The 138,817-nt window shown below is 44.4% G+C and overlaps 1 protein-coding gene across 1 annotated transcript; it reads right to left on the bottom strand.

The window, feature by feature from the left end:
* Positions 1-17,596: 17,596 nt before the first annotated feature.
* Positions 17,597-110,351, bottom strand: PTCH1 (patched 1). The gene is made up of 24 exons (XM_033164665.1): positions 110,167-110,351; positions 108,270-108,462; positions 72,647-72,836; positions 70,745-70,811; positions 70,540-70,631; positions 68,045-68,243; positions 65,237-65,358; positions 63,274-63,421; positions 62,002-62,133; positions 60,180-60,335; positions 59,587-59,685; positions 58,781-58,906; positions 48,415-48,533; positions 46,301-46,703; positions 45,049-45,358; positions 42,234-42,376; positions 36,305-36,488; positions 33,319-33,599; positions 31,341-31,478; positions 29,508-29,650; positions 25,047-25,146; positions 21,651-21,905; positions 19,392-19,923; positions 17,597-18,201 (listed from the first exon to the last, which is right to left on the bottom strand). Exons 3-23 carry the CDS (start codon positions 72,775-72,777, stop codon positions 19,393-19,395), a joined length of 3,879 nt encoding a protein of 1,292 aa, XP_033020556.1. The 5' UTR covers positions 72,778-72,836; positions 108,270-108,462; positions 110,167-110,351; the 3' UTR covers positions 17,597-18,201; position 19,392.
* Positions 110,352-138,817: the final 28,466 nt, after the last annotated feature.

The following is a 138,817-nucleotide window of genomic DNA, read 5'->3' as shown; positions in this document are numbered from 1 at the left end:
GCCTCAAATGGCCTTCAGAACTGTACCCCTGCCTGGCACTAGTTTTAAACCTTTAATGGTTAGGGATGGTTTACAGTGCATTGACTCTGAATAAGGCCTCCCTTCTGTTTTAAAGATGTTGAATCAGTAAGTTGCTGTGTTTTATTGCAGCAATCAGTTGCAAATGTCCAGGTTGCGCTGAACTTTAATCAAGGGACAGAGTATTCAGGGCACAAAAGGTGGCAGTTGGGGGGCGTATGCCACTGAGGGTGCCTTTATTTTTCGGAGGGGTTCAAGCACATACTGTACTGAAAAGGTACCGGTATGTCTGCATGGCTAAAGTAGATCGTACAACAAATCCACTTTAAAACAACAACAACTGACTTTTTGCAGTTCGGAAATTGATGGGGGAAATGCACTGAAAAGTGTGGGCTGAGTTTTTGGTTAAGGGAGGGGGGACTTTTTGGCAGAATCATTGGGAGTGGTGATACCAGGGCCCAAGAGTGATTTAGTACGGTGGGTGTGCTATTGTCCCCCTGATAAAAATGCTTAAGGGCTTAAGATGAATAATGAAATCAAAGAAGCATCCAAAAAAAGAGAGAGGAAATGTTGTAAGGATGTGTGATTACAACCACCCTCACACAGACTGACTATTCTATATGTGTTCCAGTCATGTCAGAGAGATAACAGTTATAGATACCCTAAATGACTGCAATAATAATAATAATAATAATAATAATAATAATAATAATAATAATAATAATAATAGAATAATAATTTATTGGCCAAGTACATTTTTCAATATACTTGGAATTTGCTTTGGCTACATTACAATGTAAAATACATTATACAAACAATAGTAATTGTGCTGGCCCCAGGGGTTTGTCCGTGAAGCGAGGTCCAAGTCCAGTCCTGGGTCCAGGGGTCCAAAGGAGGTCAGTCCGGCAGGGAGCGAGGCAGGGAGCAGGTCAAGGTCCAAGGCAGGTTCAGGCACAAGGTTGCAGGTTGAGCATACGCTTGCAACTAAGTTGCTCACGCAACTTGGGCTGGGTCTGGCTGGCTTTTATCTGGCCCTATGCTTAGGGCGGCCCCGATCCTCCGGAGACTCGCCTCTCCTCCGGGCCTGGAGGCGAGCACTCCTCCTGAAAGAACTTAGCTCTCTTCGCCTCTCTGTCCTGAGCCTCTGCAGCTCAGGAGAGGCTGGTGGGTTACTGGACCCAGGGGCTGCCTCAGCTTCCTCTGAAGAGGCTGGGAGTGGAGCACCTGCAGGCAATGGGTCCTCCCTCCCATCAGGAGCCAGAGCAGACTCTGCTGATGCCTGCACCTGGGGATCCAGCACAGGTGGGGATCCTTCAGGCTCAAGCCCTGGCCCCGGCTCAGCTGGTTCTGGAGGCGGGGAATCCTGTGCAGGCTGGGATCCCTCAGGTTCAGCATCAGAGTCTGACTCCCAGGCCATCACAGTAATTTACAGAGCAAGAGCCGAGGCTGCCCTTCTCGGCGCCTCTTAAGCTGTGGCGGTTGAGTGTAGGCCCGCCTCCTAGGCCCGATGGAGTTGGCCGGAGGAGGGAGCGGTCTTCCCATACACTCACAATAGCAGCAGCAGCAGCAGCAGTATTATTATTATTATTATTATTATTATTATTATTATTATTATTATTTATACCCTGCCCATCTGGCAGGGCTTCCCCAGCCACTCTGGGCGGCTTCCAACAAAATATTAAAATACAATACTCCATCAAACATTAAAAGCTTCCCTAAACAGGGCTGCCTTCAGATGTCTTCTAAAAGTCTGGTAGTTGTTGCTCTCTTTGACATCTGGTGGGAGGGCATTCCACAAGGCGGGTGCCACTACCGAGAAGGCCCTCTGCCTGGTTCCCTCTAACTTGGCTTCTCACAGTGAGGGAACCACCAGAAGGCAAATTCACACAAAAAATGTGCGAGGGAAGGGGTCATGTACAACACCTTCCACTGATAAATGGAATGAAATAAATTTTGAGCTGTAAGCTGCGTTGAGACGCTGTCAGGGGAAAATGTTCCATTTGTCATATGGTCCACACACAGCTTCTTATAAGGAAACCCTGCGTGCCCCTCAGGCACAGTGCAGTGGCCAGATAGTGCCTCAGACACCAGGCTTCCCATCTGCTCAGGCCATTGCCAGAGACAACACAGGGGGAAAGACCCAGAGAAGGCCATTTGTTTATTTTCCCTGGCATGGAAAAGCTTGCAGCTCCTGCTGCTTTGTGCCACGGCCACTGCTGCCTAGAGCAGGAACGCGCAATTGGTGTCCCCCCAGTTGCTGTCCATAGTCCAATTCCCATCTGCCCCAGCCTGCATCACCAGAGGCAAGGGAAGACAGGTGTTGCAGTTCAGCAATATTTGGCGGACCACAGGCCACCAATCCCTGGCCTGCTGCAACCAGGGCAGTCAGAGCGCCAAGGCTTCCTTAGCTGCCAGGGCCTGCACTGATTGGCTGACCAAATGGGTTGGTCCTGCCAAAACATTAAATTACTTGATCAACAAATCCTTGGGCTGAATGCTCAGGCAGGAAGCTTGCAACATGCTCTTAGGTCAGTAACTACCACATATCCTAACTCTCAAGGAGGTGTCGTGACAGTGAAATGGATCAATGATACCTATGCTGCCTTGGAAGGGTAGACTTATAAAATGTAAGGAATAAATGTGGAAGCGAAATGTGCCCCGTCAGTTAAAAGGGCTATAACATCCTTTGCCAAGCTGGTACCCTCCAGATGTTTTTGGACTACAATCCTGATCAGCACAGCCATGCTGACTCTGTCAGAAAATGTACCGTATTTTTCGCTCCATAAGACGCACCTTTTTCCTGCTTAAAAAGTAAGGGGAAATATCTGTGCGTCTTATGGAGCGAATGGTGGTCCCTGGAGCTGAATTGCCCAGGGGCCAAAAGAGGATCATGCTTTTTTATTTTACAAAGAGAAAAGGGAGTGTTGAAAGAACCCCACTCAGCAGCTGATCAGCAAGATATCGGGAGAGAGATAAGAGTCCCGGCTCCCTTTCAGCCCCGCCCTCCATTGTTGAATGTGCTGCAGAGGGAGGTTGTTTGTTTCCCCAGCGACATGTGACTGGCTGATTAGATTATCTGTCTGGAAACTGTAGAAAAGGCTCCCTTTCCTTTAGAAGCTGCAGAAATGTGAGTTGAACCCCATAAAAATGGGGCTTTTCCTCTTTGCTTTTCCCCCTTTGCAAAAAAAGCTGCAAAACTTTTAGCTGATCCTCAAAAAACCAGGGCTTTTCCCTTTGCAAAAAAAGCTGCAAAACTTTTAGCTGATCCTCAAAAAACCAGGGCTTTTAGAAGAGGAAAACCAGAAAAATAATTTTTCCCTTGTTTCCTCCTCTAAAAATGAGGTGCGCCCTATGGTCCGGTGCGCCCTTTGGAGCGAAAAATACGGTAACTTATTGGCATTATGGAGGCTAGGAAACCATGGCTTGTTAGGTGAATGGACAGTGAATAGTCCAAGCTGATGAGATCAGTGAGAACTAATGACAGAATATGTTTTCCTGGTAGCTGAACATCTTTATCTGACATTGGAGTTTGAAATAGTGGAACCCTGCAGTTAGTGGGGGGGGGGGGAGAGAGATAAATAGTTTGGAGCCAGTTTTGGGAGCATGATTTGGGAGAGAGAGCTGTGAGTTGGCTGAAGGGCCTCTCTCTAGGAATCTGATGCAAGACTGATGGCTATACCACCTGCTGTAGGAGCATCTAATTGTTTCCATTATGCACCGCTTATAAAATGAAACAGATCTTCCAGAGGCACCCTAACACTCCATCGCCCTCTCGCCCAAAGAAAATTAAGCTCTGTAGTGCTGTTCTTGGACTTATCATTGTTCAGGAAATCAGTGGGTACTTATTGATAGGTTCATAAAGAAATGCAAATCAGGTAACAGTTTGATAAGCTACCCTATGAAGATTATGCAAAGAGGATTACCATTTACACTTCACCAAAAAAAAGAGGGCACATATTTGCACATGCTATTTTAGGAATAATTACTATAAATGGAAGTGCAATACATTTCATCATATTGGGGAAGACCTGTGTGCCTGGTCAGTTGGCTGTCCGGGTGGCAACCACTGATGGGCTCTTTCTTTTGGTTTTCTCTTTGAAGTGGACTTGGACCAGACAGCTCTTCAAATAGAAGATTCCTTCAAACAGAGGTCTGTCACCTGACAGCTCATCAAACAGATCATCCTCTGTGTGGCCACTGTAGGGTGTGTGGCCACACTACACTGAAATACCCCTTAAAGCTAAGCAATAATAGATGCCTGGAACCATGTGAGGGAAGGCAGGGTATATCTATTTTAAATACAATGCATTGGATAGGTCAGTCGGTAGTGCAAAAGGCTTGTAATCTCAGGGTTGCAGGTTTGAGCCCCACGTTGGGCAAGAGTCCTGAATCGCAGAAGGTTGAACTAGATGTCCTTTGGGGTTCCTCCCAGCTCTATGAAATAAATAAATAACGGGGCTGTTTGTTTGCGTCTGCTGATGTACTGAAACTACTCTGCTGTTTTGCTAGACTGGTTGGTTGTGGTGGAAGAGAATTGTTAATTTAGGTACTACAAATCTCAGTGATACTCCTTGTAGTCTCAGTTCGGCAATGAAATGTTGCAAAACAGTTAACAGTTCCCAAGGAGCCATAACTGATGGACGTGTAAATCCTTCGTACTTCATGGACCGCTGAATCAATGGACTGTAACGGTTACTGTGGAGCGTTGCCGCCTGTTAATGAATATCCATGGAAGATAGCTTAATGGTGAGCTGCACATATAAAGCCAAAAAAAAAGCTGCACATATAGAGCCAGTTTGGTGTAGTGGTTAAGAGCAACAGACTCGTAATCTGGGGAACCGGGTTCGTGTCTGCACTCCTCCACATGCAGCTGCTGGGTGACCTTGGGCTAGTCACACTTCTCTGAAGTCTCTCAGCCCCACTCACCTCACAGAGTGTTTGTTGTGGGGGAGGAAGGGAAAGGAGAATGTTAGCCGCTTTGAGACTCCTTCGGGTAGTGAAAAGCGGGATATCAAATCCAAACTCTTCTTCTTCTTCTTCTTCTTTGGATCACTGCTTGGAAAGCTTGGTTTTTCCAAAGTGGCCTCAGCGTGAAAGTAGAGACATTTGCCTAGGTAAGGAGCCATCTCCCTGATCTCGCCTGGTCAAGTGTGATGGTGGCACATATATATTACAGGTTTTTCTATATCACATCTTAGGCTAACCTCTCAAGGAGTTTTCCACAAAGTTCTAAAACCACCATAAACAAGGAAAACAGCAATGAAGAATAAAAGCAATTGCCAACATACAATGGAGGATGCTGCCACCATTGGGCAGAGTTGGGCTGTGAACTGTGGCATATTGTCAGAATCAAACTCAGAGGAAGCCAGCGTGGTGACGTCTGCAACTGTCACCCCTGTTCCTTGGCTATGCTAACAGGGGCTGGTGGGTGTTGGTGCCCAACATGTGAAGGCCATTGCATTGGCTACCCCAATCTAGGCTTACTTTTTACACGATAAAAAGGTACCCCTGGACAATTAAGTCCAGTCAAAGGCAACTGTAAGGTCCTTGGGGTAGTTGCTCGCGAGTAACCAGGCAAAACTCCGACCAGTCTTTTAGCAGGTTTATTGTGCATACTATTTACAGTGCAGAGCTACAAGTTCATGTCTGTATCAGTCACTCGCAGAATCCGGGAGTGGCCCCTTCCAGCTGTGACCCCAACATAAGAGTTTCGGTATACGAAATCTCTGCCTCCCCTCTTTGCGTTTCACCCCTCTGCGCATTTGGGGCGCCGGAAATGGCGTGTCTCCCTCCTCGCCCGCTGAGCGAGGGGAGTGCAGAGTCTCTCCAACATCCCCAGAGCCTCTGCTCTCAAGCCTCGGACCTGCCTGCCCCTCCCCACTGGATACATCGCTGTTTCCTCCGCTGGAAGAGGAGGTGCTGCTGGTCAGGTGGGGCCAGGGCTCTCTGTAGCATCCCGAGAGCCCTTCCACCACCCTGCTCTGAGCCGGGGACAGTTCCCTTACAGCAACTATGGAGTTGCAGTGCTCATATCGCTTTCAGGCTAAGGGAGCCAGTGTTTGGCCACAGACAGCTTTCCGGGTCATGTGGCCAGCAGGGAACTAAACCGCTTCTGGCACAATGGAACACCGTGGCGGAAACCAGAGCGCACAGAAACACCAATTACCTTCCCGCCGCAGCGGTCCCTATTTATCTACTTGCACTGGCATGCTTTTGAACTGCTAGGTTGGCAGGAGCTGGGACAGAGCAACAGGAGCTCACCCCGTCGTGGGGATTCGAACTGCTGACCTTCTGATCGGCAGGACCAAGAGGCTCAGTGGTTTAGACCACAAACCCACCCACGATAACACCAAGAACGCACAGAGTGCTGCCTTCTCACAATTATGCACCCTCATATTCCAGGGAAATTGCTTTGCATGTACCAGTTTGTTTCTCCATGTAGATCAACTTCTCGTCCAGCATCTACCAGAAGACATTCTTATGCTATGTACATACTGCTTAACCTAGAATAAGTTTTTTTTGTCTTTCTCCTACTTGTATTATTCCTCCACTCCCTCCAAAAATGACATTTTCTAATTACTTTATTTGAATGCATTTCCCTTCCCAACTGAAAGCATTAGATAGGAGGAAACTGGGGTGGCGGTGTGTGTGTGTGTGTGTGTGTGTGTGTGTGTGTGTGTGTGAAGGTGCCAGATGGCAAATCCAATCACCTCCACTTACCTTCCCATCCAAGAGATAATCACATGACATTCAAGTGTCCAAGGACATATATTCCACCATTGGGAATTGGCCTTGCATGGTTTGGCAGGGGTCAGTGAACTTTTTCAGCAGGGGGCCGGTCCACTGTCCCCCAGACCTTGTGGGGGGCAGGACTATGTTTTGAAAAAAAAAATATGAACGAATTCCTATGCCCCACAAATAACGCAGAGATGCATTTTCAATAAAAGGACACATTCTACTCATGTCAAAACATGCTCATGTCAATCCGACCGTCGGTGGGCTGCATTGAGAAGGCGATTGGGATGGATCTGGCCCCCGGGCCTTAGTTTGCCTACCCATGGTTTAGACCTGTAGCCTACAGCACAGTCCTGTGGGTCTTCCCCTATCAGTTAAGATCGCTTTAAAAAGTGATTCAACACATTAACCGTAGATAGATCTATGGAACGGCTCTTTCTGATGCTTTAGCTAGATAGACAAACAGCAGGAACGTACCCTCCCAGTGTCCCGATTTTCCAGGGGCAGTCCCAGAATTATGAAAGCCATCCCAGCTTCTGTTTTGATCCTGGAATTCCACTATTTCCCCCGCCAACACTGCCAACACCGAGATCGGGGAGGACGATGAGCCGGCACTTGCCCTGAGCACCAGTGACGGCGGCTGCGAAGGAGCATCCCATTGCCTCTCCATGGCCGCTGCTGTCGGCCTCCTCCCTTGGGCAGCTCGTAGTGGTTGCTGGAGAGCAGGCGAGGGTGAAAAGAGGCTGCCGCCCTGAGGCCCAGCTCTGTGAGGTGCACTGGCTCAGAGGGGCATGCAGAGGACAGGGAAGCTCTGGGCAGGAAGGAAGGGGGCGCACAAACAGTCTTTAACTTTTAAGAAATAATGTTTTGTGCAACCACGTCTAATCATGCCCCTTTCTAAAATTTAATTATCGGTGTGTGTTTTTCTTTTTGTAAATCTACCAAAGAATAGAATAGAATAGAATAGAATAGAATAGAATAGAATAGAATAGAATAGAATGGGGGGTTGAGAGGGATCCATTGCAGGGGGAAGTGAGAAACGTCCCTTTATTCATCTGAGGAATATTGGAGGGTGTGCAGGGAAGGGATATTGGCTTTATGTCTTGCTTCCGATTTCCACACTGGCTGGACACTGTTGGAAGCAGGAGGCTGGGGGTGGGAGGTGGAATCAGGGATGGGGAACCTCTGACTCTCCAAAGGCTATTGGACTTCAGCCAGCATGTTCAATGAGCCCATGATGGCTGAGAGATGTTCGGCCAACAACCTCCTACGCCGGGGGTCTGCAACCTGCGGCTCCGGAGCCGCATGCGGCTCTTTTACACCTTTGCCGCGGCTCCGGGGCGGATACGCCTGTCCACTTCTCCAGCTGGCCAGCGGCAGCGGCCGCCCTCCAGCTGGCCGGCGGCCCGCCCTCCGGAGGCTGAGGGTGCTGCTGCTGTGCTGCTCTGCTCATGCGTCGTGCCTCGTTTCTGGCAGCGCAGGCACAACAGCAGACAGCAGCAGTTTCCCTCGAGAGGTGTGGCTGCTGCTGCTGGTGTGGAGCTGCTGCTGGCTGCTGCATCGAGGCGACGACGAGGTAGGCAGCTGTGGGCTGGGCCAGGGGCGGCGGGTGGTGGGCGAGGGCGAGGGGGGAAGCCCTCCTTTTAAAAATGGTCGAGGAAGCTGCGCCTGTTTCCCTGCCGCTGCCTCCTTCACTCCTGGTTCCGCTCGCAGCCTCAGACCGCGCTCTCTCGGGCGTGCGTCTCTCTCTGCCCCGGAGCAAGGCCGGGACTCGCCCTTGCCCGGGACCCGCGTCTCAGGAGCCAATGGGTGCATGTGTCGCGAGGGGGCTTGGGGGCTCCTAGGAGCCCGAGCACGCACAGCAGGGACGTGGCTGCTTAAAAAGGCTGCATGGAGGAAAAGGCAGTTGTGCGTTCTTCCGCAGCAGCGTCGAGCGGAGCCGCCGCCGGACCTCACCAGGCAAGGTTAGTCACGTCGCCCCCGCCTTCCAGGGCGCAAAGCTGGGCTGGCTGGGCAGAAACCACCGTCGAGCTCTCTGTCTGCCATGGGCGGGGGGGCTTTGCAAACCCCCAATGAGTCCCTTGGGGTGGGGGACTGGGACTGGGGAGGGGGAGTCCTCTGCCGCTGCTTCCTCAGGTGTGTTGCTTAGGCTGCCGGGCGGAGCGCGGGAGCGCAAGTTGGCCGCCTGCGCCGCACCCTCCGGCTGTGGCCTCTCCAAAGTGGCCTCTCCAAACGCGCGGCGCAAAGAGCGGCGCCTTGGCTTTGCCCCGGTTTGGTTGGGCAGCCTGTGGCTGGAGGAGATCCGGGGGATTCCTCCTCGGCGGATGAAAGAGGGGCTTGTTCTCCCGCGCTTTCTTTTCTCCCAGTTCTAGGTCACTCGACCCACAATAGCACTTCTTTAGTCTCCTTGCCGCACTCGCTCTGGCAACTTTTCAGGCTCCGGCTTGCGTAAAAACTGGGAAAGCTTTCTCTCGCTTCCTTCCCCCCTCCCCCTCTCATTTCCTTCCCCCCTCCCCCTCCGATGCTGCTCTCCAACCACCTACCTGCTTGTCACAAGTTTTGGACCCCCCCCCACTCCTTGGAATGGTTTCATTATTGGAGCTGAGCTTGTCCCCTGCTGAGGTAAATGACTTATTGCTCTGCTTCGACCGGGGTGGGTGGGTGGGCGGGCTGGTAAAGAAAACCAAACCTGAGTAACTTATGCAGAGGCAGAATTTACTAGGTGGGGGGAGACGCCCCTGTCGTGACTTCCAGGTGTTTGGAAGCACAGACAGCCCACCAAAAAGAAAACTTGTGAAAATGCTTCCTTCGCGAGGGCAAGGAGTAATAGGGGTGGAGATGGGCCGAAAGTCCAAAGGAAATGATTTCTTGAAGGGGGAGGATGTACTACGGGAGGCAGAATAAAGGGCTGGTTCTCACAGAGACATGGGTAGGAGAATGACGCCCCAAAAGGTTGCAGTTTTTCCTCTGTCCTGAGTGTGTGTTAGGGGAGCCTTGACAAAGCACTTGTTGGCGTGGAAGAGAGGAGTCCTAACTTGGATCTGTGTTCATGTGCAAAATCTATTGCCATTGTCATTAAGGGGGCAGGGAACTCCCCTAAAAAGGTTTGAACACTATGAACTACTAACTACAGCCACCTGTATGCAAGTCAGCGCAAACATCACAGGCTTCTCTGGTGCAATTCTGTGCTTTATTTAGCAAGAGAGGAGGTTGGAAGAGGTGAGCATAGCCTCTGGTCTGGAATATTAAGGGTAAAAGACACTAAGATTATTGTAAAAGCCAGCAGTCTTCACTTAGACATGGGACAAACATTTAACACAAGTGTGCAGTTGAGGACTTTTTTTAAAACAACAACAACAACAACAACAACAACAACAACAACAACAACAACAACAACAAATCAAATATTTGTATGCTGTTGCAACCCACCTTGGATCAGGCTGTGACCTGGTAGTGGTCCCCAGGTTGGATAAAAATGAATGATTTAAAAAAAAAAAAATCAAAAAAATTGGATTTTTTTTATTTAAATCAGATTTTTTAAATTTAAATCGGATTTTTTAAAATAAAATGCAGTGTTATATTTGTTTTAAATGTCGCAGTGGTTTTGCGGCTCCCAGTTTCTTTTTTTTTTCCAGAAACGGGTCCAAGTGGCTCTTTTTGTCTTAAAGGTTGCAGACCCCTGTCCTACGCCATCCCTAGACTAGATGCACCTTTTTCTAAGCCAGCAGGATTCGTGTCTCCTTCCCTAACCCCCTTAATGTGTCTGATATGCAAAGAACAGCAAAAGCACACCAGAATAGGCAAGAGGAAGGAGCATGGATCATTAACAGCCCCTTCTTGTCCTGTTATTGTGTCATTTTGCTGCATAGCTGGAGATTTTGCCCGACTTTTAACAGGCTCAACAATATCCCCCTTGAAGCTTTCAGGTTTCAGTAACTGAGAGCACACACGACTTCCCCAGAGCTTTTATTAGCTAAAATCAACTTTGTAAACTTAGAACAGGAAAGTATTTTTAAGCCATTTATGCCACATTTCCTGGCATGCATTTATGCCACATTTCCACTAATGGGGTCCTTTGCGACGGCAACAAATAGAGCAAGAATTTATTCTATGAGTTACGGGGACTAGGAATTGTTCTCATTATTTGTGCTGGTCATTAAAAGCAATTAAAGTTTGGCACGCATGTGATTGTTCGGATATAACCAGCCTCTGTTTCAGATTCTCCTCGGAGGTGTAACTTACCTGAACTGCTAAAAAGGGAACACCTGTTTATACATCAATCCACGGCCGTTTCTCAATGAGCAGCATTCCTGGGGCTGCTATATGCATTATGCCAAAAAAAATTAGCCACATGTTTACTTTAGCCCTGAACAAATATTTCTAGTCTCTGACAAAAATTTGATTAAATTCTTTAGCTAAAGTTAATTAGACTGTAAGTAAGAAAATATGTTCACAATAAACGTAGGTAGGCCATAATAAATAAAACCATGAGGTTTGTTCCCTCTGGTCACAAAGTTATGTTTAACGTAAAATGGGATAGTAAATACTCTAAGCGGAAGGAACTGTCTCCAAATTAATCTTTTCCCCAGTCTGATGATACTAGAAGGAATTATTTCAGCCATAATTGTTACTAGAATGGCCAGTGTGGCATTTTCAGCTAATCAGGCCTGGTAATTTTATTTTCCATTGCATCAGCCTCATTATGAACTGCTCCAGGCTTTCAAGCTATAGATTGCTTACTTAAATCTATTTAGTTTCCTTGTATTTCCTAGGGGTCTTTCAAGGCAACTCCAGAACAGAATAGCTTGTTCATGAAACAAATTCCTTGCATTAGATTTGTCTGGTGTTTAACGCCTGGAAAGAATCCTCTGTTAATATCAGTTAAAAAATAATAATTAACCATGGAGTTCCCCCCCCTAATCACCACTAGAGGCAGTCTTCACAAAGAGTATCACAGAGGAACACACACACACACACACACTATGTGGTTGTGTATCATTAGGGAGAGAATCTGCATTGTATGCAAAAGGTTCCAGTTTCTCGCTCCCCAGGTGAGTTTGGAAGCATTCCCTGTCATAAATGCTGCAGAGCCACTGCTAGTCAGTGTGGCCAATAACAAGCTGGATGGCCCAATGGTTGGAGACAGCACCCTGTAGAGTAGACAGATATTTATCTGGGATTTACTGACATAACTGGCCGTGTTCGTAGGTCCAGGTCACCAAGTTACCCAACAGGTGCAACAAGCACTATGGTTTGCTTTGATTTCCTGCATGAAAGCCATTCCAGCTTCTGATTGAATTCCAGGCAAGTAAAGATGTACCGTATTTTCCGGCGTATAAGACGACTGGGCGTATAAGACGACCCCCAGCTTTTCCAGTTAAAATATAGAGTTTGATATATACTCGACCGCAGATTCTCCACCTGGCGTATAAGACGACCCCCGACTTTTGAGAAGATTTTCCTGGATTAAAAAGCAGTCTTTTTCTGACCATGATGCCTATGTCATAGGTAACACACCAGCTATAGCTAACAAGTTTCTCACTAGTCTGTTTTACCCTAGTTGCCCCAAAAGCATTATATACAGATAACTCACAACTTAAGCTCATTTAACTTGTGCACATTCAGATTTACACGCTTGGCATATTTTACTTCCACCTTTTTTGGTAGTTTAAAGGTGTCAATGCTCCCCCCCTGTTTGGTATATGGATTACATACCACATGACTGAAGGTGCAAAAAGTCTGCTCACGTGACCATAAAAAGGTAAAGGTACCCCTGACCGTTAGGTCCAGTTGCGGACGAATCTGGGGTTGTGCGCTCATCTCGCTCTATAGGCCAAGGGAGCTGGCATTTGTCTGCAGACAGCTTCTGGGTCATGTGGCCAGCATGACTAAGCTGTTTCTGGCGAACCCGAGCAGCGCACAGAAACACCGTTTACCTTCCCGCCGGAGTGGTACCTATTTATCTACTTGCACTTTGTGCTTTCGAACTGCTAGGTTGGCAGGAGCTGGGACCGAACAACTGGAGCTCAAGCCCTAGGCTCTGTGTCTTAGACCACAGCGCCACCTGTGTCCCACCATACCATATTAATAAAAAAAAGAGCTCTGCTGGATTCAGACCAGACACCCATCTGGTTCGGAATCCAGCCAGACTGGAGGATCCACCAGGCCCATCAACTCCCTTTCCTGATTCCACAGGGAATGCAAAAATGCAGTTATACCCTATGAAAATTGGTCTTCTACTGACCATAATGAATGATCATAGAATCATAGAGTTGGAAAGGACCCTGACGATTCTCTAGTCCAGGGGTGGCCCAACTCCCAAGAGACTGTGATCTACTCACAGAGTTAAAAACTGGTGGTGACCTACCCCATTTTTGAGGGTTCAGGTCAAAGTTGTTTTTAGGAAGGAAAGCCCTGTTTTTTCAAGGAGCATTGCTCAATTGTTGAGCTTTTTTTAGGGGACCCAAAGTTGTTCAGCTTCTTTGGGGGGAGCCGGTGCTCTACCAGTGATCCACCACAGAGATCCAGTGATCTGCCGGTAGATCACGATCTACCAATGGGACGTGCCTGGTAGTCTAACTCCCTGCAATGAAGACTGTCCCATACAGGGATTGAACCTGCAACCTTGGCATTATCAGCACCATGCTCTAACCAACTGAGCTTGCTCCTCCAAATAAATTTTAGATACCCCTTTAGCACAGTCTCTCAGATTTCTTAGGTTGCATCCGAACCCTGTTTGCTGCCCCAGCAGAGCTTAATACAGGCACCCCCAAACTTAGCCCTCCAGCTGTTTTGGGACTACAACTCCCATCATCTCTAGCTAACAGGACCAGTGGTCAGGGATGATGGGAACTGTAGTCCCAAAACAGCTGGATGGCCAAGTTTGGGGATTCCTGGCTTAATCCATAGTCCTGTTGCATGCCAGCCACCTGGAGGAAAGCCTCTGAAGATCATCTTAACAAATAGGCAGATTCATGAAGATGACTGGGTGGATCTAGACACAGGTTAAAAATGCTATAAATAAGTTTGAAATTAAATCGTTACAACAAAAGGAAAAAAAACTCTATGTAAAAATCCATATAAACTCTTTTGCTCTCTGGCACCATCTGGTGTTGGATGTTTATAATGCATTCAAATCATATTATTGTGACGAATGTAGCTGAGTCTTACTGTCCTTCAGAAATCTGGAGACCAGGCCTAAATTTGTACTATAAGCTTTTGTGGGCAAATGCCCACTTTGCCAAATGCAAGATAAAATGGACAGTGTCTTATGGAAATTTATGCTGCAACACATATAATTTATTAGCCTTGAAGGTGTTACAATGCTATTGTTTTGGCTGCAGCATACCAACATGGCTTATGCTCTGGATCTGGTGCCAGAGAATCTAATTTCTTCGCATGACATATAGTTACTACAGAATTTCCTACCATAAAATGTAGCGACAGGCATCAAATTCATGCAGGATAAGGTTATAAATGTTTCCGGGCTTTCCTCCCCCTCTTCGCCCCCCCCCCACAGTACTGCAATTTATTTATTTTCATTTTTTACATTTTATTTTGACAAAGTAATAATCATAAATAAATAAGAATAAAAATGTGCACTCCACCCCCGAGACCATTCCTTTGTAACCATCCAACCTCCCAAAATTCCAACACCTCTTGCGATGGTTCGGCCCCTTTCCATTTTAACAGTACAAATTCTACAAACACATTCCATATCTCTCCAAAACAATTTCTCCTGCATATTCCCTGTCTTACCATACCTTAATGGCACGTGTTAATTTATCATTAGTAGCTATATCCCACACCTCTTTGTACCATTCTTCCATTTTATACTCTGCTTGCCCCTTCCACTTCTTAGCAGCTATAATAATTTGTGCAGCTGTCAATAAATTTGTGAGCGAGTCCATCATAGTCTGCAAACCTTCCACCCTATTGTAAATTGAGAATAATGCTGCCTCTGGACTCTTGGTCAGCTTTAACCTAGTGATTTCTGTTATCTCCTTAAAGACCCTTTGCCCAAAGAATTGTACATATTTACACCTCCACCACATGTGAACATAATTCCGTGTTTCCTGGCATCCCCTCCGGGCTTTCCATAGGAATCTGGTGGACCATTGTGAGAACAGGACGTTGGGCTAGAGAAACCTTTGGTCTGATCCTCTTTTATGTTCTCTCTGCCTTTTCTGGTGAGTAGAGCAGTCTCAGTCAACCAGAGACAAAGTTTTGGCTGTGCACTTGGGGGACCTACTTTAATACTGAGAGGTAGTGTGGTGTAGTGGTTAGAGAGATGGACCAACACATGAGAGACCAGGGTTCAAAACCCCACTCAGCCATGAAGCTCACTGGGTGACTGGGTTATTGAGGATAAAATAAGGGTGGGGTGGAGAATTAGGTACACCACCTTGAGTTCGTTGGTGGAATAGAAATGAATGAATGAATGAATAGCATTTTAACCTAACAATTTGCATTGTCTAAAAAGGTTGTCTATAGCATTGTTTGTGCAGCATTGCCTGACTCAAATTAAACGATACGACTCTCCATGTTTTAAATAAACATTCCACAAACAACTAAATACGTAACCAATAAGTTATAATATTTTTTATTCATGTTAGAATTTCTATCAGTGTTTGAACATTAAAGTTTAGAGAGTTTGTACAAATTTTCACTCATGATTTAAAATTGAGAACCATGCTAGATCGCAAAATGGCAACTAAAACAGTTCAGAATGACATGAATATCCACACTCTCTTTTAACACTGTTAACATTTTCTTTGTTTGCAAATGGGACTTGTAATTAAAAATGTGCATTGTATTTATGTCTCAGTAATGTTCCAAAACATAATGGTATCATCATTACATATAAACTCTTTAAAAATATAATTCTGTCAAAAGAATTGAGGGCTACTATATACACTACAAAAATAAATTTTCATATAAATAAATTATATGGCATACTTTTATCTTTGTAACTGAAACACAACCCATTTCTGCTCAAAACAAGCAGGCAATGAGACCCAGTCTGAATATTTTTTTTTCCTTTTAACTCCTCACTCTAAAAAGCTACAAAATGAGTCCTTAATGTAAATGTTATATACTCTCTTCCTATTTAACATTAGTAAGCATTCTATACAAATAAAGATTCCATTAAAAAGTAGAAACATAGCTGTAATAGTGTTTCCAATAGAAATAAAATCCCTGCATTGTGTTTGTTATAAACTGGCATGACAAATACTGTAAGAAAACATTCTTATGATACAAAAATATAAATATCAACAAAAATTAAAGTTTTTTATTAAAAAAACAAACAAACAGAACAGCCAGCCACTGAGATCTCTTTTTGCCAATGTGACAAGAAGACAGATGGACTATACTATGCACCAAGGAGCAGGCACCCCACAAAATAGAGGGGGGGGATATCCCTCTCTCATGTGCACACACACACACACACACACACACACGGTAAGGTGAAGGGGCTATTGAACATCAAAGCCTTTCCCACTTTCTGCTCCTCTTCCTGTTTAAAAAATAATAATCATGGGGCTAGAGTGCAGAGTGAGTGGCCCCAAAGCATAATCCATGGGGCACCATCATGACCTCTGCTGCTGCTGCAACTCTTGGCAGTGAAAGGTAGCTTGCAATTTGTAGCGTGCTGTCCTGTTGCAGAGTTTTTGTCCTTGTTTTATCATCCAACACTGTGACACCGCTAGGGCCCAATTGGGCCCCTTTTGCCACAAGCATTTTTCACGTTGGACAGGAAGCTGGAGCAGTAGATCGAGCTTTGGTGCCCCTTCTAAACAGTAGCTTATGTACCACTGAAACAATGCCATGCCTTCTTGCTCAGGTCTCTCTTTCCACCACAGGTCCTTCCAGTTCAAACATTATCAAAACAGGGCTGTGCCTCTCCTAGGGTTAATAACTTGGATGTATTAAGGGACCAGTTCAACTACTTCCTAAATGGAAGCTGCCTTTTATTTACCTGAAGTTTTCTGAAACTATGGGGATATATGGCACTATGGCAACTATATTAGTTTGTTCTATGTTCAGACTGTAGCAACAACTGTCTCTAAAAAAATTATATCTATGCAATTAGCACACGCCAAGGCGTTCACCAGCCTTTAGCTTCAAGCAACACTTTATTATGCGCTCTTGTCGTATGATTCACTGGGGATGAAAACCTTCATCACTGTTGAGAGACACAATTCTAACCATAGTACATATGAGCAAAGAGGTATGGGCAGATTAAGTAGTTTGCCTAAAATCAAATGTGGTACAACAGGAACTAGAACCCACAAATGCTAATCCCAGTCTGTCCACGCTTCTCCTTTATCTCTGTTATTTGATGAATGTCAGTAGCAGCTGTTAAGCTCTTAGAATATTTTCCTTAGTTGTTTTTTTTTTTTTTTTAGAAAGTTAGGTGCAATTCTACATGTGGTTGCATACATACCCAGAGCAGACCATTGAAATCAATGAACTCCGTCAGTCAAGACTAACTTGATTTCAGGTTGAATAACTCTCACGGAAGTCCCACTAATTTCACTGGAACCTACTCATAAGTACACATGTGCAAGATTGGAGCCTTAGCTACCATGGGTTGGTTTTCAAGGTCACAGTAAGCACACACTTCTAAGAAAATCTCTTGTACACGACCCATTGGATTAGCACAGCACAAGAACCATATACTTGAACACACAAGAAGAATTTCAGTGGGGCATGTGATGGAAATTCCAAATAGTTGGTGCTCCATAAAGTAACTACAGCATACAACTACACACACACACACACCCCACACAAAAACAACCCCCCCCCAGCTACACTTATCAAGGTTAAACACACTGCTCTTCATATCTGCTTGGTTGTTTTTTTTTAAAAAAGGGGAAAAACAGAAAAAGAAAAAAATTATCACGCATAGCGTGTTTGAAAGTTAACAGAAACATATCACTACCACAGGGCTGTGATATGGAATTTTTAAAAAATACTTTAACACACGCACACACACATATGTACCTTTACAAAACAAACAAACACACAAACAAACCCTAATACATTAGCAATATTTGCATAGAATTATACATGTAAATTATACAATATTTTAAGCAGCAGCAAACATATGCTGAAATTTACGACTAGATTAAGCTTAGTTGTGGCACAGAGATCAATGTACAAACAGAGCACAAACAAAACAGTCCCCACTCCGTTAAACAGGAGTCAAAAAAAAACTCCAGATTATACTACTTTACACGGTTTCTCTTGTATATTACATATGTGTACATCTTTTAAATATTTATAGAAATATTTCACAAAATAATACAATAGGTTACAGTAATGGTGAACTGTTGCCCTGATGCAGCATTGTCCGTCTCCATAACTTCAAGCAGTTTCTCTTCAAGCAGTTCTGGAAAGAGGAGGTTTCCCATCTTTGGCCTCTTCTTTGCTTCAGTTATTTCCCTGTACAAATAGAGACAAAAAAAGGAGCCCCACTGTTCACCTAAAGTTCAGCAAAGATAAATAAATCACCTCAGCCCCAAGCCATCTGACAAGTTCTGCAATTAAAAGCCATGAGGCCTATGTTCTTTTCCCAGCCATGTCAGTGACTTCCTGTGGCCAAATGGTTTAAACAGGTCCTTTTTTTTTAAAGGGCCTTGTTAATTCTTAGTTTTTTCCATTTCTGGATGTCTAGCATGATGTGCTTTTTGCCCAGGTTCACAATCACAACGGGCAGATGTGGGTCTCAGCTTTTGTCAAGTTAGCACCAACATCTGAACTAAATGAACATCTTTTCATATCTGGATTCTGCGTTTTTCTGAGTTCACTACCCCTAGAATCTTACAGAAGAAAGGAAATCACAGGCAATTGAGTCTGTGTACTTATTCTAAGGCAGGTTACACTAAACTATGCATATCCTAGCTTTTCTTAGATGTCCCTAACAGAAGCAATAATAAAGACCAAAGTAAAGTCTCTCAAGTTTAGTTTTTCCACCATTAAAATCTCTAATAGTGAAAACTTTTCTTCCATCTTCTTTCCCGTTCTATATTTCTACTGCTTCTTTGTCCTCCCTAAGGTTGTGTCTGCACATAAACATAAATGAGAAAGCATGGCCAGCTGAAAATAGAGGCGGAAACACAAAGTTTACTACCTTTCTGGGACTGTAGCACTTTAGGTGTTGGATAGCATGATTGACTGTTCCCCCACATTAAAGATTCCTTGTCTATTGAAAGCTACCACATTTGATAGAATATCTGAGAAGCCTTTCCCCCAATATTCTAGCTCTCCACAGACAAGGAATTTCCAGCAACCAAGAAGTATACAGTTACAGGTAGGTAGCCGTGTTGGTCTGCCATAGTAAAAAAAAGAAAAGAAAAAAAATCCTTCCAGTAGCACCTTAGAGACCAACTAAGTTTGTTCTTGGTATGAGCTTTCGTGTGCATGCACACTTCTTCAGATACCATCATGTACACAATCATGCGATTCGTCATGCCATTATATGACATAACCCTAAAAATTATCATGCGCCTGTGTAGAACAGCCTTCTGATTTCTTATCACCACACAAATTGCACAATCATTTTCTACACATGGAAAAGTTCTCCTGGGATTCTAGATCTGCAGCTTGAATCCGCGGAGGCAGAGACCCCTTACCTTAATCCGAGCTGTTGCCACGAGTCCTCTCTTCACATTCAACATCTTGCACTTCTATTACTTCTACTTTAGAGTTCCTCCTCTCACACCGGACATTAAAAGGCACGTGAGGGTCCTCAAATTGTCCATGGTCGCTTTCGTGGTATCCCTCGTAGGATGGAAAGCCTCCTCCGCGAGTATTGTGGCCGTGCATAGGAGGGTGCACAGCGACAGTCACTGACGCTGAGGCAGTCACAGTAGTGATAGGCTGGCCGTACGCAGGCACCGAAGTGCCCGTGGCAGTGAAGGCTGCGTTTCTGTTGTTCTGAGAACGAGCTCTCTGGCTAGAGCAGTCCCTGTTACTAGGGCAGGAGTGCCCATCAGTAGACGTTTCAAAAGCATCCCTGCGCGGCCGGTAAGGGGGTGGCCGGAGTCCTACCCTTGGTTCTCTTTTGGGCTGCTTATTTTGATGCCAGGTTTGCTGGGGTCCAGACTCTTGGTAAGCCTGTGATCTTGGGCTTGGCTGATAATACCTTGTATCCGGCTGAACCACCTGGGAAGGAAATGGGGCACAGAAATCTTTAATAAGGCCTATGGCAACAAATGAAGAAGAAGAAGAAGAAGAAGAAGAAGAAGAAGAAGAAGAAGAAGAAGAAGAGGAGGAGGAGGAGTTTGGATTTGATATCCTGCTTTTCACTACCCAAAGGAGTCTCAAAGCGGCTAACATTCTCCTTTCCCTTCCTCCCCCGCAACAAACACTCTGTGAGGTGAGTGGGGCTGAGAGACTTCAAAGAAGTGTGACTAGCCCAAGGTCACCCAGCAGCTGCATGTGGAGGAGTGGAGACACGAACCAGGTTCCCCAGATTACGAGTCTACCGCTCTTAACCACTACACCACACTGGCACTGGTAGCTGCCCCATGACACTCCTCCACAACCTAAAAGAACATGGTGGCTAAGCTACTTGAAGGGGCAAAAGACTGATCCCCTCAACAGAGGATTGGTTAAACAAATTATGTGAATTCATAGAGTTGGCTAAAATGACAGCAGCCATTAGATTTCAGTCGAATCAAAAACTTAAGAAGGAGTGGAACTGTTTAGAAGAATATATGACAAAACATTGTTGCAAAACAAATTTATTGATATGCATGAACTAAGTTCGCAAAGGAGTGGAAAAAAATTATTGCAAGATTGTTCTGGGGGCCAACGTAACTAATATATATATAACTCAATGACAAGTTCAAAATATATTAAAGGATGTTGTGTTGTGGTGGAGGGAAGTCACAAAAACAGAATGAGATAGACACAGAATGGAAAACAGGAATTTTATCAGTGTAATAATTTACACTGTATCTTCTGCTTACCTTAGAGCACATACGCCATATTATAACAATTAAATGAAATAAAGATATTGTAGAGTTGGAAATTAAAAACAAAAACCAAAAACTGATGGTTTACGGAATGTGCCATTCTTTGCTCTGGTAGGATTTGCTTTCTTTTTTCCAAGCCAACCTATTTTTACATTATTAATTTCACCAAGGATACCTTAGTGGATGTGAGAGAACCTGCCAGATTACAAACTTGCCCTTCTGTCAAAAGAGGCAATATTACCAATGCTGTATCAAATTCATCCCCATATCCCAAAAATCTGCAAATAGGGGAAAAAATTGTGATACAAAGAACGATGCCTACATTTTCTTTTTTAGTACTGAATTGGCACCAACACTTCCCTTTCTTTCCTGAAATGCTTTTGAGGTTCCCATCAAGTAGAGCCAAAAATTAAGGGATAATTTTCAGAAATGCAGCATTTATGTTCTCCTTGAAATCATGTGCCCAGGTATGCAACAGTGTAGATAAACTTTAGTGTGAACAAGCTGCTGCGGCCATTTCCATAACCGTGGCTAGTATAAAAAGGGCACCTTTGGTAATATGAATGTCTCTGACTATCCCTGTGCAAGCGGTGATTCACTTTTAAAATGTTTCTCAAGTCTACAACTCCAAAAAAGAAACTGGGCACTGGTGTGTGTGTGTGTGTGTGTGTGTGTGCATGTAGGAAAATGAATCTTCCCTAAATTATGGTCACATGTTTTTGGGAGATCAGCCTGGATATCTTACTGTCACAGGCTTGAAGTTTCAGACCAGACTCTACCCTAAGACACACACCAATCTGAGAAATGTGGATCTACATCTATGTTGCAGCACCTGTCAAACTAGTTAAGGAATGGAATTTTAGGATTATACAAGATAGCTGGAAAAGAGAAACAGAGATTTGGGTTACTTACAGTGGACCTGGCAAATACTGGATTTTCAGTTGCTTCAACAATTACTTGGCGGACCGGGGCACCAGATCTTTGAGTGGACTCATACTGATGGAGCTCCTCACTGATTCCAGATACCGTGGTCTGAGAACTGTACTCAGAATCAGAAGAATCTGACCCGTTCTGTGCATGGCCAGGTGGTATGGTGAACCTCACAATGCTTGGGGGAGGCTCAGAAGATGGCGTAGGTAACCTGCTCCTTCCATCGACTGGGGAAACCTAGGAATGATGGTTTTAAAAACTCTTAGTGGGTGTCAGTAGAAGCATCTGGTGAAAATAACTTTACTTGGGTGAGATAAGCTTACATCAGTTCGGAGATGAACTACAGTAAAACTGCTCCCATTTTAAAAATGTTTCTGATATCAAAGAATGCAGTTGCATGAAACATGTCTGCATTTAATACCTTTTATCAAACTGTGTCTTAAACTGATTTTTTTATTCTAATCTACATTACCAATTGATTTCCAAGTCTAGTACATAGCATCTTAAGTTTTAAAGCCCTAAATGGCCAGGGACCAGAGTACCCTAAGGATTCCCTCCTTCCACACGTAACTATCAATGCACGATCAGCATAAGAGACTTGATCAGGGTCCCTCTGCCATCTGAGGTTTGGTAGGTGGGTACACAAAATAGAGATTTTTAATTGTGCCATAGTGTGTTGCAAAATATCTACATTATGTCCTCCACCCCATATCGCACGAACTGTTCTTGGCTGAGGGCAAACCAATTCTTAGGGTGGGGGTGTGTGGAGGGAATGGTACAATACTGATCGCGAAAACAAACATGCAAATTGAATGAAATGGACAAATCTGTTTAACTTGCGTTAATTTAGCACAGAATTCATGACTCCACATGCATGATCCAAAGCTGTCTGCCTCAAGGAGGCACGAGCCCAAAAGGGACTATTTAAACACATACAAAGGCCCAAGGGCATCGCAAACTTTCATTGCAGTTGCTCACAAGGGGCCTGCCACAGCTTCCCCCTTCCCAACTCATTTTGGGACAGGGAAGCGACAGCCGCCAGGAATTGGCCTGGGACAAATGACCCAGCACACACAATTTCTACTGAAGAGGTCTTCCAGGAGCCCTTTTCTCACTGGGAATTATGTGCAGAGTGTCAAGTCAACTGGACACTTGGCTGGGGGGCCTGGAACCACCAAAAGCCACCTCTACCTGCCCTTGCCTGAATGCATGATAAACTGTCATGGTGCCTTGTGACAGAGGAAGCAATGGGTGGTGGCGACAGGAGCTGCTTACAGCTATGGGGCACGTACAGGCTTGCTTGCAACAGGCCTAAATCCTGCTCACAAGCACTCTATCGGGGGGTGATCAGCTTGAATGAATGCCAGTGTGTTATACTGGGAGACCAGGGTTCAAATCCCCACCCCCCACAGCTATGAAGCTCACTGATTGACCTTGCCTAACCTACCTCAAGGGGGTTGCTGTGAGGATCAGGTATGGTGGGCCCCTTGAGCTCTTTGGACAGCGCAAGGTGGGATGGAAATGTAATAAATAATTATACAGACATTCCTAGCACTGGCACAAGGGTTTGCTTTCTGTTTTGGAATGCTACACACACATGTGGGGATCTCAGCCAAACCTGCACTATTATACCACTTTTAACAATTGTGGCTTCCTCAAACTAACCCCAGGAACCGTAAATGTTAAGGCTGAGAGTTGCTGTTAGGAGATCCCAACTCCCCTCACAGAGCAGGGTATTTCCAGAATACCCTTGTGAAGAAGGATTGGTTGTTAAGCCACTCTAGGAATTACAGTTCTCTGAGGGAAATGATAAAGAAGGCTGATCGCCGAAGAATTGATGCTTTTTGAATTATGGTGCTGGAGGAGTCTCTTGAGAGTGCCATGGAATGCAAGACCACCAAACCGAGCTATTCTGAAGGAAATCAGCCCTCACTGGAAGGACAGATCCTGAAGCTGAGGCTCCAATACTTTGGCCACCTCATGAGAAGAGACGACTCCCTGGAAAAGACCCTGATGTTGGGATAGGTTTGAGGGCACAAGGAGACGGGGACGACAGAGGACGAGAGGGTTGGAGAGTGTTCTCGAAGCTACCAACATGAGTTTGATCAAACTGCGGGAGGCAGTGGAAGATAGGAGTGCCTGGTGTGCTCTGGTCCATGGGGTCATGAAGAGTCGGACACGACTAAATGACTAAACAACAACAATGAGGGAAATGGAGGTCTCCTTACAACTCTCAGCACCCTTTACAAACTGCAGATCCTAGGCTTCTTTGGAAGAAGCCATGACTTTTTAAGTGGTGTAAGAGTACTTTAAATGTATGGTACAGGTGTTTTCTTGTAACGCATACCACAGCATTCCCTTGCCCATAAAGAAGAAAAGAGAAGCATCTGCCCACAAGGAGCTCCACAAGAGTGACCAGATTGTGGCACCCAATAATAGATGCAAATTAAATTTGGGGATATCTCACTTCCCATACTTGTAGTTTATGGTTTCTGAGCTTTGGTAGTACTGTTTCTTGGTGTTCTGTTGTGATATTGCGAGAAATATGTCATGCTCTTGAGGTCAGCAACTATACCAGACTGCTTTTTGGCACAAAACAGTTAAAGAAGTTAGATTTGCACAAGCACATCGGATTTCAGATACTCAAATGTATATGCAATGAAAAATTCTGTTTTCTGCACCAAATTGCCAAATAACAGTGCAACATACTTAAAAAGTGGTGCATGCTCTGGTTATCTCCCGCTTGGACTACTGCAATGCGCTCTATGTGGGGCTACCTTTGAAGGTGACCCGGAAACTGCAATTAATCCAGAATGCGGCAGCTAGACTGGTGACTGGGAGCGGCCGCCGGGACCACATAACACCGGTCCTGAGAGATCTACATTGGCTCCCAGTACGTTTCCGAGCACAATTCAAGTGTTGGTGCTGACCTTTAAAGCCCTAAACGGCCTCGGTCCTGTATACCTGAAGGAGCGTCTCCACCCCCATCATTCAGCGCCGAGGGCCTTCTTCGGTTCCTTCACTGCGAGAAGCAAAGCTACAGGGAACCAGGCAGAGGGCCTTCTCGGTAGTGGCGCCCGCCCTGTGGAATGCCCTCCCATCACAGATAAACAACTACCTGACATTCAAAAAAAACCTGAAGGCAGCCCTTTTCAGGGAAGTTTTTAATGTGTGATATTTTTGTATCTGATTTTTGTTGGAAGCCGCCCAGAGTGGCTGGGGAAATCCAGCCAGATGGGCGGGGTACAAATTATTATTATTATTATTATTATTATTATTATTATTATTATTAAAAGTAGCACAAGTGTAAAGTACATATCATAATAATTAGTAGCAGTGAAAACAACAACCACAATTTGCAAGTAATACAATACTGACCTCAGGATATGGTCCGAAAAGGGAAAGGAGAACGGGGAGTAGCACCAGTCCGTTCAAAGCACCCAAGATTGTTAAAATTGCCAAAACAGCAAAGAAATACCTGGAATATTTCAACATACTATGTGTTAAAAAGCTGAAAATATGATTAAGAACTGTAAACAAAAATATAAAACACATTTTACTAAACAAACACACCAACACTCAACATTTCCCCCCCTTTAATGTACAAAGTCAGTATGCAGGGTTTTCAAACCCTCCCCCCTTTTTTTCCTTTTTACCTTTTGGATTAGAGAGGCTACATTCCACAACCCAAAGTGTTAGTTCAAAAAGGGAAGGAAGGAAGAAAGAAAAAAACGCTTGTTAATTTATCGAAATCTTGCAGCATGTAATGTTATTTATGAATGTGTTACACAAACACAAAAATATGGAATGCGAACTGAATGACTGAACAGATTGAAAGCACAAATACAATGAAAAGGGGCCCCCATTAGCAAAAAAGGAAAAAAGGGGGGGGGAAGCAGCAGAAGCAAACAAATGAAGTGAAGGGTGTAGAATTTAAACAATTTAGCCTAGAAGGAAAAAGAAGCCCACTTCTCCCAGCAGCTAATCCACTGTGAAATGCTTCTGCGTCTAACAGCAGAATCTCTAATTAAATCTCTAGTGTATCAGGTAAGGCTTTCCCTTGCCATTCATTAATCACAACTTTCCGCCTTGAATTCTGTGAGTTCCAGTTTTACCAAATAGCTCAAATTGCAACCTTTTTAGACACAGGAACCAGCTTTTTGCAAAGAAAATGCAGGGCATTCTATGGTAAGCCTGAGCATTGTACTGAGAAAGAGCACTCTACAATAGCAGAGCTGCATTGCAGGCTAATCTTTTGTTGAACAATTTAGCATCTCTGAATGCTCTTGTTTTGTGTCAGCCAATTCAAACATAAAGGCTGAAGTACTATGGAAGAAGAGGAGAGTGCACGAGTGGTTGTCCTTTCCCACCATTGAGGGCTAAGGTCTGGTATCCTTCATGAATACTGTGGTAAACCTGCCAGCAAGAGGAAAGCCTTACTAGTTGGTATCCAGCATAGGGTGTGGGGGGAGATGAAAGATGCATTTTAAAGCTAATGGATTTCGAGGCTTTGGGTCTTGGGCAACAGTTTGAAGAAAGAAGCAGAAGGGGGCAACCCCTTTGCCAATGTCTCTGGTTTAAACAGATCAAATCTTATTAACGTGCAAAGCTACAACTGTCATGCTATCACAGTAGGAATTTCTATCCTGCATTAGCACCAAAAAAAACCAAATCATGAAGGATCAATGGCTACTAGCCACAATTGCTAAGTTCTAGCTCCACTGTCAAGACAGTACACCTCTGCAAATCGGCTGCTGGGGATTGCAGCTGGACAGAGTGCTGCCGCAGTCACGTCCCGCTTGCAAGCTTACCGTGGGCATCTGGTCAGCCACTGTAAGAACTAGATGGGGCACTGGCCTGATCCAGCTGGCTTAGCCTATGTCCTATACTAATGTAAACTAACTGGGACACACCATCAACATGAGGGATTGGAGACATTTGCATCCCATCAGTCTAACTCTAGTATAAACAGGGCGATTACAGATCTGACCACTTTGAGTATACAAAAGCTCTACCCCAGGCTTCCTCAAACTTGGCCCTCCAGATGTTTCTGGCCTACAACTCCCATGATCCCTAGCTAGCAGGACCAGTGGTCAGGGATGATGGGGACTGTAGTCTCAAAACATCTGGAGGGCAGAGTTTGAGGAAGCCTGCTCTACCCGGATGAGCTGTTGGGCTAAAAACCTATGGTACTCCTTGCCGTTATACTCTGGTGCCTTCCACAGGCTTTGAGACAAGGCCCAAGCGTTGCTCATTGAATTGAGAGCCATCTTTTAAAAACAACAACAGGGAAGCTAAACCCTGGTTGTGTTAGACGAGAAGGCCAAATGAATAAAGACAAAGTTTAAAGTGTTAATATACCCATTTATTTCATTTCATAAAATTTATACACTGCTTGTGTTTTTTTAAAAAACAAAAACCTCAACGTGGTTTGCAAGTTCAATTCCAATTGGAAACTGGTGTTACAATCCTTTTTACCTAAGTAGACCATAGCTGCAATCCACCCAAACGCTAGTAACGTCCATTTGTTTAGAGCAGAGTGTGAGCAAAAGTCCCACAGAGATGAATGGGGACAGTCAGTAGCAGTGCCTGACGGATTGCAAACTTTCTCCAGCTGTTCTTTACCATGCATATACACACACAGTCACCAAGAGAGAGAGAGTGCAGTAGCACACTAGTTTGGGTTCAAAAGTATTTGTGGAAGGAATCCTTCCATTTGGATCCAGCAGAGGGTCGTCCCCACCCCTTTTGCCAGTTACCCCTTCTCTGTGAAGCCCACTTCTCCACCTTTCATGCTGTTCCACAAATTCCCCCAACACTGCACAGAGCAGATTTTCAAAGGGTGGAGGAAGAGGAGTGTGGGGGGAGCGCACCGCCCCCAGAAGCATGATCCCAGCGGAGTGCCATCGCGGCTGCCCCCTGCCCGCGCTGGGAGCCATGCCCCCAGGATGCGCGCCCGCCTCTGCCTGCTCTCCGCCACTGGGTGCAGATGGCTGTGGGGGTGAGGTGGGGAGTTAAGACCCAAGAACACTTTGTTCCATGAGCCAAACTCTGCTCACTGATCTGTAGAGTCGTCATTTCTCAAAGTGGGGGGTTGGGGATGGATCACCAGGAGGCATGGTGTGAGTACTACCGGTAAGTAGGTGAGGGAAATCGTGGGCTGGAGGAGGTTGTGGTGGCAACAAGGTGTATACTAGTTTATAGGTTGAGGCAGATTAGAAAGAGGTTATGATTTCATAAAGTCGTAAGAAACTACAATAATATATGTTTCAGCACTGCAGTTCTCCCCTTTATTACAACCTTACACACCTTTTTTTGGTATTTATATTAATTATTCTTCATCATCAATCTAGCTGCTGTCTGCCTTAATTTCAGCTCCTACTAACTTGCCCTTTTGATTTGTTTATTTGCCATGCAATTCTGCAAAATAGACAACATTTTTTTGCCTTTCTGCTCAGTGACTTTCCACAGACTGTTTGGAGCAAAACAGGATCCATTTCATCACCCCTCTCAAATTCCCTCCCAAAGAAAAAAAACGTGCTCTATGCTTTTATCTGCTGTATTCACATTCTTAATTAATTCCACAAGAAAACAGGCTCCCTTTAGCTTCAGACAGAAAGGCCTTCAGGCTTCACTGTGTATTTTATGTTACATTCCGTGATGTTATAAGTGCCTGCCTGCTCACATTCTACCCTGAACTTTTTATTTTGGTCAGCCAAACTGTTCTATAATCTTCAGTGGCAGGGGTGAGGTAAAGAGAGTTTCAGTTTCAGGATGTTTATAGTTTTCCAGGCTTCTCCACTCAAAGTACTCTGCATGTAAATAGTTTGGAAGAGTGCTTAGGTTAAAGGTCACCTCCAGCTAACCACTCTTTGGGAATAACTTAATGTTGCTGTTGAACAAACTATAGGCTGCATAAGGCCTTTTCTGAGTGGGAAGTTTTTAAAAAAAATTATTAACAAAATCCAGTACACTTGCAATAGAAACAGCTACTAAATTGAAACTAGCAGTTAATAGGTAAAGGGTAAAGTCGCGAACGACTCTGGGGTTGTGCGCTCATCTTGCTCTAAAGGCTGAGGGAGCCGCCGTTTGTCCGCAGACAGCTTCCGGGTCATGTGGCCAGCATGACTAAGCCGCTTCTGGCGAACCAGAGTAGTGCACGGAAACGCCGTTTACCTTCCCGCCGGAGAGGTACCTATTTATCTACTTGCACTTTGATGTGCTTTCGAGCTGCTAGTTGGGCAGGAGCTGGGACCGAGCAACGGGAGCTCACCCTGTTGCAGGGATTCGAACCGCCGGCCTTCTGACTGGCAAGCCCTAGGCTCTGTGGTTTAGACCACAGCGCCACCCGCAGTTAATAGAGTAAAAACGAAACCATGGCATAAGCAAGCACATCATGCACAGCATTGCAGCAGCAGGTAAATGGAGAAGCATGACAGCATTCCCATGAAAGGAACCTCACTTATGTGATCAGGAAAGGGCCACAGCTTAGTGGCAGATCATGTGCTATGCATATAAAAGGATCCAAGTTCCCCAGCACATCTCCAGACAGTGCTGGGAAAATCCCTTACCTGAAACCTTGGACAGCTGCTGCCAGTCAGTGTAGGCAACTCTGAGCTAGATGGACTTGCACTTGCAGCTTCCTAAACTCACCGGATTGTTCCAACACAGCTCAACATCATAGTCTAATCCCAATGAAATAGCGCTCCATTTAACCAAATTACAGATTATCCAGTCACCATTATAGGCGCCCTTGCCTAGTCAGATAAATGAGGCTCCGCTACATTCATTTAACTTTAATTAAGCAAAGGGAGAGGGCAGGGTGCACACACGTTTTACCTGACAATAAAGTCAAACTCGGATCCTGCAAGCATTAATACACCGAGCAGCGTAGACACAGCTCCATCCAACACAGGTGCAAACATGTGTTCTAAGGCAAGGACAGCCCTGCGGTTCTTGTCTCCTATGGCAGTCAGAAAGGCCTGGGGAAGAATGAAGTTCACGCCATCAGAATAGTGTGAGCAGCTTATGAGGATTCCTAAGGGGGAGTCCCCAGAGGAGAGGAAAGATGCTACTACAACCTCAATTGGCAATTGACAGTTCTTCTTACTATACATATATGAATAATTGGCTAACGAGGCTTAAGGCAGACATTTATTTTGTAATCAATCAGGAGGCTTAATCTGTAAAGTGAGAGGTGTTAGAATTCAACCCTCCCTGGGAGGTTAAGCCCCCCGTGACTGCAGCAGAGTCAGCCCAAGACATCTTGCTGCCTGAAGCAGCAGCAGCAGCAACAAAAAATGTGGTCCTGCCCACCACCCCTCCAAGACAAGGTGTGCAGTACCTAAGCTAGTCAAGCTGTTTTGGCTGCTGAGGCAGAAAATGCCACAAGTGCCTCTCTTCTGCTCTAGAGTAAAAACAAAGTAATCATAAATAAGCAACAACTTCTTACTTTGTGCTGGTGGTTTGGAAGTTGCTAAGGCAGAGATGCTTCCTACACCTCTAAGGTAATATGAAAAGTCCCTAGCCCAAGCCATGGATGGAGAGCCTGCACTGCAGCCCTTTCTGCAAAGTAAAAAAGGCCCAGTCTCCAGGTGGGGTCACGCTAGCATGGGGAGCAGCTTGGAGGGGGTGTTACCTTCACATAGGGGTGATGACATGGATTTCCCTGGCAGGCCAGATCATTATCTCCCCTAATTTTCAAAGCCAAAGTCTAAGAGGTGAGCCGGGCCATCCACACGGTCATTCACCTGGTGTCACAATGTTGTCAGGTGAGTTTTTTTTGCCCGTGTGGTTCTTGCAGAGTGCTTTGCGGGTACCACCACTCTGCACCACTACATACATCCAAGTCTTCAGTGACAACGTGAAATACTGAAATACCCCCAAACTATGCACCGGTTTCTTCAAGGGGGGTGCAACTCCATCAAGCACTGGCCATTCGCCTAATTCCTGGACCCAGGCACTACCAAACCACAGCATCTCCATCTTGTCAAGATTCAGGTTCAATTCATTTACCTGTGCACAATTCGTTACAGAAGCCAGGCACCAGTCCAAAGGCCTGCATGGCCTTATCTAACTCTGGTGACAAGGGCAAGAAGCTGGGTGTATTAATGCTTTGTAATTTTTGTGTGATTTGCGTTTTAAGTTATTAAAGTATTTCAAATACAGTGGTACCTCGGGTTACGTACCGGATCCGTTCCGGGGTGCCGTTCACACCCCGAAAAGTATGTAACCCGAGTGTCCATTTTGCGACATCGTGCTTCTGCGCATGCGCGAACTGCGCAGACCGCTTCTACGCATGCACAGACATGCGCAGAAGCGTCTGCGCGCCGAAAAACACTTCCGGGTTACCAGAGTACGTATCATGAAAATACGTAAGCCGAAGCGGACGTAACCCGAGGTACAACTGTACTCAGAAAGAACCAACTGTACAATCACCCTATGAGAGCATTGCTTCAGAATGCGAGTGGAGTCTACATGATTGAATGCTCCCATTCCTCCACATCAAAGAATTCCTTAAAGTTGAAAACTAGCAATACACGGGGAAGAGCTCTATTCCAATGTCCATTTGGAGAAACTAGCTGTCCACATGCAAGGTCTTTTTTGGCATGGAGGGAGCATTTAAAAAAGGGGTTATCAAAGAACAAAATAAGATATTCGGCTTCCACTTACCAAGGCAATGTGAACAGTGAACTCCACTCCAATTCCAACAGAAGCAATCAGGATGACTACAGGCACGGCACTCAGTTTTATCCCAATAAGACCCATCATGCCAAAGAGTTCCACCGTCATCAGAGCCAGCACCACCACCTAAAGAGATCCAAATGCCAATTAGCAACTTTCCCTCTTATATATAGAACAGCCTCCGCCAACCTGGTGGCTTCCGGATGTTTTGGACTACATTAACAAGCACAGCCAGCTGGCAGGGGATGATGGGAGTTGTAGTCCAAAACTTCTGGAAAATGGAGAGTGAAAGGGAGAATGAAAAGGTGAGCTGCTGGTACTTTTTATTCTTAACTACTGAAATAAATGTCTAGGCTCTTCAGAAACCACGAGTTAATAGCTTTCTTTGAAGCAGGCGGAAATCAAAGTATACATGTTTGTTTCACTTATAGTTTGGCAATACAGCCTGAAATCATTTGGGCCGTTCTCCGCTTCTTTCCTGTATTCCACCTCCACTTACGTAGTCCCAGTATAGTGATTAACACAAGGAAAGATACAGCATGTGGGCTCCCCTCACCCACCCACCCACCCAGACAACCTTTTGACCAAATTACAAAGTAAGTGAAGATGACTCCGGAGTAGTTAATGCATGGAAAACAGTGAATGCCATAATCAGCTGATGGGGGGCGGGTTACAAAGGGCCTCTTAGCTTTGAAGAACTTGGGGGGGGGGGTTGGCATGGACAAAGCAAACAGTTAAAGGGAGGCTTTTTTATTTTTCTTCTTTCATCTACCTCGTAAACAAAATTAGAGGCAGGGGGTAGAGAACACGAAATAGGCATCGAAACAGAAGACGGAGAAAGCCTGAAGACTCTGTTAAAAAGGTAAAATCCCTTTCTGAAAGCAAACTCCACCCCCTATAGGCACGGCAATAAATTATTTTATAAGCTAATGACTCGTGAATGATAACATGCACTGCCTATGACTTTTGAAAGCTACTCCAGACTAAACATTTGCCTTTTAACATACCTGCTGTACACACATCTATAGGACCAAAACCTGGTAATTGCTTTCTACCTCTGCCCTTTTATAAGCTACAGGGAAGTTTGTAAAGTTTAGACAGCATAACATCAACATTCCATTTGAAAAAGAATGCCCTTGTACTGAAAGATCACCAGCGCTTTCCAGAACATATAAAAAACTAGTTTATACAATTTACATTCATCAGACTATTTTTCCTACACCCTGCAACCCTGCCTTGCACTCTTCTTCCCCCATGAAACCCAACATTGGGGATGCAGGCAATTTTTCACACTGGTCCTCCCTTGAGGAAGTTGCACAGGACTCCTCAGATCAAGCAGAGAGCAACTGATGCAGTCAGATGCTGGGCCCTGAAATCTTGTGAACACTTCCAGAGCTCTACAAAGAAACCAGCTCCAGAGACATGTCAGGAAGGACTTCAATTTGGGGAGCATCTTGCCTTGGGTCCCTGAAAACCTTGGGACTCGCTTGCAACAATAGCTAGCGTAAGAGCGAACTGTTATTTTTCAGCTATTTACTTGGAAGTCCGCGAGATTTGTTTCCAAAACAAAAAGTAACAGGTCCGTGTCCAGAACGTAATAATAAATTGCTTAGGAGTGGCTCCAAATGAAATAAAAATAAATCTTGACGCAAAAATCACTTGGCTCTCTAGACACTTTTAAAAAAATCATTTAATAATTTCTCTTTCTTTTTCCTCTAGGTATCCGAATGAGGGCAAAAGTTTAGACGCTTTTATTTTTATTTTAAACTTTAAGCAAATAGAGGAGGCCAAAGGATGAAGGTTATTAAGGCTTATACCTTTTTCATGAACCCTATCCCCTCAAGTTGAATAAATATATCGTGAATGATGCAATATGCATACCCCATCAGTAGCCAGACATAAACAAAACCTTCCTGGCTGTAGCAAGAGCTATGCTGAAAGGAATTTTGCTTCAGCAAACACTTACAATGATCCCAGCTGTCCAAGGGTTCAGAAGGAAGAGGGCACACACCAGGAATGTACACGCCAGAACCACGCTGATGGACAGAAGGAGCCAATGACGGAGACCAATATACTGTTCCCAGAAGAGAAACGGGTATCCATTGGGGTAGCTGGGAACCCCGAGGCTGGTGTAGTTATTGCAGATTGCTCTCACTTTCTCAATAGCTTCCACAAAGTCAGAAGTGTCGCGCAGTCCATTGAGGTAGAAAGGAAACTGGACATATTCAATAGGCTCAGCTTCTGGGACTGGGATGGGGAAAAAACCACACAAACTTATGCTGGAAAACAGTTCATCAGAATACAGAGTGAAACAGACAAATGAAGCAGTTTGGCTTTCTGGTGCCAGAATATCAACATGGATTAATTTGCATTAAATGGTACATTCAGATATACCAACAAAATGCAGCAGAAGCAGTACATTTCATTATGAAGAGGTGTAGTACATTTCAGATTTCATACAGGCAAGCCTTACCACTATCATGCTATAGATTTGGGAGTTATAAAGACACCCCAATGAACATTGTAATTTTATAGAAGCATCCCTAAAACCAACACCCTTTGCGGCAAGAATTCCCTGTTTCCACATTTCTTTTTTACTCATCGGATTTTCTGCAGACATGTTAAATGCTGATTAAAAGTGCTGCAAGAAACAAACACGGCTACCCCTCCAAAAGTTCTTATAATGTTCAATAATGGTAGTGTGAAAATATAGCAAGTGGCGAAAGGAGAACTCTGGAGGTTCTGGGACAAGAAAGAACATCTAGATTAAATTGGTATGGGGAAATATAATGAGCCACGGATGTTGCACAAAATTTGCAAGCATGAGCAGCACTGAGTTTACAATAAGCAGCCATTTAGAAGCACTTTATCCAGCATTCACTAAAAATCAACATATCAGAAGTCTAGTTTACAGCTGGTATAAAGTCTTCCTTTGGAATTTGCTATACAGTCTCATGGCTAGTCTACAAAATCTTATGCCGCACAATAAATCACAGGATGATATCCAATGTTAGCCATACAAAGAGTAGGTCCTCTGAAATCACTGAGTGTACACTGAATTATTGATTGATTAATTGATTGACAGATTCATTTATATCCCAGCTTTTTCTCCATAGAGCTCAAGGTGGCTTTACATGGTTCTTCCCCTCCACATTTAATCCCCACAACAATCTTGTGAGGTAGGTTAGGCTATGAGTGACTGGCCGAGACCACTCAGTAAGCTTCATGTTCAAGCGGGGATTCAAACTCTGGTCTTCCAGGTCCCAGTCCAACATTCTAACCCAGGCATAGGCAAACTCGGCCCTCCAGATGTTTTGGGACTACAACTCCCATCATCCCTAGCTAACAGGACCAGTGGTCAGGGATGATGGGAGTTGTAGTCCCAAAACATCTGAAGGGCCGAGTTTGCCTATGCCTGCTCTAACCACTACACCACACTGACTTATCTTTGACTTAGTTGGCTATCGCTGCAGTTTTTAACATCCCACAAGTCTCCCTGTTATCTTTCATTTATTTTTATTTTGCCTCAATGCCCATTGTTAAATTGGGATAATCATATAAATACAGCATATGCAGCATTAATGATCTCAGTTAACAAAAAATGTCAAGGGATCAAGCCATAACAACCTATGTTAAGAGTATTTTAGCTTGCAAGGTGTGATACCACCCATACAAGATGGGCTTTAAAATATCCAGTCCGTTGTGCTGACTACACTAGTATTTGTTGATAGCCGTCTACATAAGCCTGAACAGTAGCAAACAAAGACTTAACATTTGAAGATTTAGAATGGGTTTAACATTTGACTGGAGAGAATTGCAAAACCTCATGTACTTTTGCACTACCCTGCTAGAAGGGCAATACTTCTGAAATCATTGCATAGCTGACAGCATGGAATCCCAACAGCATAAAAAGGAAGCAGTGAATCAGGGCCAGCATTTGTAATCAGTTAAATACTTTGAAAGCTTAAAGCTGGCCAGTACATTTCTTACATTTTCCCTGGTTATTAAAAATGAGCTTTAGAGCATGCTACAGTCAATCAAAGAAAGATTAAATACTTCAAATGACTCTTTCAGGAAGTAGATCATTTTTATCCTTTAGTGACTCAACACACCCAAATTTTCCATGCTCTCTCTTTAAAAAGCAATGCTAAGTCCCCAACACCACCCCCTCCTCCTTCGAAAAAGCCACCACACAACTAGCATTAAGTTCTTGTTGCTGCTATGTGTTCCAAACACTGCAGGGTCATTCCATTGACTTACTAAACATGATTTGCCCTATTATAATCTCAACTATAAATTTTCATTAAGACAAGTTTTGGCTGGCTGCCCATGAGCTTTAGGGTTCGGATTCAGTGAAGCACAATTTGCTTGTTATCCAGTTGTGTTTCCAGAAGTACCAGTCCTCTTCTCTCCTCACTCCTGCCACCCAATAACCAACCAGCAATTCACCCAATAAATCCAGAGCAAAAGCAAATAGAATCAAACTGGGGTTGACATTCGGAATGCCAATGGGTGACTTGGGGATCCTCTTTATACAGATCTCTTTCCCAACAAGCACCTCAAGCTGACAAATTCAGAGTGAACAAAATACAACTCCCAGTTATTAAAGCTCCATATTTGCAAAGGCAGCACACCACGGGGAACTGAAGGCTCCCCTTCCACGGAAAATGAACAGGGAACATTAACATGAAATGAGTTTTAGACCTCTGATACAGACTATTAAAGAATTCATTTTTCAAAATGATGAACTGCTACCGGCGCACGGCATTCTTCTACTACATTACACAACCACAACCTGTCTCCTGAGTTTTGACTAAGAAACGCAATATATTGTTCTGTTTATGGTCTGACTCCTGTGCAGTGTCAACTGACTGGGTAGTTGCTGGGCCTCGAGAGAAGGGCTGAGGCACTTATATAAACCATAAGGCATTAAAAAGGGAAGCGTTCCTTACTTCTCAACCTGGTTTCTGGCATATAGTCTGTTTTATCGTGGAACCATTCTGGACGGTGGGGCCGGATGTTGGCTTGAGAAGCAGCATATGCCACGGGGTCATTGCTAACCCAGGCTGTCAGGTAGATGTAGAAAGCATTGGGGTTAATGATTCCATCTGCATCCACCAGGCGTTGTTTAGTCAACTGCAAAAAAGGGAGGGGGAGGAAGAGGAAGAGGAAAGAACAGTTTAGGATGGAATTAGGACTTTTGTTCAGAATGTTAGGACTTATGCCCAATTCTTTTAACACAAGAAGGAAAGGCATTATGCAGCAGCATGTAAAATGGAATGATAGCCCTTGAAAGAAGACTTTATACTTAGCAGAGATGTCATAAAGAGAGTTTTGTTTACGGTAGAAAAACTACATCTTTACAGTCGAGAGGTTTCATATAGCAGAAAATGCTTTGCATGCAATTCATTAGAAACATTAAATCAACAGAAGGTTCCAGATGAAGACTGAGCCAATTAAACCTAAATTCTAAAAATGCTGTCTGCAGCCAAGAAGGGGGAAATGACCAAACTGGAGAAACATATTTAAAGCTAGTTTTGAGGGAGAGAAAAAAAAGAAAAAGGAACTGATGGAAGGGGGGGGGGAAGAGAGAGAGAGAGAGAAAGAGAGGGAGAGAGAGAGAGAGAATCTGGCAAGAGTCCTATAGACGTCTGTGTGCAGTTAACCTCTGTTGTTAACACTGAAGGAAATACCACCCAGTAAATGGAGGAGGGCTATAAAAATAAAACAACATCTGTATAAATTTTGCTAACACTTGCCTCCTATGACCTATGTATTCAGAAAATGCCCAGCACCCAAAACCAGATGAGTCCACTCTTCCGGGGGTCACGTGGGTAAGTGAATTTGGAGAATCTGAATTGGATTTTCTAGGAACAAAAGATGCCCCGCCAGACAACTGGGGTGATATACAGAAAACGCCAGGAAAAAGGGCGACACACAAGGGGTTTTGTTTTGTTTTGTTTATTTTTCATTCTGCCCCAACTCTCATTTTCAGGTCTTTCTAATTATGTGAAAAACAACAGTGACAGCAGCCTGAAAGAAAAAAAGCTGGAATCTAGAGATCTGGATTCAATTAATCCACAGGATATGCAACAACTGTATGTCTTCAAATTGTCTTTGGAACTGCAGAGAACAGCTCACAGCCCCTGCGGAGGCAGCAGCACACTTTTATCCCTCCTAGGCAGAAGAAATTATATCAGGAGCCACGGGCAATCATTTGTTCCATGCTGCATTTGGCATTTGCTGCCAAACAAAAGAAAAAGACTCTTAGGGCACCTGATTACTGTTTTCTCTCTTCCCTGGATTTGCATATTGCATAAAGGTAAGTAGTTCTTGTTCTTATATATATATATATGTTAATGTTTGATGTTTTATTATGCTTTTATATTTGTTGGAAGCAGCCCAGAGTGGCTGCGGCAACCCAGTCAGATGGATAGGGTACAGATATAAAACCATCAACATCATTCAGTATTACCCAATACCACTTTCGTCAAAGTACTCTAAACCGTGCTTTTGAGTCTAGCAAACAGGTCCTGAGAAGGTCATTGGAATGTTATTTTCTGCCTGAGAGCAAAGAAGTGGAGTTTGGAACGACACATTTCCCTTTACAGACTTTTAAGCACCTCCCTTAAGGGTCCTTAGATAGAAGGAGGCTTTGGCAGTGTTTGGCATGAATTTGTTGCGCACGTGAACTTGTACTCCACACAGGGACCGTGTTCTACTTCCCAGGCTGATTGCTGCTAGTTCAAACTAGCATATCAGGAGTGGTGCCATGGAAGCTAGCATTCAACTCATGAGGGTACAGCAGCAGCAGCCCACCCAGACATCCCAGCAACTGATTCCTTGAGGTACTTCCTGTTGTACCTGAGGCAGGTGGTGGCGGTGGATGTTAGCACTTCTATTGGGAATTATTCTATACGATTCTAATGAGAAACTGCTATCTACATCACACGTAAGTGTAACACAGCATAACTGGCCCTCCCAACATGCCCATGGCAAAAAATGTAAAATAAAACAGTACAAACAGCTGCAGCTAAAACATGGGACTCCCCCCCCCCACAATGTGTACACTATCCAAAGCTGCTTAAAAAAAGCTAAAGGGACCCCTGACCATTAGGTCCAGTCGTGGACGACTCTGGGGTTACAACGCTCATCTCACTTTATTGGCCGAGGGAGGCTTAGCCTATGGGAATATTCAGATACTGCATCAGCGCTTCTACAAAAAAGTAGACCATATAAATACAGGGAACACCCTCTGCCCAAACCTCACAAGCATATTCACATGCAGGGATTCTCATGATCACGATGGGGTGTTATCCAGCACACACTCAGGAATGGGGAAGCAATTTTGGAGAAAAGAAGAATGATCTGTCAGGAGGTATCATTCCTTCTCCCATTTCGCTTGGGGTGCCCATGAACAGATTTGAGATTTTTAACATCATGACGATTTGCCCTGAATAACTTCTCTTTCTATTCAATGTGTTCAAAGGAAGTCACATATATACCAAGTTGGAAAAATGGAAAAAAATAGTGTGCAAGTTTATCACCCACTCTCTCTCCCTACCTCTGAGTACCATATTGTCTTACACTGAACATAACCAAAAGACTTTATAATCTGAACCAAAATAAAGAGATTGCATATTCTTTTGTATTACATGAAAAGTATCTATCTATCTATCTATCTATCTATCTATCTATCTATCTATCTCTATCTATCTACACACACACACACACACACACACACACACACACACACAAACCGTATTTTCCGGCGTATAAGACGACCCCCAACTTTTCCAGTTAAAATATAGAGTTTGAGACATACTTGACCGCAGATTCTCCACCTGGCATATAAGATGACCCCCGACTTTTGAGAAGATTTTCCTGGATTAAAAAGTAGTCTTATATGCCAGAATACACAGTGTGTGTGTGTATGGAAGTAGGTCTTACTGAAACCAATGGGACTTACTTCTGAGAAAACCTATTTCTTTCTTTTTTAACCAGCTTGCTTGGGAGAACTTACAAGCTGAACTCAAAGCATCAGAATGAAAGCAAACTATGCCAGATTTGCCGCTCATATTGGTGCAAAGGAAGCACAGTTCCTCTCATTCGTAAGAGTGTCAGCTGGTACAGAAGATGTAAGAAGCCTCCAGATCAGGTTTCCTCAACCTTGGCCCTCCAGATGTTTTTGGCCTACAACTCCCATGATCCCTAGCTAGCAGGACCAGTGGTCAGGGATGATGGGAACTGTGGTCTCAAAACATCTGGAGGGCCAAGGTTGAGGAAGCCTGATCTAGATGTATGCAGGGTGGCACTTCATCTTTGGGTCAGAGAAATGCAGACGTCTCCCACTAAAAACAATGCCCTCATTAACATGCAATCCAAACCATGGGCTAACATGAATAAGCACCCATGTTGGCTTCGAGAAAGGAGATTATGGCTGCTTTGCTCCTCACCAGTCATTTTGTACTGCACAGTGCTAATCTATGGTTGTCCAAACCTGGGCTCATGGTTTACCTGTACCCTGGCTACAGCTTGTGGTTTGTCTGCACAGAACTGAACAATGAGCCTGGGTTTGGATAACACACACTGAACCAAACCATGGCTTAGGTCAGTACAGCACAGCAGCAAAATAACCAGGCAGGAGCAAAGCGGCTGCAATCGCTTCTGTACATTCACACTGCCATGGTTTGCCTTAGCATTTTGTGTGAACCAAGCCCCACTGTAGTTCAGCAGATGCATTTAAACTCATAGTTCAGCAAGGTGCATTTAAACTCATATTCCTTGGTCATGACTGGGACTAGCACAGAAGATGTGATTTTAAAAAATGTTCCTAGACTGTATCATGTAATACTACAAACAGGGAAAAATCACATAGTTCAGGCATGTCCAACTGGTAGATCACTGGAAATCTCTGGTACATCACTGGCTCCCCCCAAAGAAACTCAGCAACTTTGGCTCCCCTAAAAAAACCTCTACATCTTTGCCCTGAAGCTCCCAAATCAGGGCTTTCCTTCCTAAAAAAAAAAAAGCTCAACTTTGACCCAACCCCCCCAAAACACAGATGGCTTTCCTTCCTAAAAAAAAAGCTCAACAACCTCTACCAGAACCCCAAAAAAGGGGGTAGATCACTGCCAGTTTTTAACTCTGTGAGTAGATCGCAGTCTCTTGGGAGTTGGCCACCCCTGATTGAATACATGCACATTAAAACAGCTCTTCGGGCCTACAAAACCAGCAAGATAAATTATGCACTGCAGAAGAAAAGAATGGATGGAATGGATGTAAAACTATCTATTTCGGTTATTCTCATAACAAATAAATGGTTAGGAACTCTTTTTCAAAATACAACAACCTCCATTCCTAGGCCTGTTGCTGCTGCTTTATAAAGAATAAAGTAGTAGAAAAGAACAGGAAAGAGAGAGAGAGAGAGAGAGAGAGAGAGAAGAAGAAGAAGAAGAAGAAGAAGAAGAAGAAGAAGAAGAAGAAGAAGAAGAAGAAGAGGAGGAGGAGTTTGGATTTGAGAGAGAGAGGGGGGGGCCTGCTGCTTGACCACCAAACCATGGTTAGGGGACTGAGGGAGCCCCAATGGGCTTGCATGGAATCTTCCCCCATCCTTTTTCATGCAGGCATCTTCAAAACTACAAGGGTGTTGGTGTATGGTACTATGGTTAGTGTCTGAATATTTTCATGAATAATTGTTAGCTTTGGAACCACAGTCAGAAGCTGGCTTGCAAACTGTAATTTAGGCCAGAGTTCTTCCCACCATGAGTCCCCAGCAGTTGCTGAACTACAGCCTTCATTACCCCAACCAGTTTGGCAAAGGATGATAGGAGCCGTAGGTCAACGACATCTTGGGATCAAGGTATGAAGAAGGCCTGACTTAGGCTAACTAACTATGGTTGTGTTAAGATCAACACACAACAGATGCCAGAAAAAAATCCTGGAAATATCGCCAGGCTGTGGGCTTTCCTGGAATGGCAGTTCCATAAGAAGGACGAAAAAGTGACAAAAGATTACTTGTATCAGGGTTCAGTCTGACCAGGAGCCCAGGAAGACTCCATATAAGGAAGCAACATAGGGGCCTGCAGAAAACCCTAGAGCAGCAGGGGGTTCTGAAGGTCCCACTGCGATAGTCCGTGCCACCTGCCAGGAGAAGGTCGGTTGGAAACAGACCAGTAATTATTCAGGTTGAGGGGATTCACAAATGGTTCCTTCAACAGAGGTATCACAGTTGTCTCCTTCAAGAGGGCAGGAATTACTCCCACCTCAAGGAAGGTCACTTCATGACCAAACCAGTAAACTCAATACTAATAGCCAGGAAGGTTTTTCAAATGCACAAAGAGATCAGCTAGACATTTCCAGTGATTCTGTCCACATCTCCAGGTGAAATCAACTGAAACTTAACAGAAGCATAGTTCTGTACTTGAGGTGTCATTCAGTTTGAAGCAGATGCAAGTAACATTATTTGCAAAATGCTCAGAAAACAAATCACAGCAAGCCACCTGGTTTGTTCAACCCTGTGGTCGGGTCGTGATAAGCCTTAGAAATGGCTTCTCTGGGCATTATTGTCCAGATGCAGAGAAGTCTCATTCTTCATTGCCACTATTGTAATAATGAATACATTTGAATAAGCTCTTCCCTGTGTGTGGTGAGATTCATCTAGAGTTTCCTGTCACCATTACTCAAGCTGTCATTCCTTTTGCTTCAATGTCTACAGCGCTCTGGACCATGTATGGGGAAGGGAAGGGCAGACCTAACTGTCAACTTTATATTCCAGATATTGACTAGAGCTTTAAACAGTAAAGAAGGAAGGAAAATTACTTCCCATTTGCATCATTCCATTTAAACAAATAGAGTTATGGTAGTATTTTTTTAAATTACCTGGCTAATATCAAAGGGTTTGTCTTGGATGCCTGTTTGAACCAAAAGCTTGTAAGCCAGAACAGCATCTTCGGATCCATTTCTGTAATTGTTGTATGTGATCTTCCCAGATTCCCAATCGCGATCAAAAGCCTCCTGAAGCCCTGTTGGAAGGTGAGGGGACAGATTGTTGTTATTTTTCATCCAGCTTGTAAACCAAAAGAAGAAAAACCAGAGCAGCTTTCCTTTAAACTGCTTATGAAGAGATTGCAGGATTGTGAAAGTTTTCAGCTCTCAAGGAAGTGCTGACAAGCGATGGGGGACATCACCATCACTTTCTTAGAGCTCTTTGTGACGCTTGGTTCTGTCCACTCCAGCCTCTTCCCCATAGCCCTGGAACGAGCAGAGCCTGGCTAGAGTACTGTGACATGCTTCCCAAACAGATGTTTGGGAGGGTGCCACATGCCTGAGACACTAGCCTCCCAGAACTCCAGAGGCTGCATAACCTGCCTTTCCCATCTTCCAGCTAGGCTGTGGATGACTGCCAGGCTGAAGTCCAGACAAGACCTCCTGTTGCTCAGAACTGGCCCAATCCGCCCACACCCACTTAGCCAAATACTACCACACGTGAAAACATTCTGGCATCATAACACTGCTGTGTGTGGCGGAACACATGGCTTCTATCCAATGGAGAGAGAGAGAAAGGCAGCTGGAACTCCATTGTGTATGGAGTGTTTTGAAAGACTTATAGAGATGTGTATTCAGGCATTCACGTTTACACATGGGCTGGGGGAATCCCTTTGTCTGAGCATATAACATGCACAACTTTAACTTTGCAACGGCCCTTTGCTATGAAATCTCCTAATGCACAATATGGCTCTGTTAACACTACATGCATTGTGATAAAAATGAAGAGAAACAGATCAGGAATTTTATCCTAGATATGTCCCTCTAATAAAGGGAAAGGAGGGCACAGATTGAAAACAGTAACTCCAGGAGATGAATTTGCTCCCTCTGTTCCCTAGGAACAATATATACTTGCATAGCAACAGTTGCAGCAATTCAGACTTTTTATTAAATAATAATAATAATAATAATAATAATAATCAAAAAGAAGCAAGGTAAGAGTGTTATAGAACCATCTCACCATAAATCTCAGTTTCAGCACAGGACTCACACATAGACACAATGCCCCCCACCCAGCCAAAAAAACAACAACCCCAAATCAAGCAACCATTCACCAGCACACATTTCCAGATAATAATAAAAAAGTGATCTCCAGATTGAATGGGACCAAAACAGAAGCTCCTCACTCATCACTGTGCAGGATCCACTCAGGCTCCTTAATGAGCACTACAATTCATGGGAGGATCCTGGTGGATCGTGTCCACTGACTATGGCTACAGAGTTGGGGAGGAATTCAGACCATTGCCTAAAATAAAGCTCCACTCACTCGCCCCCCCCCCACTGTAAAATGAATTACACAATGGGAAGGAGACACCCAGCGCTGTGTTGTTTCAGCTACCACTAGGTGCCGAAGCCATAGGTTACACGACAACATGACCAGAAATTCCACCACAAAGCCGGAGGAAAAAGAAACCCACACTCCAACTTTCAAACTTCAAACAGCAACTCAGCTCCTTCTTGAGCACAGCGTGAGTGAACACGATTTTGTCAATTTGTTCCATCTGTTCAACTTGTGTAGCTAATACAAGTTGTGGGATCTGCTGCCAGCACGTGTAAAGATCACAGCCAACACCTATTCACTCTCAACTGTTATTTCCCTCTTTGCCACCCCTTTCAAGGCTGGGTGGGTGGGGGGGAGGTGGGCAGAAATACCTCACAGCACAAATTTGGATCAGATTTAGAACAGTAAGCCGCAGCCCAGCACAAGGAGCTGTGTGAGAAGAGATGAATGAACCACATGTCTGAGGAAGGGAAGGGAAGGGGGAGAGAAGAGGGAAAAGGGGGGGGGCGGATAATCCACCGACCCACCTCACAGCTGCACTGAGAGGCTGTAATCAAAACCATCATTACAGATCTGATAGGTTAGCTACAGCTATAAAGAGATAAGAGCGATGGAAAGAGAAAACATGGCCTAAACGACACAGCCCTTAGGCTCTGGATGCTCAATTCACATTTACAAACCCTCCCTCTGTTTCCTTTAAAGCTGCCTCCCATGTAGAAAGTTGCAAGAAAACTCACTCCTGAAGCCAAACAGGTTCAGAACAAAAGCAGCAAGCCTGCCAAAACATGGCACATCCAGTTCCCCCAACACCTGGCCAGGAGCACAGAGCAACTATTGAAATCTAGTTATCCTAATACCATCTAAAAGAATTCAAAGCACCAACTAAGAAAACTTGAGTTGCTGAGGGCAACTCAGAATAAGACGAATTTAGGAAGTGGAAAAATACAAATCCCCTCCTTCCCGTAATTTTTTTTTTTGTAAAAAAAAATAAAAAACCCATTCCAGTACATTAAATGATTGGGAGTATATGGGGTTATGTTATTAGTGTGTGCCTATACACAGTGTAACATGCCCTCAACCCCTTGGGGGATAGGACAAGCTATAAATCTAACTAACTAAAATAAATGAATGAATGGTTAACTCATATGAAACTCGCGTAGGTGTACACCACTCAACCTGTACCAGGAATATCGTTTCTAACAGTCCAATCCAAAGGAAAGGAACCTTAATAAATAAAATGTAAAGGGATACTAAAGGAGGAAAGCAGAAGAAAGAAAACCACTGTAACAGAGGGGAAAATAGAAAGAGAAAGAAGTACATTTGCAGAAAATCTGGATTAGTTAACTGAGGTTTTATTTTTCTCCTTACCTTGCAGCCAGTCTCTAAAGTAGTGCAACCACATTTTGGGAAGCTGCTTGTTCTCTTCCAACAAAACATACGTCACGTTGCTGAAACTTTTGTGAAGCTCATAAAGTAAGTGCTGGATGTTGGGATAATCTGCTTTCTGCGTAACTACATACATGTGGTAGAATGAGAAGTACTTGAACTGGGCTGCAATGAAGTCATACTCCCGTGTCTCCCGTGGCACAATGTCTGTAAGATCAAGTCCATCTCTCACACGAGTAGTTCCATAAAGACTGAGGCCAAGTAAGGCCAGAAAAAGAAAAATAACCACAAGCTGCAAAAAAAAGGAGAATAAAGAAGGGTAAATAAAGAAGTGACATCATTCAGAAGAGTTTCATGCAACAAATGCTACATAAAGTCAGTGCTTCTCTTCTGGAGTTACTCACGAGTACGCAGTAGCAGCACCGTTTTTTCCCTTAGAAGGAAAGCACTGGTTAAAAGTGTGGCACTTACTCTAACAATTTTATGGTGAGTACTGGCACCTTTTGTTGTAGAAGAAAAGCACTGCATGAAGCTACCATACATCTCCCTGCAATGTCAGCAAGTCTAGAACCATTTCTCTTAGCACAAAATGCCAAGGCCAAATTGAAAATCACCCTCAGCAGTGCCAAGATCCTGATTGCCCAACACACCAGATTAGTGTAGTCAGTGCTGGATCTATGCACAAGGGAAATAATAATGGGAATTCTAGGAACTGTAACTCCTTGAGGGGAGAAGAGTCTCCAAACAACTCTCAGGATGCTTAACAAAAGACATTCCCCCACTTTTCTTTGGGGAAAGCCATGGCTGTTCAAAGTGGTTTGATACTGCCATAAATGGTAGAAACAATCAAGCCGTTTTTAACAAAGGGGCAGGGCAAAGAATGAAGGGTTTCTATGAAGAAACCCTTTCTGGGACCCCCACATTTAAATTCTTCCCTGGTATCATTGCTGGCCCTAGTAGGACCAACTTGGCCAGTTAGCCCTGGTGATTCCCCCCCCCCCCCGTTTTTTCTTTCCCCCCCAAAATGACCCCTGAAATTTTGAATTTTATTGATATTGATGCTGCATTTTATGTTGTATTTTATGCTGTTTTTAAGTCGCATTTTAATCAATGTTTTATATTTGCTGTTAGCTGCCCTGAGCCTGGTTTTTAAACCGGGAAGGGCGGGGTATAAATAAAAATGTATTATTATTATTAATTAAAGAAACACACAAGACAAGCACAGAGACATTACCTTTGCTTTTGGTTTTAGTAGGAACGGAGCATACTGCTTTTCAGCAAAAGAGGAGAGTGTCCATTTCGTACAGGGTGGCTCAAGACAATGCAGTGTAGATTCCGAGAACTGGGAAAGGAGATCCCTGGATGACCTGGTGCTTTCTGGGCTCTGGCAGCTGAGGTTATCTTGTGTCACTGTGACTGGTTGTACAGATATTTCTGAGCGAGGTTCTGCGGTGGTATAGTAAACCTGGGTATGAGGGTCGTATTCAGTGCGAAGCTGGACAGTGGACTGCATTGTGATTTGGGTTTCGTGTGCAAAATTGTGGCTGCTGTATGGCGGTGGAGGGCTGTGGCGCGTGCTGTCACCAGCCTCTGCATATGCTTGAGGTTCAATCTGAATCACTCTGCTAACGCATGGGCTGAAAGAAAGGGGGGGAGCATTTATGCACACCGTTATGGTAGAGTCTATATAAATAAGTAATTTAAAAGTATAAGCGAGGTACCATCAAATATGCATGGCATCTTACAAAACATAAAAGAACAGGTTGCTACCTAAAACATTGATTTTACAAAGCAGCAGTTGGGGCGAAGTGTTCTAACTTTCTTGCCAAGTATCAACCTTCCCCCAAATGATGCCCTCCAGATGTTTTTGCACTACAACTCCCATCAGTGATACACTGGCTGTAGCTGATGGGGGTTGTAGTCCAAAATATCTGGAGGATACCCACTCGAGAAAGGCTTCCAAGGATGATAATTAAAGAACAGATTCATAGAATATGCAATACAAAGCCTGTGTGTGTGTGTGTGTGTGTGTGTGTATCTGTTTCATACCATCAACTGTTTAAACATATTTTAATCAGTTGGTTGTCTGGCTTTTAACTGATCCATGTAAATATATCCATATGTTTTAAGTTTCTGGGCTCAATTCAAAGCACTGGATTTAATCTTTAAAGTCCTAAATGGTATCGAACAAAGATACTTAAGGACTATCTCCTTCTATATGATCCTGTCTAGACACCAAAATCAACCTGGGAGGCCCTTTTTGTGAATCTTGCCTTTCTCAGAGATTCAGGTGGCAGGGGTACATGAAAAGGGCAGTCTCCACTGTAGTGCCCAGCTTATGGAACTCCCTGCCCCAGGAGATTCACCTGGCTCCCTCTGCCACACGGCAAAATGTTAAAGTATATTTCTGAAGATTCAAGTGCTAAATAATTTAATAAAGGAAACCCTGCACTCATTGCTGGATAGATGCAACACCATTAAATATTTCCTTTTTCATAAAGTTTCATGTCAAAGAAAAAACATGTCTACAAAATCAGGTGTAACAAGCCATTATTTGTCATATTTTGACACATGCATATGCAGTAAGAAGCATAGAGAGAGCTTCTAATGGATATATACTCTGTGTAGTACACACAGCTTATTGGACACATGCGCACTTGTCATACACATGCAATGTAGATGTAGCTTCACTATAAAGAAAGTGATAGCCATACATGATTTTGTCATATGAAAAGCAGCTCTAATTGTGAGAAGGGAATCCATATTTTATTCTGCAAAGTATGCCATGACCCAGCTTTGGATACAGAAATTGCAAGGAAAATTCATCTGTGGATTATTCCCTTCTCCATGGCCTTCAACAAATGTGATGCAGAGGTAACAGAGCCAGGGTACCAACATTTTTTTTTGCTCCCAAGCAGATCCTTCAAATGACTTCTATTTAATTGGGTAATGGGGAAATGCCTGGTTTACTCCTGTTGCATTAAATCCTGGCAATGAAGCTACTCACATGGAAAGCATGAAGTTAATAGCTTCCTGTTCTAGTCACAGTAAGGATGGACTTATACCAGCATTTATAACATGATGGCTTCTTTGGAAACATTCTACATGGCAGCTCTAACCATGTAGACAGCTTTATCAGCTGTATTTTCCTGCCATGTGGCAACAATGCTTGTTTCTCCACTCATGCAGAGGTGACAGGTATCTTGGTCTCCATGTGCTTCGGGCACAGGAAGCTTGATCATGGCCACATAATTCCATTTTAAGAAATGTGTGTATAAGCCATGCTATCAGTAACAGCAAAGCGTTCTGCTTAAAATGACAGTCCATGCAGTCATCCTATCCGCTCACCTTGTAAAACAACAGAATATATCCAATCTCCGATCTTCACGGCGGTACAGATCCATACTCAAAATAGCAGGGAAAATTAACAGAACCATGGCAAAGTTGAAGACCACAACCACAGCAGCCTATAGAAGCAAACAGAGAACGACAGTTAATATCAGCAGAGCTGGCACATTTACAACATGGAGGATGCATTTTAGAAAAAAACAAAAACTTCTTTCATTTGTAAGTCCAATTTGGCTCATTTGTGCTCAAGATTTTGCTGGAATGGATTAAAGGAGTATTTTAGCATTCCTAATTGACCATGAGAATTTTTTTATCATAAATATTCTTTGTAGTATTTCATTATATATACCTTTTGACGGAGGCTTTGTACCTACCTCAAAAGCTTATGAAGAAAGATATAAAGATATCCACTAATGATTAACATTATTATTTTTCCCAAATTAGCAAAGCTCGAAAGACAGACAACTGCAATGTGGCTGGAGAGACAACCACTGACTAAGACTATCCTTGGAAGCCCCACTAACCACCACTTTAGTCCTTCAAGAAAGAAATCCACTAACCAGTACATAATTTTTAAAACAGAGTTCCAGGATGGCTTCTCATGCAGGTACTGTCCAAACCAGACCAACTTCACTTAAGCACGGTATCTGCATCACGTGGCTTTAGACTCTGCCCTAATGTGGAGGTAAACCTGCTTACTATCACCTGGAAATCAAACTGCTTTCAAAAGGGATAACTACAGGGGCCGAATCAAAGGTTGGCTACCCTCTTGCCCTCTTTAAAGCCCCCATAGAAAGGAAGAACAAACAGCAAGAGGTAGAAAAGCCATCACCAAGGTGGCAACAAGGTCAGGGGTGCATGAATGGACCAGTGGCCTTAAGCCAGTTTTCATATGTTTTTAGGGTCGTTGTATTAACAGATGTTGATAGGCACAGACGGCATCCTTGAGCAGTTGCCCATTTCCCCAGCACCCCAAGAAGCACCCGACAGTTGGCTCAGCCTGTCTCACTTCAGTTTCCAAAACGTACTGATGTATCACCGCTCTGGAGCATTGCGGGGAAACAAAATGGTGCCCATCACCGCCTGGTGTGACTGGAGCACTACTTCCTGCCACTGCCAAGGAAACCCACTGGGTCACACCCGCATAGCAGGCGGCCCATGAGAGTGGGCTTTGCTCCTCAAAACTTCTGTGTTGGATGCGTCACACAACCAGTTACAGAAATTGCCACCTCCCAGCAATTCTTCCTTTAGTACAATTCTGTTCTGCTGAGTGCTCCCATGGCATGCTGAATATATTGTGTTTTGCTACAGAGCTGCATTATAGCTTCTTGTCACTGGCAATTTCCTTGATTATGGTGAACAGCCTTTCCTCGATAAAACGTCTTTAAAAAATTAAAAAAATTAAAAAATGAGAATGCAGTCCCAGCACAAAAACTGCAGCAGATCAGTAGGAAATCTCAGAGGAGTCTGCTGTGTGTGTGGGGACGGACGGACGGACGGACACCCAACTATTAGCCCTGGGAAAAGGCCCCTCGCATCACCGCCCACCCTTTCAAATAAAGCAGCATTTAGAGAGGAGTGTGAACCCAAGGGCCTCAAGCTTTCCCCTGTTGAAAATCAACAAAGCTGGCGGAGGCTGCGGCCTTACGAGTTGCGGCCTAGTTGCCGGTGCAGGAGAAAGGTCCGCATTTAACTGAGAGCCAGTTTAAAAGCAAACAAGCCCCAAAACATTCTGAAATTTTGTACAGAAGTCCTGTGTATCTTCCCTCAGCTACAAACAGAACTTGCTTTAAAGGAAAAAAAAAAACGGGGAGGGGGGGAATAGAACCCCTTAGTAATCCGCCGCTTCAAAAAGCAGCTGCTGCTGCATGTGTTAACTGAAATAAAATAATGGAAGTCTGTGCTGGAGTCACTGAGGGAGAAAGCCTCATAGGCTTGGGGCCCTGCCCAAGGTTTTGCCATTCCTCGCAGACCACCCAAGGAGAGCGGGCGTATTGTATAGCCAGAGATGATGAGCAGATGAGGAGGCCTGTCGGGCAGTCTTTCACCTTGCTATCTGCAACTCGCTCCTAATGGCATTCAGGAGTTGCATTTTTCCTCCCCTTGAGCCCTCCTCCTCGCTCCCAGACTTCGCAAGTAAAAATTAAAGACTTTATGACAGAAACAAAGGAAGCGTAAGGAGAAGAGGGGTTTAAATATTTCACGTTTAAGCTGGGAGTAAGATAACAAATGGGTTTCAACAGCCTGCATTATTTCTCCTACTAACTAAGCACACTCAAAGGAAAATGGGACACTGTGCATCATCAAGCAAGCGCACACAGAGAAAGGGATACAGTCATTTGTGTTTGCATGGAGGGCTCTCGCTACAGGAAAGAGACCACGGCATGCTTCTTTGCTAGACAGCTCACGAGGGAAGAATTGAGAGTGGAAATCAGTCCTAGAAATGTATATTCTCTGGCGAGAATTCTGGCCACTGCGTCAACAGAAAGCCTTCTCAGAGGGTATCACCCACTAACCCGGCCGCAACAAATGTTGAAATTGGGAGACCATCTCAGGCTTATGGGCAAAATCACGGCATGCAGAAGCAAGAGACGCCATCATACTCAAAATAAACCCACTGAAATAAATGAGCACGGCTAACTTAGGTCCATTAATTTCAATGGGTCCGCACTGAGAAAAACTTAGTTGGCTCCATGTTTAATGGAATGGATTTCCCATGTAGGACATTATATTCTATATGAGGTAAAGGTAAAGGGACCCCTGACCGTTAGGTCCAGTTGCGGATTGACTCTGGGGTTGTGGCGCTCATCTCACTTTACTGGCCGAGGGAGCCGGCATACAGCTTCCAGGTCATGTGGCCAGCATGACTAAGCCACTTCTGAACCAGAGCAGCGCACGAAAACGCCGTTTACCTTCCCACCGGAGTGGTACCTATTTATCTACTTGCACTTTGATGTGCTTTCGAACTGCTAGGTTGGCAGGAGCTGGGACCGAGCAATGGGAGCTCACCCCGTGACTCATGGGGATTTGAACTGCCGACCTTCCGATCAGCAAGCCCTAGGCTCAGTGGTTTACACCACAGCGCCACCCGCGTCCCTATATGCAGTGAAAGGGAGGACATGTTATCAATCCCGCCTTGTCCTGAAGTTCAGGAGCGGGGGAGGATCAGCCAAACAGGCTCTACATTTCCAGGGAGAGCTGTATTGTCTAAACAGGCTCCAAATTGCCTTTCATATGGAGCATTTAGTACAGACAAATCATGACGCTGTTCTATTCAATACACACTGTGATGACCAACTGTTAAGAATTACATAAAGTTCTGGTGCAAAAACTGAATCACCTTTACTTAGAAACATACAGTTGACCCCGGCGTTCGAAACTCCCATTGTTCTAGGCGCATTTTGCGACAAGGGATTTCATTAGCGTGAGCAGTTTCTGAGCTCTGGGCGCAGTACTGTGCCTAAGATTTCAGATTAAAACTGCAGAGTTGAAGGAAAGGAGGACCTTTTCTGCCTCCCCATTTCCAGCCAGTCTCTGAAGACTGGAGAAAAAATGCCTCTTAAGAATATTAGGGGCGCGGGCAGGGGAAGTATTGCTTTGTTTTTTGCAGTCTTCAGATGAGGACTAGAGTTTAGCTGCAGTTCATTCATTTTCAGCTTTGTATGCTTGTTATTTAAAAAAGTGTGCCTAAGACCATTGTTGCACCCATAACCTAGGTTTAAGGTGCTATTTAGCTCCTAGCTTTCATGTCTGTTTCTAACACTGGTTCACCTACTGGCCAAGAGCAAATTTTGGACCTAGATCAGGGGTGCTAACTTATACTGTACTACTAAATAACCACTTGCTCAAGGGGCACTAGATTTGAGAGGTCCTTCTATGCCAAGCATGCCACTGCTATGGATAGATTCACCGTTGGAAAGCTCTGGCAGCAAAGCCATTCTGCTGGTGGAAATATGCAAGTGGAATGGCAGAAATGGGGAGCAACCTTGGGCAAGGCATGGGTAGCATGGAGCAGGGGGGTGAATTTCAATTCATGGCTGCGCCCTGACACAGTGCACAGCCCCATATTGGTCGAAAAGAATTTCCCTCCTGTTGATTTTAATGGAAGAGGAGGAAATTGAAAAATTGCCACCCCACGTCAACAATTGCCCCACGTCACGTTGCCATAACAGGTACGGAGCAACTTTGCACCCCAGCACAGCACCACCAGTATATAAACCCCGAACAGGAGAAAACAACTCAGTTGACAGGGAGTGAAGGATGGAGTTAAGACTTTCTGGCAGTATGTCAATCTCACATGGGGGAATTTAGGTGCTGGGAAAGGGCACTTTAGCACAAAACAGCCTGTTTCCAGAAAACACACAGGAACTTGAGCACATTGCTAACATTTCTCATCCTAGAACCCTAACAGGCGTTCTGTCTCGGGACTCCATGCACAGCCAGCCACAACTCCAGGCTTTACTCCATTTTAAGAAGCAGAAGTGCAGGATGGAGAACCTCACACAACTATGCGAGGGGACGTAATATTTAGGGCACAACTGCTACAGCCATCTCCCTTGTTGCATATGTTAACACTGTGTCTTGTCTGACCTGTATCACTCCCACAAATTCCCACACCACCTCCCCGCGTTAGTGGGGAGCAGTGTTCTCCCTCAAACACAAATAAGCTCTCTGTTGGCAAATGCCAGATACTGCTTTTCACTGTGGGCCAAACACTCCTGAGCATTCTCTCTAATTTCCAGACTGAACATACCTCATAAACATAGCTAGACGGGATGGGGCGGGGGAGAAAAGGAAAAATAAGAGATTATTTTTTCCTCCTTTTTTTCACTTTCAGCAGTATTTTTTTCCTTTGGCAAAAGTGCAATATGAAATGTTATTTTTGAAAACAGGCACAAGTAATGTGTGCACATATTCACAAATGAATATGTCTAGATTCATTTCAGGAGCACTAAGTTATATACCGTACACCTGCAGATGTTGAATCAAAGCCGATAAGGTACTAAAGGATTCCAAAAGGAAGCAGTTCACTTATGGGTGTTCAGAAGAGGCTGTCTGATCGCTGCACAGAAAATAAAAGTATAACTACAGATACAATTTGAGGATCTGACTTCCACGCTGGCGGCTCTCAGTTACTGAGCAACAAAAGCTAACCCAGTGAAAGTTTCAGAGAGATCCATCATTCACATCTAAAACATCAGCACCTCCTTTGATAGTCATTTGAACTGAACTAAATCAACAGCTTGGTGGGATGGAGAATGTACCACCTTGCCTGAAACAAAAGAAGTTCAGAAACAGGCATTGATATGGAAGACTGAAAGTTGGGTTTTCACCCTGTCAGGAAGCCATTTATTCTCTCTAAGCAGCTGGATTATTTTACAGATATTGAGCCTCAAAAGCCAATGAAGCCTTGATTGTTATCTTATAATGTCTCGAGGAAAGGGAACAAAGATAGAGAAAGGTCAAAGCAACACTCTGTTTAAGCCCATCTGCTGGTTAGGCTCCTATCGAGATGAACAGAAATAAACATTGCTGAAAAGAAAAAGAAAAACCTGTTATATTGCCATGCTTTCTTAACTTTGGCAGCGGAAGGTCTCCGAGACAGACAGGAATTCTTCAATAAACAAATCTGAATGAGACAAAGACAGGGCGAAGGACTGTAAATGTGGATAAATCCACATTTAAAAACAGACCACCCAAAAGCCGCTGGCATGGCCAGCTGATTCTGAATACTGTAATTAAATGCACCACCTGAATTTGGCCACACCTGGCAAAGTCGTAAGGAACAAATAAGAGATATATCAACTGCTGACAAGGGGTTTCTTTCTTTCTCTTTTTGCTACTCTTTGCTTTTTTTCTAATATGCTTGATAATCATGGATTTTCAATACAAATCCTTTGCATATAATTCCACCTGCCACATATAACGTGATTAGGGTGACATGCTTTGTATTACAGCACATGAACACCGTGGTTGGACATTATTACTTTACTTAGGTCTCAGTGTAGCCGTTCCCACCTCAGTAGTACAAACTGGTTTTTTTTTTTAATCCAATTTTTTAAAAAGTGGTTTAGAGCGCACAAAGATCTGCAGTGACAAACCTGAGTGGTGCACAAAAAATGTGCCCATTATTTACGAGAGAAAGAACAAATCATGAACAGATGCATGAAAAGATGGGCAACTGAGATATGCAGTAAGGCACAACGATAGCGCACAAGAATAAGCTGATGTTCCAAGAGGCCAAAGCTTTACTAGAGACTGGTTTTAAGTTTGAAAATCATGAGCACCATGCAAATATACCAAAAACCTGACATTCCGAGGCAATTGAGAGTCTTGCTGGGAATATGCTTCAATCAATTTTTTAAAATTCTTTCTTTCGGAAGAATTACAGATTTAACAACACATGCATGCCTTTCATATGTTGATTTCATTTGCAGCAGAATTATTAGTTGCACAGTACATCAGCTTTCAAGAATGGAGGAGAGGATAAAGAAGTGAGCATTCAACAGCCTTGTAAAGGGGGGGGGAACCCAGGGTACTATTCATGATTCAACAATATACACTTGCTCTGGATTACATGCTTGTGGGCAATGCCCCCTCCCAAGAGAATAGGGCTCTCTTGCTACAACTGCTTCTGATGTGGCAATGAGGTTGAGTGCAGCACACAGATCATGGGACTGCCTCTGTGTGGACAGGGCAGGAAATTCATCTGCAAAAGTAGATGTTATAACTATGGAAAATTGTGTTCCATACTAAAGGTAAAGGTAAAGGACCCCTGGATGGTTAAGTGCAGTCAAAGGCAACTCTGGGGTTGCGGCGCTCATCTCGCTTTCAGGCCGAGGGAGCCACCGTTTGTCCACAGACAGCTTTCCGGATCATGTGACCAGCATGACTAAACCGCTTCTGGTGCAACGGAACACCATGACGGAAACACCATTTACCTTCCCGCCGCAGCAGTACCTATTTATCTACTAGCTCTGGTGTGCTTTCGAACTGCTAGGTTGGCAGGAGACAGAGCAACTGGAGCTCACCCCGTTGCAGGGATTCGAACCACTGACCTTCTGATCGGCAAGCCCAAGAGGCTCAGTGGTTTAGACCACAGCGATTCAGAGTCCATAGTTAAAAGTAACAGAATTAGAAGTGCTATACAGACCGAGAAGGGGAGAAAGAATGGTGGGGGTGAAACAACTGCCTTTGCCACTCTGAGGGGACTCCAGAATATGAGCAGAGGCTCGCAATAATTAGAAGAGATCTCAGTAAAAACACGACTTAATGCTGTGGATTATAACTTCTTTTCATAACACTGCTTACAAACCACTCTTGTGTGTGTGTGTGTGTGTGTGTGTGTGTGTGTGTGCATCTCCCACAATAGTTGCAACACGTATTAAGAAAAATTGTAATTCTTGCTTCCTCTAGTTAGGTCAAGGGTCAAGTAGAGTGAAAAATGATTGGTGAGCCAGACAGAAAGGGTAGAAAAATGACTGCTGAGAAAGTACAGTTACCAAGTCTTTACCAAGGTCAGAGTGAGCTATAAATCCTCTGTGTTGGAGCTGTGCCAGAAGGAAAGCCTCCCAGAGCTCATTTCAAAGAGCTCTTCCCTAGCAGTATCCATCCGTGCTTTTTAATTTTGTCTTTGGAAAAATATAAATATCATGATTATGACTATGAAGCAGAAAGCATGAAGAGGGCTCATGCACACACACACACATACAAACCCTCCAAAAATGTTCAAGGTGACCACTAGTATTCACAGAACACATACACACTCTGCAGGTGGCACAAGGGCTCTGCTGAAGAGAGTTTGGATTCAAAAGCATCAGTCTACACCAGGGGTCGACAAACTTACCTGGCCTTGGGCCAGTTCCTCCGGCGCCAATTGCGCGGTGGGCCGGAGGGCAGGGGAGCACGCAACCATATGCGCGCACACTCGCTTTTTCCGGCAGAGCACCGGAAATAGCTTGTGCGCATGCGCAGGGCCTTCGCAGACCTGGAAGTGTGCCGGAAATGACGCTTGCGCATGCGCACAAGCTATTTCTGGCGTCGTGCCGACTCGGAGATGGGCAGCCGCACCTCGCCGTGCTGGCAAGAGTGGGTGCCGGTCGTCGCGGACCGGATAATTGGCTCGCTCAGGCCGTATCCGGCCTGCAGGCCTTAGTTTGGGGACCCCTGGTCTATACTTCTGTTTTATCAGCTAATGGAAAGGAAAGAACTTCATGTATAAGCTCCATCCCTCCACTACAAAAGAAATAGTGATGTACCAAGAAAGGATACGAAAGCATCATGTTAACCACACAAGCATACTCTAGTCCCAGGAAAGAGATTTAATTGCAGATTCAGTACAGTATTTGACACTTTTATAACGCAAGAGTCGACTCAGAGTCCATTCACACATTATAAATTAAGCCTGGTTTGTATCAGTGCTAACCTATACTTCTGGAGTACAGATCTGAGCGGGGTGAGCTGGGATAAGAATATCCACAGAAACTTCTGCAAGCCCAGATTTCTACATTCCAGACAGTGCACACTGTTTAGCACAGTTAGAGAAGAGCACTCCTGGAAAACATGGGTCAGCAATGCAGTGCCATTGCTATTACAGTGTTCTGTAACAGCAGGGCTTTTACACAAAGGTGTAGCCTTCAGAGTTCACGCATTCAATTCCGGTGCTAAAAAGAATGTGGCATGATCTCAGTGACTGGGGCAATTGTTTAAGGTGAAAAGGAGCAATGATCAATGTTGTTTAGCAACATTCCATAGCAGTTGCACCTTTTGTTTATCCAGATACAATGCTTAACCATGGTTTGTTTTTCTTAAACTATGATTACATGTTACATCTGAACAACCGACACATGGTTAAGTATTAGCTGCAACCCAGGATGCAAAGCCATGCTTTGATGCGCACATCACTACGTATGTTCACTACGGTGAGGCATTACTTCTGCACTAAGTAGGAAGCAACGAATACCAGAACAATCTCAATCATGGTTTTATTGTCTGTGTGGCTTTAACCAGTGTTAAGGCAAACTCTTTGGTTGCTGCTAATAATTTGGGGTGTATAGAAACCTTGGACACCTCATCTGGCCCCACCTAGATATAACTTAAGTGATAGCTGCTACTATTACATGAGCTACATAACTACAACACATGATTTCATCTCTGGTGGACAGCTCCCTTAATCGGGTGGACAGCTCCCACCAGGAATCAGTATCAAAATCCTACCACGGCAGTACGCAAAGAGCTAAGTGAGTAAACAAAGAACCATAAACTTTTTTTTGCACAACCTATATCTCTCTCTCTATATATATATGAAATCCTATCTCTCACCTATTTTTCTGAGCCTAACAATGAAAAACAACAGTTGTAAAATATGAAACAATCCAGGTGTCAACCAAACTATAAATAAAAATAGCATAAAAAGGAAGGCTGATTACATAATAACCCTCAGAACTGAACATCAAAATACAGTACAATCACAACTTATGTGTGTTTAACTCGTGCGCTTTCAGCCTTGCATGGTTGAAGGCTGGTTGAAACTGGGCAAATTAAATGCACACAAGTCAAATTAAATACACACTTTAAGAGCTCTTTTTGCATTGGGTTTTCCCAGCGTTGGAAATAACTTTCAAGTTCTCTCTGCCTTGCTTATCAGGCATGCCCCGCTCTCTCTCTAACAGCACCCTGCCTTTCTTGGAGGGGCACGACTTGCTCAGTGAGGGCTCCAGAAGGGTAAGGATGCTCGCACAAGAGTGCTTCAGGTACATTCGTTTTAGCATATGTGTACCATCTTTGGAACATAAGCCCCGTGCAAGATGCAATCGTACTGTACCATTCCGACGTGCCTTCTGTTACAGAAAAGCTCTAGCCCCAGTTACTGCCAAGCCTGCTTTGTGTCACTGAGGAATCTGCAGTGGGGCTCGCAGATGAGAATCACAGAATGCAGGGCGGCTAATCCCTGAAACACTTCTTAAGCCAATGATGCCCAGGAAGGTTTTTCCGAGGGCTGAATCAACATTTTCTCATTTAAGGCTGTACCAAGTTTCGAACGAAGGCATTGTGAAATAAGGGCAACATAACCGCCAAGTGCATTTTCTGTCCACCGTGTACATGAAAACATGGACACTGTGTGAGTGACATACCTCTAAGATTACTCTAGGTGCCTACACTAACACTGACAGAACTGTGATGGCGATTATTCTCAACCCAGAAAGAACCACCCGATGAGTTAATTGCCGATGGGAAGTTCTGCTCTGTTCTCCCAAGCACCATCCCCTTAGATCACATTACAACTCAGATGCAAACATCAAACCACAGTCAGCTTAATGAGGACCAAGAGCAATTCCGGTGTTAGCAAACAACTTCATAAACTTACTTGGAGTGAAAATGCCCGCAGAGCAGGGATCGGGATTAAGGCAGCCATGAAGAATGCAGTAACATTACTGATGGAAGTAAGGGCCACACTTGCCCCAGTGCGTTTCAGACATTCTCCTGTTCTGTCCTGAAAAATACATATAAAGTTGTAGAATACCATACTATCGCATACTGGAAATATAGACCAGACAGACAGACATGCACAGTTATAAGACACAATCTATGCTATCCATAAAAAGTGGCAACATTATTGTATTATTAATGCCATACTGGCATTAAAAAAATATATGTTGAAAATAAAATTCTGCAGCGCAGTAGATTTGGCATGAGCTACCCACCAGTTATTTCACAAGACTCACTCTAGAAAACGAGTTACAGGTAGGTAGCCGTGTTGGTCTGCCATAGTCAAAACAAAATAAAATAAAAAATTCCTTCCAGTAGCGCCTTAGAGACCAACCTGGTATCTGAAGAAGTGTGCATGCACACGAAAGCTCATACCAAGAACAAACTTAGTTGGTCTCTAAGGTGCTACTGGAAGGAATTTTTTATTTTATTTTGTTTTGTCTAGAAAACGAGTGCAAAATTTACCCAGAATGATACATTTTCATCTGTAGGAAGCTATTTGCTACTGTGAATGATATGAAAATAGATGTTTTCTTGTCGCCAGAATTATCTGATCTAAGAAATTTCACTCGGGACAAAAAATTAAGAAGGCATCATTAATCCTGGTTACCTTCATTACGAATCATACATACACCTCTAGCTCAGATATAGTGGTTTGCATTGTCCCAAACAACTGGCCATTACCTCAAATGGAATTCTCTTGTTCTGCCCAGTTTCACTAAATGCATGTGCCAAAAGGAAGACATCGTCTACACCAACTCCTAAAGCAAGAAAGGGTAAAACCTGCACAAAAACAAAACAAGAACCAAGTGTGTTTATAAGAGGCTTATGACCCGCCTGAGTAATTATGACCCGCCAGGTAATTGAGATAATTCCCAAATTTGTTCACGCAGATTTCTGTTCCCCTCTAATGCTTGATACATCCCCGATACAGAAAGCTCTGTTCTTTTTTTGTGCAAAATCCCAAAGCGAAATTATAGGGCCCTTTTCGGCCACTGGCATCTTGTGGGATGTTTCTACCTATGTACCTATCCATGCTGAAACTACAGTTCCACTATTTCCTTTAAATGCAAATAACAACCACACGTTCCCCATTCAGTCTGTGTGCTGACTAACCGCAGGCTATTCTCTCAGCTTAAACTTATAAAATGTCCATTGCTTGGCATTCTAGCGTAGGTACAATCCCAGAGCTCTTTACATTCCAGCCCCTTCCCTCTCCCAGTCATTCATCCTGGCAAATAAATTGACCAAACTCTTAATAACTATCCATTCAGTACCTGAGTTGTGGCAGCATTAAAGGAAATCCCAATCAATGAGCACAGCCCCAATCCTGCAGCTACTGAGAGTGCAACCAGCAAGACTCCTGCCAGCCCCACGGCACCCTGGGATTTAGCACAGTCCCACCGCAGCATGGTTAAACAGGCATAGGCAAGCTGGAAGCAGAGCAAAAGAGAGGTGGTTGGTTTGTTGAGTCTTTCTAAGCAAAATTTCAGACAAAGCAAGCCACATTTTAACATTGCCCCTTTCTAGCCAAAAGTTTCGCCTACGAAATAAACTTTTTTTTTACAGGACACAGATATTGTAAGGCACAGTTTTGAGCCAGAGCAACGGCTCCTTCTCCTCAAATACTGTCAGAGAGTCTGAACTCAGATTGACAAGTCTCAGGCAAATGCCTTTCTGCTAGCAAAGGCGGTTTAACTTGGGGGAGCGGAACATTTTTCAGGTCACATTCCTTCTTCGGCAATCTTTGGGGGGGCGGGGGCCGCCATGGTTTGGTGACAAAACTGGGTGTGGCCAGAGGGGAAAGTGACTGTGACCTACCTTTGTACAGTAGGCTGCATTCCAGTCACACATAAGCCAGGGGTTCCTTCACAAGTCTCCCCCCTCTCCCTCCACCCCCCACCCCAACTTTGTCCATCTAGGCAAGCAAGAGTCATTATCAGAGTTCACAGACACATTCCAAATTGATAAAAGCACTCAAGGACTGTATAGGAAAGAGCCAGCAAGGCGTTAATCCTGGAGAGAAAGGGGATTGGTCTAGGAATAGTTCAGAGAGCCAGATAGTTCTAGAATAAAAGAAATAACCCAGTTTCTCACTTCTTTTTTGCAGTTGTGTGGCATGGACCAATTCTGGGGTATTGCTTTAAGAGCACAGTCTGGAGATGTGAGTCGTGCAGCTATACAGTGTATTAACTCCTATTATATTAATGGTATGATATAATTCAATTTAAGATACTGTGCATTGCTCAGTCCAATGTTGTGTATGAGTGATACCGTAGTAGTTTAACTTCCTTTTTCTTAGGGGGACAGATAAGTTTCATCATGCTTACGGAACGTTTCCTTGTAAATCATATTTTAGGTAAAACGGGTCTTGAGAAAGAGCAAGAATTTATTAGCAAGTGCATGGAAAGCCTAATGATAGCATCCAGTAATCTTGAGCAAGATTCTCACTCCAGCCTCACCATTATTGAACGAGGACTTCTGATGCTTAAGACTCATTTAGAAGCTTTTCGGAGAAGGTAAACTATGTCCAAAGTAATTTTATTTAATAAAAGTTGCTGTTTAATGATATTCATGGGATCACACAGGGTGCTTGCACTAGCCTCATAGAATTTAATGGTGGTTTATCTTTTTCCCAATTGTCACATACAGTAATATGGGCTGCTGCTAGTAAGTGTACTATTATTTTGGTATCGTCATAAAAATAATTCTTTTGTGAAAACAAAACAAAATTGTTAAAGGGGCTGTACCAGCAATATTTTTTTCCTATTAAAATCAATGTTTGGGCACTGCCAAACATATGGTAAATATGCTTTTCTTTTGAACAGCTCATTCTATGCCATCTAGATAGTTTGTGGCCTGAGGTTCCCCAAACATTGGCTTAGCTGAAAACCGCAGAGATCAAGCCTGTGCTCCATCTATCCCTTGTGTGCACTTTCTCAAATGAGCCACAGGTTCTCTTAGGATACGGACATGAAGGAACAGGTTGCCCCAAATGCAGTTTTTAACGTGAGCGCAGGAATGCTTTTGTGATGGGTTGCTTTAAAACGAGTCGCAGGAACATTATGAAGAATCAAAGCGATATTGTGTTCGTTTTACCATTAATAGGTAGCCGCTGGCAACTCTGATAACGCTGACATCAGAAAACGATTTTAGGATGTCTTCCAGGGTAGTTGTAGTAAAGGAAAGCACCTTCTGTGTAGAGTTTTGTGCCACACTCTGATGGACGATCTGTGAGAAGGAGATGGGAAGAGTGATCAAGCAAAGGGGGACAATACAATGCGTTCCTGCAGGGGATATCATTTATAAAACCAGCTTTTATTTGTGTGTGTGTGTGTGTGTGTGTGTGTGTGTGTGTGTCACACAGACACACACACACACACACACACACACACACACACACACACGGATATGTCATTAACTCTTTGTTACATAATTGCCATACTTGGTAGAGAGGCTCAGCAGGCTGCTATAGATCAAATAAGATTGTGTGCCCCAAAGGAGAGGAATATGGCAATTTATTTGAAATAGTGAAACTGAAGACGGTTCACGCTCAGTCTCCTCTGCTTCCCCCCCACCCCCTGTCTAATTTTTTTGCTCTCTCCATCCAAGAGTCTACAACTGATTTGTTGTTATATCAGTTGTGCCTCTAATCTAAAACAACAAATTCTTAAGAGCAATCCTCTCTTTCTTCATTGGCTGGGCACTTTAGAGAGGTCACAAGCAGCTTAGCAGAGGTCAACCCCTGGGAAACAAAGGCCAGATAATGTCACATGACCTCACCAATGGGACTGCAGCTGTGAACAGATTCTATGGCTGGCTAATGTGTTCCAGACACCTTTGCTGGATAACCACACTGACCAAGTGTTTTTTAAAGCCAGCCGAGCTCCTTAAAGCTATGGCAGTTCACTGTCGGATGAGCAAATCAGAAGAGCGCACCAGGATTCAAAATTCACAAGTGAAAACAACTGCTGTATGTCTCTTTAACGTCACTCACAACAGGGCTGGCAAATTCAACTAGACTGAAAGCTAAAAGGCAATTTTAAAATCCTTTGCTGCTACTGTTCTAAACAGAGGGCACACTCATCCCACAAGCCAGTTCTACTGTATGGAGCTTCACTGAAGAAGCATTCACTGCCATGGATGCTTTAGCTGAGATTCCTGCATTGCAGGGGGTTGGTCTAGATGACCCCTGGTGTCCCTTCCAACTCTACAATTCTATGATTCTATGAACGCTATGGACCAGGGATGAGGATGGGAGATGGACTCCCAACAACAGCTCTCCCATCCCTTCTCTAGACCATGGACATTTGCACAAGCATACTAGGAAAGCCAACCAGAAATGGCTCAGCGGGTAGGTTTCTGTTTTACCTCAACATACATCCTCTGCCAGGCTTCCAGAATTGCAGCTGCTTTGTCTTCGTTCCAGTTGATGTGCGAAACATACTCATACCCCTTGAAGTGCTCGTACATCTGCTTAGGAGTCATTAACTGAAACATGGTTTGTAAAGCCTGGGCACTGCAAGGGGGAAGGGGGGTGGGAGTTTAGAAGAAGAAGAAGAGTTTGGATTTGATACCCCGCTTTTCACTACCCGAAGGAGTCTCAAAGCGGCCAACATTCTCCTTTCCCTTCCTCCCCCCACAACAAACACTCTGTGAGGTGAGTGGGGCTGAGAGACTTCAAAGAAGTGTGACTAGCCCAAGGTGACCCAGCAGCTGCATGTGGAAGAGCGGGGACGCAAACCCAGTTCCCCGGATTACGAGTCTACCGCTGTTAACCACTACACCACACTGGTGGAAAGGGTTTAGGACAGACATTCTTAACAAAGACATTTTCAGTGCCCGGCGTCCTAAAAGGAGCACCTTGAAGGGGCTTTTGGGTTAGCAAGGTTGGGAAAGATCTCTGCTTCAGACCTCAGAGAACTGCCGCTCATTGGAAAAGCCAACTCAGGAGCAAGTGGATCAATGGTCTGTCGAAGCAAAAAAGAGGCTTTGCATGTTAATATGCTTCACCTCATTTCTGCTTCATCTTCACCATGTGTTGCTTTATTGTGACTGTAAAACACCTTGAGTGTTTGTCAAAAAGCTGGGGAATAAGTGCCGGGAAATAAAACAGAATAAAGTCACAAATTGTCTTTAGGATCTGACAGCCACTTGCTTAAAGTGAAATTTGTAAAAAATCCTCTGTAAGACAGGATCCCAGACACCTGGGGGAGGGGGAAAGCTTTTCCTTTTTGGCTTTTTTATTTACTTAATGCTGTAGCTATAAATATTCGCTGTTGTTCGGATTTTTTATGTTAATATTGGTATATGTGATTTACTGCTTTTAAACATTGTATAATTTTAAAGCAATTTGCATTGTTCAATGTCTCAAATTCCTTTTGGAGAAATAAAGCAAATAACACACACACACACACATCTGGTACACATGCACTGGAACTTACAAATATTGTGAGCTACCGATAAATTTTCCTACTGTCAGAATGGCAGCTATGGTATTATTGGGGGGGTTACTCTGTTCCAGGTACAAGAACTTGCAGTAAGGTTATATCAGTGAAGACAGGATCGTTACCTTAAACCAGACCCCCAATTTTTATACATATGGGACAGAATACATTCAAATCATGTAAGCTCCATGTAAGTGTACCCTGGGCATTCAGTGATGAGCATTTGAATGAACAACAAATTCTATTTTCCCAGCTGAATTGCTGAAAATCTTTCCGTTATTAGATGGTGAAGGGTGCTCTCTGGCAACTCAGTTTCCATAATACATTGCTTGCTTTTTCTTCTCCTGATCCAAACATACATACATAATTTTATTTGTATGCCACCTTTCCACAATTCATGCTCAAGGCAGCTTACAACATGAAAAAACACATATGTATTTTTGCGTATGAAATAAATACAAGGCCTGCTGCTACAGAGACCTTATGAGTGAAGCGTGAACAAAAGCACTGTGGCTTAAAAGTGAACTACACTTTAATTACAATTTTGTGTCCTTCCAAGTTGGCTGAGCCCTATTCTGCTGAACCTGTAATAAAGCAGTAACTCTAGATGAGCTACACCCAAAGTGGAACTGCGCTGTACAGAAAGCATATATAACTAGCACAAACTGTCAAAACGTTCAAATAATATGTAGTAAGAAAGATTACTCTAGAAAGCAATTAAATTGCCAGGGAAACATTCAGGAAGAAGATTTCTTTCGTCATGACCCACCATAGACAAACCAGCTTAGCAACACCTCGCCCACAGGTGGCAAAGGTTTTCACAATAATTTTACTTTTTTTTCAAAAGAAAGAAACGGGATATATGAGACAAGGCCGTTGGTATTTACCTGACAAGTTTCCCAGTACCATTTTTAATTGTGCCACCAATGATCAGCTCTTCCTGCCAATGCATATATTTTTTGGATAACCCATAGCATCCACCACTTAAAACAAGGGCCACGTCTAGAGGCTAAAAGGTAAAGGAAAAATGTTACAGAACCATAGGCCAATAAGAAAGCACAAGACAATAAAATGAAACAGGACCATGAATTCAGGGACTCCCCAAAGACAAGTTTGTTAGTACCGGTACACAGAAATCCTGCAGCAAGCTCTGAAAGGGTTCGGGGTGTGGGTTAAGCAGTAGTCAGGAACATAGTTGCACTGTAAAAATACCGTATATTCCGGCGTATAAGACGACTGGGCGTATAAGACGACTCCCAACTTTTCCAGTTAAAATATAGAGTTTGAGATATATTCAACCAGATTTTCCACCCGGCGTATAAGACGACCCCCGACTTTTGAGAAGATTTTCCTGGATTAAAAAGTAGTCTTATACGCCAGAATATACTGTACTTCATATTTATGTGGGGTTATGTTCCGGGGATTGTGCCTAAAGCCAAATCGTGTAGTCAAAACCTCTTGTGTTCAATGGCGGGTGAGACTGACAAAGTCATTTTTCCAGGAACCCTGCCCCCTTTTATTTATTTTTCACTTTTTATTTGCCACTTGCGTAAAGCTGAAAATGTACAAGTTAAATCCACGCAAGTTGTGGGCTGATGGAAGAAGCGCATGTCGAACACATTGTCTTTCAGCCATGATTCATTTACATGGCGATGTACACCCAGACTGGGTCTTAAGTGTCGGGACTAAATAAATACAGTTGCCGTATCATCTGGAATACCCATTCTAGTATCCCCCTTACAGTAACACCAGAAATGATATTTGCCATGAAAATGTAAAGCCTGATCGCATTATTCTTTAATTCAGGCAAAATTCCTCTTAAAGTTGTATAATTAATGGTCAGCTGGAATGGACATGGGCTGGCCAACCAACTCAGGGAAGTGTAACAGATCTTTAGCACTCTGAATCCCTAGAGAGGTGAACCACAACAGAACTTTGTTCTTTAGTATATATTTTGGTCCTTTGGCTGCAAATGTGCCGGTGGTGGGTGCAGCAACTGGGGACTGTCAACCAAAAATGAAAAGGAAAACACTGAGTACTTCATTTCCTTGGTAGCTCCCAGAAAACGTAGAGAATATGACCGAAACCACCAGAACATTCTCCGTTTACTGAGGGACCAAATGTTTACATTCATATACCTAGGGAGTCAAGGAATCTGTAAGGTCACATTCCTGTTGCCTTCCATGGAGTATAGACCTCTGACACTGGACTAAATTGCTCCAGTCTCTAGACGGCAGACCAAACAAAATATGGACAACTGGAAGCAAAGAAAGGCCCCATTTTGCCTTGAAGCTTAGTGACAACAGCAAGGGAGTTCATTCTAGAATTCAGTACAGCTCCCAGCATCAGTTTCAAATCCTATGCATTTATGGGCACATCAGTATTCTTTTGGGGTCTCTTCCTTTTGTTGCCCCTCAAGTTCTCCTCCAAAAGCATAAATCTCTCACACAAGGGGAGCTCTGGATCCAAGCTACTAAATCCATAAAACAAAGCGAGTTCCACAATCATAGCTCGGTGACAACTGAATGCAAGACAGTTATTTTTAGCATGCACAACGAATTCCGACTGCAAATTTGGGATTCTTTCATCCAATAACGCGTCCAATAACACATTCATTCTCCTCCCCACCTACCCTCTCTCTGTTCATGCACATATGCATGCAAATTTCAAATATTACCACTTATAATTTAAATCAAAAGCAGCCTCTATTATAAGACATGTTCCTGAGACAAAATACGAGAACCAATTCTGAGGAACAGTTGGAGGAAGCTGAACAGGGACAAACATTTCACATGGCAGTCGCAGTTAGCACTTAGTAGACGTAGCTGGTGAACTGCCCTAGTGGCCTCACAAATCTAGTCACTTTGATATCCTAGAATCCCTTGCTTTGCAGGAGGGCATAAACAAAGCTGAAGACAGTACTGCATGTCACTACAAACAGCTGGTAAAATCAACACTACCAGGAAGACACTCATATGGAATAGTTTCATCTCTTTCCCAAGATTGCCTATTCCCCTGCTCGCTCTCTCCTATCATGCCCACATCTGAAAATCCAAAAAGCATAACACATATTCAGGAGACACTGGGAGCAACATGCAAATGAAGATCTATGGAGACAGACAGAAAGCAGTCTGCAACCCATAAACAAATACATAAAACAGAAATTCCAACTGGAGTGCTAAATCAAAATGCTGTGAAGCCATGGTCTGTTTTACAAAGCTGAGGACATGAAACAATTCTGTAAACAAGACTGGTCAAGATTGTTCTGCCCAGGTGGCAATGCCCGCCATTTATTTATTTGGCACATTTGCACACCACTCTTCTTCTGAGGAACTTAAAAGTATCACGTCTGAAATCCATTTTATCTTTTTTGGGTTTTTTGTTTTGTTTTGGAATCCATTTTATGTTTGGTTTATCATTTCTTCGTTTGCTTCCAGGTTTTTTACTCTTCAGCCCAATCACATCATAATCATTTATCATTTATCTCAAGTTATGAGGTGGAGAAAAATTAAAAATCAATATGAAAGCTGTTATTATCAGATTTCTAAGAACAGCTATAGGCAATACATTGTCCATATGTACCTATAAAATGGACTTTCAGGAGGGTTAAATTGAATTTTATTTTTGAGGATTGTAGGGTTCCACCATTCCTTCCACATTTCCTGAGTTGGCCAACAAAGGCCAAGCTAACTTACTTTGGTTGAATTTTTGTTGGGCGCTGTGATAGGACAGTCAGGATCATCAGGATTCAGGCAAGGTCGATCCATATACCCATGTCCAACGTCTGCCTTACTCAGCATTTCTTCCCAGGTATCTACTTGCGAGTTTATTTTCTTTAACTCCTCCAAGAATTCTAAGGGGTCAAAGTTGGTCCACTGCAAATGGGGCTTCCCTCTGGAGAAACAAAACAGTAGGAACGTAATGGTCAAAAGGGCATCAAGAACCATCACACTGACTCACAATATACACCTCTCCCCCTTTCCCACCCCTCCTTATAAACACCAAAAGCCCAAACTATGGATACAATTCACCCTAACATGAATTATACCCTATTAACTGAGTAGAACTTACTCTTGACTGTGCCTATTTTAAACTGTGCTGCATGTGATATCCATTCTTCATTAGCCACTGTTGAAGACTGTTGAGAAATCATATCTTAGGGCTGGGTTTCAGACAACAAATTCCTCGTTCATGTGAATTAGTCCTGCCCATCCCAAAATAAATGGTCCCCCCCCCCGTAACATCTGAATGGGGAGGTTACAAATATTACCTAAATGCAGTTTCTAGAACTGCGATGACACTCTTGTAGTTGGCTGTGGAATTACAGAAAACTGAGGTTGGCTGATATTCTTTGTATCTAACTGCCACATCATGTTGGGTTCCTGTGTGTGGCCAGGGGTGTTCAAATGGACAATAAATTTAATGTCTGACCTTACCTTTCGATACTTTTAAAATTGGGATTGCTGACTTCTTAGTTACTTTAAAAAGGAGAAAGAATTTCATATCTCATTAGGAGTTGCTTGCCTCTGAATACACGTTTCCTATGTAATCAATAAGGTTCTTGCTTTTTTTATACTTAATAGTTGTTCCTTCAAACTCTTGTTAACTTAGCAATCGACTCACAAATGCCTGAGACTGTCTTTCTATTTCTCCTACCTCCAGTTTTGATTTCATGATGTTGATAGACTATAAAGGCTTTTGGCTGCCTTATTTTGTGGTTCAAACTACTGTATCTGCTTAACCAGGCTTAAGTCATTATTCAAACTCTCCCAACCAGAAAACACAAACCCTCTTATTCCCCCATCTAAAAAAAACAACCCTCTACACTGAGATGTTAAGAGATGGCCATTGCAAATTGCTTTTACAGAGACATGCAAACCAGGGCAAAGACAATAACACAAAAGCTAAGTCTTGCATAATTAACCAAAAATGTCTAAACTGATTAAAAATTAACTCTTTGATGGACACATTATGTTACATATAACAATCTTCCAAAAGAGATACCTTGTGCCACTGAACAATAAGATCAACAAAGGATTAGTTTCTTCCTGAGATTATTATTTTTAATTCAAGGCGACAATTCACATACTTTCAGCCAAAGAGAATTGTCAGGCCATTGGTACTATTGTACGTTAGAATTAAAAACAAGGAGGGAACAAAGCTTATTTCACTCAAAAATAAACTTTATTGCTGCTGGGACATGCATTCTAAAAGTATGATGGAAGTAGCTTGAACACAGATTCAGATTCACTGCATTCATAGGCATTTGTTTTCAGGATGGTGACTGTGTTGTGAAACCGTTTCCACAACGCTTAGAAAGTACCCCTGGCCTTGCCCCACAAAGACAGAGCTGCTCTCTCTTGCGTGGGAAGAAGGATTAGTGGCTGTTTTCAAGGTTGTTGGCTTTTAGAAGATATTTGTGCAAAAATGTGTGAAAAGCTGAAATGGGACAGCACACTTCATCTGAGAATAAGCACTGCAAAAACTCAGGACATCTACCAGGAATATGCATGCTTCTTTCCTTTCCAGGGCATGCACCTTAAGACACAGGGCACACAGATCTTCAAAATGAGTGCAGAAAACAACCCTGGAAAACAACCCTAAATAACGTTCAAAACTCAATCACATCAGTGTCAATGCTGAATTGGTTATTAAAGAGGAGGACTAGAGGTTGCAAATAAAATTTTGTCTGTTGAGATACCATTTATAAGCTGGCCCATGTGGAATGGCTCAAACATGAGGCAGCAGCTGCGTGCCTGGAGGAAGCAGCATCTGATCTAGGGTCAGATGCACAGGGATGTGAAACTTTCGTGAAACCGCTTCAGCTGTACCCGGGTCTGATGTTACTTCTCCTATGCAGCTACATTCCTGCAGACGGAGAGTCTTGTCTGAACACGCTGTTTGTCTTGTGACTCCACCTCCATTATTAAGACAAAACCCTTGTCAAAGTCGCATATATGCGACTTCTGATATTTTGTTGCCGGTTCAGCATAACAGCAAATCATAAGGCAGTCCTGTTTAGGGAAGCTATTGTATTTTAATATTTTAATATTTTGTTGGAAGCCGCCCAGAGTGGCTTGGGAAACCCAGCCAGATGGGCGGGGTATAAATTATTATTATTATTATTATTATTATTATTATTATTATTATTCAGTCCAAGCCAGTTTATATTGTAGAAAACAACACTTACGGTAGATATGCAGTCCCCGACTGTAACTTTGCACCCTCCCAGAAGCAGTCCAAAGGTGTGATAATTAAACAAGGGTAAAGGTGTTCTATGATCTGTCAAAGTTAGAAAAAAAAGCACACGCCAAATTAAGAAACGATAAAGAGTTCAATGCAAAAATGTTATTTACAGAGGAAAGTGTGTGCAGAATACAACATATTATGTGTACCTTGTCCATGTAACCTTCTGTGATCGGTTCCCCTGATTTATGGCATAAGTGTTCCAATTTCCATTGTCTGTAAAAATTAAGAGCAAAATCACATCAAAAACATAAATACACGCATTTATTTTTTCCAATGTCACCCACGTAGGTGGTACACCTTTAGGGGAACTGTAAAGCACAGATGAAGCACTTTTAACTCCTGAATAAGGGACCTGTTGTGCAATCATCAAAACAGGCAGTTTTTGTTTGTTACAGAGAATGCTAATTTTTAAACAGGGCTTGAATTGTGCAGGAATGGTTGGGAACACTATTTCTGGATGTGTCCGCAGTCAAGTATTCTGTCCAATGTGGTATGATTGCCTTGCCATCCCCATCGCTCAGCCCGGACACTGAGCTCCAGCTCCGAGGGTCTTCTGCGGGTTCCCTCGCTGCGAGAAGTGAGGTTACAGGGAACCAGGCAGAGGGCCTTCTCAGTAGTGGCACCCTCCCTGTGGAAAACCCTCTCTTCAGATGTCAGGGAAGTAGAAAAACTACCTGACTTTCAGAAGACATCTGAAGGCAACTCTGTTTAGGGACGTTTTTATTGTCTGATGTTTTATTGTGTTTTTTACTATTCTGCTGGGAGCCACCCAGAGTGGCTGGGGAAACCCAGCCAGATGGGTGGGCTATAAATAAAATATAATAATAATAATAATAATAATAATAATAATAATAATAATAATATAATGTTTTGCTCATTTAGAGGTTTATTTTGCAGGCATCATTTTTGCCATGACACACCCTGTCACTCTTATGGCATGCTACAATTTGAATTATATTAGGCAACCTCCATGGAGCTAAAATCTTGAAAGATTATAGTGGCATACTGTGTTGACTTGGTTGTTCAATCAATACATTTCCTTCACCCTTTGGAAACAATGAAACTGACTGCACACACAACCCTCTCTCGTTTATCAGACACCAACTTACAGACTTTTGAAAAGCAAAACCTGGAATACTGTGGACAAATGGTTTGGAGTGACTATTATGTTACCAATTGGTGAACACTAAGGACTTTTTGCTACTTGGAAACCCATTAGAGCGTCAGGCAAAATTTATGCTGCACATTTATCTACACTGTATCGAAAACAGCTTCTGACTTTGAAATATGACAGACTGCAAATGCCTCAAGATTAGGTCCAAACCTGTGCTATTAAAACTTTGTTTAGCATCACAGATTTTCATAAGGCAATATTTATATATGTCAGCATACCAACAAATAAAACAAACAAAACAAATTAAATTAAATAAGGGGGAAGTTCTGTTTTCATTTATATCAATAGCAAATCTGTATGAGTACCATAGAGGCATGGACGATTATTTTCTGAAACACCTTGTTCAGGGTAACTTCAGACATTTTAAGCTAAGGTCAACATCTGGAGATTCCGGGGCTAAAACTAGTTCTCGAGGGGCTGCCCATCCCCTTTCCCCCATTGCCAACTGAGATGCTAAATAGGAACCAAGAAAGAGGCATCTGTGGCTAAAAGAATTAGACAAGACAACCACTGTGAGGGTGAAGGCACCGGCCCATTTCCGCTTGCTTCCTTCAAAGTGGCCCTCCAGGAACATGAGTTGCTGGGAGGGTTGTAAATATCGAAAAGCAGATGTAGAAGTTTGCCGCGATTCCATTTACTGTACTCCCACTGCATTGCCAAAAGGGGAAAGTTGCGCGGGAGAGAAACACAGGCTTTGTGCACATCTGAAGCTTGTGTTATCTCCTCTGCATGAATTCGGCTTCACTTGTTAACAGCAGAAGAATTCAAAGTGGGACTGCGGCACTCTTGCACCCCCTTGTCAGGTCCCAAGCTATTCTTAGTTCCGGGAAGTTAAAATAACATAACACAGCCTTTTCTCTCCATTCCACCTTACCTGTTGTACATATACACGTGTACTCTGCTGGCTTGAAGTGCAGAATCAAGGTGCTGTTGGAGTGCTTCTGCTGTTAGCACATTGGCGCAGTCCTCTTGTGGTGTCTGAATCATGAGTTGGGGATTAAACATGGCCTCTTCTCCAATCTTCTGGCGCGTGTAACTTAACTCCCGACTCACTCGTCCACCAACTGACAGACAAATATTTACAACCTGAGATCAGCCAACAATAACTTACTCTGGATTCACATTCTAAAAGCTCACAGGCCACCAATAAACTTTCCCATATGCATGGAATGTTCTGTAGCCAGTTAAGAACTGAAGCAGTTTTAAAGAGAGCTAATTTCATCTACATGGCAGCAAAAAGACAGACATTTCTCTTTATATACATATATATTAAAAAAATTAATTAATTGTTCCCACTTCGCAAACAGAGGTGTGTGTTAAGTTGATTCCTGCTAGACACATGGTCTTTCAGTATCACACCAAAAATTTCCACACGTAGAAAGTTTATTAACAAAAGGGGGGGAAAGGAACCTTTTCCTTGCAGACCAGACCAAATATTTCTCTGTTACAATTTCTTGCACTTGTATAAACAGTCTGCTGCAATGGCACATTTCAAGATAAATGACTTCAATTTACACTCTTCTCCTAAATAATTTGGCAATGGCAGAAGGGGAAATGTTTATCTTCCATAAAAAGGAGGTAGGAGGGAAAGAGTAAATGAGCATTAGTATGTCTTGCTGCTGCTAGTTAAAACATAAAAAATACTGTTAAATTAGGGTCACATAACGGTGCAGTTTCAGAGGAACAGAGTCAGCTACACTTAAGCAATCAATTCCAAGTGTCTAGAATCGCTACCAGTGAGTTGGATGTACCGGAATTTGAATTCCAAGGCAAATTTTATCTTTAAAAAGTCAAGAAGCCTAACAAGGAGACACATTTATGCAGCCTAAAGGTCTAAAGGAAGCTAAAATGAAGTCAAGAGACTGTGTGATTCTATACAGCTCTACTCAGAAGTCTCGTGGTTTTCAGTGGGGCTTACTCCCAGGTATACAGGATTGTAGCCATAGAGGAAGAAAATAAAAGGAAACTAAAAATAAAATGACAAATTTAATAACAGTCACAACTCCTTGTATCTAGAGAACTGAGCGTCGTGATCCAAAGATGCACTAGGACTATTCCATCCCCACCTCATGCAAAACCATCCCTCCATCCTCTCTAGAATGGCATGTGATGCAGCTGAACAGCAGGGAAAAATGCAGAAACCAGTAGCACTGCTGTCTGTGGCGGAATAATGCCTGCGGATGATTCAGGTTCATCATGGGTTAACCTATCACTCCCGTTTTATGTAGGTGTTCCCTGGGAGGCAGAGCTAGTTGGCATTCTAAAAAGTTGAGAGTCAGTTGGGGGCTTGGCAGTTGGGGGTGGAGGTTTAGAGAGAGAGAAAATGAGAGGTTAGGCTTTGGGGAATGGGAGGAAAGGTCATTACCATTGCTAAAGGGATGCAGGAAATATTATAACAAAGCTGAATTACATGAGAAGAAGATTTGTACCAGTAATAACCCGAGACATCCATGTTTTCAAGTTACCTAATGAAGTTAAATGTGCTGAAACGTTCGCTGACTGTGGCAGTGGATCAGTACCTTAAGAGAATTCTTTCCAGTAGCACCTTAGAGACCAACTGAGTTTGTTCCTGGTATGAGCTTTCGTGTGCATGCACACGAAAGCTCATACCAGGAACAAACTCAGTTGGTCTCTAAGGTGCTACTGGAAAGAATTTTCGATTTTGTTTTGACTATGGCAGACCAACACGGCTACCCACCTGTAACCAGTACCTTAAGAGGTGTGACTAAGAGGAGAGAACAAAGCTTTCCTGTGGAAGAGGAAACTGTTTGCTTATTCTCCTGTCATACAGAGGGCTGGACGGTGAAGCCAAGTGTGCCACTTATTTGCCTAAACTGCAGTAGTTGGGAACCCTGGTAGGGAGATCCCATAGGTGGCGAGAGGTTTTCAAACGTAGAGCCCTGGGGTACCCCAGAGACAACTCCCATATGAACACTGAAGGATTCATCCTAGTTGTCAGTGAAACCTAGGGAGAGTCACTGTTGGGGAAGTATTGAAAGGGGAGGGAAAAGGATCCCTCACACTGTCCACAAACTGAAATGCACTTTGAGCCAGAACCTGCCCCCCCCTCCTATATTTTTAAAGAAAATGGTTAAAGCATCTTTTAAATCAGGAATGAGGAACTTGTGGCTCTCCAGGTGCTGTCAGGCCCCACTTTTAATTTATTAATACAGAGAACAAAGGACACAACTGTTTGTTGATTAAGATGAAACAAAAACATTGGATAATTGGTTTTCACCTTCAGTTTTAAATTTTCATCTCAAAACAATGTGTTTGCAAATAAGCCCCTCGCCTTCACTGCTAGGTAATTTATACTTATTGTAACCAAGTTTACATGGACATCAGTTCTGAAGCTTGAATTCGGCTTACAAAGACACCAGTGGAATTTTGATATTCCAACCTTACAGTTCACATGACATCAAATCTCTACATTCCCATAGGAACAATACATGCACTGCCATTTCATTCCCAAATCTATACCTTATTTATTTTTTTTAATTTTTTTTGGAATTGATGGAATTTAACACTAATTTCAGCCAAGAGGTCCAATCTTGTGCAAGACAAAAGACAGCATTCCTCATCTCTACTGAAAATGACCAACTGTTTAGTATCAACAGAAATTATTGCTTCTTACTCAAGGTGCTGTCAAACTATATTAATCTCACTTAACAAGGCAAATTTAGCTAATCAGCATTACATCATAGTCAGCAGGAAAAGCTGTGCTCTTTCCTTTCTCCATAAACCCAATAAGGGAATAGTGACAGATAACTAGACGGGTTTTTAAGCATCTTTCCCCATGAAAATGAATTTCGTCAATTAGCATTGTATATTTTAGTAGCATGTGTGTGTGTGTGTGTGTGTGTTTTACGCATAGTGGCTTGTTTTCAAGCTTAAATGCTGTAATGTTTTTAAAATTACATTTAATACAAATAATTGTATTTAACTGCAATGTAACTGTTCACAGTTCTTAAAAAAGTTGATATAAATGGATCGGAAGTAATAACCCCCCCCCCCCCAAAAAAAAAAATACACAGGAAGGAAAGAACTATGTGTGAATGCTGTCTTTCCTGTACAGTAGTTTTCTTTTCTTTTAATCCTTAAAGTGTAAAGACCTTATAATGTACTCTTGCATAGACATCTGCTTGATATTTTTTCTAAACTGTTTCCCCACAAACTCTGCTCCAGTTTTTCAAAGAACAAAAGACCTCTCCACAATAAAATGCCACTTTATGTGACGCCTTTAACATCAATATATACCCAAGCTGACACATCAGCCTCACATGCCTAACAGACTCTGGTCACCCCAGGCAGACGAGGGAACTCGTACACATATTTCTATCCTTTTCTTTTGTCATTCCTAAAAGCTATTCACATACTATTATGAAGATTCACAATTAAAACAGCTATCGCAGAATTGTGCAGTTGGAAGGGATCCCGAGGGTCATCTAGTCCAACCCCCTGCATTGCAGGAATCTCAGCTAAAGCATCCATGACAGATGGCCACCCAACCTCTGCTTAAAGACCTCCAAGGAAGGAGAGACCACAAACTCCAGTGGGAGTCTGTTCCACTGTCAAACAGCTCTAACTGTCAGAAGAGTATAACATTGTTAAGAATAACGTCTGAAAAATTAAATAGCACAAAATGTATGGCGCTTACAAATTGTTATATATACCTTCAAGCACTTATTATATACGCCCTCAAACACTCACTGGAATAAAACTGGTAACACTGCCTGGTTCCAAAAGACCAAGAAGGCTGACATGAAGAGCCAACCTGTGCTGAAAAGATTCTGTCCTAAGCAACTACCCCATCCCATGTCTCAGACCGTGAGGGAAGCAGAGCCTTGGGATGCTCTTAATATAAAGGTAAAGGTAAAGGACTCCTGGACGGTTAAGTCCAGTCAAAGGCGACTATGGGGTTGCGGCTCTCATCTCACTTTCAGGCCAAGGGGAGCCAGTGTTTGGCTCATGTGGCCAGCATGATTAAACAGCTTCTGGCGCAACAGGACACCGTGACGGAAACCAGAGCGCACGGAAATGCCGTCTACCTTCCTGCCGCAATGGTACCTATTTATCTACTTGCATGGGCATGCTTTCGAATTGCTAGGTTGGCAGGAGCTGGGACAGAGCAACAGGAGCTCACCTTGTCGCGGGGATTCGAACCGCCAACCTTCCGATCGGTAAGCCCAAGAGGCTCAGTGGTTTAGACCACAGCACCACCCGCATCCCTTTGCTCTTAATATATGGGGGTACATTAATATAGAAACCTATCCCTACTTGCTTATTAGCGCAGGCTAGCACAAGCATGGCCAACGTAGTCAAGTTCCTTTCTTGGAGTACGCCATATTCATGGATGGTGAATAAGTGAATTGATAGGCCTAAGCTCATATGGCAGTTTGGCACAGTATTCTCCAGGGCTAACCACAACACTTGTGATGCCATGGAAAACCAGTGGCCTGCGCTCAAATAATTCAGACAGTCTGCTTGGGTGAGTCTGGTAGACTCTGAACTTGGGAGGGAAGCTGCATGCCCGCCAGCCATATAGGTGGCAGGTGTGCAGGGAAAGGGGAGGCCGCCAGCAAAGCTGCGCAGCTCCCCCACTTGCTGGGGCGCCCCTGAGAGGCTGGCGCCCTGGTGCGACGCACCACTAAGCCCTACGGGAAAGACGTCTCTGAGTGGGATCTAAATTTCATGACCAAGAGACTTGGTGACTGCTAAATATCTGACTGAAATGTCTGTGCACATTTACATCTGCCTGTGGCGACACAGATGCATGCAAGCACTACCAGACAGTGAGAGCCAGTGTGGTGTAGTGGTTAAGAGTGGTAGACTCATAATCTGGGGAACCGGGTTTGTGTCTCCACTCCTCCACATGTAGCTGCTGGGTGACCCTGGGCTAGTCACACTTCTCTGAAGTCTCTCAGCCCCACTCACCTCACAGAGTGTTTGTTGTGGGGGAGGAAGGGAAAGGAGAATGTTAGCCGCTTTGAGACTCCTTCGGGTAGTGAAAAGCGGGATATCAAATCCAAACTCCTCTTCTTCTTCTTCTTTTGCATTTCACTGTTAACAGTCTAGGGTGTGTGTGTGTGTGTGTGTCAGTGGCGGTGCACTTAAAGGGCAAGCCTTGGGTGGTGCCCCTTATCCATTGGCAGAAAGAGGTGAAAAGAAGGGGCCAATTGTATCTCCAATTGGACGGAGGTCCATAACTGAGGTGCCTATACAGGGAAAAACCTGCTACACATCAGCATACAATAGAAAATACCTACCGTACCAGGAGAGTTGATCCATCAGTTATTTCGAGCCCTATTACACTGAGCTCTTCAGGCCTTTGTGCACTTAAATTTGAAACTGGTAGCATACTGTCAACAAGCACAGATCCCAAAAGGTTCTTGTTGTGTGTGGCTTTACTTTGAGATACCGTGCAGCAGCTGGGCTGCAGCATTGTGTACTAGCTGAAGCTTCTGGGTCCTCTTTAAGGGCAGCCCCACATTGAGTACACTGCAGGGATCGAAATGTGACATTAGCAGGGCATGGACTAAAGACCAGGTTATCTTGGTCAAGGAACAGCCATAGCTGATGAACCAGACAGAACTAAGAATCAACATTCCCAGCCACTGGAACCATAGGGCTTCATGTGATAGCTTGGAACCCAGGACCATTCCCAAGGGATACACTTGTTCTTTCCAGTGTGAGCGCAACTCCCATCTTGTCAGGATTCGGCTCCAGTGTAGAGGTCATTTAGAGCATGTTTGCCAAGCAGGTATGCTCCAGATGTTGTTCCCATTAGTCACAGCCAGCTATGTAGCCCTACAACTTCTGCAGAGCACCAGGTTGGCAAAGATGATTTAGAAAAATAAGTAGATACTCCCTGAGACAACACTGCAGATGTTCTCATCTTCACGGCTGCAGCGGAGGAGAAAGCTAAGCAAGCATGCCGAAGTGTCTTGCTAAATGTACAAATCTTCATCTTGACAGGTTATAGAAGTTAAACGCCTATCGTAATAGCATTTTGAGGGTCTCATTCCTGGCAACGGGCAGGTTGGAATGTTACTGCTTTCCATTAACATTTGCCATACAGCCTTATCCGAAAGGATACGACTGTAAAAGACAGCATGTGAACTGTTCTGGGTCCAAGCTGTCTGTCTCTGGGACCAGAACAGCAGCCACACTTTCAACCTCTATACACATTAAAAAATATACTCGGTTAGTTCCTGGGAGTTCCTGGCTGCAACGCTCCCTGGCAGAGCCATTCCCCTACGATTACATCAGTAGGCTTTGAATTTAGCCAGGGGGCGGGGGTGGGAGAACCCAGTCATTACCTCAGAACGCTCTGATCTAGGAAAGAGCCTTCGAGATACAGCAAAGGCTAACAAGTCGATCTGTCTACCAGAACTGAGGTGCAAGCTAGACGTGTGGGATGATCATACACACCTTTCGCACACATGCCCCATTGACATTTAAAGCAGAGGTGGGGGCCTAGATCCCACTGCTTTTTGGCAGTTTATGCCCAGCTCCAGAATGGATGCTTTTGAATTCTGGTGGTGGAGGACTCTTGAGAGTCCCATGGACTGCAAGAAGATCAAACCTATCCATTCTCAAAGAAATCAGCCCTGAGTACTCACTAGAAGGACAGATCCTGAAGTTGAGGCTCCAGTACTTTGGCCACCTCATGAGAAGAGAAGACTCCCTAGAAAAGACCCTGATGTTGGGAAAGATGGAGGGCACAAGGAGAAGGGGACGACAGAGGATGAGATGGTTGGACAGTGTTCTCGAAGCCGCTAACATGAGTTTGGCCAAACTGCGAGAGGCAGTGAAGGATAGGCGTGCCTGGCGTGCTCTGGTCCATGGGGTCGCGAAGAGTCGGACACGACTGAACGACTGAACAACAAAGCCCAGCTCCTGTACAGGAAACATGCTGGGCAGGTTCAAAAATTTCTGAAAGCAGCAGAGCACAATGAGGAAAGGTCGGTGAAGGTGCCAAATTCTGAACACTTGTCACACACAATTCAGTGTAAAAAGTACTCCCCACAACACTCACACTCCCCTTTGTATGTGGATACATGCTTAAAGAAACACATGACTGTCCCACACAACTAATTCCACCCTTTAACTAACTTGAGACTCAGCTATACAGCTCAAATAAAACCTTTTAAGTGCAATATACAATGTGGCACCAGATGGCGATGGTGAGCCTTATGGAAAATTCAATTAATTTTTTTAAACGCTTTTTTTTAAAAGCCTTTTCAGAACGGTTTTTATATGTGTGTGTAGGTTCCATCCTGGATGACCCTGCTCATGCAAAGGCATCTTGCTGCTGAAATAATGGTGGAAAGTTATCTTGTATTAGGACAGCATACATATAAATGCCCTTTCTAGCAAATAGCCAATCGTATTTGGAGGGCAGTTTGTTAAATGCCAACCCTCTCCTCTACAATGAGCATACAGAACGATAACTGTGATGTGGACACCTGCCCAGAAAAAGTTGCATTATTTCTCAGACCCTTGAACAGCTGCCAGGTGCCAACAGCTTCTAGTCATTTCTAACCTGAGGCATATTTGAACTCGTGACCTAGAGGTGAAAGGCTCTGTATCCTATTACCAAGCCCTAGGCCACACTCTGTACCTCACCGGTACATAAAAAACTGTTTTAAAATACCAAGCACCACACACAATAGTAAATTATATTTGATTGTAAAGGAGAAGCAAAAAGCTGACTCACAGAATGGGGCTAAACTCTAACAATCATTTGAAACGTCCCGGTTGCCATTGCTTTTCCAGAAACGTTTAAGTGTTGAATAATTGCTCCTTTGCACTGGCACTTCTTCCATTCTTCATTGTCTTCACTGAAATACTTCTACAGGTAGATGCCTCATAAATCTTATCATTTATAATGGTATAAACAAAACAGGGCCATATCCAGGAATTATTGGCGCCCTGAAATAATTGTGCAACACCACCCTAATAAAAGTCTAACATTTAATGCACATACTGTGCAAGAATGGAAACTCGTAACTGCTATCTCCTACCTTGTTTTTCCTGCATTAGCTGCGCCAAAGAGACCTCTCTGGGGCGCAGGCCTGGGCAGTGTGTAAGTCACATGATATCATCTCTCTGCTTCTGTTCTTGCCATAGTGTAGCCTTTGGAAGAGGATGGGAAGCATGAAACGCCTTTACTGTATAGATGCAAGATTTTGTTTTTAAATGGGTGTTGGACCCATCTCCGCCCATTCCCTTATAGCTAAACAGCCCAGAAAACCTGCCTGCAGAAAGCTTTACGGTACCGGTTTGGTTTTAGGTGAAGCCGTTGGGCTGTTTCTTTCTAGAGAGCCATCCAGGGAATGCCTTCATGGCTACTGCAATAATTCCAGAGCTAATACAGAGTTGCATTAAAGACAGCAAACACATCCAAAACACCTGCCTGGAAAAGGCGCGTAGACATAGCCTTCAGACTGTTGTTACATGTACAACGCCTGCTTGAAAAAGACGGGTAGAAGTGGGTTTTTGAGGGTTAGTCATGGGTTTAAAATTGTACTAGAGTGTGTGCACATCCAAAACATGTGGATATCTAGATATGGCCGGCCCTTAGACATTGTTTCCTTGGGGCAGGCTTCCTCAAACTCGGCCCTCCAGATATTTTTGGCCTACAACTCCCATGATCCCTAGCTAGCAGGACCAATGGTCAGGGATGATGATGATGATTTTATTATTTGTACCCTGCCCATCTGGCTAGGTCCCCCAAGCCACTCTGGGCGGCTTCCAACAAACATTAAAATACATTAAAATGTCACAGATTAAAAACTTCCCTAAACAGGGCTGCCTTCAGGTATTTTCTGAATGTCAAGTAGTTGCATATGATGAGAACTGTAGTCTCAAAACATCTGGAGGGATGAGTTTGAGGAAGCCTGCCTTGGGGGGTTAGACATCGGTTAACAATCTCTCTCCGTCTTTTACTTTCTGAAGGACAAATGCCAGACCGAGGGAAGTTACTGTCCTCATGAGCTGCTGCTTTTAAGCGTTCTGAAGGCATTTTGGCTGGGCAGGGCTACAGAGGGCTGAACTAGATAACAACAACACCCAACTGGCGGTGTCCTAGAGCCCATTTGAGAAAAAGGAGTTGCCAAAGGTCGCAAACTGGATTGAGATTCAGCCCCAAATACCTAACCACTCATTTTAACCCAGTTTTCTGCTCCAGTAGAAACCCATTCCACATGAGGCCAAGTGGGGATGCTAAAAGACTTGAGCACAAGGCAAAGAGGATGGAGGCGGGGAGAGTCTGATGCCCAATTTCTCCATTTTCTCTGCTACTGATACCCTGCTCCCCACCCCAATACATTAACATGCATCCTCCCTCCTCTTCATTCTTCCTGAATCCTAAGCAGCCGATGGCCAAGTCAGCAACTGAGTTGATGCTGCCATTTGCTCCCTCCAGAGCAAACTGAAAGGGTATCAAAGCCCCCAGTGAAGGTGAAGGGGCTCCTGACGGGACACAGAGCCCAGTGACGACAAGAAGCCTCTGCACGACTGTGGTAGGTTCATTGTTGCCCAAGGATGGCTCTAGGTTGTTCGGGGCCATGATGGGCTTACACAAAGCATGAGAACGAGAGGTGTTCAGACAGTGAAGTTAATGTGTGGGTCAGGGGAGGGGGACTGCATGAAACCCACTCCCAATGCTGATGCACACAGTGTCTGCACACCCTGCTAACTTCATTTCCAGCTGACATGAAGGAGCTCTATGCACAAACTTCCGTTACAAGCACAGAGCTACTCCGGGTAAGGGGGCCCCTGGTCCAATCTGGGCTCCTCCTCGCGTGGAGAAGCTCTACATCGGGCAGCGGTGGGGGGGGGGGCGCTCAGGTTTGGTGGGCCAAATGCAGCTTCCAGGCCTCTTGGGACTCTCCCCAGGCCCTACCCCTAACCAGTTGTGTTGCAATCCTTTCTCAAGTGCTTTTGCCCAGGAGGAATTTGTCCTTGGTGTGCAATTATACCTCCTGCTTGCCTTGATGGGGAATAGTAAAAGGTAAAAAAAAAGTAAAGGACCCTTGGATGGTTAAGTCCAGTCAAAGACGACTCTGGGGTTGCGGCGCTCATCTCGCTTTCAGGCCAAGGGAGCTGCCGTTTGTCCATAGACAGCTTTCCAGGTCATGTGGCCAGCAGGACTGAACCGCCTCTGGCACAACAGGACACTGTGACGGAAGCAAGAGCGCATGGAAATGCCGTTTACATTCCCGCCGCAGTGGTACCTATTTATCAGCTTGCACTGGTGTGCTTTCAAACTGCTAGGTTGGCAGGAGCTGGGACAGAGCAACGGGAGCTCACCCCGTTGTGCGGATTCGAACCGCCAACCTTCTGATTGGCAAGCCCAAGAGGCTCAGTGGTGTAGGACACAGTGACACCTGCATTCCTGATGGGGAATGTGTAGGCATCCAAAATTATGGCTTGTATATGGCTGCAATGCAGCCTACGGTGAAAAGGACAGCAGCCATACCCATTGCCCTGCCTATGTTTTGCCCACCACTGACATGTTGCCCCCCGGAAAGTTTCCCATCAGGAAATGCAGCTCTCGGGCTGAAAGGGGTTCCCTGCCCCTGATCTACAGGTATACCGATGCACACTGGATGAATCTCTTTGCACTGATAAGGAGACTGGCACGGGTGGTATCATACAGGGGCGGTTGGGTTGTACGATGCCTGATGCTGGCACATTTTGAGACAAGCAATAAAGGCGTCATAATACGATGATGATTCTCATGGAACAGCTATGAATCTTGGATTCCATTTCTTTGGTACAACAATAGGGGCAGAAGCCTAACATTTTGACAAAAAAAAGTTTCATATATGGTAGAGAGAATGAATATAAATTGCTCCAATCCCTCTTTGTTCTCGATGAGACTTCTTTGTCCAGAAAACAGAAGTCCACGTTTTAATGATTTAAGTAATGGTATAATATAGCATTTGTACATTTGCACTTGAAAACAGGACCCCCAAGCGCAATTTTTCTACCGAGTAAAACTTTTCATTAGCTACTGGGAGAATTTAGAGTAAATAAGGATCAATCCTTTCTTCCATATATGAAATTCACACAGAGAAACACATATATCCCTCTGGAGGAATAACAGGAAAAATGCTGCTTTGTCCCATAGCAATAAGCTGCTCCCTAGATTGAGCTCCGCAGTTAACCTCTGAATGGCCCTTCTGTGAATGTGTAATTGTTTTCTTGAGTGGTTAAGAACAGTAGTTGTTTTTTTAAAAAATCAAAGCTATTTTCATTGGGACACTTTTAGGAAAAAAGCAGATGCTTGTGACAATGTGTTTTTTTAAAAAAGAAAAAAGATGCTGAATATCTGAGTAGAATAAACAAAACTTCTTCATTTTTAGGTTAAAACACACTTCAAAACACGGGAAAACTTAAGATCCAGGCTAATGAACATATTATGGAACAAGGTACAGTTTCTTTCAAGTATTCTATGCCAGCTGCTTGCTGTAACCATCTGTTGTTGCCTAAGCAGCATCTTTCTGAGTGGCTTTGAAGCAGAACTGCTCTCACTGTTGGACACAATCAGGTCAGGTCAGCCGTCCACCCTCACCCCACCCCCTACCCCCACCCCCAAACCCAAACCTGCAGCCTCTCACAGCTTCCCTCCATCTTGATATTTCTTCCTGGACACCAGCTCCCAGGATGGAGCTGACTCTTGTCAAGGCACCCATTTCTCACGCTTTTTAATAAATAAATAAATAAGGGCGTGTGCTTGTGCGTTACGTAATGCAAAATGCAATACGGAAGTCCTTTTTTCTGAAGCGTCGCAAGCAAGGGAGTCTAGTTTTTCCAATGCGTTCGTGGGGGGGGGGACACGGCGGCATTGTTTGGCTCTTGCGTTTGCTTTGCTAGGTATCTTGTGTTCTCGTTTTGTGTTTTTATGTTGTGAGCCGCCCTGTGATCTTCAGGTGAAGGGTGGCCTAATAAATAAATAAACCCGAATCCAGTTCACTTATTGCAAAAAATAAAGAGAACTGGAAACTTTCGTTCGTCTCGGATAGTGCTAATCCTGCTGCAAATGAGATAGTAGCACCAGACTCCAACAGCACCACCGCCACCACCTACTACTACTACTACTACTATTATTATTATTATTATTATTATTATTATTTAAACCCACCAATGTATAACAAAGCATGCAATACAGCACTGGCGTCGGTTTTAAGGGAAAAACTATGAAGCCAAGTGTGTTAGCTGCAACCTTCCAGAACTGCGCACGCACAATAAGGACTCACACACACACTGTGACAGCACATTCAGCTTGTTGCATAACATTAACCCCAGCTCACTTCTCTCAGCTTCTGTGGATCTGACATCACCTCTCGGCTCTAAGCACTCTTCTCACCATTATACAGCCAAGCCCCCTTTTCATTGGCTTTCCCCTGGAGGCCGCATGGGGCAGAACACAATGGACGTCCCCAGCTTCACACACAGGCTCCCCCAGCCTGCGAGGAACATCACACTGGACTGATTTATTTTCAGCACTGTTCCTTCTCTCTGCATCTGGTGCAGCGAAACACACATCCCTGGGAGCCACTTTCATGATTTTGTTGCGATCAGGATTAGCTGGATTAGGGGTTGATTCATAAGGACCCCCTGTGGCTGTGAGGAAGTTTCATCACAAGGTCAGAGTGGTGTGAACTATATTCTGTCAACACCACCAACTTCTCATAGCCAACTACACACACACAAAAGGGGGACAAAAGAAGAAAGTTGCAGATCTGAAATATGTGAATGAAACAGTTGACGGCAACAAAGAGATTTACAGAGAATTTCCCAACAGATGTTAGATATGTATGCAGCCAGCACTGATTTCCTTTCATAATAATAATTTTTATAAACACACACACACACACACACACACACACACACACAAGACCCCTGCATTAGTCATTTTTAATTTAGAAAGAATTTAGTGGTTTAGGAGGTGGGAGGAACCTGGGGAATAAATACAGCAACCCACACGCAAAACCACAGAGGAAACTTTCTGGCACTTCTTCTAAAAACTGGTCATGCAGCTTGAAGATTGTTGCGCTGTTGAGATTTTATTGCATATAATGCTGCCACCTTCAAGACTGTATCATTCCAAGCCCCTTATGTGCGATAACTACCACAGACGTCTTTGAAAGAAAGAGAGAAAGTGATGGTTGGAACGCGAAAGCCAGAGGAGGAAGATAAACACCGGAGCTGTGTTTAAATCTACCGTTATGAAATTCACTTCCCTCTGCTGCTACCCCCCCCCCCGGCTGCTCCCAATTCCACTCATGCACAATCAGACCAGTAGCATACTTGGAAACTGTATGCAGAAAGGCAAAAAAAAAAAAAACTATTTTAAAAAAAATAGAGAGAGAAACACACACACACACACACACACACACACACACAAAGCTACCTCCACTTGCACAGAACTGGACTATCCAATCAAAGCCTTATCTGTTATATTTCTGCCTGTCTTTCTCCTCTGTTTAGCACATTCACCAACAGGAGAAAAGGAGGCAAAGCAATGGAGGCTTTGACCTGCAGCTGTAACACAATACTTTCACACAGCCCTGTCGACCCCTGACATAAATTTTACACCGCAGCTGGCATTTACACACTTAGCATTACCATATGTATAGCCTACTCTGTGCTAATTATGCTAATCACCTGTCTAACTCTCCACTGCGAAAAAATGGTTGTATTTAGCAGTCCACTGCCTACAAATGCAGCTTACTGTGTGGCTGAAATGTACATTCAGACAGCCCTGAACGGCAAGATTTTTCCACGTTGCTGGCTTCATTCAGGGCACAGAAAAATTTATTCAAGTCAACTGGTTTTGGTCTGCAACAAAAAAGTTACGAGAAAAAAGTGAGTGTGCTCCTGCCCTAACATTCTAAGTCTGCTTGCAAGCAAAATGATAAATCAATTGGTGTGGGAAACAAAATGGGAGAGAGATTTCTTTTGCAAGCCATGTGAAACTGTAGCCTATTTAAGAAAGAAAGAGAAAGAAAGAAAGAGAGAGAGAGAGAAAGAGAGAGAGAGAGAAAGGTCATCCTAGTTTCCCAAATCTCTAGAAGAAAGCTGTTAATAGATATTTAAGCCAGATCACAATTCTCTTAAATTGATACTTCTTACAGGCTTCCCAGTGCAGATTACCAAAAGTGTGTGATTTTTGTTTTGTTTTCAAACCTTACGCATGCTACTAACTGACACCACAGTATCATTTCCCATTATTTACTTTCCTGGAGCGCACCAATGTGCAACCATAAAGAGCCTTTTGTACGAGTGTAAACTAGAGATAACTTCCCAAGAAGATAATTGACTAAAGCTGGTGCAAAACTAAAGTGAATCCAAACAGAATCAAATCTGAAAATAAGTGAAATTGGAATAAGGTGCAATTCAACAATAACACAAAGCAAAAAACACACAAACATTCACAAACCAGTGTTCTTCCTCCTCACAAAACAAAGCAAGGTAGTTAAGCCTCCTAGCAGAAGGTGAAATAGAAAATTGGGGTGATGTTTTTGAATCATGTTAACAGAGACAGAAAGGGAAAAGAAGGCCAAAATTACTTCCTTTTCAACTCTGTATTTTTCCTTCAAATAAGTCTCCCTAAACCATAGCTGGCACTTGGCTTCTTTTGCTGCAGGTATTTAATATAATTAATCATATACAAATATGTTCTAACAAACCCGTTCATGTTCCCACCCACCAAAGGAAGCTCAGATATAACTAGAGATTTCCCCATCAGATAACCCAAAACTAATTCTAAGGATGATTTCACACTTGGCTGTTTCCCCCAGACAAACATAATGATGGATTTGCTTACTTTCAGCAGCCATCTCATCACACGAGAGAGATGCGGTATTACAAGCACCCCACAATGGTCCTAAGAGTTTTGTGCCTTTGAAAAAGTGCTCAGAAACTTCAAAACTTAAAATGGTCCAGAGAACAGCTGCTAGACTCTATAGAGCAGGAATGTCCAACCAGCAGATCACGATCTACCCAGAGCCGTCTTTCCCATATGGTTTAGTGGTTCGTTGCGGCAGGGCGCCGGCCTCTCAGGGGCGCCCCAGCATGTGGTGGAGCTGTGTAGCTTTGCAGGCGGTCTCCCCTTTCCCTGCACGCCTGCCAGCTGCGCCCCACCGACTATATGGCTGGCGGGCATGCAGCTTCCTTCCGAAGCCTCTTGGGAGAGCGATCCCTGCAGAGGCTTAGGATGCAAGCTGCGCCCCGCTAAATATATGGCTGGCGGGCACGCAGCTTCCCTCCCAAGCCTCTGCGGGGATTGCTCTCCCGCAGTGGCATGGGGAAGAGTTGCATACCTCCCCCAAATGGCTGGCAGCACGCAGCTTCCCCGTCCCCCACTATCCGTTGTAATTTGGGGGTGCGGAGTGGATATTTGCACCCCGGCGCCGCATCTGCTAAAGACAGCCCTGGATCTACCGGTAGATCCCTAGCTGATCCTGGTAGATCACAGGATCCTCATCGTGTACAAAACATTACAGGGGGAAAGATAAAAAACTCTGTGCAATCCTCCCCCCAAAAAAGCTCAACAACTCTAGGCAATCCACCCACCCCATGCATGCTCCTCCTCCCTCCAATGACAATGGGTAGATCACTGCCAATTTTTATATATACTGGGAGTAGATCACAGTCTCTTGGGAGTTGGACATGCCTGCTATAGAGCATTGGGACCTGATGGTGGCCTGATCCCAGGTGGGTTGCAACACTTAGCACCAAACAAATCTATGGTAAATAAATAAAAATAAAAAAGACTTCGCAAACACATGTTTGGGTTAAGGAGCTCAACCCAGGTCTGAAAAGCTTGAAGGTTACTACTCTAGACTGGGATGAGGCATGTGAAGCATATTGTTCCAGTGCTGCATCACCTACCCTGTTTACCAAGTTGCCCAATTAAATGCAGCCTTTGACCTTCCTTCCAGGCCCAAAACCAAGGAAACAAGTGTGATGCTTTGTATTTAATTTAACATCTTAAATTTAAAAAAAAAAATGTTTTGGTTCTGGCGATTTTTCAATTTGTCTGCTGCTTTTTGAGGAGTTGCCTCCTAAAAAGCGGGATGTAATTTTTTTAAATAAATAAAATTATAAGTGTCGTTGGGCTACAATGCCTATTGTCTCTGACCATTGACAATGCCTGGAAGGAGATGCTGAAACAGAAGTGGTTCCCCAGGTGAGGCACAGCTGCTACACTGGGTTATATATCAACATATAAAAGTTAAACAGAAATCCACTCAACAGTTACAATAAATAATTTCCAAACTATAATCAATAAAACAACAGCAAGCCACAGTACATAAAATAATACAAACTGAGAAGCAAGAGACTAGAGGGTGGGGCAAGGCAGGTAGAAGGAGGCCTTGCCTGATGAAGTCTTTCGTCTCGAGGGCACAACCTTGGCTTTTCTTGCCCTGTGTGGTGTGGGACTGTGATAGCTTCAGAGCCAGTTCTTTTATTTGTGCAGGGAATGGAAGAGGAAAGAAACTGTAGCAGCCTCTCTTGCATTGGAAAAATGCATTGGAAATTAAGCTTTCAGCAGAGGGGTCTTCCAGAAGGCTGGAGATACTCCTCCTTGGCCAGTGGATTTGGTGGTGCCTGCTCATTGCTTTCCTTCAAACTTTTGCCCACCTTGGAAGCGATAAGTCTTCCTTGCACCTTTTAGGCACAAATATTTTAATTAATTCCAGGTGGTGAGAGTAATCCACCCAAGGTTTCTCATTCTGTGAATGAGGAATCCCATGACTCTAACAGTCCCCAAATCCCCAGCCTTTGGGCTATCTCCTAGTAAAAAAGGTAAAGGTAAAGGAACCCTGACAGTTAAGTCCAGTCGCAGACGACTCTGGGGTTGCGGCGCTCATCTCACTTTACTGGCTGAGACAGCCAATGTTTGTCTGCAGACACTTTTTCCGGGTCATGTGGCCAGCATGACTAAGCCGCTTCTGCCGAAACCAGAGCAGCGCACGGAAACTACGTTTACCTTCCTGCCAGAATGGTACCTATTTATCTACTTGCACTTTTTGGCATGCTTTCAAACTGCTAGGTGGGCAGGAGCTGAGACCGAGCAACGGGAGCTCACCTTGTCGCTGGGATTCGAGCCGCCGACCTTTGGATCGGCAAGCCCAAGAGGCTCAGTGGTTTAGACCTAAAGGTAAAGGTAAAGGGACCCCTGACCATTAGGTTCAGTCATGGATGACTTTGGGGTTTCGGTGCTCATCTCACTTTACTGGCCGAGGGAGCCGGCGTACAGCTTCCGGGTCACGTGGCCAGCATGACAAAGCCGCTTCTGGCGAACCAGAGCAGCGCACGGTACCGGTAATTCACAGTACTGCTGTTTCTCTTATTTGGATTATTTTTTTAGAATTTTACATGGGTTCATCATAATTTTAAAACCAATTTAGAAGGTTTTTAAAGGGGATTGGACAGATTAATGGTGGATAAGGATTATCGATGTCTACCAATCATATAAGAGATATGCAGGTTGCAGATTCAGATGTACTCAGCCTCCAGATACCAGTTGCTGGGGAACAACAGCAGGTGAGGGTGATTGCCCTCATGTCATGATGTTTGGATTCCTAAGAAGCATCTGATAGGCCACTGTGGAAAACAGAATGGTGGGCTAGAAAGGCCTCTGGCCTGATCCAACAGTGCTCTGTTTTATGTTTTAACTGGTGCAAGCAAAAGCCTGTCTTTCGAGGGCGGAATGGGGTGTTAGGGACACATAATAAGGGCTTAAATGCATATACTGCATGCTCATCCCCACCACATAAAGTAGCACCAAAACGATTGCGCTGTTTACACCCACTTATTACGTGTCACTGCATTGATATGCTAGGATAACACACATTTCTGCTCTGTCTTTACAACTGTAAGCAGTTAAATTTATATTTAATTGTTCTTTAAAAAAAATCTTTTCCTTTTTTTTTTTTTAATTAACTGAGCACAATCGGTCCCACGTTTTGCTTTCCAGCATCTCGGTTTCAGTCAGTACTCCTTGCCAGTCCAAAGTATTAATTTATCTGGGCTTTTGCAGCTCCAGAAATCTAGCTGTGCAGCCAAGAACTCAAAACAACACTACAACTTTTTTTTTAAGGAGATGGACCACCCTGGTGTCATGGCACAGAGCACTGTTTACATTGCAAGACTCGACTGTGTAATACATCTGGCATTTTTGGGCAGGATTCCTGAGTTAGAGGCCAGAAGCCCTTAAGCAATGATTTAAGGGGAGGGGGGGGGAACCCAACGAGTTGACTTAACAGTGCTCATTCCTGATGTGCCGCACTTCACTTCTGATTATTGACCGAAGAAGCACAAATATGCTGGTTCAGTAAACAAAGGGTGGAAAGGGAGAATAAGTTTCTTTCAGGGATTTTTTTTTTTTTTAAATCATCAATGAATGAAGAAGGGCTTAGAAGTATTTGGGTGTGTGCCACTAAATATGCAACTTGAAAACATCTGCTTCTACTTGTGGATACCTGCTTGGGTATCCATTGTGGGGAGAGGGGAGCTTGTTTTTGTAAAGGTTTGAAAGGCGGCACTGGATCAATAAATCTGCAACACAGCTACCACCATGGTAGGTTCCCTGCACCTGTCCTCTCTGATATATCTGTTTCAATACGCAAAACGCTAATACTTTTTGAAGTTACCAACCCCACCCCCTATAAGAAAAACTGGAATGCTCACTTAGATAAATAAAAAAGACCAGTATGCTCTTTTCGACTCAGCAGATCCCCTTGAGACAGATCACCTTCAGCTCTCTGCATCTCTAATCAGCTCCTGCTTTCTCCTAAATTCGATCTCATACTTCCTATCAAAACTAATGAAGAGTGATTGACATGGAGAAGACCTGTCTGCTAAAACAAACAAACACAGAGCACAATACATAATTATTATTATTTTACAAAATTAAGTCTCATTTCAGTGGATATTTAAGCATCTGTTTAAGTCATCCATGGAAATCAATTAGACTTCAAAATACGCAACTTTCTCTCTGGACAGTGTCCTCTGTTTGGAACAGGATGTGTCCTACACTTGGCATACAAAAGTAGCATATAAATCCAGTGCCTCAGCAAAGAGACCTAACTCCAACATAGATTTAGGCCTGCTTAAGCCCATTGGTTTCAAGTCTGTATTGGGTCTAGGTCGGAAGACACTTGGATAAACTTTGCCAGTAAAACTACTTGTGTGCTGGCACACAAAGTAGATATGATAGTATGTTGCTCAATGTAAAAAGGTATAATCAAAAGAAGAAGGTAAAGCTGACCATGAGTTTCATCCACCACTCCATTATATAAATCTACTATGTACCTGAATTCAGTGAAAAGGCTGAATTCACTATGTACCACCTGAGAGTCTCTGATAGCCTATTTTACCAGCAAATCTGTTCTATCAGATAATTAGATTTTAAATATCCAGATGTTTTAGCATTTCCTAAGTTTTTAAGATGGGATTTTGCAATAAAATGCAGTGTTGTATTATCTGTAAGGCACTTGTAAAATGGGGAGGTTGTCAGCATCTGGGGGCAATGTGGAACCCAAAGACCAGAAAGTTTCTGTAGCCACATAATCTCAATGGGATGGGCAAGAATTTAGAAATTCAACTCATATCTATGAAGCAAGCAATATACCTCAGACTATGAACTCACAATCTACCCCAAGATGCACAGGGGTAGGGAAGCTGTTGTGGGCACATTAAAGCTGGCATCCTAGTGGACATGGTTTTAGCAGGTCACAGAAAGGTCAGCTTTGAAGGAGAAATCCATATGAAATATAAACATGGCATTGTGAAAACCAGACAAATCTCCCATAGCTTCATCCAGCCAGCACTAATCTAGGCATCAGCTTTGGAGCATAATCTAAACAAAAGGATCAGTCAGTTCAGACATCTGGAAGTTGTCATATTTTGGAGTCTCTTAACAGTTGAGCACATAACCAAAGGATCCAGTTGCACTTTCAAACCTGCTGGTCAAATATACTAGCAGGAATAAACAGAGAGGTACCATAATCTCTGATGCCACCAAACACAACGTTCAGTGATAGTAGGTGTCAAGGGAGAGGACGCATGAGGGTGAGGCTGGTAGGGTTGGCAAACAAGATGTTTTTCATGAGCCTCTGTGGGTGAATCCATGAGACAGAAGACCACTCCATGGAAAGAGAGAAGTCAACCAAGCAGATCTTATGTCATTAAATAAGCTCCAGAATCAGATAATAACCAGCTGCTATAGCCATCTAAAACTTTAAGACGCCAGAACTCGTTGGACTACAACTCTCATAATCTCCAAGCAAGCTTAGCCCAATGGTCAGGGATGATGGGAGTTGTAGTCCAACAACATCCAGGGACTCAAGGTTGATGGAACAAAGCTTTAAAAGAGGCTGCAATCCTAGCTGCACTTACCTGAGAGCAAGTCCCAGTGAATTCAATACAACTTACTTCTGAGTGGACAGGGTTAGGGTTACAGTGTAGATCTCACAATGGAACTTGAGCCTCAAAATCATGGCATGAAGGCTTGGAAACAAGCTGCAGGTTCACATTATCCCTCCTACCCTTTGACACCCGTGGATGCCCTCCTATACTTTTCAGGTTTTCACTAACCATAGTTTGCCGTCATCCAAAATAGCAAACTACCGTCAGTGCCTTAGCAACAAAGAACGGGAGCATAGTTTGTAATCCCATTTCAAACCATGCTTAGAAACCATGAATTGGAGGCAAGGCAAAGTGTGAAGAAAATTGAAACAGGTTAGAGAAAACCAGAAAGTGCTGGCGGGAGGAAACAAGCTAACAGAATGTTCTGGAACTACAAACTATGGTTTGGAGGAGTAAGTTCATGACATCTGTCCTGGGCAAAAAACTGCTCTGTAGCTACAGAGCCCTGAAGGATAGAACCACTTCTGTAGCAAACAGTGCAATTCAAAAGTGCCCCTCTCAATCTTTTTCTGCAAACATCCTGTCGAACGCAAGAATCAAACCCAGCAGCAGAGAAAACAGAGGTGAAGGCAATGCTACTTTTCTCTGTCTCGTAATCAACTATGCATACATTTCAGGAAAAGGACATCAGTGCGTGGATCTGCATTACCCAATCTGTTCCAGAAATGAACCACAGAACACTAGACACTGAAAACAAAAGCAGGGCAACTTGTTCAGTTTAAATGATAGCCCCCATATCATCTTGCAGTTTAACTCCCACTGTTAACTGCTTTCCTGTAACAGAAGCTCAAAGTGGTAAAGTAACTGATCCATTAAAATCACCACCAGAAAACGCAGGCTGGTGCCAGTGCAAGTGAACATAAGAACAGCTCTGCTGGATCACACCAAAGGCCCATCTCATAGGTCCAACCAGGTGGCTATGGGAAGCCTGTAAGAAGGACAGGAGCACTTGGAGGTTGACCATAGCACTTGGAGGTTGACTCAGGTAACGGCCTTCACAAAGCCTTGAGTCACTCTGTTCTGCTATTTTCTGTACAATAAAACTCTATGTTTCCAGTATACCTCTATGTTTCTCAATGTCCAAGGACACTGAAGATATGCAAAACGTTGCCTGTGGAGAACTGAAGAGCTTTGCGTTGTTGTTCCTTTTGTTAAAAATAAATAAATAAAAATCTTCCACTGATCTGCTTTACGTTAAAAACTTCATTTGCTCTGCTTTGAAATAAAACCAATTGCAGAGCTCCTCGGGCCTATTGGAGCTGTAAAATCCTATCAGGGGACACAGCCACCAAACAGAAAGACTGGTGTGAAGCTGCAAAGTTTTTAAACAAGTTCAATTAAGAATACACACCACTCTGCCCCCTTAATTACAACGAGCCCTATGCCTTTCCCATCAAGGATTAAGGAGGAAAACGAATCCCCTTTAATTTCCCCACAAAAAGCCCCCTGTACCAATTTATCTGCAATTTGGCAGACATGACCTACTCTGGAGAGACTCCTGACTGTAAATTTCATCCACTTCGGCCAAAAGGAAGAAAATGAGAATGGGAGAACCTGAGAGCTTGATTTTATACAGAGCAGCTCAGAACTTGGAACACAAATCAACATGGGCCTTCACATCTCCCAGAAAGCCATAACTCTACACTAAACAGAAGCCACAGATAAAATGGCATAGGCTAAGGCTTTAATTTTCTGACAGTGCTCACCGGTACCAAGTATTGGGGCCTTTATTTATTATTATTATTATTATTATTATTATTATTATTATTATTATTATTTGCTGCCCATTGCAGCCATTTTGTGCTGGCACCTGCAGCACTTTTATCAATATAGGAGTACTGGGACCTCATTTTTTAATCCAAAACACCACTAGTGGGAACAGCGGAAAGATCAGTGATCAGTTCCTAAAAATGACGCTTAACCCTAATTTCTTGACTTTCACATCTTGCCCCGAAATCACCTCTCCAGGTCCACCTCCACCTCACTTTCCTCTGCCAGAACTCCTTGCATCTCTTCTCACATGCCCTTGCTTGCACTGCAATATATACCCTTGCAAGCCAAAACTGTTTTCCTTTTCCCAACCCAGACAGCCTGAACATCATCTCTTATCATCCAAGTCTTCTACACTGGTCAAACTGTAAAATATACCCTCTCCTCTGCTGCAGTATGCCGATACCCATTTGCCTATACAGTGGACACTCGGATTGCAAACGTGATTTGTGCGGGAGGCATGTTTGCAACCCACAGCGCCGCGTCTGCGCGGGTCGCGATTCGATGCTTCTGGGTATGCGCAAAGCACGATTTAGTGCTTCTGCGCATGCGCCGAAACCTGGAAGTAACCCGTTCCGGTACTTCCGGGTTCGGCGCAGAGCGCAACCCGAAAAGACGTAACCCACAGCGATCGCAACCCGAGGTATGACTGTACTCTGCATACTCCTGTATACATGCACTGGTAATTTAAAAGGCACCAGTGAGAGAAGGTGATGCAGAGGTACAGAGCAGCTGCTGACAGGTAAGCTGCTTTATCCCAAAGAAGGAGTTGGCTTCTCCGTCATTAAGACGGTTCAGTAACTTGTGTAACACTGGTCCTGAAAGACCTACATTGGCTCCCAGTATGTTTCCGAGCACAATTCAAAGTTTTGGTACTGACCTTTAAAGCCCTAGGGCCTAAACAGCCTCGGCTCAGTATACCTGAAGCAGCGTCTCCACCCCCATCGTTCAGCCCGGACACTGAGGTCCAGCTCCGAGGGCCTTCTGGCGGTTCTCTCACAGCAAGAAGTGAGGTCACAGGGAACCAGGCAGAGGGCCTTCTCGGTAGTGGCGCCTGCCCTGTGGAACACCCTCCCATCAGATGTCAAGGAAATAAACAACTATCTGACTTTTAGAATTTTTAATGTTTGATGTTTTGTTGTGTTTTTACTATTCTGCTGGGAGCCGCCCAGAGTGGCTAGATTATTATTATGATTATTTTGCTGTTTTGCTCATTTGGAAGCTTATTTTGCAGGCATCGTTTTTGCCATGATACACCTTGTGGTCGCTCTCATTTTGGGAGAGCTTCCAGAGTGACTGGGGAAACCCAGCCAGATGGGCGGGGTATAAATAATAAATTATTATTATTATTATTATGAAGTGTAGTAGAGGTGCCACTGATCACACCGGAAGCACCCAAGGGCTTGGTGCTTTACATCCTGTGAAATTTTACTTCCGCATCATCTGTGAACAGCTTTAATAAACTATGCTCTTGTAAACCAGGATTATTACCCTATTAGATTATGAAGGATTCTCTCTGGCAACACAATGTACCGTTTCCATACATACATAATTCTATTTGTATGCTGCCTTTCCACAGTTCCAGCCATGCTCAAGGCCGTTTACAACATGGAAAAAAGACATAACTGAAACATAACAAAAGTAGTCATAATCAATAAATAAAAACATCAAAAAATACGCAACCAAACCAAACAATTCCCACATCAATTATCAGATCTAAAATAAAGATACCAACAGCGACAACCCCCTCCAGCAAAAAACAACAACAACACACCAAACAACACCCTAGCCCATGAGTCTGCTCAGCAGCCTCAGCTTTTGTAGCTGGAGTCAGTCAGGGCCCCTCCCTCCCAGGCCAGGTGGAAAAAGGCCTGCAAGGCAGGGAGCAGGTCTCCCAGGACTCACAGCCAAGAGGGCATTGCATCAAATCTGATACCTTAACATGCAATCAAACCCAGTAAATTAGTTGAAATATTTGTGTAAAAATTCCTGTTACAACTGGAAGTTGGCAACGCTTAGGAAAAAAATACCACAGTCTTCTCCACTCTTAGAGCCAAGTCTGCCATCATCCCTGCATTGCGTAAAGAGTGTGAAGAAAACCAAATGGGTAAGCTACAAAATGCTACAGTCAACATGGTGCCCTCTGTATATTGAGACTCCAACTCTCATAAGCCTCAGCTAGCATGGCCAATCGTCAGTAATAACTTGAGTTTTAGTCTATTAAGAGCTGGAGGGTACAATGTTAGCTACCCTTGGTACAAATGAATCTGTTATCGTAATTTAGCAATAAACTTAATTACATCCACATATCTGATTGGATGTTAGCAGAGCTAATTCACGTAAAAGAAGACCCAAAATATTCCATTCACAGCAGAATAATGAAATATACCTTTCTGAAATCAAAGAGCACATATCAGTTGTAAGCCATTTCCAAACTTTGTATGTCAGGCTCAGCTACTCCAGAATCATTGGGACAAATGGTTAGCAGCCAAAGATAAAAGAACAACATAAAGTATTCCCTTGGTCTTGCCCTACCAACAGCTCTAATATAAACTTACCTAGATGTATCTAAAACTGGTACAAGTTCACTGTGGGGCACAAATGCGCACAGAATCTCACCCATCCCTCTTTCACGCCTCCCGCTAAGTTACCGACTCCAACCTCCATTAAATGTTGCAATTGCTAAGCAGCCCAATGCTTAAGGGTGCGGCACCAGTTTCTCATTTTTATTTATTAAACCTTTGTATTGCCCACCCATCACCAAAGAGGTCCTTGGGCAGGTTACAAAGCAGGAAAGAGCCATGTTACAACTAATACTAATTTTAAAAACAACCCAAGGGTCACTAACACAGAGACAATGTAGAATTACTTTCGAAGGGTAAACAATCAGAATTCCCCAAAAGGTTGAACAAAAAGGTGCTCCTTAGCATGCCCTGTAAATCTACAGAATTGGCACCAGGTACACATCTGAAAGGCAGGGAGTTTTGGAGTCTGGGTGCCACCACAGAAAAGGCCCTTTTGCACACCCCACAAATCTCTAGGTGGTATTGTTAACAAGTCCTCTCCTGCTTATCTTAGCTCCCAGATTGGTTTCAGTCCTTTGAAGATAGATATTTGCCTGATATTCCAAAATAAGAAAATTCAATGACTAGTCTAGAATAAAATGCATACATTAGCATCTATTATTACACCCATCACTTAGCTACAAGAGACAGCACATGCACCAATTTAGCATGTACACCAATTAACTGTAGCTAGGACGCATTTATTTTTTCTTAGAAGTCATTCTAGATCAGTAGTGGGGAACCTTTCCTCCCTGGACAGCTTTACCACACTTCTTTTTCTGTAGCTACAGGGCAAACTCTTATGCAATGCCAAAGACAAAACACACAAAAAGAGGGTTTCATTTGCATGTGCTAATTGATATGTATAGCTGCAAAACTAGAAAAAAAATCACTATAATTTAAATAGAAATACAGTACTTCTTGCCATAATGAGAAAGACTGTGACCAGGGGACTTCTGTGTCAGCTCAGTGATGCTGACAGGCAACGTCAAGGTCTCATGACCTTCCTTCTTAGAGTTTTTATATTTTAATTTGGACTGGGTAAAGGTAAAGGTACCCCTGACCGTAAGGTCCAGTCGCAGACGACTCTGGGGTTGCGGTGCTCATCTCGCTCTATAGGCCGGCAGGGCAGCTTTGTCTGCAGACAGCTTCCGGGTCATGTGGCCAGCATGACTAAGCCGCTTCTGGCGAACCAGAGCAGCGCATGGAAATGCCGTTTACCTTCCCGCTGGAGCAGTACCTATTTATCTACTTGCACTTTGATGTGCTTTCGAACTGCTAGGTTGGCAGAAGCTGGGACCGAGCAACGGGAGCTCACCCCGTTGCGGGGATTCGAACCGCCGACCTTCCGATCAGCAAGCTCTAGGCTCAGTGGTTTAGACCACAGCACCACCCGCATGGACAATTTGAGCTGGACATCCCTTTAAATAGAGGGTTGTCCTCCAACAGCACTTTAAATTAGGGAACAGTCCCCTTTAAAGTAGGGCACGTTCCTACCCATTATTGGACACCGACATAGACATATTGTTTCTGATCACAGGTGACAATCTTTTATCCAGCTTTTTTTTTGCAATAGGCATTTAAGCACCTTAAGAGTCGATACATTTTAACAGGCAATTCCCAATATCATACAGGTGGGTTTTGAGCACATCTATTTTCATGCTTTCAACGTGGGAAGACCATTTCTCTTAAGCAGTGCTGGCTCCAGGCTTTGAGGGAGCGTCCAATCAGGCACCCTCTCTCATGCAGGTTGGGGGACAAAAGACCAGGCATCAATGTGGAAGAGCACTGTAATATGTTGGATTCGGACAGGGCTGAGGGGCCCTGTGGGCCTCCAGATCTTATTGAACTCACAATTCTCACCAGCCCTATGCAGCATGGTTACTATTAAGGGATGATGGGAGTTGCAGTTCACCAACATCTGGAGAGCCAAATGTCCCCCACCCATGAAAGAGGAGCTACAAAGTGTGACAGCGACATTGCAATCCTCTGCATGTTTACTTAAAAGGAGGCCCTCCTGCTATGTCCAGCGGGGATCACTCCCTAGTTTAGGATTGCAGCTGGACCTAAATGCAAGCTTGGGAGATATAGAGGAGGAATTAAATATTCAGAGTGGCAGCTTTAAGATCAAGAAAGGGGTACCTTAAAATATTATATAAACAAATATTATGTATATGTATATATTCCATCCAAGACACTGCCAAGAAGTGATTCAGGAGAAAGCCACTCAGTACCAGTAGGTTTACAAAAGTCCAAGTGTGTTAGCACAAACTGGAAAGTAAGAAAAGGACATTACAAGAATGATTTTGAGAACTGCTTCGTTTTGGTCTCCGATTTCCCCGCCTCCTTTTTCTTCTTCTGAGAACTTGCCCACCAGGTGGGTCTTTGCAACCCTTATATAAATATTTCAACTCTAATAGCTTTAAACAGACTTCACTTTGGAGTCTGGATGATCTTAAAACTCATTCAAACTTTTATTCTCACAATGAAGTTTGAATTGGGATTTTGTAAGTTTATGTTTCACTTGCAGTAGGCTTCAAGGACACGGTATCTTCTGACACCGCCTTCCCTAGTATTCCAACAGACATTACATGAAACAGACTGGTCCCTAATATAAATACTGACAATTTCTAGAGAGGCAATAATTTTCAAAAAGCTTTAACAACAAAAAATAAAGTGTCTTTATTGCCAACAGCCAGGGACATCTATTTTAAGTCATTTGAAGTATTCACCTTATTTGGCCAATATTGTTCAGCATATTCAAACTTTCAACCATGAAAAGAGAGAGGAGGGAAAGAAGCTGCTACCCTGAATGTACTCTCTCCAGTTTAGAGGTCCCAAAAGAAAGAGATGAGGCGGGAAGAGAGGAGAGATGAAGCTGTGGTGATGGGATGGATCAAGGAAGGCTGGTAGGGCAAAGGAATTATGAAATTCTCAGACTCTGGCCTGGTTCCCATATCATGGTAAGCTAGCTATGGATTACAGGTACGGCACAAACATGTAGGCTCCCAGAGGGCAGCTCACACCTGCCTTGCTCTTCCCTAATTCCATTAGATCAGCACGGTTCGGCAGCTAATCCTCGGTCTGGCTCAATGTGGTGTCCAAACCTGGGATTGTGGTTAAACTGTTGCCTCTTTAAACACAATCTGTAGTCAAGAATAGGAGGATGAGTTTATCCACAATCCCGGATTCAGACAACATGCTAAATAAAACAAACCTTGGCTTAGTTGCCACTGTTTACCGAGCAAGAAGAACCGGGGAGGAGGAACATGGCAAAAATCTTTGCCCCAGAACAGAAGCCAGCTGAACCATTACGTTCAAACATGGCCCCTATATCACTCCAATGAAACCAGCTGCTGAACAGTTTAGAAGAAAGTGGCTCAAGGACACCAATCTACACCATCTAAAGCAAAATTCTCTGCACACTCCCTTGGGAGTGAAGTCCCGCGGAAACCAATGAGAATTTCTTCAGAGTTAACACGCATAGGATGGGACCATTAACTTGAACAGTCCCGTAAGTTTCAGAGACGCTATCGTGTCTTTGAGGAGGGAAGACATCTCCAAACTAAGGCCCGCAGGCTGGATGCAGCCTGAGCGAGCCAATTGTGAGGCCACCGACGACCCCCACCGCGGCACGGTGCAGTTGCCCATCTCCAGGTTGGCACGGCGACAGAAATAGCTTTTGTGCATGCGCAAAACGTCATTTCCGGTGCACTTTCGGATCTGCGGAGGCCCGTGCGCACGTGCACAAGCTATTTCCAGTGCCGTCCCGCCCTGGAAGTGCACCAGAAAAAGTGAGTGCACGCCTTCCCCCGCCCTCCACACAATCGGCGCCGGAAGAACCGGCCCAAGGCCGGGTAAGTTTGGGGACCCCTGCTCTATATGCTTGGAACAATTAATGTACACAACCTCACACAATTATTGGATCAGAATCCCTACTTCACCCAACAGCAGGAAATTTTAAAAGTCCATCCTTTTGGCGACCCCATGAACACAGCACTCTTTTGTTAAGGTCTAACCAAGCCTTTCAAAGACAAGCGCTGCACACTATACAGAAGCAAAGGGGAAAGAAGCAGAGGTTATGTTTCCTCTTTTCAGACTTCTGGCGCAATGTGCAAAGGAGTAACTTGCCCTTTCTCCCTTGACGAAATAATCTGGGGCCCATGCACTAGAGTTCCTCCCACCCTTTGAATGGTGCACACAATGAAACCATGTGCACTGATGTCTCCTGCCTATTCCCCCCATCCTGTAATGTGTGAAATCATCCTAAGTCAGGCATGGCCAAACTTGGCCCTTCAGCTGTTTCGGGACTACAATTCCCATCATCCCTGACCACTGGTCCTGTTAGCTAGGGATGATGGGAGCTGTAGTCCCGAAACAGCTGGAGGGCCAAGTTTGGCCATGCCTGTCCTAAGTGATTCTCAATACAGTAAGCCCACAATTTAAGTGAGGAGTTATGTTCCGTGGATATGAAGCTTAATGCCAAAAATACATATAGTCAAAACCCAGTGCTTTATATATATATATATATATAAAATGTTTAGGGGTACTCTCATTTTCCTATTCATATTGAAATACTGGTCCTCAATGAGGCCAAACTTAGATTCACAAAATGTTTAGGGGTATGCGTACCCCCAGGAAAAAGCACTGTCAAAACCCATTGGGTTCAATGGCGGATGGGATTGTCAATACTGTCTCATTTTCCTGGAACCTCATCCTCCCTCCCCCTTTTATTTTATTTTTTAAATTTGCCACATGCATAAAGCTGAACACACACAAGTTAAATGCGCATAAGTTGCGGGCTTGCTGTATTCAGCTTTAGTCCAATTCTACTACAGTGGTACCTCGGGTTACGAACTTAATTCGTTCCGGAGGTCCGTTCTTAACCTGAGGTGCGCTTTCGCTAATGGGGCCTCCCGCTGCCGGCACGATTTCCGTTCTCATCCTGGGGCAAAGTTCGCAACCCAGGGTAACTACTTCCAGGTTAGTGGAGTTTGTAACCTGAGGTACCACTGTACAGTTATACCACAGTACTGTGTAGAAAACGGACATCTCATTCTTTTATTTTCATACCGACATTATCTTCCTTCATATTACATTATAATTAACCACACTCTGGGAAGGGGCAATTGAGAGCATCTCCAAAACAAGTTATATGGTAGCTTGTACCAAAGGGGGTGGGCTTGGAAAAGACAGTAACCCCCATGATCCATTATAATGGATTGCTTTGAAATCATTTCTGCACAGGTAAAGTAATTTTTAGCCTCCCAATTGCTCCTCCTGACCTGTCCCATAATTTGCCCAGCCTGCCCTTTATTTTGCCAGACCAAAGGTGGCAGCCCTACAGCCACCCTACGTTCCCCATTTCTGACTTACACAATGAAAGAACCAGATTTTTCAAGCTAGTGTCTCCCACTGTGTTTTTCATTTGGTACTCTCTTCTGTTTATACTTTTACCCATGGAAATATGCAACTGCTACTCATCTAGTTTATTTGCATATCAGTCCTGTTCATGGCCATAATATTTATATAGTACTCTTTGCTGAGGACAATGCCACCAGACATTTTGCTGTTGCTGCCTATATGGCTCAGTGGGATAAAAGGAACGAGAGCCAATTTAAAAAGCTAAAGTGCCTGCTTGTTTTAATTAACCCTGTTAGAAACATATGAATGTCTAAATTTAAGAGTTACAATTTTTATATTGGGTGCCATATTGAGATTTAATAAACTGCATAAAATGCAGTGCTTAAGTGTATTAGATAACAAACAAAAATATGTTGAGGTCAACTTCATTTAGCTTTGATAGTAGAAAGCCAGGATGGGTTGGGGAGAGATTCTTCCCTCAGTAACATAAAAGGAAGTCAGAACAGTGGCAAACGAAGCAGTTACTTTATATCATATATTTTTTTGTTCTTCTCCCAGGAGTAATATTTATATTATGCATTCAATCACGGAGGAATTGTCACTGCAGTAATCAGGAGGTTGCAGGCATTAAACTGTCAGGAGAAGTAGGTGGTAAGAGATGGGGCCATCAATCATGGAGGATAGATTATGTGTGTCAGCCAAGACAAGACGACTTCAGACCTAAATCCATGTGCATTCTTGTAAGCCCAATTGCAGTCAACTAGATTTATGAACATGCAAATGAGTTCAGGCCCACAGCCTAAAATAGCTGGAAACAGAATTTTTCAACATTTGGTCAAAAGTTGTGGATATTCACGTGCTGCAAACGAAGAACTAAACGAACTGACTGACTGTATAGGCTCCACTGAAGGACTCCCAAAGAAAAGCAGAGACTACAAAAGCACCATTTTGATCAAGGCATAGGCTTACACAGCGCAACACCGAAGAAGTGTTCCACCAGATCAGGGCTGTCTAGTCCAGTATCTTGCTCCTCGCAGTGGCCAACCAAATGCTTCTGGAATACTCCAAGGAGGGCATGAACACAATAACCCTCAGGAAGTCTGAGAGGAACCTTGGGGCAGTTCCCCCCCTCTATCCATCCTGCCCTGTGCCCTGAAGTGAGTGAAGCAGGGCCACAGCGAACTTACGCCATCAACTCCTAAAGAGACCGTCAGCTGGCCTGAGAGAGAAGAGAAGACTCCCTAGAAAAGACCCTGATGTTGGGAAAGATGGAGGGCACAAGGAGAAGGGGACGACAGAGGATGAGATGGTTGGACAGTGTTCTTGAAACTACTAACATGAGTTTGGCCAAACTGCGAGAGGCAGTGCCTGGCGTGCTCTGGTCCATGGGGTCACGAAGAGTCGGACACGACTGAACGACTGAACAACAACAACAATTTTTTTTAATTTTTTAACTGCCTTGGCTGCCTTGGCAGAAAGGAGGTATAAAAATGAAATAAGTACATGAAATAAATAAAATAGTATTCATTGATAGACCCATCCTTCATTCATCTGTCTAAACGGCTTTCATGGCCAACAGCCTCCTCGCCATGTTCATTTATGAAATTCGCTGCCACAATTTAGATCTGCGTTATGTGAAGCAATACTTCACTTTGTCTGCTCTTATCTTCTGCCAGTCAGTTTCACTGGATGAACGCAAGTCGTAGTATTATGAGAGAAGGAAAGAAACTTCTCTTTATCACTTGCTTCACGCCATGTCCAATTTCATCACCCTATACCATACCCCCACATTAGCAACTATTTTCCTCAACTGAAAATCTCAAAGTATTGTAGCTTCCCCTCAAAGGGTTGGTGCCCCGATCATTTTCATAGCCCTTTTCTGCTTTTTCTCTAGCTGTGCAATATCCTTTCGGGGTTGTGGCAGCCAGAACAGTACAGAATATTCCAACACATTTGGCTACATCATAGATTTGTATAAGGACATTCCAATGTTGACAGTTTTGTTTCTGATCTCTTCGCTAGTGATCTCCTAAATGGAATTTGCCTTTTCACAGTCACAACTCACAGGGTTGATTTCCTCAATTCCTATTAATCTATTTGCTGGTTGACTACTTCAAGTTCAGACTCCATCAGCATATATGCCAATATATATGCCGTGTCAAGATTATTTGCTTCGAGGTGAATCACTTTACACTTACTTATATTGAACTGCTTTTGGCATTTTTCTGCCTATTCACCAAGTTTGGAGGGATTGTTTTAGAGACCTTCATAGTCTGCTTGGGCTTTCACCACCCTGAATAATTTGGTATCACCTGCAATCTTGGACACCTCCTTACTCATCCTTATCTCCAGATAATATCCGAAAAAGTTAAAAGCACCAGTCACAACAGAGCTCATTTGGGAAGTCATTTCTCGTGTTCACAGAGCTCCCAAATGTTATGTCCATTATGTCTCCAACCCCTTTAAACACATAGGCCCAGTAAGACACACACACACACCCATGTGTTTACCAAAATGGATGAGGTGTAGCTCGGTGGTACAATATAGGCTTGGCAAGCAAAAAACGACAATCCCTGAGAAAGTCCTTTCTGAAATCCTGGAGAGTCACTCCGAGGGAAAATTGACAATACTCAAGTCGATGGACCAATGGTCTTAGCCAGGCTTCCTCAACCTCAGACCCCCCAGATGTTTTGAGACTACAATTCCCATCATCCCCCAGATTACTGGTCCTGCTAGCTAGGGATCATGGGAGTTGTAGGCCAAAAAAATCTGAAGGGCTGAAGTTGAGGAAGCCTGGTTAGCTTCCTATGTTCCAGTGTGTTCATGCATTCTGTCCACGCAAACATGTGCTTGGCCAAATTTGGCCCTCCAGCTGTTTTGGGACTACAGTTCCCATCATCCCTGACCACTGGTCCTGTTAGCTGGGGATGATGGGAGTTGTAGTCCCGAAACAGCTAGAGGGCCAAGTTTGGCCATGCCTGGTAAGTCAACTTTATTCACTGCCTGCCTTCATATACCCAGGATTGTGTTGGTTATAGGATATTGAAGAAAATAGGAAGTCCTAACTGTTGTATTGTGGTGTAGTGGTTTAGAGCGTCAGGCTAGGATCTAGGAGGCCAAGGTTCAAATCCCCACTCGGCCATGAAGCTCACTGGGTGACCATGGGCCAGTCACTGCCTCTCAGCCTAACCTACCTCTCAGGGCTACTGTATTGTGGGATTGAATGAGGAGGGGGGAGAACCACGCGTGTGGGATATAAATGCAATAAATCGATGTCCTATCCCACAAGTAAGCTGTTCACAATCACATTGTTTCCTTTTAAATTAAAAACTGAATGTAGCACACACACACCCGTCATCAGGAACACAGCATATGGGGAAGGGAGGTTTAAGTGAAAGTTACCCCCTTGTGTGGTGATCAATGTAAGAAAAAAAGCTCTCATTGGCCTCAACGAGATACGCAATGCTAAATGTGGGAGAGGAAAACATTTTTCACTGATATTGTAGCTGGGAAGGCAAGATTTGAGCCTCCTTCTCCATGGACTGCATTCCTGAGGTAAATCCCTATAAACACATCAAAGTTTTAATTTTAGAAATCCCATTACATGATTGCTATTCACTTTGTTAGTGTGATGTGTAGTTAGGTCCCAAGTTATTATTTCTAGAACTGGCTATAGTCACTGTGCATCACTTATTATAAGGAAACAGGCGCTGTACTACACTGCAGTTAACACTACATGAACATACAATTAAAATTTCCTTATGTTTGAAATTCCACAACCATTAAGATTTGTTTTCTAAAGGCTCTTAGGTTGTTCCTGCTAAAGACAGCAGTATGTTTGGCAATGGAATCAATAAAACAGGATTTGGGTATAAGTTGCCCACCATATCTTGCTGGACCCATCGTCTCTGACCATTGGGCATGCTAGCTGGGGCAGATGGGATTTGGAGTCCAGCAATATCTCGAGGGCCACCACTGCTGTAAAAGTACACTTCATTTCTCATCTCCTCACTCTTCAAGTCAGGCTTCCTTCCTTTATCTGAGGTAGGATGATGAGTGGGAAGAATTAACTGAATCAGTCACTGTTTTCTGAACATGAATATAGCCATGGTTATTCTAAAGGCCACCACATTACCAAATGTAAGCCAGAAACTCCTTCACCAATTATTTTAGTTGTATTAGTATTAAACACCAGGCCTGCCACAGTGCATCTACTCACCAAGTCAGAACTATTTTACCCAAAACAGGGCTGCACTCTCGCTTGGGAATGAAGCTCAAGACAAACCTGTTTCTGAATAAACTGCTTAGTCTATAGGCTTTCTTCTCAACATGGTTTTCTTTTTAAAGAAAAAATGTTATTTGCACCAAATACCTAGGTTTGGGGTAACTCTGAGGAAAGCATCCCTTTTAAAGCAAACAAACAAAAAAACCAGCAATGGAAACCTTCAGTGAATAAGGGCATCCAAAACACCAACCAATCCATTAATCAAATGCCACTCAGGAAAATCAGATAAATTACATATATACAGACACACATTTTCCACATTGTTCAAAAAGCAGATGTTCCAACAACTAACATTAAGAAGTATATCTTGTTTTTTTAAAAAAAATCATTGCCTTTAAAAACAACAACCCCCCCCCCCTTAACTTCCCCCCCTCCCCACACCGGAGATCAGTAATCTGCTTTGCAAACATTCCAACCTACGTTCCAGTCTGTGCTTCACTTTTCCATTTATTTTTTTTTACCTTGAGACAAATGTTTTTTCCCCCTCAAAGCTGAAAGCTGTCCAAAAAAACAGGACCACACACAAGCATAGCCCTACTGAGCTGTGCTGATCACGTTCCTCCTGTTCCTGCTGCTGCTGCTGCTGCTAAGGACACACACACACACACACAAAATGGCGGAGGGGTGGGCTGCTTTCCAGACAGACTTTCCTTTCATGCACTTGAGAGGAAAGAAATAGTCAACTCACACAACCAACCCCCTGCCCTAACACCATGATCTCCTCCTCGCAGGACACACAGGCAGAGACAGAAGGAGATTGTTGCAGACTTGTAGGGGTACCCAGCGAGTCTCCCTTCTCTCTCTCTCCTTTTTTACCACACACTGTAGACCCCCCCTCCCCGCTCCCCCTCCATTTGCACCTCCCAAAACATTACCCTCCAGAATAGATTACAACTTGTGTACAGTCCATCTGGCCTGCAGCCAGCAAGGGCTGAACAACGAACTATTCCCCCCTTGGTGAGAGGAAGAAACCCACACACACCCCTCTCCAAAAAATATAAACTTCAATTTCAGCGGGGTGGGGGGTGGGGGAAGCCATAAGGCTACGGATCAAACCTTACCTTCTACCCAGAGCTCCTCCACATTGGTTTCGAGATTGGCTGCTCTTAATCCCACAGCAAAAGCCCCGAATATCAGAAGGCCGACCACCAAAAATTTCCCACAGTTTTTCTGAATGTAACAGCCCAGTTTAAATAACAGTCTCTGAAACTTCGCTCTCAGCCACAGTGGTGATTTTCTTCCAGTAGCCTTTCCCTGTAAAGTCAAGGAAAGGTTTTGTCAATGAAGGGCCTGTGGAGAATCACATACAGTACACAGAGTGTGTGTTTGTGTGCGTACACACACACACACACACACACACACACACAGAGTGTGGTGAATTATTGCCAATAAAGAACATAATATACCCACACAAAACAATAAGCATTTTTTTTCAAGCCTCACAATGTGACAGTAACTTGACAGGCCAAGGTATCAGGCAGTCACCTCTACAAAATATTTCCACACACACACACACACACACACACACACAAATATACACAGTTGATCACGTATAAAACAAAATACATTGTGAGGTGGGGCTTCTTTTTAGCTGATAACTACCCCTGTTCATAAATCAGTTCAGACTTCTGGATTACATCACAGCTGGAAATGTATAAATGTACACACTCCCTTATCTAAAGCTGCCTTCTCCCTAAAAAAGCCACTCCTATTGAATAATAATAATAATAATAATGCCGGTAAATCGACATGGAGCATGTGATTTTCAACAGACCTGTCAAGTAATGGGGTGGGGGGTGGGAGAGAGAAAGAACATTTCCCTGTCCCGTCCTGAGGAGCTTTTATGGGGTGGGTGGGTGGCAAGAGGAGTCTACTTAATCACAAATTGTTGCCATCATTCATTCATTCCTTGCCTTCCCCGGCTCTTAAGTCCCCCACTTCGTAGTGAACTCTCGGCCCACGTGGTCCACAGCGCACTTAACATCACAATCTAATAAGAGTTATTCATTTCCATACGGTTTGGAGACGCTGTGTGATCTGAATTAGGAAGCAGAGCAGCCATCTGTAAAGTTACGACAATATTTGTGAACGGAAGAGGGCAGCCACATGGATTTCTTGCTTCCACCACCCCACCACCCCCACCCCCACCAAAAAGCCTTTAAAAATAATAATAATCTGCTCACTGAAATGAAACGATCGGGCCGGGGGGATGCTGTTCACTTTGAACTCCCCGCCCCCTTCGCCTTCGGTAATCCCTGCAAAATTCCCTTTTCCAGAATCGCTCCTCTCCGCGAGTCTCAAGGCGAAACTAGAGAGCGTGCGCGCAATCTTTGACCAGAACCGGGGAGATTTAAGGTAGCAATTTGTTTACAACTTTCACTCTGCTCTCTTGCCGCTGGAGGTGAAACACGACATTCGGTGAGATTTCTTTGCTATGGAAACTTAACCCGGAGAATAAAAGCAAAGCCTGTGTGTGTGTGTGTGTGTGTGTGTGAAGGGGGCTGGGGGGGGGAGGTTAGGTAGGAATGTAAAGTATTAGAATTGTTTTTTTTCTTCTCTGAAACTTTTACAGGGCTTGGACAGAAAATAATTAAATCCGAAGGGAAGGAAAGGAAAGAGATGTGAAAGCGGGGGGGGGGGGGGAGAGAGAAAAGACTCAGCGATCACCAAGGAGGATGGGAGGGAAACACGAGAAATCATCCCGGGTAACTTTAATTAGAGATGTGCAAAGCACAAACACACACACCAGCAAAAAGTGGCTTCGAGGCTGGAGGGGAAAAAAAAGGAGGACTCCCTCTCACTCTCTCTGCCACTAAGGAGCCGCGGACACCCACACACCCCCTTCCTTGCACACATGCATAACTAACATTCTCCCAGTGTTTTATTGGCGACTCTTCCCTTTCAACCACCACCACCCCTTTCGGAGAAAAGGAAATTCCGGCGAGGAAGCCCGAGCACCTTCGCTATCTGCTCCAAGGCGAAGCCTGCATCACAGTAGCTCGGCCGCTGCAGATATTCCGGATCGGGAGGCGCGGCGCGTCTGTTCCCGCCGGTCCTCCTCCGCCTCCTGCTGCCGCTTCTCCCCGGCTGATCCGGCTCTCTGCAGCAGCCGCTGCCGCCGCCGCCGCCTCCTCCATCGCCGCCACCACCGCCGCCGCTGCTGTTCTCCGGCTCGGAGGCATTAACAGCTGAGGCCATGTTGCCGCCGCACAGCCGGGGCTGCCGCTGCCGCAGCCGCTGCTGTTGTTTTGGCGACCCAGGGGCTGCGTCCCGCGCGGTTCCCCCCAGCGCGCTGCTGCTGCTGCTGCTGCTGCTCCGGGACGATCCAGCGGGACCGGGGGTGGGCTGGCTCGGGGGCGACGCTCTGCTGCTGCTGACAGACCACTTCTTCATACCGCGTTGGCTCCTGCTGCTGCTGCTGCTGAAGTTGCTGCTCTAGCTGCTCCCGGCGAGTCAGACCCCGATCCTTCCATTGCAACATTTCGTGAGGATCCGGAGGTCGCCGCCGCCGCCGCCGCCGCGACCCACATCCAGTGTGCGAGGGTGAGCGGGGCCAGGCACTCTCGGCGGGCTCGCCTTCCCCCCGCCTCGTCCTCTCGGGCTGCGATTGCTCTCCAGGCTCCTCTCACCGTTCGGCCGCGGGAAGAAAAGCCAGACTCCCCCTCCGGTCTCTTTTTTTCTTCTCGCCGAAGCAAAAAGGGGGCTTGAAGGGAGCCTTGATCTCAGCGCTGGTGGCGGCGGCGGCGGCGGCGGTGCTGCTGCTGCTGCTGCGGCTTCTCCTCCGTCTCGGTGGGCTGTATCATTCTGTCTGGGGTGCAGCGCTGTCTCTTAAGATCTCCCCGGGCTCCCCCTCTCCTCGAGATGCGTGTGTCTCTCGCTCTTTCTTCCTCTGCGTGTATGCAGCAGCAGCAAGCAGCAGCTCCCTTGCTTCAATAGATGAGATGAAGGAGGGGGGGAGGAGGTGGGGGGGGAGAAGGCACTCTCTCCATTTGGATAAAGAGGAGGAGGAGGAGGGGTGAAAGGGAGAGGGGAGAGAGCGGGGAAGGGGGGGCGAGAGAGAGAGAACTGAAATCCCGCCCCTGGGGCTGTCAGATGGCTTGGGTTTCTGGGCTGCGATTGGCTCGACGAGGGCAGAAATTACTCAGCAAACATGACTATTATTAGCTGCTTAGCAACAGCTCACCAAAGTAGAGAGACCACCCAGGCAGGCAACCCTTGTGTGTGCATCTCCAACTTCAGGGGAGCCGTAAAGAGAGCCAGCCTTCTTTGCATGCAATACTTCCATTAAGGAATGCTTCTCTCTTTTTTTTCTCTCTCTCGCTCACTCCACTCATTTCTCTCTTTTTTTCCCCTCCTCCTTTTTTCTTTTCACGAAAGTGTGTGTGTGTTAAGCAGAAGGAAAGACCGTGGAAGGCGGCGGGGGGGGTTAAGGGGGGGAAATAGATGCGTTTTAAAACTAACATACTGAATTTCCTCACGATCCACCTACTAAAATAAATCTCGGTTTATTTATTTTTCACCCCCTTTAGGAGGAAAGTGGGACTGTGGGGGTGGGGGGGGGGAGTGCGGAGAGAGAAAAAAGGAGGTAGAGAGACTTTAGCGATACCCGAAGCCTTTAAAAGAAAATCCCTTTAGAGACACTTTGGCCTCAAGCTGCAGCGAATACTGGGAGGTCCAAGATGAATTCCTAGACTTGCACAAATAATGACAGGGGGTGGACACTGCGGTGCGCAGAGCCAGATATTTCTCTCTCCTCCTTTTTTTGTGAACCGAAAGAGAAGCCTGCGTTCCTTACAAGAAAACAGGCAGCTGTATTAAGAAAAAGACCACAATGAAACCCTTAATACTTGAAATAACAGACTGAAAAGCTGAAAAGCAGGCAAGTTGCTCGCTTCAGGGCCGGGGGCGGGGGATCCAGTTTTTATAATCCTTAAGAGCAAAAAGTATCGCTGGCGGATGCTTTAAAGCTCCAGACCGCTATAGAAATAGTTGCAACACCTCTCCATATTTCCTCGTGTTTTTAACATCAGTCGCGATACACGCGTGCGCGCGCATATATTAAACCGCATGGTGTGGTCTTTATTTAATGTGGGGTTGTTTTTTTGCGGGGATAACACGATTACCGTCCTCTCATTACGTGGTGCAACCGGAATATCATGTTTCTCCCTTTTATTTTTCAAGTGTTTAGTTAGTTCGCTACTCTATTGATTACCCAGAACGAAATTTCGCCCGTGTGCGTCCTAGTTACTCGACCACCGCCGCCGCGACCCCGAGCAGAATTCAGAGCGTGGAAATTCTGCCCTGCAAAAAGAAGGCAAGATCCTCGTGTCGTATGTATGGCCACCTCCGTTAAGCTGCGTTCCCTCTCTTCCCCCACCCCCCCTTCCAGTTTTCGGCTCGGAAAAGTTACAAGAGTTTTAGTGTTGGTGGAGGGAGTGAAATGGGAGAGTGTTGCTTTAAGGAGAAAGCTTGTGTATTCATTGAGGGAAAAACCGGGGAGGGGGGGGGTTGGAAGCACCGCACATTCAGAGAAAAAGGAGGCAGGCCATGGGGGCGGGCTGAGGCTTTCACGTGACTGACTGGCTCGAGGTTGTGCAAACAAGGCTGGGCTTTCCCTCCGCACGAAATCTGGCTGCTGCAGTGCTTTAGCGCGCAGAAGGCGAAGCGCACGGGAGTCCAGCCCGGCTACGAGCAGCAAAGCGGGAAAGGAGGCACCGCGCCGTCCCACCGCTTTCTCCCCCGCCCCCCAGGAGAGAAAAATGCCAGACAAGCCATAGTACATTCCTAAAGGAGGGCTCTCCCCTTCACGCTGCCCAATAGCAAGCCGCAACCATTCCTGCTAGCCAATGGCGAGGCGACAGAGGACTTTTCCATTCAGTTCTGCGCTACATTTCGGGGGGGTGGCGTTTTGCCGCGCCAGCCGCGCTCGGGGGAATCACACACCGCCGGATTCACACCGGCCTGACCCTGATCTCAAACGCTCAGCAGCTCGCTCTGCAGATCTTTCTCCCCAAAGTAGTTGTTGCGGCGATAAGAGATGTCACGTTATAGGTTCCTCTCTCGGCGCTTCCCCGGTTGGCACCGGCGGCAGTCACGCGAAAAAGCGCGCTGGTTTCTAAAGAAGTGTCGTTCCTCACAAGGCACGTGTTGGCTTTTTGCAGAGAGGCAGAGATCCCCATCTGCAAGGCGAGGAAAGCTCCTGCGTTATAAAAAAAAAAATCCCATAAGGATAATTGGGATGGGGAAAATAACTGGGAATTGCATTACGGCTACGATCCGCAAACCGCTTCCTCCGGAGCAAACAAATAAATCCCAGTGGAACTTCGACCTTGCTTGTCGACATCAGAGGGTGGTTACTGGTGTCGCGGTGTCTATTGGTCAAGAAGTGGCAGTTTTAACTATTTGAAGGCTGCCGGTCCGCATCAGCCGCTAACGCTACGCAAGGGGTTTGCGGGTTGGTCTGAACGTGACCATTTGTGCTCTGCGAGCAACCCCTCGCTGGGGAGAGGCTGTTTAGTGACAGAGCGCGTATTCAACGTCCCCACTGTCGCCAGATACGGCTGGGAAAGACTCTTGCCTGAACCCTTGCAGAGCCGCTGCCAGTCAGTGCCGGCAGTGCTGAGCTAGATAGACCAATGGTCCGAATCGAATTGTTACAATACCGATGAGACACATAACCAGTCGATGGCAAACCTTTATTCTGAATGTGGCGGTGATTTGGAATAACTACCCAACTCCAGTTTCACCTTGTCAGTCACTAATGTGGATTAAAATGCCGCCCACACACGCGAAAGCACGTATTGGAAATCACGCTGTGGTAGATCCAGCACGTTAACCAGTCTCGAGTAGGTACCAGTACTTACTGCCTGAAATAAAATTGGCGTGATGCGTGCATGTGGGAACTGGGAAGACAAAAACAAAATATTGCAAGATACAGGACTCGCGGAATAAAGCCGCGTATAATTCCCCGAAGCAACAATACCTAACGGGTATCCCATAATCGTATCCCTTGGTTGGCGTGCTGCCACCGTCCTCTAATTCTCTGCCAGCTTTTCAAGCATCAAGAATTTCCCAGTCCTAGAACAGGGTTTACTTCGAGCTAACATGACCAGGATCAAGCTGCAAAGAAGTCCCTCCCTGGGGCGGGGATCACACTTCTGTGGGCCTGCTCTCCCTTTTGCATAATTCCCCATTACAGACTTAACCCCTCCCCGCGCCCTTTTCCTTTACAAAGCCCTCGCCCTATGCCGGTTAAAATGTTGGTCCCTAAACTTAACCTGGCGGCTCAAATTTAACAAGCCCTATCTTAATATCCTCCCCCTCCCTCTGCCCCCCTCTCCCTGTGGTCTGGTTAATTTCATACACAAGAGATGAATTACCGAAGGGATCTAATTGGGCCTTGTTTCTGCAATATTGTGTTTGTGTGTGTCTCAGTGTGTAAAAGTCTCCTCTCGACGTGGGTGGTCGAAGCGGAGGACGTCTCCAATTTGCCTCCTTTGCTGATGCGCACGAGAGAGCGCGGCTGCCGTTCCTCGCGAGAACGTTGCCCCCCTGATCCATCTGTCCTCCCCTTCTTTACTTTTGTCACCATTGTTACCTTTAATATGCATGGCCCGCGCATGTAGCTGCGCCTGGGCAGCAGGATTTGTCAACTTCAAGGAATCGCGAGGCTCCTCCTGCGGATTTAAGGAAGACGGAGCGCTGCCTTTGTGTGTGTGTGTTATTGAGCTCCACGGGCCCGGCCGGCCTGCCGTTCTTTTGCGTCTTGCTTTTTCCACGTGGCCTTGGAGAATGGAAGGACGAGGGCCCGAAAGGCCTGCAGCGAGCCCAGGCCAGCCATCGCTCCAGCTGGCCTTTCCTTCCTCGCCTTGTTGCAGCGGGATCTGCATTTCATTAGAAACCTTCCCCTTGGCGCCACAACAATCGCCCTTCTTCCAAGCAATCTCGGTGCGCAGTGCGCACAGCCATCCGTGCACCGGGACCAGCCACCATAGAGAAGTCCTCCTAGGTGGCGAGAGAACTTCCAGAGTTTCGATCTGTCATTGCCATGCAGAGGTCGTAAAGCGAGGCCTTGCAGCATCCGGTTACATTCATAAAAAGAGACGACGTTGAAATAAACCACCTGCCTTCACGTGGGGGAGGGGAGGGGAAAGAGAGGCAAGACGTGAAACTGTTCCAAGGAGTTGGCATGAGTGTATTTTGCATCCTCTTTCATGGTCTCTGTGCGTGGCTGGTGTGCATGTTTTGTTAGAGGAAAGACCCCGGCCTTACTCACTGGGAGGCATTGGTAAAGGTAATTTGCAAAGCTTTAAGCGTGCAGCGTGTTTTGTTTTTCTTTATTCCCAATATCCCCCCCCCCCACACCCTATCACAACAACATAAGAATGAAGTATTTATTCCTACTTGAGAAATGCTAAGAGAGAATGTCAGTGGCAGAGATAGGACTAGTTACAGGTAAGGTAGCCGTGTTGGTCTGCCATAGTCAAAACAAAATAAAATAAAAAAATTCCTTCCAGTAGCACCTTAGAGACCAACTAAGTTTGTTCTTGGTATGAGCTTTCGTGTGCATGCAGAAGAAGTGTGCATGCACAGGAAAGCTCATACCAAGGACAAACTTAGTTGGTCTCTAAGGTGCTACTGGAAGGAATTTTTTATTTTATATTGTAGAGATAGAACTGTCACTGAAATGAGACCTGGAACAGACAGGCGAGTGTGTGCCTCTGTGTGTATTACAGAGACGACCACACCGCTTCTCACCTTGAGAAGAGTTATCTCCTTCCGTCTTAAGCAATGATTTGAACTAAGGTTGGCCGCGGCTCAAACCGTTGGCAATTTCAGGGCAACTAATAGTGAGCTGGATCCAGGCATCCCCTTGAAATCAATGGGGCTTGAGTTAGTAATGACTAAGGAGTCATTACATTTACCTCCAAGTAGGCATACCGTACATAGGAGGGGGGGATCTAAGACAACGAAATCGGGACTGAGCAGTTTTACATGTGGGTATACGCGTGTTTCTGTGCACGTATGAACAAGGACACGCATAACTTTACTATCTTAGTACAGGCCCGCTTTTTACACTTGAACAAACCCACCACTAACAGACATAGTGTGTTATGATGAGATTCACCTTTGCCTGGCTGCCTTCCACTTCAGCATTCTGGGCGGCTGCAGCAGCAGTAGCAGCAGCGTCCGCGGAGAGGCCTTTGCAAAGAGCAAGCCGGGGCTTGGGAAAGGCCCCCGAACGGCAGGACTCAAGCCGCCCTCGCCTCGGCCCCGCCCGCCTTCCTTCTGGGTCCCCTCCTCGGCAGCGTCAGAAAGGGAACCGCTCGAGCCAACTTGTCAAAATAATGCGGCTAATTACCCCTGATCTCCTTTAATGGCAAGCTGCTTCGCACGCCACAAAGGAGCGAAGGAGAGATCTGCAGCGCCTACGCGCAGGGAAGCAGGCGGGTCGCCCCGCAGAGATCTCCGGGCAGAGAGGGCCACCAAAGGCCCCGAGAGCCCCAAGTTCACCAGGGAGGGGGGAGGGAGTTCGTCAGGATGGGAGGCCCCTGGGCTAAGGAGCATGGGAAGGGCATCCCAGTTAGGGAGAAGGCGCCCGTCCAAACGGAAACCCTCGGGGCTGGCGAGCCAAACCCCACAGATAGGTTTGTACCAGGGGCAGCATCACAATTTCCAGGAAAACTTGGGATTGCCTGTCTTCATTCTGGAAGAAGACCTTCTTAATGCAACAAGAAAATGACATTTTTTAAAAGCCTGAGTTTCTAGTCCTCAAGATGGTTTTAGTGGTTTGTTTCTTTTTAAAGTTGAGAGTAGAAACGTTACAAGATGGAAAGAAAGGCAGAACGACATCGGTGGAAGATTGATTTTTTTTTTTTGCCCTTGCACTTTCCAAAGGTGCACATATTATCTTGCACCTGGCAAATCCCCCGTATGACTGCACAGTGATTAAGGTGTAGGAGCACTGTTATCCTGTGTATGTTGGTAAAGGTAAAGGTAAAGGGACCCCTTACCATTAGGTCCAGTCGTGTCTGACTCTGGGGTTGCGGCGCTCATCTCGCATTACTGGCCGAGGGAGCCGGCATACAGCTTCCGGGTCATGTGGCCAGCATGACTAAGCCGCTTCTGGCGAACCAGAGCAGCGCACGGAAACACCGTTTACCTTCCCGCCGGAGCAGTACCTATTTATCTACTTACACTTTGACGTGCTTTCGAACTGCTAGGTGGGCAGGAGCTGGGACCGAGCAACGGGAGCTCACCTTGTCGCGGGGATTCAAACCGCCAACCTTCTGATCGGTAAGCCCAAGAGGCTTGGTGGTTTAGACCTAAAGGTAAAGGTAAAGGAACCCCTGACCATTAGGTCCAGTCACGGACGACTTTGGGGTTGCGGTGCTCATCTCACTTTACTGGCCGAGGGAGCCAGCATACAGCTTTCGGGTCACGTGGCCAGCATGACAAAGCCACTTCTGGCGAACCAGAGCAGCGCACAAAAATGCCATTTACCTTCCCGCTGGAGCAGTACCTATTTATCTACTTGCACTTTGATGTGCTTTCAAACTGCTAGGTGGGGAGGAGCTGGGACCGAGCAACAGGAGCTCACCCCGTCGCAGGGATTCGAACCGCCAACCTTCTGATCAGCAAGCCCTAGGCTCTGTGGTTTAACCCACAGTGCCACCCGCATCCCCGTGTATGTATGAGAAAGACACCACCACGAGCAGCTGAAAGGGTGGTCCCAGATTTAAAAGCAGGATGCATCTGAGAAGGTTGACAGCTATTACTCTTAAGGTATATCCAGCTATATGGACAGTACACAGGTGTATGCCCTCTGCCAAACTCCATAGTCCTCCCTCCACCTTCCACTGAACAGTTTTACCATCCTGAGGATTAGAAGCTCAGTCTTAAAACAATAAATAAATCTCCCAGTGGTGGGGAAGCCGTGCCCCCCCCAGCTGTTGTTGGACTCCAACCCCCATGGCAATTGGTAAGGACTGATTGCAACTCTGGCAATATCTGGAGGGTCACAAGTCCCACCCCACCCACACAATATAGTGTCTTTTAAAATGAGAAAAACCAGTCCCAAGCTTTCCTAGAAGTCAGCCTTCTGACTGGGGACTTCCTACCTCTCAAAACCCAGGACTTGGTGCTGACAGAGACTATTTGGTTGTGGTTACTTTGTATTTGGGGTTTTCAGTGGTGCTATTTTCTTTCTTAATAAAAACATACGTGAAATTATCTTCACATGATAAGTTGTAAGATATGACACATAGACAAACGAGTGATTCTGTTGGAGGGCCCAAAGCCAATTATTTCCAACTTTTATCTTTGTGTGTCTCAGGTATGACAAATCTCCATGCATTTACACACACACCATCCACAAATATGCATTTTGGGAAGAGAGATCCGTTTTCCTTTTTAGTCTGAAATTTATCACTGTGAGCCTCTCTAAGTGAAGGCCAAGAAGAGGGGAGATGCATGCTTGAATTTTTAAGTGTAAGGTAAACAGCTGATGTTAAGCAGTCAATTGTATCTCCTAGCTTTCCAAAGGAGAGGGAGGCAGATAGTAAAAGGAGAGACTTCAGCAAAGTGAAAATGCTGTGGAAAATTTGCTGTCCAGCATCATCAGCGCCATTAAAATTAAACAGTTGCTTTTTTCTTGACTGTACCACTTCAGGCTACAGGAGTGGAATCCATTTGTGTTCTGCTTTTCTAAGAGAAAAAAGCCCTTGCATGTAGAAGAAGAAGAAGAAGAGTTTGAATTTGATATCCCGCTTTATCACTACCCGAAGGAGTCTCAAAGCGGCTAACATTCTCCTTTCCCTTCCTCCCCCACAACAAACACTCTGTGAGGTGAGTGGGGCTGAGAGACTTCAGAGAAGTGTGACTAGCCCAAGGTCACCCAGCAGCTGCATGTGGAGGAGCGGGGAATCGAACCCGGTTCCCCAGATTACGAGTCTACCGCTCTTAACCACAACACCACATCGCAATGTTGAAGTGATGGGATAAACCAATCTCTCTTACCCATACTCTTTTTCTTTGTAAAGGGGAAGTTTACTTATTTCTCGTGTGTGTGTGTTGAGGAACTGCATTCAGACCGCATCTTCCATCTGTAGCCAAGGTGTAAAACTTGAATCCATTGTTTGTATAGACTAGACCAGGCTTCCTCAACCTCGGCCCTCCAGATGTTTTGAGACTACAATTCCCATCATCCCTGACCACTGCTCCTGCTAGCTAGGGATCATGGGAGTTGTAGGCCAAAAACATCTAGGGAGGGCCGAGGTTGAGGAAGCCTGGACTAGACTGCCTCTCATCAGCTAACATAGGTTCAGGGGTAAAGGGCTTGATGTTTTCTTTCCTGGACCAGTCAACTGATCTATGCATTACATAAACAGAATGAGGTAGGAGACTGGGAAGCAGTAATTTTTTGTAACATTTCAGGGTACAGGTGGAGGGAATCATATTCTGAATGCTCTCCCAAACTTCTCTTTTAGTTGCTTTGGAAGCAATTTTGAAAGTGGGGAGGAATATTCCCTCTCCTCAGTACTCTCATGCAAAACGAGCCTCATTTCCCAATTCCTGCATATGGTAAGCTAGCACATCAGAAGACAAAAAAAATGTACCTATACTCGAGTATAAGTCGACCCAAATATAAGCCGAGGCACCTAATTTCCCTACAAAAATGTGGGAAAGCTTATTGACTCAAGTATAAGCCGGTTCACCTTTGCCACTGTGGTAGAGGAGGAACGAGCAGCCCAAAGCAGCCCTTTGGGCTGCTCCTTCCTCTTCCTCCTTTGCTGCTGTGGAGCTCACCCCGTCGCAGGGTTTCGAACCGCCATTCTTCTGATCAGCAAGCCCTAGGGCTCTGTGGTTTAACCCACAGCGCAATGTTCCCTTGTGTTATACAGAGAAGGCTGGGATCCCGTCCTGTTTAAGCAGGAGCCAGGGAAAGTGAGCACCTGTGGGGTTTTAATACTTCCTTAACTGGGGTCTAAAGTTTGCATTTATGTGAGCAGTTCAGGAATGGAACAAGCTGCCTGGGGAGAGTAAAGAACCACCGTTCTTGTACACTTCTTAAGGAATGGTTGACTTGAGTATAAGCTGAGGGCAGCTTTTAAAGCACAAAAAGTGTGCTGAAAAACTAGGCTTATACTCAGGTATATACGGTAATCCATTTGATAATGACCCCCTACCTGCAGCCTGAAACAACATGGTCTAGAATTCTAGCACTTCATAGAATAAGATATGGCCTGAAACATACCTGAAGCAATCTTCTAGCTGAAGCCAAGCAGGCCAGAGTCTGCCTAGATAAGTTCCTTCATCAGAACCACGTTTATGCTACTTGGGGTTCCATGATGGAAGAAAGGTGAGATATAAGGGGGAGAAACTGCAGGTGATGAAGGTTTTTGTGGCTCTCCTTGCATTGTCTAAGAATCCCAGTTCTAATCCTGTGCTCTGCTAGAGAAAAAGCTGAAGTTACACAGGTCAGCACAGGAACATGGGAAGCTGCCTATACTGAGACAGAACCATCTAGCTCAGTATTGTACGTTGAGTAGAAATGGGCAGCTGCTTCAGACCGGAGACATTCTCAGCCCTCATTGAATCCAAGGTGAATACTCTTACCACTGAACTATCACCCAATGGGTCATAGTTTTCCTCAGAAGAGCTCTTCTCCATCTTGCTTGTTCCTCCTGCCTCCCATTAGGCAAAAGGCAGGTTTTAATGCCTATGATCTCTGCCAAAGAGGAAATTGGTCACGGTGTGTTTGTGTGTGCGTGCGTGCGCAAAGCCTCGCAATGCAATCCCATTGACCCACTGCTGGATCCACACGTTTACTGGAGATAGAGGCATGAGAAATGAAAAGGAAGTAAAGCAATTCAGTCTCAGTGCCTGCCTTTCTTTCAGGCTGCTAATCCGGTTTATACATCACGCCTCCATCTCTGAATGGACTGCGGCAAAGGCAGAAGAAATAAAAGGTGGGTGTGTGGGTGTGATAAGGATAAAATCAGTGAGGACAGAGATATTTTAATTCATAGATTTCTGCCCAGTCAGTTTTGCATCTGCTGCATCCTGAAAGCAATTAGGAAAGGGAAATTAAAAGGGGGGCCTTATTCCCCACTTTCCTGTCCAATACTCCCAGTGCAAAAGGAAAACCACATTTCCCAGTGCCTTGCAAGAGTATTGCAATCCTGTGCCACAATCTGTAAATAAACGAATAAAAAATCAGATTGATGAATCAGAAAAGTTATTTCCTTTTTACAGAACCTTACTTTAGGTGTGTGGATGTGTCCATTAACCAAAGTCTCTGGGGATGCCTCCCCCCCCCGCTCTGGTTTTATTTTTAACTACCTTGAATCTGTACTGCCAGATTTTTATTTATTTATTTATTTGTAAAAGAAAAACCCATTTTTCCAGGAAGAAAGCCCAGACTGTCCTATGGAAGCTTCTACGGACAACAGTTCCATTGATTTCTGAAGGACTTGGAACACACAGGTACACCTAGTGAACACACCGTGCCCTGTAAACCGTGGACTCACAGTTTGCTTGAGGAAAACAGAAAAGTATGGGAATGCAAGCCCACTGTTGAAAAGTCCCCTGTTCTAAACGGGGTACCAACAGCCAAAGAGGAAGACGGGCTGCACAAAAGACAAGGTTAGCTTGGAAGGCTCCAGTATCTAGCATGTTTAGAATGGTTCCCAAACTACCCACACTGGCAGTGTGGTCCAGAGTGTTGGTAGAGGACCCTGGAGAAGGGTGTCTGGGTTCCAAGCCCGGAGGGCACCCACAAAACTCACTGTGTGGCCCTGTCACTGCCTATAACACTGCATCCTATGCACACCTACCTGGAAACAAGACAATCTTAACTGATTCAGATTGAACAAATAGGCTTAGACTGCAAGCCCAAATGGAGTCCCATCTGTAAAATGGGAATAATAATTACCTATTTCTGGGACTGTTTTAAGGATACAGTAAATAAATACTGCACACTGCTCTGCTCTTACTTTCATATGTTTTAATCGTTGCTTTAGATTTTGTACATGCCATGTTTTATTTTGTTCTTTGTAAGCCACTTGAGACAGGTGAAAAGTGTTTTTTTTATTAAAAAAAAAACCAAATTATTTGAATAAATGAATGAATGAATGAATGTTGTTGTAAAGTATTTTTCACACAACCAGATGGGTTAAGGCTGAAATCCTCTGCCCCTTTACCAGAAACTAAGTCCTACAGGACACAAATGGACTTCGCAATAGGACAAAAAATCACTAAATGAAACAACAAATTGAAGCATGTATGTCTACCCTCCAAGACCCTACAATAGGAATAGGAACCTTTGGCTTGCCCGATGTTGTTGGACTACAACCCCCACCAGCCTTAGCTATTCTTAGCCATGCTGGCTGAGGTTGATGGGAGCTGTAGTTCCTCAGCACCTGGCCAAAGGTTTCCCACTCGCTCCCTACAACATCAACAGTGCTAAAGAAACCGTGGCCCTGTCAGGGCAGGACTTGGGGGGAGATTGTGCAGGAGGGCAGGGCTGGCTTTTCACACTTGGCAATAAATGGAAGTAATTCATCTTGCCCTCTAAGACCATTATCCCCAGAGTCTGGAATGACACAACTACATCACTGTTTTTAAAAAGGGAAGGGTTACTGCTCCCTACCACAAACCTAACCTACTTCCCTGCCTCCACCATTCCCAAATGGACTTTGTTGCCATGATTGATGCATTAAAAAATGTTAGTCCTATGCATGCCACGCCAAGGTCTGGGGAGTGTGTGTTGGGGGAGTAAGGGATCAGCTATTAAATAAGAGGTATGCAAACAACCGGTAGGGATCTCCTTTTTAATCGCTGGTTTTCTATTATATCACAAAGTTTGGCTTCATGTTTCATGACGAAAAGGTCCCATCCTGTCGTGGAGACAACTGTTAAATCCTAAACTGTAAAACGTGGAAGCGTCTTAAACGGGACGTCCAACGGATCACCGCCACTACTAACGAGCAGCGACCCGTGGCTAGATCACACACACACACACACATACACACACACACACACACAGGGATCCCTCTCTCTGTGTCTCTCGTTCTCTCCCCTAGCCCTGATCACCACGACAGTAGATTGGAAGAGCCCATCTTCCCCCTCTCCTCACTACGCTTGTTCGAAGCAAGCCCCATTCTGACGTGCAACAAGGATCCACAACAATCGTGTTTCAGTCCCTCGCAAAGCCAAGATCAAGCTACAAGCCGCTTACTCCAGAGTAGCCTCAGAGAAATGTGTGTGGGGTGTGTGTGTGTGTGATGCTGCAAAGCTCGTGGGAAAGGAAGAGCCCCAAACACGAAGTTTGTGTTCAAACAAGGACGGTAAGCAGCCACATCCACAACTTGGCAAACTCACCTCCCCCTTTTTTTGTTTTAAATGCCAGTTAAAGGTAATCCTGGGGTGGTTTTTTTGCGGGAGGGGGTGAGAGAAAGCAACCCCAGCAGACACACACGACTTAATCCTCCCTGTAACACAACAAAGTCCAACGCGCTGTCCAGCAAATTTTTCTCCCAGGGAAACAAATCTCTCCCTCCCTCCCTCCCTCTCTCTCTCTCTCTCTCATTCCCGGAGTCAGTAGCCCGGGGAGGGGGACTCCTCGCGGGCGGAAGGCAGGGTGGCGACCCTATCCAAGCGTGAAAATAGGATCCCCCAGACCTCCTTGGACGCGAATTATCACCGATCAGTTCCGTCCTCGCCACCCCCAGCGGCAGCCGCCCTCCTCGCCCCCACCGGGAAACGAGAAGCTGCCTGCCTGGGGGGGCTGCGTGTTCGCGCACTGACAGGAGCGAGGCGAGGCTGCCTCCCCTCCGCTTCCTCTCCTCCAAGCAAAAAGCCACCCTGGGTTTCCTTCCTCTTGTTTCATTCCCCCCCCCCCCCCCCGGTGCCAGGATTTCCCCTCTGCCAGGAGATCTCTCTCTGGGTCCCCGCTCCCACCCACGGGTGCCCCCCTTCCTGTTTCATTTCCCAGCCCAGAGGCCATTTTCCGTTGCATCTCTTACACTCACCATCTCCTCGCTGAGCCCCTCGGTGGGGCAGGGTGAGCTCCCGGTGGGGCTGGTCAATTTCATTCAGTGCTGCTGCTGCTGTTGCCGCCGCCGCCGCCGCCGAGGCAGAGGACTTTGATAGGGGTACATCGGTTTTCTTTTTTCTTTCCCCTGATCCTTTCCTGCTCGCCTTCAAAGCTCTCTTCTTCCCCTCCACCTTCTCTCCCGCACCTCCTCCCGGTCTCCGAAAGGGAACAGAAAGTGTAAAATAATAATAATAATAATAATAATCCTGCTAGGTTGTTGCAGGCATTCTGCGGAGTGCTGAGCAGGCTCACAATTGCATGCCTGTTTCTATTAAGCGCTCCATCGTCCTCTCCATGTGGGTGGTCTGGCTTTGTCAATAGGCAGGAGCTGTCAGGGTCACGTGATGGATCCGAAAAACTTCACCCTTTTTTACCATAAACTCAAGGAAAGCAAAGTAAACCAACGTAACGTGCTATCAGCGCAGACCTCCTTGGGTAAACAGGCAGGCCAGCTTCCCCGAGATGGTCCCTGGAGTAGATCCCAGGCATGAAATTGACAAAGTGGTAACAACAGCCCTCTGCCCCCCCCTCGACCCTTTTCTTCTCCGCCTTTCTCTCCCCCCCCCCCTACGTTCATTTGAAATCATCACCCATCTCAGCAGAACATACAAATCTTCTTTCATTCTTGGACATAATTCGCTTTAGCCTCGGTTCCTTTCTTGTCCTGTTGGGAAGCAGAATAAAGTTGTTGGTTTTTGTTGTTGTTGCAAGATGTGATGGGGAGGGGGGGGCAGGTGCTGGAATGCAGAGCCCTTCTTAAAATAAATACAGGGTTGAATGTAAAACGAAGAGAAAAAAGGGGGTCCAGACGAGTTTGCCCTCTGCTGAAATGTTTACCCATTCCTACCTAGTGCTTGGTTTACAAACGCTGGACCCTTCGGGATTTATTTTATGTCAATCCTTGCATTTTTCTTCTTGTTCCTTGAAAGGTTCACTAGGAAGAAGTCTTTGCCTCGAAGGTGGCAAGCACACAATGCAAAACAAATTGATTAGACCAATGATGGAAGATATCACTGGTCGAACCAATCGTGACCTTTGTCTGTTTTGTCATTACTGGGTAACTCAAATTATGAAACCAAGAAGGAATTGTTCCAGTAGTGCTTCGACTGTATGTTTCCTGCCACCACCAAACAACAAAACATTATTTGTCCAACAGAAGCAACATCCTTATTATAAAAAAAAAAATCTCTCATGGCTCAAATGGAAAAAGTGGTCATCTCAGAAACGTGAAATCATAAAGGTTTGTTCTGTTAAGGTTTCTATAAGCATCACATTGATGAATTATTAGTACTGTAGCAGCAACAGAATCCTTTCCAATGAACTGGGTCCTGTGGATAATAATAATAATAATAATAATAATAATAATAATTTATTTATACCCCGCCCATCTGCCCGGGTCTCCCCAGCCACTCTGGGCGGCCTCCAACAAATATCAAAATACAATACAGAGTCACAAATTAAAAACTTCCCTAAACAGGGCTGCCTTTAGGTGTTTTCTGAATGTCAGGTAGTTGTTTATTCCCTTGACTTCTGACGGGAGGGCGTTCCACAGGGCGGATGGACTTGAATAGGCATCCCCAGGTGAAAGTCTTTTCCATTTCTTAATTTGATTTATTGCCGTGTTTTCTTTATTATTACATATAACTCTCACCCTCCCCACTGTGTCCTCACACCAGCCCTGTGAGGTAGGTGAGGGTGGAAGACTGTGACTGGCCCAAGGTCAACCAATGAGCTTCATGACCGAGTAAGAATCCCCCAGATCCAACACTCTAACATTATACTGGTTCATCTTTTAACTGTGTAGCCTAGGCCAAGTCACATATCCCCCAATCTCAGTTTTCCATCTGTAAAATGGGAACAATGTTCACCTTCCTAGGAGTTCTGGAAAAGAGAAATACAGTTTTCCTACCCAATAATTAGGGTAGGGCAGAGCATCCCCATGCAAATGGAAAGTGACTCTCAATATCTTCTGCACTATCACAGCATATTGGGGAATACACACTGTTTGCAGGGTGGGTGGATGCTAGCCATGGTAGATGCAACACGACTCTGCAGTACTTTGTGGAACACTGTAGAACTTTATGGAACTTTATGGCTGTGGCTCAGTGATACAGCACATGTTTTGCACCTTGATTCAACCAGTAGGATCCCCAGGTAGATGTGGAAGGCACTTCACCTGAAATCTTGAATAATGTCTGTCAGTCAGTGTAGATCAGAGACGGACAACCTGAGGCCCTCCAGCCATCAGCCATCAGCCCCAGCCAGCATTCCAAATTAGGAATCATGGGAGTTGTAGTCAAACAAACACCTGAAAAGCCACAGGTTGCCCATCCTGGATGTAGACAACACTGAGCTAGACGAACCCATGGCCTGACTCTCCATAAGGCTGCTTCCTATGTTCCTTTCCTCCACCATGGAATTGTGATGCTTCTGGTGGCTGGCTAGCCTGCCTAGGTAGACCTAGTCCTGTTTACATGCTAATAGTTGTATCCGGACATTTCCCTTTGCTGACAGAAGGCTCTTTGATTGAGTAGAAGGTTCCATGAGGGTAAAGGTAAAGGTACCCCTGACCGTTAGTTCCAGTCGTGTCCGACTCTGAGGTTGCGGCGCTCATCTCGCTCTATAGGCCTAGGGAGCAGCCGTTTGTCCGCAGACAGCTTCCGGGTCATGTGGCCAGCATGACTAAGCCGCTTCTGGCGAACCAGAGCAGTGTGTGGGCCCTTCCCCAAGTCTGCCCAGAAAGAACCCTTGAGCAGGGGCAGAGGAAGGGGGGGGGATGATGGGAGCGCCCCGCCCCCGCAGGCTGCGCACTCTGCCCCCAGAACGCGCACCACGCCCCTGCGTGTGACATTGTCAGGATATTATTACAAGCCGAGCTGCGAAAGCTGCAGTAGCGAGGCCAGCATGACTGTGTCTCTTTTTATCCTGTGGGAAAGCCACCAGTTCTACCAGCTTTCTCACACACGTGATATTTTTGTACTTTACTATTGTACTTTACTTTCGTTTCTGGCTTGAGAGATGCTGGACACGCTAATGCACAGCTCTGACCTAATGAGCTGGAAAGCAGAGGCATACTCTGCATCTTATCTACAATAAAGTAGTCCTGTGGCCCCGCCACAGGACGTGTGCCCCGCCCCTTTGGGTGGTGCACCCGCCCCCGAGATGTGTGCCAGCCCCGCCCTCGCCTGCTCCCCGCCCCCGGTGCCAGAGCATCAAGCTCCGCCACTTCCCTTGCTCTCAAGAGCATCAATACCAGAAAACTGAGGCTCAGGCAGTGGGTTGGTGAAGGAATGCATACCTAAGAGCGTCATGTCAACACACTGCCCAAGAGTGATGGGTTCTTTGGGAGTACCTGCAGTTCTCTACAGAGTCAACGATTCCTCTAGAGAGCAGGCTTAACCACCTTTTTCAGTCTGGGAGGCCAGGCTTTATAAACCTCCAAGTGAGGTCTGGCTCCTTACTCATGCAATCTAACTGTCTTTAACTGCTGACCTTTGCCCCCCATCACTCTACCTCTGAATTATATGTAGCTCAGGACTACTCTCTGGTTTCTGACCTCGGTTTCACCTTGGCTTTGCTTTCAATAAGGCTACCCTTATTACAGCTTGTGTTTTCGATCGGATCCTTTGGTGGACCCGCTGTGTGGTCTTTACCTGAGCCCAGTTAATGGACAGTGACCCAACCAGCTGTAAGGCACCCATCCTTTCTTCTAACACTGGGGGCTGGAAACCTTTTCAGTCCGAGGGCTCCGTTCCTTATGGGCAAATCTCTGGGGACCACATGTAGAAGTGGGAGGAGGCAATAGATATGACTCTTACTTTTGTACAGTAGGGCTACATTAGAAGAAGAAGAGTTTGGATTTGATATCCTGCTTTATCACTACCCGAAGGAGTCTCAAATCGGCTAACATTCTCCTTTCCCTTCCTCCCCCACAACAAACACTCTGTGAGGTGAGTGGGGCTGAGAGACTTCAAAGAAGTGTGACTAGCCCAAGGTCACCCAGCAGCTGCATGGGGAGGAGCGGAGACGCGAACCCGGTTCACCAGATTATGAGTCCGCCGCTCTTTACCACTACACCACACTGGCCATGCAAAGCTCAAGAGGTTTCTGCACGCCCCCCTCACCCCTTGTGCCATCCAAGCAAGCAAGAGGTGTTATCATAGTTCAAGATCAAATTCTGACGATGCAAAAACACTCAAGGAGTGTGTAGAGCAGAGCTTGTAAGGGATGTTGTCTGGGGAGTGTTGAAGGCTAGATAGAGAGGCCAAGGGAGCTGAATTCAATCTCCTGTCCTGGCCGAAGCCCCTACTGGGTCAAACAGCCTTCTGTCAGTGTAGGGACATGACTGGATACATCCACAATAAGTTGTCAGTGTGTGCACACATGTGTGTGCATGGGTACACAAACACACACACACACACACACACTCCAAATAGTCTAGTACTGTACTGAACCAAGAACATTTAGGTCACAATTCATTGCTTTAAGGCACATGTGTCCCGCTGATTTTAGTGAAATGTGAACATACATAACTCTATGGCGGATAGTAAACTTACTTTCAAAAAAGCTCTACAGATTTAAACCAACCTTTGGTTTGAATGTCCATTGATTTCTATGGGATTTAATTCTAAGCATATAAGAAATGGTGGCGATTCTTTTTTAAAGCCTCGTTGTAGAATTGCTTTAACAAATGTCTAGATGTGCCCTTGTTTTTGCACTGCAGCAAATGTTCCGAGACGTATGAGATATGGCAGCAGATAACAAATTAAGGACCTGGGTTGATGCTGAAAGCATTATGTGATTCTGTCACCATAAACCTAAAAGATAACTTAAATTGCATTCACCACCTCCGCCTCCCCCAGCTAATCATTTCAATATGTTTAGGTGAATACAGTGGTACCTCTGGTTATGTACTTAATTTGTTCCGGAGGTCCATTCTTAACATGAAACTGTTCTTAACCTGAAGACCACTTTAGCTAATGGGGCCTCCCGCTGCCGCTGCGCCACCAGAGCACGATTTCTGTTCTTATCCTGAAGCAAAGTTCTTAACCTGAAGTGTTATTTCTGGGTTAGTGGAGTCTGTAACCTGAAGCGTAGGTAACCTGAAGCGTATGTAATACGAGGTACCACTGTATTAGTGTTTTAAAAATATATATTTGTAAGAACCCTTGAACAATTGTTTTCCAAGTTTACATAGTGGCATCTCAATAATATCTAACATTTATGCCATTGTAAGTTCCCAAGACACCACTGTTATGCTATTGGTAGTTTGTATATGGTGATTCTGCTTATATCTTTACTTGGGCATTTCATTTGGATTTGAACCATAAGGGTACAATCTTCAAACAAAAGATTCTTCTACACTAAACAAGTAGCTATAAAAATGCACTTTTGAGGACACCGAAGGGAAAGGACAGCTTCTCGGTAGTGGCACCCGCCCTGTGGAACACCCTCCCACCAGATGTCAAAGAGAAAAACAACTACCAGACTTTTAGAAGACATCTGAAGGCAGCCCTGTTTAGGGAAGCTTTTAATGTTTAATAGACTATTGTATTTTAATATTCTGTTGGAAGCCGCCCAGAGTGGCTGGGGAAACCCAGCCAGATGGGCAAGGCATAAATAACAAACAAATTAATTAATTAATTAATTAATTAATTAATTACCATCATCATCTCAAAGAGCAAGAACTTACCTCATAGCTGGAAAAAGGGCCATGCTTAGTATTTTCTTCATCCAGTTTTGGAATATGGGTTTTTCCTACAATATCTAAGATCCATGAGTACTGAGCAACTCCTGCCTAGTTAGTTGGGAAACATGCCTATCAGTAGAGCTTACCCATGTCTGAAAAGGCATAACAAGGCTCTGTTTTATTTCCTGTCAATGAGGCAGCTAGGACATTGAGCTGTACTTCTGTGGTGGTGGTGCTTTAGAGCTTCCTTCTCCAGGAGGGCCACCAACGAATGGTCCTTCTGGTAATCTAACTTCCTGTTGTTGTTGTTGTTCAGTCGTTCAGTCGTGTCCGACTCTTCGTGACCCCATGGACCGGAGCACGCCAGGCACGCCTATCCTTCACTGCCTCCCGCAGTTTGGCCAAACTCATGTTCCTAGTTATTTTTAAAGAAAACACCAACAATTATATTGCCTGCTGAGTTTTATTGAATTTTGCTTTTCAGGTGTGCTATCCCTTAAAAAAAACAACAACCTGGCCCTAAATCTGATACAGTGGTACCTCCAGTTATGAACTTAATTCCTTCCGGACGTTCATTCTTAAACTGAAACCGTTCTTATCCTGAGGCACACTTTCGCTAATGGGGTCTCCCGCTGCCTGCGTGCCTCTGGCACATGATTTCCGTTCACATCCTGGGGCAAAGTTTGCAACCAGGAGCAGCTACTTCCGGGTTAGCAGAGCTCATAACCTGAAGCGTTCATAACCAGAAGCATTTGTATCCAGAGGTACCACTGTACTTAAATGCCAAACTTAAATGTTTTGTAATTCAATGAAGCCTTAGTTTTACAAACCTACCAAAAAAAAAACCCCACAAAAAAACAAAAACTTGCACCAGAGCTCAGTAGTAGCGATTATGGTATGCATGTATGATGTCCCAAGTTTAGTTCCTGGCTTCTTCAGATTTTCTTTCTTTCTTCATATTTATTACATTTACATTCCAGCTTTCCTCCAAGGAGCTCAAGGGAACATACATGATTCCTCCCCCACACCACATCTATTTTATCCTGCGAAGTAAATCATTGCTCAGTCAGCAGAGCAGGAGACTCTTAATATCATGGGTTCGAGCCCCACATTGGGCAAAAGATTCCTGCATTGGTCCCTTCCAATTCTACAATTCTAATGTAGTAACTGGCCCAAGGTCTTTTAGTGAGGTTAATGTCTGAGTGTAGATCTGAACCTAGTCTAATACTCTACTCTCCACTCCACCCTGGATTTCCCCAAGACCCTGGAGAACTACAGTCAGTCAGAGTAGATAAATCCAATAGACTGACTTAGTAAAAAGCAGTTTCATATGTTAATTTCTGCACCTGTTCCTGCCACTAGTGAATACCCGTGTCATTGATTTTGTGAATGCAACTGTGTGGTACCACAGCAAACATCTACATAACCCAGGTGTAGCTAAATGAGGAGTGAAGTAACCTCAGGTCTGTTCTGATATGCCACATTAAATTTTCTTTCTCATGGGCAGTTCAGATGGCACTCCCTTAATTTTCACCATATTTTGATTTGGCCACACACAGGTGCCTTTGAACACTAGAAAGCTTCCATGTCATTTGGGACCACAGCTCTCCTGTGTTTTACAAGCTGGGAGTTACACACAAAAGCAGAAGCAGACCTTTGTGGATCCAACCTGCGAGTTTAGCTCAATTACACTGCCACAAGCCACTTCCTGTCCCAACAGGAACCTGGGTGTTCAGAGCTAATTAAAAAAGAAAAAAGCTGAAAAAAGAAACCACTGACCTGGTTAGAATCTTCAGCATATTTTGGTTTTATTCGGTGCTTTTTTTCTGGGTATACCCAAGGGTATGCAGTAGAACAGGGGGGGGGGGCAACTTCCAAGAGACTGCGATCTACTCAAAGAGTTAAATACTGGCAGTGATCTACCCCCTTTTTTTGGTTTGGGTCAAAGTTGTTGAGTTTTTCAGGGAGCAGGTAAAATGTTGAGCTTTTTTTAGGGAATCCGCAGTTGTTCAGCTTCATTGGGGGGAGCCAATGATCTACCAGTGACCTACTGGTAGATCGCGATCTACCTGTATCTACCTGTTGGACATGCCTGCAGTAGAAGGAAAGCACTAGTTAAAAGTGTGGCACTTACTGTAACAACTTCATATTTTTTTTTCTGGAAGAAAAGCACTGGTTTTATTTATCAGAACTTCTCTTAAGCCTTACCTGATTCTCTGGATCGATACAATAATTTTATTTGTGAGAACAACAAAAGGGGACAGTTTTCTCCAGAGAAGAAGGTGAACGTCAAGTGTTAACTATAACGGGAGGGGAAAGAAAATACAAAAGAAAATGCATCCGGGGTTTTCCTAGGACTTCCAGTTCCTAACTTTAAGAGGCAAATAGCTCTGATTAATGGGTATATTTGGCTAGCACTGGTTGAGTGGTTTTCAATAGTTTCTTCAGCTTAGTGCTTCATGAAACTAAACTGCAGCTTTGTAATGTAAAGGCTGCTTTTTAACAGTCAGTAGGCATAAAGCACTACTGAAAGGAGGGTGTGCTGGAATAAATGTGGGATTAATGGAATGTTACTGGGATTGTTTTAAAGGTTCTTTTTTTTAAAAAAAAAGCTTGTTTTTTTAAGGGAAAGAAAGAATTTCTTTGTCCTTTTTTCACAAGGTCATGGTGGAAAGGTTTGGCTTTCCCATAAGGAACCCCTGGAGGAAAAGTGCAGAGAGATCTCACAGAATGGTTGTGATACCACTGTCCTAGCCTGAGTTCATAACATGGAATCTTCAAAAGGCATTGGTTTCTCTAGCGGAATAGGACTTCCACAGGTATCTGACATGAAGCTGAGTGGAAAACCAGGAATGTTTTGCTCCTTTACGTTATGCATGGGTGCCCATTCATTTACTAAGAAGGAGCATATCTTTCTGAAGAAGGTTATGTGTCTGAGGACCTACTTCCTCTTTTGAAATGAGTGAGGAAGTCCTAGCTAGCAGCCAAGTAGGTCATCTCCAACAACATGGAGATTTCTAAAATATAGGTTCATTTGTGTTAGATAATAAATATTGAATTAGGCCAAAGTGGTTGTTCTTGCATTCTTTGAATGGAGCCCATTTAAAGGAAACAGGTAACAGCTAGCCATGGATGTTCGACAGTATAAATAAGAGATGGAGAACCTGTAAACTTCAGATATTGTTGGACTCCAGCTCCCATCAGTTCCAACCAGCATGACCAAAGGTGAAGGACAATGGGAGTTGTAGTCCAACTGCAACATCTGGAAGGCTGAGCATGACAAGTTCCCTACCTCTGCTCTAAACCGAAGAATTGCATAAGTTGTTACACAAATTTACTCACGGTGCACCATTGTTTTCATATATCAGGCCTAGTCTTCCTGACCAATCCACTGTTTGCTTGCAGGCTTCCTATCACTGTCTTCACAAAGTGTCTCAGTTTGCAGGTGTGCCTGAACTTTATTTTGCTAGGCCTCCAGGCTCATTTGTCTTCTCTATTGGCCAAGGCTAGACAGAAGGACTTCAGAAGTTAACAAGTCCTGAGGAAATCAGTAGGCTCAAGGTATTAAATTGCAAGGATAACACTGCTTGAATCATTCCATTTCAGCACTCTTTTCCTAGCACTCATTTTCATGTTGAGCGGCTTGAATGAACCCAATCAACCTATATTTCTTTCTTTCTTTTTAACCTAATCAACCTATATTTCTGTTCTTGGGTTAGTGGGAAGTCTCTGCCTTCATCAAATTAACAGCAGTGCAGGTTGTGAGCCAGGTAGTTGGTACAGACTGCTAAAAGAAGAAAACACAGTGGCGGCACTCGTGTCAAGGTGGTATTAATGGAAATACAAAGCCTTTTGATTTTTTTTTAAAAAACACATTTAAAATATATATGTTTAAATACACAATAGCAATAGATCTGCTATTGTCCTTTAATTCCCAGTTGTGATGGGGGAGGAAGCAAGGTTTGGTGGTTGACTTTGAGACTGTTGTCAAACAATCCTGCTAACCTGAGGTAAAGGTAAAGGTAAAGGTAAAGGGACCCCTGACCATTTGGTCCAGCCGTGTCCGACTCTGGGGTTGTGGCACTCATCTCACTTTATTGGCCAAGGGAGCCGGCGTACAGCTTCCGGGTCATGTGGCCAGCATGACAAAGCCACTTCTGGTGAACCAGAGCAGCGCATGGAAACACTGTTTACCTTCCCGCTGGAGCGGTACCTATTTATCTACTTGCACTTTGACGTGGTTTCAAACTGCTAGGTGGGCAGGAGCTGGGACCGAGCAACGGGAGCTCACCTTGTCGCGGGGATTCGAACTGCCGACCTTCTGATCAGCAAGCCCTAGGCTCAGTGGTTTAATCCACAACACCATCTGCGTCCCCCTGCTAGCCCAGACAATGCAAATTACTAATATAACAGTTCTTAACGATTCCTCAGTTACTGTGATGCATTTAACCCTCTTAAATACATATTGGCTTCATTAAACATTTTGGGCTCTTGGAAATTTTGAATAACTAATACTGTAGATAAATTCAGTGCAGGAAAGCACAGATGAATGTAGAAAAATGGGGGGGGGGAGAAATGATTGAGATGAAGATGCTCATGCATTGATGGGGGAAGCAGGATGGATCTTATGTTCCTCTGATGGTGATGCATCCATTGGCCGCACCCAGTGCAGCTGCACTGTTAGCAAAAAGGTGAAAGGGAACTTGAATTGGCCATGTTTGGCAAGCCATGTTCTGGTTGGGCAAGATCCTATTCCTGTGGAAGAACTCCACACACAATCTGTATGCACAAAGGACCTATTTCTCTTTGGGGAAGGGTCATAGCTCAGTGACAGAAGGCTCAAGTTTCATTCCCCGCATGTCTAGGTAAGGCTGGGAAAATTTCCCTGCCTGAAACTCTGGAGAGCCATTCCCAGTCCTTGTAGACAACTCGTGAGTTAGGTGGACCACTGTTATGACTCTGAAATAAGGTAGATGTCTATGTTTCTGGGCCACTGAATGCAAAACTGCTGGGGGCATGTTAAGTGGCCTCAAAGATTAAGTTTGGAGAAAGGACTGAAAATCAGACCTTTAGTGCTGTTACTACTACTAAAGAATAATGCTTCTTATACCTGCAATGTTAAGTAAAAATACTGAGAAGCATCTAAAGATTTGCCAGAGCATGAAATCCTGTGTGTGTGTCTATAGTGAAAAACTCACCCTTTTCTTTTTTTCCAACTGTTAGGACGTGCAGAAAAAAAGCAGACACTGACCTTTAGAAACAAAATTACGAAGATAACTTAAAGGCCCAATCCAGCCAAACTTTAGTGCTTTTAGTTGCTTATGTTAATTTAAAATGAAACCAAGGTATTCTCCTACATCCTGTATATGTAGAGAATAATTTAAAATGTGAGCTGAACAAGAATTCACAAAAGCATGTAATTCTTAGGGATGAACACTATGCCTTCTGTTTAAAGACACATCTTAACTTTGTATTCTGTGCAATTAGCAACCCATCTTTATTCTTAGGGTGAAAGGCCCCAAAGGTGGAGGCTGAAGGTGGCACAATCTTTGTGTGTGTTCACGGGCCCCTAATTTTAAATTGTGATGTGCATATGTCTCCATTTGTTGGCTCAGGATTCATTCCTGGTTGCAAGAGCTGCCAGTTTTAGGTGTCCAAAGCAGAGCATGGCATTCTCTTCCAGACACCCCCTGCAACAATTTCCTTAGGAAATGAGATCATTTTGTCACATGCAATGGTTGGGTTTCCCTTTAGTGCCAGTTACAATTTGCTAAATTGCAAGCTTGTTTCATTCGGTAATGTACTACCTTTGTACTAGTTCTCTGTAACTCCTTGGTAGCTAATGAGTCCCTCTCCAACTTGGTTCCTAAATAAATGTATGCAGCATCGTTCCATTGACAGTCCCCAGTTAATCAACGCTATAAAGATATCAGGGGTAGGAATGGAAACTCATCAAGCCCAATTCTTGACTTCTTTTGCCCTAACCAAATAAATGGGTGAAGTGGCTCTATTTGCACATAATACAAGACAGACAGGGAATGACAACCACATTTGCTTTTAGGACCAAATTCTGAAATGCATAACAAGCATTCGTTCTATGCTTTGCATATCCAACATAGTCCTGTGCAAGCAGAACAAAATTCTGCTCATGCAATGGGGATTCATCTTCCTAACCTCTACCCACCCCTAACACAGCCCCCTACATACCCTCAAAATATGTTTTGATGGGTTGGAGCAGGGGTCAGCAACCTTTTTCAGCAGGGGGCCGGTCCACCGTCCCTCAGACCATGTGGTGGGCTGGACTATATTTTTTTTTTGGGGGGGGGGGAGAACAAATTCCTATGCCCCACAAATAATCCAGAGATGCAAAAATAGCTCAGAGGTGAACTCCAGACTTCCATTTGCATGACACTGGATTATGCCCCATGTATATTTTTATGCTGCAGCTGGCTGTCTGGTGAGATGTTTCACACCTTTTGGGAAAGAGGGGGCGGGGAGAGAGAGAGAAGGGGCGAAGAAAAGAAGAAGGTGGTCACACCTGAAAACAGTACAGCAAAAAACAGAGGCAAACACTGCTATTAAAAATAAAAATAAAAAAATTGTATAACCCCACTAGACTACACCACCCAAGCTGGCTGCCTCTGTTTATGGTTAGCAATTGGATATAATAATGTCAGAAGGCTGGCTCATAAGTGCACAAGGTGTAGGTGGCTAAATGAGAAGAATAATAGTAATAATCAGTGACTTTTTCTGGGGGGCTGCAGAGGTACGCATACCCCTAAACATTTTGTGAGTCTAAGTTTGGCCTCATTGAGAGGCAGTATTTCAATATGAGTAGGAAAATGAGAGTACCCCTAAACATTTTCTTTTTAAGAAAAAAACACTGGTAATAATAATTATTCTTCGCAATGAGAAGAGAACTAAAATTGTGTACCGTACCACTAGGCTGCTGTACTGCTTGCTAGTTGGTGACTCCTTGGTAATTGAACATCATCGTCATCCAGAAAAATGTAACAATAGTATTAATAATGTACTGGACTGTGTACAATATCCTCGCAAGACACACACACAGAGAGAGTAAAGTACTAATAAAGACAGACATAGAAAATAAAACACAGCAGTAAATAAACCTTACCTGAAAGCTAGAACCCAAATGGGGTAGGAAGCTAAGACACAGACAACAAATACTTTATTCTTAAAAAATGCAGATGAGACTGGGATTGACTGGGGAAAGCTAGAAAGCATACACAAATGCCACCCAACTCCATCAAAGTTTCTAAGGCAGAACTTACAAAATAGTTCCACATTTTAAGACTTCATCCCCTTTCCCCCAAGCACTGTGACTGGTGAGTATTGCAGGGAGGTTAATAGCATTCTAAGCTACAGCATTCTAATTCTACAGCACTCATTTAGGAAAGTTCAGCTCTTTCTGCTATCACTGCAGCTGGAATGTAATAATAATAATAATAATAATAATAATAATAATAATAATAATAATAATAATAATTATTATTATTATTTTGTACCCAGTCCCCGCCCATCTGGCTGGGTCTCCCGAGCCACTCTGGGCGGCTTCCAACAAATATTAAAATACATTAAAATATCACTCTCCACTCAAGCAGTTTTCACCATCTGGTATTCAGAAGGATATAGCCTCCGATGGTGCAGGTAGGCTTCCTCCAAATTAGATGTACACCTTGAACTGAAGTGCGACACATCAAATATCTCCAGTTAGATCCATAGATGTTTGCATTCCCAGTTTCTGTTTCTTCTGTGAAAACAGTGGCAGGATATAAATCAAGGGGGAGCTACTGTGGCTTTCTAGCTGTCATGATTGCATTCAGTATGCCTCAAAATAATGAACAGAAAATGTAGCCAGAGCGTTGGCTTCAGGTATATGCGAGGCTCCAGACAAGAGACCCGACCTTCTGCCCCCATTGCAAAAGACCTGCCTACCTATATCTGAAACAGTTTCATTAGCAAATATTGTCGATCAGCAAGATTAATTTCACAGCAGATACATCCAACACACATGAAGTTATACAGTACAGTTGTACCTTGGTTCTTGGATGGAGTCCATTCCAGAAGTCCGTTCGACTTCCGAAAACGTTTGAAAACCAATTGGCTACAGGAGATTCCTGAACTCAATCAGAAGCTGCAGAAGCCATGTTGGACGTTCGACTTCCAATTTTTTTTCTTTTTCAAACCGGAACATTTACTTCCGGGTTTGCGACGTTAGGGAGCCAAAACGTTGGAGTCACAAGGCGTTCGAAAACCAAGGTACGACTGTATGTGTCGGCCCTGGCATCATAGGATGTTAATAAAAAAAAAGCCTGAATGAAGATTTTAAACATTTTGTAAATGCCAGTTCATTCTGGAACTGCTATAACAGATTGGACGCCACGATATAAATCTACAACATAGGATTTTAAAATTGTTGTGGCCCTTTTAAACAATTACATGTACTCCAGCGTAAGGCCTACCAGTACAATAGAATTTCAGTGTTAAACAGCCAAACTTTGTTTCCTAGTGCCTATGTTTAATTAAATCAGCCTGTGAGCATCGCAGAAAACTTGCCTTTTATGTTTAGAAGATGGTCCAGTGTGTGTATACCACATGGGACCCTGTGTGTGGTCGTTTCCTGGTCCGAAAACAATGTTCTTCTCATGTCCCCCCTATTTTTCCCCTAGGATAATTTGCAAGTTGGCTGGGTAACCCCCCCCCCAACGTTATTTGCTTGTAGTTTCACAATGGGAAAGAATAGCATCCTGTTCTGTGACTCGTGGATGCTGCACAGTTCCAACTGTAAATGTAATAAAGTT

The sequence above is a fragment of the Lacerta agilis genome, chromosome 11 (genome assembly GCF_009819535.1).
Source record: "Lacerta agilis isolate rLacAgi1 chromosome 11, rLacAgi1.pri, whole genome shotgun sequence".
Classification (NCBI taxonomy): domain Eukaryota; kingdom Metazoa; phylum Chordata; class Lepidosauria; order Squamata; family Lacertidae; genus Lacerta; species Lacerta agilis.
Note: the sequence above shows the minus strand (reverse complement) of the source record. Positions and strands in the feature narration are given on the sequence as shown.

Coding starts and splice junctions, on each gene's coding strand:
- PTCH1 (XM_033164665.1), bottom strand. CDS start 72,777: ATGTTTAATCCCCAACTCATGATTCAGACACCACAAGAGGACTGCGCC. Junction 58,907..59,586: donor ACAAGAGAATTCCATTTGAG/GTAATGGCCAGT, acceptor TGTATTTTTCAG/GACAGAACAGGAGAATGTCT. Junction 31,479..33,318: donor CTTGGACAGCTGGGATCATT/GTAAGTGTTTGC, acceptor GGATCTCTTTAG/GTGGTGGTGCTGGCTCTGAT.